This window comes from Anabrus simplex, chromosome 4 (assembly GCF_040414725.1).
Source record: "Anabrus simplex isolate iqAnaSimp1 chromosome 4, ASM4041472v1, whole genome shotgun sequence".
Taxonomy (NCBI): Eukaryota; Metazoa; Arthropoda; class Insecta; order Orthoptera; family Tettigoniidae; genus Anabrus; species Anabrus simplex.
Window position 1 is genome coordinate 234,251,511 of NC_090268.1, and position 121,880 is coordinate 234,373,390.

The window sequence follows — 121,880 nt, forward strand, 5'->3', positions numbered from 1 at the left end:
GCAACACAAGCTTCAGTCTTTCAATTCCTTCTTCTTCGTTTTTTGGTGGGATGATTATATCATCGATGTAAGGTAGAGCAATTGAGCAATTGATAAAGAGCTGAAATACTGCTGGGGCATTGCATAATATGAATGGGACTTTCTTGAACTGGAACTGCGCATTGTGCTTCACAAATGCTGTATACTTTCTGGATGAACCCCTATGTGAAAGAAGCCATTTTTTAAGTCTATGGTGCTAAATACACATGCTCCTTGGAGCTGGTGGGGAATATCTTCTACTGGTGGGAGGGAATACCTGTCTTTAATGGTCTGGCTATTAATCTTCCTGTAATCGATGCAGACCCCGGGTTTGCCATCCTTCTTTCTTTACGATGATTGCTTGGCTGGCAAAGTCTGAAGTGCACGGTTCCACAATATCATTCTGTATCCGCTCTTCCACTTGATCATCAATGATTTTCCTTTCTTCGAAAGGCAAACATCAGGGTTTCTGATTAATTGGTTATTCTTTCTGCAGAATGATCTTCAACTGCAGATGAGTTATTTTGGTCTTCTCTGGTGTGTACTGTTCAATGATGTTTTTTAAGTTTTCTTTTTTCCAATTCCAGGGTGTGTTATAGTTGTTTCTTTCAGGTTGGGGAGAGGAATCTTCTCGATTAGGTCTGTTCTCAATAGGCTAACTCGTCTTCCTGTGTCATCTAGAGCATTGATTGTTGGTCCACATAAGTGAACATTATTATACATCTTGTTTTCACTATATATGTCTGTAAACATCAATGCGTGTGGTACATCTGTATTTTCATTTGTACAGTCTTTAGCAAGATGTCCGAACTTGTTACATTGAAGCATTTTGTTCCTAAATTCTTCGAGCAACATTCAGATGATTACAAGTAATAATCTTCATCTTGATTCGTAGAGGAGTTATTATATATAACAAATTTCAACTTGTACGTTTGAGAAGTTCCACCTTTCCACCACTTTAAAATCGTATGTATTTTCTTAGATTAAAATAACATTAATTTATTTTTAAATTGGTTGGTACGTGTTTCGTTTTTCATAGAAAACATCTTCAGCCATGATCTTGAATGACGGTTAAAATATACACAAAAACACAAGTTACATAAGTAAAATACAATATTAAAAGCAACTTGTCCTTGACTAGATAAAAGGTCTAAATGTCTATAAGGAGTCTCTGGTTTTCTCTTCGTTGGCACTATTTGACACCTCTTGATGTAAAAGATGTGTAATTCATGAAATGCCACTTAAAAATTATCCTATGATAAAGAGATCTTAAAATTTCTTAAAGAATAAATTAAACCGTAGCGTACAGCTATGCAAGTTCTTGTAACATTCAACACTTGATGTGAATGGAAAAGGGGGGGGGAATTTTCTGTCAGATGAAATGGACTAATTGTGTTCAAGATGGAAAGCAATGCTGCATGATGTTGTTGCGTCCAAAACACCTGACTGACTCACACTGGGCCGGTTCCTTGAGCCATATAAAATAACTGTTGTTCACTTCATCCTGTATGCCATCAATCATGTATTGGATCAGCGACTGTTCTTCAACAGAACCTCTAATGGTAATTTCTTTCATCAGTAGTAAGTACTCTTGGCAAGACTTTTCCTTCTTCATTATCCTCTTGGTGAGCATCTCATGGATATCTTTGGTGCTAACTTCAGTGGAGAATTCTTCTTTGAATGCAGAAGTTAATTTCCCCCATGAAGATATTTTTCTTTCTCCTTGAATAAACAGCTGTGCGAGACCTGATAGGGATTTCTTTGCAAATACAAACTTCTGAAGAATGAGGCACTGTCTTCGAATTATGCAATCCACTTCTCAACGGGAACACCAGTGTTCTCCCTAGGACCTTTTTAATGGGCAGACCGCCCTGCCGTTTTTACAGACCATCCGGCTAACATGTGCTAGTTACATAATATTAATACATATTTGAGTCATTGGGTGCTCCAAATTAAAACGTAATTACTGTAAAACTGTTTATTTAAAAGATAAATCACGTAGTGTCGTGTGCGAGTGGTGTCTGGATTAGCGTGGAGTCGCATTCGAGCACTCAATTCCGCATAACGTCACAAACCCGTATAGCGCTCCAGGCCTACTGTAAGCCCGCTGTTAAATGATTATAAAGGAGCAATAGAACACTAGAAATTCAAAATACTCTGTTTATGTCTTGTTCATGATAATAACACTAAAATAGTTCAGTTTTGCAGTTAATGTTTACCTGTCTGGTATTATTGTTAATGCCCCGAGGGGAATAAATTGACATTCTTTCATATTAAATTTTTATGTAGCATTCCCCGCATTCCTCCCACTCAGCTGATGAAAATTTATAGGGAGAACACTTGAACACACTGGTATTGCCATCATAGATGTCTTCATTCTCCTCATAATCATTTTCATCTTCGTCTTCATTCTTCACAAACTTTAAGTCGGTCAAATGGGTTATGATTCGTGATATTAACTGATTCCTGTCTCCTTCATAGCTTAATCACAAAATATTATTCACAACAATCAAATAGTGTTCACCAAAATTATCCTGTACAAACTTAACCTTCTGATCATATTCTGCGTTACCGTGGAAGAGCCGAATACCTCCAAATTCTCTTAAGCATTGTATATTCTGCCTCTATCTCCTTTGTTTCCATACACAAACTTATGCAGGGTCCTAATTGTGGTCACTGAATGCGTCGAAATATTTCTTCGAATCCATCTTGTCTAAGGTTGACATCGTAATAGGTTATAATTTGCCTGGTCACAAATTAGCAGCATGCATCTGACTTCAATATTCATGTCTTATCATTTTTTTTTTTCGTGTGGCTATTTCTAGCAGAGTGCAGCCCTTGTAAGGCAGACCCTCCGATGAGGGTGGGCGGCATCTGCCATTTGTAGGTAACTGCGTGTTATTGTGGTGGAGGATAGTGTTATGTGTGGTGTGTGAGTTGCAGGGATGTTGGGGACAGCACAAACACCCAGCCCCCAGACCATTGGAATTAACCAATTAAGGTTAAAATCCCCGACCCAACCGGGAATCGAACCCGTGACTCTCTGAACCGAAGGCCAGTACGCTGACCATTCGGCCAACGAGTCGGACACGTCTTATCATTGAGAAATATATTGTACTCATTATTTGAAATTTCTTCACTATCCACATCTTACTGTAAGTCTTGAAATAATTGCGGCGTACTTCGTCTTCTCTTCATTGGCATCTTTACAATTGCATCGTATCTTCAGTAATCAGTTTCTTGTATTTCACATTATCCTCCATCAATCCATCCCAGACGAACCCCCGATATTTGTAGCAAATTACATATATTTGGATAGAAGAATAATAATAATAATACAAAAATGACAAATGAACATTGACAAAATACAGGCACCAAACACACCATCCAAAGAGTCTATATCACCCTCTTCTCCTTGTCTGCATCCTCTCACTTTCTATTTTTTTTAAATATCCATTCTGCCAACATCACATTTATTATTATTATTATTATTATTATTATTATTATTATTATTATTATTATTATTATTATTATTATTATTATTATTATTGCATTGTTGAAGAGTCTCATTTTCTTTTATTGCTTTAGAGATCATAATATTGGTTCACAGTTGAAAGTACTTTACTTAAGAGTTTAATTATATTCCTTTTGTTGCATAGTTTGCATTATTTTAAAAGATTCTGTAACTAATGGTACGTTAATGCAAGCTGTTTGTGTTACTGAATATAACATATTGAAATATTTTCTTCATCAAATGTTTTTTGTAACAGGTAAATTCTTTGTTTTTAGTTATGTTTTGTAGTTTGTCTAGTAAGTAACCTGATTAGTAAAGAATGTGATGACCATTTATTTTGCAGCTGTTAAAAAAGCATGTTTCAGTTAAATAGAATACTGGAGAGTGTAGACTTCAATGTTTCATGTCCCTAAATTGATCAATTTGTCAGTACGTAATAATACTGGCCATTTTGTTTCTCTTTCTTTCTTGCTAGGAGTACATGTCAAGCCACATATTGTGAAAGGCCTAGGAAGTGAAAAAAGTTAAATGGTTTGAGTGCAAGTTATGTGACAGCTCTTCCATCTTCCAAGAATATTTCTTAATCCTAGCCAAGAATACTAATTATATGCACTACTCCCATTCCACAACACCCCACTCCCTCTTTCACTCATATATATGTAGAATTGTGTGAATTATTTGGTTTCCTTTCAACCATGAATTTGTTACAGTTATAGGAATTTAGCTGTTCTAGAGAAGAGTATTTTTTTTGGTATCATGTGATTTTCAGAAGCGATTACTGTTACATAAATCATTACTCTATAGGCCTATAAAAATTGCAAGTTGTAGTTTCCAAAGCTTGGGTAACAGGACATAGAAGAAAATTTCACCAAAAGCATAATGATATCAGAGTGGTGGTGGTGATTATTTTTGGAAGAGGGAGTACAAATCGATAACCATCCCCTCAGTGATATTGTAACATCTCTCTACTGAGCGAGTTGGTCATGTGGTTAGGGGCTTGCAGCTGTGAGCTTACATTTGGGAGATAGTGGGTTCGAACCCCACTGTCGGCACTCCTGAAGATGTTTTTCCATACCTCCCATTTCCACACTAGACTGTAGAATCTGTTGATGCTCCTCAGCAGCCAGCTGGAAATCATCAGCATACAGGAGGGACCACAGGGGTGATGACTGGATATCGCAGGTTACTGTGTCCATACACAAAATGGAAAGAAGTGGTGACAGGTGATGGACACCAACCCGAATGGGGAATGGTGGTGATCCAGCAGGGCATCGGACAGGGCTGGTAGAGCTTCGATAGAGCAAATTTATCCAGTGGACATACTCCTCAGATGCCATGTGATCTAAGTGCGTGCCAAATCAGTTTATGATGAACGCGGTCAAAGGCCTTTACTAGATACAGGAAGGCAATGCGGAGTGGCCTGATAAGCACTCTTATCAACTGGCTAAAATTTTCAGGAAAAGGAACATCAATATCACATAAAAACAGATAATAATACTAATAAGATAATTTTCAATTCAGATAAAATAGAGAATAAATGTATATTTAATAAATCAGGAATTTACAAATTAACATGCCAAACATGTAAACAACGATACATAGGACAGTCCGGAAGAAGTTTGGCTATAAGGTACGAAGAACACGTTAATGCGGTCAAACATAAAAGATATTTGGCAATGGGAGAACATATGGTTGAAATGAATCATAAATTTACAGACATTTCCAATGACATGAAATTATTACATTCGACCAAAAAGGGAAAACTGATGAATGTTTTGGAAAATTTAGAAATTTACCTTACACAAAAATGTAATTCTGAATCAAGTTTAAATGAGAAAAGTACAGAAGATAACCCATTGTTTAGGCTAGCATATAATCATTTAAGGAACAAAAAGAAGAAGAAAAGAAGAAAAACTTGAAGATCCTAAATTTGTGTAGTGTTCTCATTCAGTTCAACCAAAATTGTATGTATTGATCATTTTTTATAATATTTCATAAGTTCTCTTTACTCTTTGATATGATGTATTGGGACACAATACTCCTTCAAATTGTAAAACAAAAGATTGTGTCATATTGTGTTATTCTTTGATCTAACCACTGATGAAGGGAATGGTTGAGATTTCCCGAAACATGTATGGTTTAATTAATAATTTTTCTTTCATTTAATGAGTGTATTGATCAAGGCGGATTTAAATAAACTATTATAAATAGTTATATTATACATTCAGACCAGTCAATACGGACCAAACACAATATTAACCTATCATGGTTAAGTTTATTAACAGTAACTATCAAGTGCTCGCCACAGTTCACTTGTTATATTAGAAAATGTTTAAAGTATTGGAGAACTCTACCTCACTGTCTAAAGTGCATAAGTATGTCGGAAATATCACACAGTTTGTGTCGCTGGCTGAAGACTGACTGAATTCCTCCTGGCCACCTGTTCCTTTATATACAAATCCAGCCAGGAATGAGTTGTATGGTACATGAAAAAAGTGGTTTCTTTTTGCCTTAATAACTTTCTTATTACTTGGGCGATTTTTCTTAAACTTGGTCATATGAGAGTTTTAAAATACAAGCTGTAATCTGATGTACTGTGCTTGTTGATATCTCATTGGATTGCGGAGATAGAAAAAACTTCTAGAACTTTCCAAACTGTGACCTCACGTCAAGCATGTGATCAGAGATGACGTTATTGCTGCAGCCAGAGCAAGTCTGCCGCTGACGTATACCCATGTGACGTGGTCTCGCGCTCATTTCGAACTTCACTATGGAGAAAGAGGTTGAAGAACAGTTACCCTTCTTAAATGTGTTGGTCTCCAAAATATCTGATGGTTCGTTAGGCCACTCTGTATATAGAAAACCACTCCATACCACCAGATATCTTGTTGCAGACTTGCACTACTATCCTGCACAGAAAACTGGCATTATTACAACCATAGCAACTAGAGCCAGGAGGATATGTGAGGAAGCTTCTTTGACAAATGAATGTGACACCTTAAAAACAGTGTTTTTTCAGGGATGGTTACACCAACACTGCTATTTCTAGGGCCATGTATTCGAGATGGAAAAAGTTTTATGAACTTAATGCTGGGGTATGGGCTACAGCGTATCTGCTGTTTATTCAGGGCATAACTGATCGCTTAGTCACGATTCTCCTCAAGCACAATATTAAGACCATATTTGGAACAAACACAAAGGCACAGCAACTTCTTGGACCAACTAAAGATCAAATACCCAAACTACAAAATCCTGGTGTCTACAAGATTCCACGCACTTGTGGTGAAGTTTACATTGGACAGACCTCAAGATCAGTATCCACACACATCAAAGAACATGACAGATGCATTCGACTTAACTAACCAGATAAGTCGACATTAGCAGATCATGCCTTGACACCCGGCCACAATGTCATGCTCAAAAGATACCAAAGTACTGGTTAGAGTAAAACACAGTGGTACAAGGATTATAAGAGGAGCAATAGAAATATGAAATCCTCTTTATAATTTCAATAGAGATGCAGGTTACATCCTTAGCAAAGCTTGGTTCCTGCTAATTGCTTCACTTTAGAGATCAGCAATAGTCCACAGCACAGAGAGCACATCTTGACGACCAGTGCTATTTTGTTCATTAATTATCCTGATAAAGATAGACATGTCAGTCGAAACGTCGACGCACCGAATGAGTTGGCCATGAGATTGAGGTCGCCCAGCTGTGAACCTACATTTGGAAGATGGTCGGTTCGACCCCACTGTCGGCAGCCCTGAAGATGATGGTTTTCCTTGGCTTCCCATTTTCACACTAGACAAATGCTGGGGCCACGGCTACTTCATTTCCACACCAAGCCCTTTCCTATCCTATTGTCGCCGTAAGACCTACTCTACCAGTGTTGATGTGACGTAAAGCTAATTGTTAAGAAAAGTAAGAAATGTAGACACCTTTTTCCTTCTTTTTTCCCCTTCAAATTTTAATTTTTTTTCTACACGATATAGCGAAAAAAGAATATGAGGCTAACAGGAAAGTTACATATTTGACAGTTTGAAGCATATCTTTGTTCCGTATTGTTGTGAAGATCACAACTTGGAAAACTAACAATGCATTAATGTAAAATACAGTGGACCATAATGTGTACCTAGGTACCGTAACTTCAGTGTTTTGCTTTGAGGAAATTACAAGAAAATAGGACAGGAATGCTGTTAGTAGTACAATGTTACATATTTCTTACTTTTTTTCATGTTTTCATTACACATTTCAAGATTTTTAAAAACATATATTTGTGCATAATTTACTGTTTTTTAGTACATAATTATCCAGGCCCTAGTAGTATGCCTACAGAAGAATCAAATGTATTTGCATACTTTGTTGTATCGTGTTCCTTTGTAGTTTTTAACAGCGTAAGTGCAAACTGTGCTTGCCTTTTAATATGTGATTCTGTTGTACCATAATGTAGATATTAAAGTGCCTTGTTCCTATTTTTATGGCATTTAGAAATGAATCTAAAGCTTGTCTCATTCATTATTTCTTAAGCTGGAGGTAGGCGTAGCAATAATCATTCATTGGAATATTAATGAATGCTGATAGCCCTCTTTAAGCAGTATACAGTAGAATCTTATTAATGAGATATCTTTTTGGGCTTATGCCGTGTAATTAATTATAAACACACTCTACGGGTTTCAAAAGGAACCTTGCTTTTCTTCATCAGGAGACAACAGAGAAGTGAAACGACGTATGAAACATTGCACCAGTGTCGTTTCTGTTGTCTCCTGATGAAGAAAGGCAAGGTTCCTTTCGAAATGCGTAGAGTGTGTTTACAATTAATTACACGGCATAAGCCCAAAAAGATACCTCATGAATAGTTACACGGGCCGTGAAAGTCTAAATCATAACAGTAGAATCTTGTTAATTCAGACTGATTTGGGGGATAAGTTGACCAGATTGATGAAAATCTGGATTATCTCAAATAATCTAAAAGAGTAGAATGCAAGAAACTGAAATGAGGTCCTTGAGAAGCATCACAGGAAAAGCTATACAATATAGAGTTTCCAATGAAGTGACCAAACAGAGAGTTGGTGTTGGGGAGATTGCAGGACATGATTGATTCGAGAAACTGAAATGGTTTGAGCAAATGATGATGGGGAAGAGGGCTAGAGGCCAGCCTAGAGCTAGATACCACTGTCGGCAGCCCTGAAAATGGTTTCCCATTTTCACACCAGGCAAATGCTGGGGCTGTACCTTAATTAAGGCCACAGCCGCTTCCTTCCCACTCCTAGCACTTCCCTGTCCCATCGTCGCCATAAGACCTATCTGTGTCGGTGCAACGTAAAGCAAAAAAAAAAAAAAAAAAAAAAAAAAAACAACCAACTAGATAGGATACAGTGAGGGAACAAAAGAATCATTGACAGTGTGTTTAAAGAGGAATGGTAGGAGGACAGAGTGAAGTGGAGGGCATTAAACACTACCCTTTCCAGAGAGAATCTGGAACTATACCTTATATTAAAATTTCTCCTGGTCTATCCGACGTAAGAAGAATTACAACTGTTGCAAATAATCCTGTATACTTCTGATTTAAAGGAAACAAGAGAGGTCCACCTATTCAATACCATATGATGTTATAAATTATAACATTTTATTATACTTAGTACCGGTTTCGATGCTGGAGTGCATCTTCACCAGCCAAAAGTAAGAAATGATGATGCACACCAGCATCGAAACCGGTACTAAGTATAATAAAATGTTATAATTTATCTTATAACATCATATGGTACTGAACAGGTGGACCTCTCTTGTTTCCATTAGATTCTCGGTTCAATACGGAATTAACATGAAGTTTTTAAACTTGAATACTCCTGATTTTGAAAAACTATTGAACATGTTTATGGACGTGCCATTATGCAAGACTTGTGCATTCTTATTGTTGGTTTTGAAAACTACTTTTACATCGTGCTTTTCAAAAATGTTGGTGACTTTGTAAATTTGTTCATCGAACGTAAAGATAGAAAGGGAGGAGTTGTTTTGTTTATCTTTTTTCAAAATGGTAGAGGGGCGATATTTATATTTATTGATAATTTTTTCAATAAAGAAACTGTTGTATCCATTAGATTTAGCTATATTACGAATGGTGTACAACTTAATTTTGAGGTCTCTTTTAGACATTGGAACATTGGAGGCTTGGTACACCATGCTGTTGTACGCTGCTCGTTTGTGAATTTGGGGGTGTGAAAAATCTCGATGGATTGTAGTGACTGTTTGGGTGGGTTTTCTGAAAATCTTATATCTTAAGTAGCTTGGGTGCCTGATAATAGTTAAGTCTAAAAAATTAATTTTCGGTTCAATTTTGTATTCAAGTGTGAATTTTATATGCTGGTCAATGTTATTTAGATTAATGAGGGTGGTAGCAGCGTCTGTGATGCTCTCATCCATAATTACTATGGTGTCATCTACTGTACATATCTTGCCCAGAAAAGGATGTTGTCAAAGTTATTATTATTATTATTATTATTATTATTATTATTATTATTATTATTATTATTATTATTATTATCAATTTTGGTGTGTTCCTAAACACCCAAGTAAATCTCGGCTAAGATACCCGAGGCCGACGATCCCATAGCCAGTCCTTCCTATTGATTAATAACATTATTGAAAAGTGAAATAATTGTTGTTTATAACTAATTTAAACATAGACATGAAATCCTGTATTTCTAATATAGTTAGGCCGCTGTATTTGCTTAAATTGTTTTGAATGATGGTGTATACCTTGGAGATTTGTATGTTAGGATACATGTTTACAATATTGAATGAGTGGAGAGAATGATTGGATTGAATGTTAAACTTTTTTAATTTATCAATCAATTCTTTAGTGTTTTTGACGGATTTGTTCGACGAAAGATGATAGTTCCTTCTTAAAAACCTTTGAATGAATTGTGATGCTTTATATAACGGACTCGGTCTATAGTTGATGATCGGGCGAATGGGGACGCCAGTTTTGTGTATCTTGGGGAGGGCTTTGGCAGTGGGTAAACCTGGGTTCATATTAATTAATTTAGTTTTTTCTTGATCTGTCAATAGATATAAAATATTCTTGAAGGACTTCTTAAGTTGGTATTGGATTCTCAGGGTACAATCCTTCTTTACTGTAGAGAATGAGCTATCTTTAAAAAATTGATTTGTTTTGCTTGCATATTTGTTTTTGTCCATTATGATGGTAGTGTTACCTTTATCTGCTTTCGCAATTATAAGATTATTATAATTGATTTTCTTTTTGAGAGCATGTATTTGCTTTTGTACGAGAATCAAATCCTTGTAGCTATGGTCGTCATGAGTAGTAAGGGGTGAATTACAGGATTTAATATTGTTTTTTGGGTTAAGAATGGAGTTTAATTTTCTTTTTACTTCAATTCTTACTTCGTCTTGTTTATTTGCTGGCAATTTGCTAATGGCTAATTCTGCTTCTACTGTTGTAGTGATGGCTGTGTTCAGAGTGTTAAAATTAGGCCAGTTGTGTTTAGGGCCCCTGGCTAAAATGGAAGTTTCATCTTCATTCAATGGTACCTTGGACAAATTTATGATCGGAGGATGAAATTGGTTGGGCATGTTAGGCCTGGTGTTTTTGTTGGTTTCTTTAGCATAGTTATTGTTGAGTTTAGAGTTCATTAACATATGCAGCTTTTTCTCTAGGGTTGGTTGTTTCTTTGATAATACAATAAATAATCTACTGTCAACTTGGGCGTGAAATAGGTTCCACTGAGCATCCGAAAGTAAACTTGTAGTTTCGAGGTGAGTCTCATATAATCTTCTTCTTCTTCTTCTTCTTCTTTTATGACCACATAGGATCACTTTAGTCAGTCCGTCGTTCAGGTCTCTTTGAAGGGATTGTTCGGGCTTTGCGGTCCTCCCAGTACTTCTTCAGACGCTCCGATCTTCGTGCCCTTTCCTCAGTTGAAAATGTGCGTGTTGTTGGTTTGTTTTGTGTAAGGGTAAAGCGGAGGTTTGTATTCTTGAGTTTTGTATTCAATTTTATCTTATTTTTGGTGTCTTCTGTTGTAAGGCCTATTTCCTTCAGATCCTCTCTTACTTCTCTGATCCATTTACATCCTGTTGTGGTATTTTTTGAGACGAGATTGTGTTGTACTAGTTGTTTCAGAAGTCTCGAGTCCTGCATCCTCATGATATGTCCAAAGAATCCCAGTCTCCTCTTACGCATAGTATCTGTAATGGGTTCTAGCTCTTTGTACACGACTTTGTTAGGTATTAACCGCCACTGTCCATCTTTCTGATATTTTTTGTTGATACAGGTTCTTCCAATCCTCCTTTCAATTTTCTGAAGTCTGTCAGTCTTTGATTGTTTATTCAGGTAAAAGAGTGTTTCTGCTGCATATGTAGCTTCCGGTTTTATAACTGTGTTGTAGTGTTTTATTTTTGTATTTATTGATAGACATTTCTTTTTGTAGATATCCCATGTTAATTTTTGTGCTTTAGCTAATCTATTTGTTCTTACTTGGATTGAGATTTTTTCATTTAAGTTATGTGTTATTACTTCTCCAAGATATTTAAACTGAGTTACTATTTTGATTTTATTACCATTTATGGTGACTTCTTTTAGCTGTGTTGGTTTTTGGGGCATAATTTCTGTTTTTTCAAATGATATTTTGAGGCCAATTTTATTTGCAATGTTTTGAAGTTCTGATATCTGGGTTTTTGCTTCTTTTATGTCCACTGCTAGTAATGCTAAATCGTCAGCAAAACCCAGGCAATTTGTTTTGATTTTTCGGCCAATCTTTATTTTGGGGGGACATTTTCTAAACCATTCCCTCATTACCATTTCTAGAGCACAGTTAAATAATAGTGGTGAGAGCCCATCTCCCTGCCGTAGTCCAGTTTTAATTTCAAATGTCTCTGATGTTTCACCCCTAAACTTCACTTTTGACTTGGTATTGGTGAGAGTCAATTTTATCATGTTTATTAATTTGGGGTGTAGTCCAAGGTGTCTTAAAATTTTAAACAGAGATTCTCTATGGATGCAATCATAAGCTTTCTTGAAATCTACAAATGTTATCACCATATCTCTGTTCATTCGCCCGAAGCCGTTGGCCCCCTTAGGGAGTCAGGTTATTTCCCGCCGCCCAACACTCGGCGTTGGCAATTTTACAGCTGGGTGCCAGACCAGCAAACCCTCCTCCTTTCTCATTCCGGACTTGGGACCGGACAATGGCGGAGTAAAAAAGGACTTTTTTCTTGTACAAAAATTTGATCTCCTCTCTCAGCCAAATCTTATTTGCTCTAGCTTGGATTTTAGTAATTTGAAAAGAAGAACGATGATTCTTAAACTTGCTTTTAAGAAAGTTGGGTGTCAAATTGTGAGCGATACATTGTTTGAGAAATTCGATGTCTTTGCCCAATTTGGCTATTTTGACTGTAAGACCTAAATATAAATAGGCTTTCTGTTTTGCCTGGTTGGCTACATAATCATAGGATATAAACTTCATGGTTTTGATCCGTATTGAATTGTGACCACAATAATAATTATTAAATCAATGTTGTAATGGTCCACCTTTTTCAATACTATAATATGCAATATTATTGAATTACATTACTAAACTAGGGACTAGTTTCAGCCTTGGCTGGCCATCTTCAGCCTTAATGTAATACGTCTAATAACTAAACAAATGTACAAACACACAATTGACATAAAAAGTAATGTACAAACACATAATAAACATAAAAATCTGGGATGAACTATGTGTAAAATCTGAAAAATAAATTAGGTTCTAAATTCTTAGCATCTGGAGTATGCTCATCATTCGGACTCTTTCTTGTATTAATATTCATAGAATTGTTAGTTCTATCACTGCTAATCATTACAATTTCAATTGCAAAACCGGAACTGGTAAATGTTGATTCTGTAGTCAGATCGTCAATCACCAAATCTACTTGAGTGGTGTTAGCAGTATGCAAACCACTGGACGCCACTGTAAATAACTACCAGATGACCCAGAACTGCTGGATGGTGTTTCCACATCAACCACTACAGGAACATTTCATTTTCCAATTTCAATACTGCTGTGCAAATTGAAGCCTTTACCGGTGATGAACTTACGTTAGCATAAGTGCAGTGATAATCTGTTCGCTTTGAAGTCCCATATACACTGCCCTGTTTACTATATGCAAGAGTTATTGAGCCCAGAATTCTGGCTATCTGGTTCCTTATTTGGAATACAGTATGCTACACTGAAGTCCTATAGCTCATTTAAATAGACTTCCTACAGCCCATTTACACCATTTCATTCCTTGCGCCTTTCCTTCCTCCATGACGCTACAAATATCTCACTCTAGGGTTCAGAAGCTGTTAGAATTTATGGCCAGCAAATTATTTCATTGTGTACATATTACTGCCATTCTAAGAGATTTTTTTTTTTCCTCTGGAAAATTTCACTGTTATTCCAAGAAACACTCAGATCTGTTTTGTCCCTTATAATGCCATCAATTACCGAGTTCTATGAAGCACAGATTGGAATTGGCCCGCATTCTCTTGCAGCTCTGTTCCTTGGAAGGCCAGCACAGTTATAATATTAATTCAAGCTACTTCTTTTCTGAATAATATTATAGCAGTAGAGGTTCTTTTCTGAATAATATTATAGCAGTAGAGGCATATACCTTTTATTGTGATTTTCAAAGCTTTTAAAATTGTATGCAATAAACAAAGTCCAAAAATAAACACAAAATTTGAAACCCAAATATATGCACTATCTTCCAATATATCTTAATATAAACCACATATTTTAGTATAATAATGACATGTGGCCCCTGGAGAGGTCTGTTCTAGGTCTTTTGAGTTGCTGTCTTTGGTGACCTGTGCTTCTGTGAAGATGGGACCCTACCTAGGATCAAATCTGCAATAGTGCCAAACCTGTAGCCGAGATCCTTTCCAATGGAACAAATATGACGTAGGCCACCATAGATCAATAGTACAGCAACCAACATAAAATCAGGAAGTTGTGGGTTTGGATTCCACTGGTGTCTGGTTGGCCATTTTTGTTCTGGACTCTCTTCAACACATACTATATGTGCGTAACAGAACCTAATAAGTTGAAAGTCGATTTTGATTTATTAGTATTGTTTCCTGTGCAAATGTAAAGATTTTTCTTTGTGCTCTCTAGAGCAAGTGGCATACAGCTGTTTGTCTGAAAAGCCTTCAGTTCTCAGGCTTACTCTTGCTTTGCTTAAACTCTGCCTCTGTGGTTTATTTATTGTCATAGTAAAACAGGCACTTTGCAGCAAGGTGCGAATGATGAGACTTGACCATTGGACAAGGGTCTGTGAGAGAAGTCACTGAATTCTTTGTTTGATTCTCTCTGGTTGAGAGATGATATTCACAAGGTTAAAAAAAAATGTTTATTTCTCAGTTTCTACTTAACAGATTGAGTTAAAACCAAGTTTAGGGAAATTCTGGATATCTCTACATTAATAGTGGCAAGTTGTATAAAAGTAAATGGATTAACAGTTTTTGTATTTATTCAATTCCAACAGATGACGAATATCATCCCCACATCGTGTATGCTATCAGCCCTGTCAAAATCACAACAAAAGAATGAATGAGTGAATGAACAGACAGACACTATATTCTTATTATATTAGTACGATAAACAGATGCGCATAACCATAGGTACTAACAACAATTCTTCAACAGCAAAATTGTAAACATCTAACTTTAACTAAGGTGTAAAACAAATATCAGGCAATACATACCTTGAATTAAGAGCATTCGTGGCTCAGGTGGCAGCGCGCTGGCCTCTCACCGCTGGGTTCCGTGGTTCAAATCCCAGACACTCCATGTGAGATTTGTGTTGGACAAAGCGGAGGCGGGACGGGTTTTTCTCTGGGTTCTCCGGTTTTCCCTGTCATCATTTCATTCCAGCAACACACTTCAATATCATTTCATTTCATCTGTCGGTCATTAACCAATGCCCCAGAGGAGTGCGATAGCTTCAGCAGCCAGCACAATTCCTATAATGCCGCTAGATGGGAGCCTAATTCATTCCATCCCTGACCTGGTCAAATGACTAGAAACAGGCTGTGAATTTTCATTTTCACATTGCCTTGAATTAAGTGTCATATTATTGTAAAATTGCAGGTTAGAGGTATTGCATTGGCACTGTTGGTTTGTGCTACTAATAGTTTTTTCGTGATTATAATAACAATGCCAACAAGAGATCTGAGAATTTTTAATATTGTAAGTACCTCATGGGGATCACCTTAAGTACCTAGATTTTTAATATAAGGAATGATCTTCATTGGCGTAAACATATTAACGAGGTTGTAAGGAAAGGATGCAGATCTCTTCACATGGTTATGATGGTAGCCTATTTGGGGGTTGAAGTAAGGATGTAAAGGAGAGGGCATATAGGTCTCCAGTAAAGACCCTAATTGGAGTATTGTTCCAGTGTATGGGTCTAACACCATGGCTACTTGATACAAGAACTGGAAAAGATATAAAGGAAAGCAGCACGGTTTGTCCTTGCTGATTTCCAACAAAAAGAGTAGTGTTACGAAAATGTTGGGAACTTTGGTCTGGGAAGACATGGGAGTAAGGAGACAAGCTACTCGACTAAGTGGTATGTTCTGAGCTGTTAGTGGAGAGATGGTGAGGAATGACATTAGTAAACAAATCAGCTTGAGTGGAGCTTTTAAAAGTAGGAAAGATAATAGTCTATATACATAAAATAAGAGTTTCATCTGTACATTGCTCAGAATCTGAAAATAATGGTATTTCTGTATCGGTCATGTCCATAGTAACAAGAAAATGCATTTTTTACTTTTCCGTAATTTCTGTCTGTCTGTACACGCATCACGAGAAAATGGTTGAAGAGAATTTAATGAAAATTGGTATGTGAAGTCGGGGGATGAGCCTCTACAATCTAGGCTATAAATCATTTTACTCACGCTGAGTGAAATGGTAGTTTAGGGGAAGGCCTAAAATTGAATTCTCAACTATTTGTTATTAGTGGTCGTATTTTAAAGAAAATGGGTATGCAAAGTTGGGGAATAAGTTGCTACAATCTAGGCTATCAATAATTGTATTCAAGCTGAGAAAAATGGTAGTTTAGGGGAAGGCCTAAAATTTAATTCTCAAATGTTGTTATTAGTAGTCCTATCTTGATGAAAATCGGTATGCAAAGTCAGGAAATAAGTCGCTATAGTCTAGGCTGTAAATTATTTTATTCACGCTGAGTGAAATGGTAGTTCAGGGGAAGGCCTAAAATGTAATTCTCAAATATTTCTTATTAGAGGTGTAATCGATGAATGCTACATAACTAAGGTTATATAGTATTAAATTTCCTATTATTCATGTCTTATACATTGTTACCGTACTGGCTATGATCACAAAGATATTCATGAATTTGAATTTTTGTTACTAAGTCCATATCAGCGCCGAGTTACGAGAAAATGGGTAAACAGTATTTAATGAAAATCGGTATGTAAAGTTGGAGAATAAGAAACTACAGTTTACGGCATAAAATATTTTACAAATCACAGAGTCGAAAGAAAACTAAATGTGAAGGCCTACAATATAGAAAGCTCATAACATTGATCAACAATAACATTACATTGACCATTGTTTGTCGTGATGTGCTTTGTGTCTTCTGTTGCCCCTCATCTCTGGTAGAAGGATTACTGCTGCATACAGAGTATTTTTTATTTGATTTACGTCGCACCGACATAGGTAGGTTTTATGGCGACGATGGGATAGGAAAGGGCTAGGAGTGCCTTAGGCCTTAATTAAGGTACAGGCCCAGCATTTGACTGGTGTGAAAGTGGGAAACCACGTAATACCATCTTCAATGCTGCCGACAATGGGGTTCGAATACACTATCTCTCGGATGCAAGCTCACAGCTGTGCACCGCTAACCACACGGTCAACTCGCCCAGTCGTACAGAGTGTAACAGCCTGCCTGAATATTGATGGGAAGTAGCTGGGGAGTTAGGTAACTTTCTTCTTTAGCATGCCATTCCCCTGGTTTATAAATTTTCTGATACTACTGGTACGTAACACACTGGATCATCATAGCATTCGGGCTATTCAATCCCTACTCTTGAGGCACTGATTGGAATGAACAGTGTGCATATTTAGTGGAATAATGGCAGATGAGTGTTCATGGCAATCTGCGGCCTGGTCATCCCAGCTCTGGAACTTTGGACTATTAGATTGGCACCGCAATCTAACCGCAGCACTGTTCGTTAAAAGTGATAAAACGTGCGGCTTTCCATTTGATTGAGTATTTTATATGATAGCATTGCTTTTAATTGCTACATTCATACTTATGTTTTTGTAATGACCTATGGAATTTCAGTTAGGAAAACCACAAAGTCAGTCTTTCTGAGAATCCTGTAGTGAAGCACGGGTACATGAGCTAGTATGAAGATAAAGTTGGAATTCAAGAGGATCAATTGGGGCAATATTCATTTATAGGACAGAGAGTGGAGTAATTTATCAATGGAAAGGTTTGATAAATTTCCTAGTTCATTTAAAATATTTAAGAAATTTGGTTGGTTGAACCATATTGGTGTGATCCTGTAGAGTTATATAAGTTAGTTTACCAAAGAAGAATGGATCTTATCAAAAGAGGTACCGTATGGATTCTTGCTTTTTTTGTAATGTTTGTTTCTTTGCAATTCTGATTTTGTCTCTTGACCTCTTCATTTGATATCTCATGAGCTGCCATCGCACACTTCTTTATTGTCCATTATGCAGCTCAGTTTATTGAAGTCTGACTTTGATCGACATATTTTTAAATATGTGAGTTAACCCCTTTGCACATGTGTGATGGATATTTTCTGTCATTATGATTTTCTGTTGTTCTCTTCTGTTCATTGTAAGAATTGCAGGCACTAACAGCAGTTTCTATGCAACTTCAGTCAATTTTATGTCTGTGAAGTAATGTTTCATGGACTTTAGAAGTGACATTTCATATCAAGATTAGGAGCCATTGAACAGAAAACCATGTTTCATCTAGCCACACACTCAGATGATTACAATAGACTGCGCTGGGTGTAGTAATTAGATTTATGTTCCTACCAGTTTGCTAGTTTTAGAATAATACAAAAATTGTGTAGTAATTGGTAAAATTAGTAGTGTTGCTTGGAAAAGGAACTTAATGCATGCTGAAAAACTGTGCTTGAACAGTAATGTTCTGTAGGCTAAGTTGTATACTCTCACTCAGCTACTAAAACTTTACACATTTCCGATTTCTAGAAAAATCTAGTATGAGCCTGATTTGAGCCATCCGCAGCGCAGTCAAAAGATGGGATTGCCTGATGTGTAGACAAGAAGCTGAAGATGCTGTTATCTAAGGTTGCAGCTTACTCTATGAATTCTACTAGGAAAAAATGACATAGTCTGTAGTCTTGTTTGGTTTTGTACAGTATACTATAGTGGTTTTACAACTGTAACAAATAGAACAAAGAAAGATGAAGAGGATCTTACTGAAAGCCTTTACAATGTCACTAGGCCTTAATAGAGGTGTTTGCTTTGAGACATGCTCTACAGGGAGTAAAAATAAATTCTTCATTTCTAGCATGTATACACACATATTCATTATAGACAGGGGTTAGAGAAGTCTATAATCTTACATGTTTGTTGTTCATTGTTTTCATGGATTATCTACTGAAAGGTATAAAGTGGCAGGGAAGGAATCAATTAGGTGGAAATGTAGTAAGCAGTTTAGCCTGTGCCAGTGAATTGATCGTAATGGCAGATTGTACTGAGAGCCTGCAGTCTAATATCTTAGGACTTGAAAACAGATGCAGAGAGTGGTCTTTCCAAGACTGAAGTGATGTCAGTAGGAAACAAACCAAAGATAATTGAATGTCAGATTTGGAATACAGAACTGGAACAGGTAGACAATTCCAAGTATTTAGGATGTGTATTCTCCCTGGATGGTAGTGTAGTAAGTGAGATTGAATCAAAGTGCACCAAAACTAATACAGTGAGCTCACAGTTGCAGTTAACAGTATTCTGTAAGAAAGTCAGTTCCTGGTCAAGACTGTCTTTAAACTGGTCTGTTTTCATACCAACTTTATTTTATGGGAGTGAAAACTGGATGGACACAGGATATCTTATTTCTAAGTTAGAAGTAACAGACATGAAAGTAGCAAGGATGATCGCTGGTACACAGAGGTGGGAACAATGATAGGAGGATACTTGGAATGAGGAGATAAGGCTAAGTTAAGAATGAACTTAATTAATGAAGCTGCATGCATAAACTGGCTTTGGTGGTTGGGTCATGTGAAGTGAATGGAGGAGGATAGGTTACCTAGGAGAATAATGAATTTGGTCATGAAGGATAAGAGAAGTAGAGGGAGACCAAGCCAACAGTGGCTAGACTCAGTTTCTTATGATTTAAAGATACGAGTAATGGAACTAAACGAGGCCACAGAGCTAGTTACAAATAGAGAATTGTGACAGAGTTTAGTAAATTCATAGAGGCTTGCAGACTCAACTCTGAAGGGCATAACAGTCTATAACGAAGGTGTGTGTGTAAAAACAATATATTGATACTTGTCCAGAAAAGTAAATACAAACTTATTTAACTGCTGAAGTGTAAGTTGTCTGAATTGAATGGATTAGACAGTTATGAATACAAGGTTCAAATTAATTTACCCTTTCAATAAAATCCCTCTTTTGTTTTTGTAATTGACTGTATTTCATTGCTTTGCATGAGCAATATAATATGTTACATCTTTGGTATAGATTTATCACAATAAAAAATACTTAAATATAAGTACTTCTCAGTTTGCAAGTTCAATTTGAAAAGGCTTAGGAAAGTAATATTCTTGTAATTAAGCTTCTAGGTATTTAAAATAATTCTAAGTAGCACTTTCAAAAAAGTGCATTATTTATACAATTTAACTTTCCCTCCGAAATGTCCTTTTTACAAATCTTTCAAAGGATTATCTTGATTATATATTATTGCTCTCATTTGAAAAATTTAATGACAAACCTAGGTTCTGCTAGCTTTTTAGCATCTTGAGGAAGTTGAGCTACATGTCTTGAGACTGTATTCTTTATCAGGTTTTTAAAAATCAATTGTGAATGTATAGCATATCAATAACTATGTTATGAAACAAGTGATAGATGAAAAACTATTGTCTTCTCTAGCTTCATTTTTCTGTTCTTAAATTAAATTTTCTGAGTCTAACCACAGGCTACTCTCTAAACAGCAGATATTATTTTTAATGAATCCCTTTGTCATTAAGACGAAATATAGCAGGGTTTTTCCTAATCTCTAGACTTTTCTACATTTAAAAAAAATTAGCTCAACTATAAGCTTGTATAAATTGTGCATTTTCAAATTATGTTATTCAATGAAATGAAGATCAGCCTATTTTCAATGTTGAGAAAATGAATTTAGTATTGTCTTCATAGTAATCTTTTTATACAATCATGACTTAAATGCGGAATATAAAATACCTTTAACAAAATACCAGTACCATAACTTTTTTCAGTCACTTGAGTTCATCACTCTTTTTTCTTTGTTTATTTTTGTCCTAAGCCAAATGTTCTTATTGTCTATAAAAGCTGCATGATATAATTCAGGTTCTCTCTTGTCATTTATACATCAGTCTTCTTCTGTTATGTGATTGTTAAGTGACCCATCAAACTGATTAACCATATTAATCAATCTGTTGGTACATCAAAAATGAAACAAAATTGACTTGGAATGGACATCACCATCGTAGAGGAACTATCTCCATGGGTCTGTTTCTCTGTACATTCTCTCAATATTATCCTTTAAGAGTTTTTCTTGATCTGCAAGGAAAGAAACAAATACATCATATATGCTGGAAGTATAAGGAAACAGTATTATTGATTAAAAAAATGTTAAACCATAAAAGAAATAACAAGATATTCTGGTATTAATACAAGTTTATCCACAACTTTAAAGTAAAGCAAGCTTGTAGTTTTATGCGGCTGTTGATAATGTGATCGTAGCCACGTTACCGCCAGTTTTGTATAAAATCTGAACCATCACTTTTTTTTTTAATCGCACATGCATTATGATTTACAACTTTAATTTGGTCACCTCTATTACTAATGTTAAATACTGTATTAATGTCCTCTCATAGGAGCTGAATTATGAGATTTTGTCTCATAAGTAGAAGATGAAATCAACTTGGAAATTCCTTTCTGCCCTTGTTCTGAACAGGAACTCTGGATTAATTACATTTTAACAAGCATAACTGGAGTATGTAAATATAACAATGGAAAAGAACAAACTAGTGACAAATTAATTCAAATGTAAGAAGTTACAAATGTGAAAAGGAACGCATGGTAGGTCAGTGTGGGAGGAGAAAGCAGATCCATATTTCATACACTGCCATCTTCAAAAAGATTAGCTCTTTCCTGACCAACCCCTGTTCTATATCCATTTCTTCTCAGCCTCCTAACGAGCTTGTTTCTGCTTCCCAGAAGGACGAACATCAACTCTCATCAAGGGGCCATTTTGACAGATGCAGGTAATGTAGGAAAAGTATAAAGTGGGAAAAACATAGGAGAATGGAAGAAACAAAGATAAAGATGAATCCAAGTGGTAATGGTTTAGAGGTAAAGTTTAACTCTTTTCTCTACAGAAGATGCTCAATATGACCACCATCAGCTCTAATACAGACTTATAACTGCTGCATCATTGACTGCATTATGAGGAAAGAAATACGGCACAATTTTTAGCACAGCAGTTCATTTGTCTTTGGTGCTGCTCGTGAAATTAAAACCATCTATTTGAAATGGTGTTTTCTGATAATGTCTCGAGTGCTCCCATAATAAGCACATAAGGTGCGTATCTACCATTTTCTGATTAGAATAATCCATTTCAACCACTAGCTTTGAGGTAATTACACTCAATACAACAAATATTCACCATTATCAATAAAAACTTTATTTGTTGTGGTGTAATTTGAACTTTGTGCGTCGGCCGAGAGCTCGACAGGAGAGAGAGCATTACTTGGTGGAGAATTACTCCCGGTGTGATGTGAGTGCAGCCTGGTGGAGTAGTTTCACTGCTTGCAAGTGGAATAAAAGACAGTCCCCAGTCCAGCGGCGACCAAATAATGCAGTCCTAGTTGGAAAATATCACAAAATAGCACTGAATGGGTCAAAGGGCTAAAACTCTGCATGGTACGAGGTTTGCCCTGTACTATTAAAAAACAAAATTAACTAGTGGTTTAAAGTCGCACTAACACAGTGAAGGTTTCCGGCGACATAAGGATTGGAAAGGAAGCAGCCATGGCATTATTTCATTTGCCTGGTGTGAAAGTGGGGAACCACGGAAGACTATCTTCAGGGCTGCTAATGGTGGGATTCAAACCCAACTTCAAGCCCAACTTAACACACGGGGGCGAAATGCTGGCAACCAGGAATGAGTTAGCTGGAAAATTTATAATGTCCAATAACGGACCATTTTTACTGGCGTTATATATTTACTCATTCAGGACAAATATTTCAGGTTCCCTATGGGAATCAACATCTATATCATTTGTGTTGGTAGGTAGATGAGTCACCCATACTTTGAATAAGTTACAAACTGATGTGTTTAGATCTAGTGCAAGCAGATTTAGCTGTGGTAGATTTCCAAGTCATGAGAAGACGTGTGTTTTTAGTTGAAATTTTGGGGAGAAGAAATACAGTTTTCTTTTCTTTTGATATTTAATTATGTTTAAAATGTTGGGTTGGAACAATGGCAGGATGGTACTCGGAATGAGGAGATAAAGGCTAATTTAGGAATGAACTCGATGGATGAAGCTGTACGCATAAACCGGCTTCGGTGGTGGGGTCATGTGAGGCGAATGGAGGAGGTTAGGTTACCTAGGAGAATAATGGACTCTATGGAGGGTAGGAGAAGTAGAGGTAGACCAAGACGACGATGGTTAGACTCGGTTTCTAACGATTTAAAGATAAGAGGTATAGAACTAAATGAGGCCACAACACTAGCTGCCAATCGAGGATTGTGGCGACGTTTAGTAAATTCACAGAGGCTTGCAGACTGAACGCTGAAAGGCACAACAGTCTATAATGGTAATGTATGTATGTATTTAATTATGTTAATGATAGTGTTGTATGAAAGCTATTTACAATCTGGACACAACAATGTGTACAATACTTCATGTATTTATTTAATATAGGAACTGTCTTAAAGTGATTTGGAATTTTTTAAAAACTAGTAACACCTTGAATAGAAATGAAAATATTAATGTGTGTGTCATCTTTATCTGTACGCCACAAATAACAACTGTAGTTCACAAACTAAGCAAAATTGACCATATGTTTATATGAACATTAATGCTTGTTAAGTCCTCTACCAATTCCCCAGAGGTTTTCCACATGTTTCATTTCACTCTGCATATAAAGATAGGAATGACTTGCACAGCTTTGTGTCATCAGATAATATCAGGCTCTATCTAGGCTTATTGAATTATTGATCTTCCAACTTACCTGAGCTGAGATTTGCTATCGTACATTGTTTTCTTAAAAACTCCAAGCAGAGCTCCTTGCTGAGACCAAATGCATGCATGTTGTACGTGAAAGTCCTGTAAGAAGCAAGAGCTAAATATCAGAATCATTTCTGAGCCTGAGCTTTAAATAATAATAATAATTATTATTATTCCAAGAGAAGACTAAAACCTGGAAACATCCAGACTGGAAGAAAAGGAAAAAGGCAACTGGATCATGTTTGTATCGATAAGAATTACCACAGGGAAATCTACAATGTGAAATTCCTGAAAGGGACAGATACTGGATCAGATCATTACTTGATAAAAATAAAAATTAAATTCACCCCATTGACAAGGAAAAATCCCACCCCAAAAATAAGAGAACCTACAACCCTCATAAACATAACCAAGAAATACAAAGAATGAACTAGGGATATAAAAATAACAAATCTTGAAGAAATAATTCCCCAGTTGAAACTAATAGCTGAAGAAGTCACCCCAATAAATCTAAGGAAAAACCACCAATGGTGGAATGATGAATGTGATAAAACAGAGGAAGATAGCACCAAGCCTGGTTAAGGTATCAGAGTCAAAATATGGAAGAATCACACTTTGAACTTACAAAACAAAGAAAGATAACCCAAAAATAATGAGGGTCAAATGCCAATATAAAATAGACATACTTCTAAAGGTAGATACAAATAACAAGAAAACAAACCCAAGAGATTACTACAAAATATTTAGCTGAGAACTACAAAGATATGATCTTCTAACGTTAATGTTAAAAGATAAAAATAATAAGATGGCCCATAGCAATAGAAAAAATACAGATATTTTAGCAGAAACATTTAATAAATTACTAAATTGCAAAGATCCCCTAGAACTTCTTCAAATAAACACAGAAACCCCAATTAAAACACCAGCAGAAAATATAAATCCACCCAAAATCCATGAAGTCTACAAAGCTTTGAAAGAGCTCAAAAACAACAAAGCAAGTGAAGAAGATCAAACATTTGCAGAACTTTGGAAATATGCATTGAACTAGTGAAAATATCATTACACCACTGAATAGTGAAAATCTGGAACGAAGAACAACTATCAGAACATTGGACTTCAGCTATAATACATCCATTACACAAAAAAAGGAGAAATATAAAATCCAGACAACTATAGAGGAATTCCCTATTGGATTGCACATCAAGTCTTGTCAAGAATTCTATACAATTGTTGTAAAGATCAACTTGAACTGGAACTAGGAGAATACCAAGGAGGATTTAGGCCCTGGAGAAGCTGCCCGTAACAGATAATCACCTTTAAATTAGTAATGGATGTCTACAAAAGAAGGCAGAAATAAGAAGTCATAACCTTTGTAGATTTCAAAAAGCTTATGATTGTATCCACAGATCTTCAATGATGAAGATACCATTTCTGACTTTAACCTAAATTAATAAACCTCCAAAAAAATGGGGAATCGAGGTTCCACGGTATAACATACAACTTGGATGAGAAACCTGCATGACAAGAAAGAATAATAAAATGATAAAAGCTCAAATATTAACACGGTCTACATACAATAAAAAAGTCTATCAATCAAAACAAAATTAAAATGTTACAAGATAGTGGTTCAACCAGTGGTGATATATGGAAATGAAACTCTTTTTAAAGTCACTCAGAGAAATAAAATCAACAAAATCCTAAACATAGGGAGAAGAATAGCTAGAAATGCATAAATAAAAAATATCCAAAAGGTGGACAATGGTGAATAGTGCCAAATGAAGTGGTGTACAGAGAACTGGAGCCCATCACAAGATGCTATACAGAAGAAGAGGACCTGATTTTTGGTCACATTATGGGGTCACCAGACCAGATTACCAATAAACATTATAGAGAAACTCTGGAATCTAAAGCGACAAGTAGGATGGATTCTGGAAATTAGAGAAGACATGAAAGAACTAGAAATAACTGTGGATGATTTGCAAAACAAAAACAAAAAAATTAAAGAAACTGAAAACATAAAAGGGTATTTACTGGCGAGGAATGACGGAAAATATCAGTAGAAGTAATGAACTTCTTTCCGGTTCCATATTGACTTTAAATATCTAAGATAAAATTCTAAAAGAATTTAATTGTATAAAGCACAGTCTAATATACACAGTCGTGAAGCTAGGCTCATTTTTTTCATCCATGATTTTTACAGTCCGACTCGTTGGCTGAATGGTCAGCATACTGGCCTTTGGTTCAGAGGGTCCTGGGTTCAATTCCCAGCCGGGTCGGGGATTTTAACCTTCATTGGTTAATTCCAAGGCCCGGGGGCTGGGTGTTTGTGCTGTCCCCAACATCCCTGCAACTCACACACAACACATAACACTATCCTCCACCACAATAACACGCAGTGACCTACACATGGCAGATGCCGCCCACCCTTATCGGAGGGTCTGCCTTACAAGGGCTACACTCGGCTAGAAATAGCCACATGAAATTAAATTTTTACTGTACATATTTTCATAAAAACATCAGCAATAATTCAAGTGACTGCCAGACCTTGAGCAATAAAACAACACAGCAGTGCCAATCTGCAGCCTATTATTCATCTTTCACTCTGACAAGTCCATCTGAAACTGGGGCAAAAATATAAATTACTTGAAGATCTCCTCCTTTGTCATTGCTCTAAGTAGCTCGAGCTTACACCACTCGAGTACTTCTTGGATAGGGTGTGATTCCGATAGGTATCAATAGGATAATATTCACTTAAGCCGTGTACAAACCGACAGATTTGTTCAGTCAAAACTTAGCTCTGACAGAGGAAGGTTTCACCAATAAAGCAATAAATCAGGACAAATCGCACCTCATCTGGCCTTTCTTAAGAAAGGGACAGTCTCTCATAAACTTCTCAGCTGATTGGAATAACATTCTAAAGTTGATCATTCTCATTATAACAATAAAATTCAAACAAAAAGATCTACAATTTACATTTGTCTTGGGGGAGGGGGTAATTAAATTACGGGGGAAATTCATACCCCTCCTCCCACAAAAACTGCCTGAAATAAACACTAGTAGATAAGCCCTGCGTTCCTTCTCCCACCACCACCACCATTTCTTTCTGATTTTGCATCCTGTTCTTGAAATCAAGAAAAGTTAACACAACTGGTCTATTAATTATTAAAAATATTTCAACTCTTTATTTGAAGCTTAAGTTCAACAAAGGAAAAACAAAACTCTATCTACATATGTCAGTCAGCCTTGACATTATTTTACAATAATAGATATTTCAATGAATAATTAAATAATATTAAAATAAACATTCTCCCTCACTGAATATGTGTTTTAGTCCTTCAAGTCTTTAAGCCCTATGTCACCAATAAGTTTCACAAATCATGATTTATTTAGAGCTTTGGTAAAAATGTCAGCAATTTGCCTCAGCCAGACATGGTTGTGAGTTCCTTCGCTAGCAGTGACCATCTCAGCCTTCATTGTAATTATACTACACTTTGCTGTAGTTGACTCGGACAAGATATTGGTGCACCGGCAAATGTACTTGCAAACTAAGCCAGCCATTGTATAAAGATTGTTGGTTACAAGGATAATGTCCAGTTAGAGGAGGTGACTAATACTTAAGAAGTATTAACATTTACTTATGATAACAATGACATTTACAGTAAGATACAAAAGTTAAAAACTAGAAAAGCAGCTGGAATTGATAAGGTTTCAGGCGATATTCTAAAGACAATGGGTTGGGATATAGTATCATATCTGAAGTACTTGTTTGATTATTGTTTGCATGAAGGAGCTATACCAAATGAATGGGGAGTTGCTATAGTAGCCCCTGTGTATAAAGGAAAGGGTGATAGACATAAAGCTGAAAATTACAGGCCAGTCAGTTTGACATGCACTGCATGTAAGATTTGGAAAAGTATTCTTTCTGATTATATTAGACATGTTTGTGAAATTAATAACTGGTTTGATAGAAGGCAGTTTGAGTTTAGGAAAGGTTATTTCACAGAAGCTCAACTTGTAGGATTCCAGCAAGATATAGCAGATAGCCTGGATTCAGGAGGTCAAATGAACTGTATTGCAATTGACCTATCTAAGGCATTTGATAGGGTAGATCATGGGAGATTACTGGCAAAAATGAGTGCAATTGGACTAGACAAAAGAGTGACTGAATGGGTGGCTATATTTCTAAAAAATAGAACTCAGAGAATTAGAGTAGGCAAAGCTTTATCTGACCCTGTAATAATTAAGAGGAGAATTCCTCAAGGCAGTATTATTGGACCTTTTTGTTTGCTTATATATATCAACGATATGAGTAAAGAAGTGGAATCGGAGATGAGACTTTTTGCAGATGGTGTTATTCTGTACAGAGTAATAAAGAAGTTACAAGATTTTGAGCAACTGCAAAATAACCTCAACAATGTTGTAAGATGGTCAGTAGGCAATGGTATGATGATAAACTGGGTTAAAAGTCAGATTGTGAGTTTCACAAATAAGAAAAGTCCTCTCAGGTTTAATTACTGCATTGTTGGGGTGAAAGTTCCTTTAGGGGATCATTGTAAGTACATTGTAGTGGCATTATACACAACCATTAACCTGGCTCAAGGGAGATGGGGACACCGTGCCTATTCTTCACTTGAGAAATTCTTGCCTGGCGCATCAATGTTGCAGGGGTAGGTATCCTCCACGTCAGTAGGCCGATGTAAAGGAGAGCTAAGTTCAGGTAGGGGCCCAGTCTCACAGGGTATAACATGGAACCCATGAAGACCTTAACAGCATTTTAGGCAGAGAACAAGACCTTCTGAATGGCAAAGATAGTGGATGAGGCAACCCATCCTCTCTGGGGAAAATTAGAAGAGGAAACCACTGCCTTGTGGAAAAGAGAGAGCTTCAAAGGCTAAGGGAGTAAACCCCGAAAGAAAATCCTCAGATGCATTAGGCTTTGCAGGTCAGCAGATGAGCAAATTAGTACTTGCTTTCAACTATAATACAAGCCTCGGATGGAAATGAAATTGACAAGTCTCTGGCCACAGTTGCACAATATGATGGTAATGCTGATGTTCGTGCAAGTGTTAGATCAGAGAACATAACACAGTTTGGAACAATAAATATTTTAACAATGAATGGAAAGGAAAATGAATTGATTGACTTAATGGAGAGATGTAAACTCAACATCCTGGGATTAAGTGAAGTACAATGGAAAGGGAAAGAAATTAAGAAACTAAGAAAGGGGTACACCTTGTACTGGATGGGTAACAGTAAAGAGAAAAGAAAAGAAATGGAGTGGGATTTATAGTGAATCAGAATGTTGAACCAATAGCTGAAGTTGAGTATGTAAATGAAAGAATTATAATAATGCACATACATGTAAACAAGGAATTGCTGAAAATAGTACAGGTTATGCTCCTCAGATAGGATTTAGCGAGGAAGAAAAAGATTTCCTCAATGAATTGGGAACACATATTGTTAGAGATGGGGTCATGATAATGTGAGACCTGAATGCTCATGTGGGAACTGATAGAATGGGATATGAGAATGGGTATGGCAATAGAAATGAAGATGGAGAGAAACGTTGGACTTTTGTATCAGAAATAACCTGATAATAAAGAACACATGGTTTATGAAGAGGAATAGCCATAAGATCATCGATATAGTTGGGATGGACAGTATGGAACACTCATCGATTTTATAATAACAGACCGAGAGCAGGGAAGATACGTGATGAATACGAAGATAATCCCCATTGAAGGTATGGAAGGTGATCATAGATCATTAATTGTGGAATTAAAACAAATAAAAATCCCTAAAATTGTACTGAAGAAGAAACCAAAGATCAGGATTTGGGAATTGGAGGAGGAGGAGGATAAAAGAATGGCATTCCAAGATTGTATAGAAAGGAAGTTGCCTAACACAGAAATACAAAGTGGAGAAGAAGAGTGGGACAATTTAAGACAGACATTTGTGGAAGCAGCAATTGAGGTATGCTGGAAAACAAAAGCAAAGGTTAAGGGAAAGGAGACACTGTGGTGGACAGGCAAAATAAAAAAAGAAATAAAAGGAACAAGGTGAAGAAAGAAATGGATAAGGAAAAGCAAAAAATGTATCAGAGGGACAAGAATAAGATAAAAAGGTTAATGTAGAATACAAAAGATTGAAACTACAAGTAAAGAGAAGTATCAAGGAAGAAAAGAAGAAATGTTGGTGAGAGTTTACGAACAAAATTGAGCAAGATAGTTGAGAAAATCGGAAACTATTATACAGAGTAATAAAATCGAAAATAATATATCAAGAAAAAGAGAGAGAAGATGGATCCATAGCACATGACGAAAAGATTCTTCAGAAGGTGATGGCTAGATATTTTGAAAAACTTTATAATAAGGATGACTGCTCGGAGGAAGAAGGAGATTAAAAAAATGGAAATAATAGATGGAGAAAAAGAAGAGAACCCAATAACATGGTTGGAACTTGAAAGGGCAGTGAAAGCAATGACCAAAGGTAAAGCAAGTGGAAAAGACTACAGTGGCTACACCGAGCCCTTAATACCATATTGAATGATGAAAGGATACCTGAAGATGGGCAACAAGGAAGCATTGTACCACATGGGCTAAAAATAATGGAGAAAGTCAATGACAAAATACTGAGGAATATAATAGAAACACAGTTAGAGGAAGAACGTTAATGGAAAAACACCTGGAAAGGAAAAAGGAAATCATCTTTGTATTTTTGGATTTGGAAAAAGCTTATGATACAGTTAAGAAAAAACATGTATAGGAATGCCTGTAGAAAAGGAATGTACCAAATAATTTATTAACAAGATAAAATGTTGTATCATGAGAGTAAAAGCAGTATACAAGTGGTAAGTGGTGACTCTGAAAAATGTTATACAAAAAAAATAAAAGATATCAAGCAAGGAAGTGCACTGTCGCCATTGATGAATGAAATCATAAAATGTGTAAAACAGAGTGTCGGTAGTGATGAAGTGAATGCTTTGGTATTTTCAGATGATGTGGTGAATTGGGGAAAGGTAGGAAAGGATGTACAAAGGAGACTGGACATTTGCTAGTTGCTTTACGACGCACCGACACAGGTAGGTCTTATGGCAACAATGGGACAGGAAAGGGCTAGGAGTGGGAAGGAAGCGACAGTGGCCGTAATTAAGGTACAGCCCCAGCATTTGCCTGGTGTGAAAATGGGAAACCACGGAAAACCATCTTCAAGGCTGCCGACAGTGGAGTTCGAACCTACTATCTCCTGAATACTTGATTCTTGCCGCACTTAAGCGACTGCAGCTATTGAGCTCGGTACTGGACATTTGGAATGAAAATCTGAAGGAGTTTGGAATGGTAATTAGTGAAAAGAACACTGTAGTCATGCACTGTGGAAAAGAAAAAAAGTTTACATATCTGGGTAGCATTATTAATGGAAATAATGAAATCAACCCTGAAATTAATAACAGACTAAGTCAAGGTACAACATTTTATCATCAATTACCTTTTTGTTCCTGAAAATGTAAATGCTCAACGAATATCATGTAACACTTGTAAAGAACATTTATTCAGATTGTACATGGAAATCCATTTTAAGTTATTAAGTATATATTAACTATAAGAGTCACATGTTAATGTAATTTCGAATGTCTTTGTAGAAATTCCCTAGGCTGATGATGGCAATCACTTTGCCGAAACCAGTACCATGAGAATAAATAAATGAATATGAGATGATTTAATAATCTCTCACATAATTTAGTATTGAATAGGTGGATCTTAATATCTTGTTTCATTACTTTTGAATCTCGGTTCAATACGGACCTAAAAAAGAAATTTTTGACATTAAATGCAATAGTATTTACGATGAACAGCCGTACCCTGCACTCTGCCCTTTCCTTTCTAACACCTGTTAAGAATCATTCATTCTCTCCTATCCCTTCCTCATTATCTCCCCTTACTCGAATATCATTAACTGCTAACACATCCACTTTCAAGTCTGCAGTGAACACATTGTGGGCGCTAGAACCTCTACCGTAAGTGGCAGATATGCGCGACTGTACTAATAAGTTTTTCAAACTTCTCATTTAGATTTTGATGTAGCAAAAACTATATTCCTTGTACATCATAAGCTTTGTGTATGTTTGGTTTATCATGATTTTTATAAAACAGTTTTGAAAATAGGTATCATATATATGAAAACGGGAATCGTATGGTATGTATCATATGTTTGAGATACGTACGACCATTGGTATGACTTATTGTTCCTTTTTCACGCAATATGGCAAATTATCAGAGAGATTTTAATCTCAGCAATTCTTTGGACATGGAAGCCATGAGGAAAACACTCCTTACCGAAAAAAGTAATTGTGAAGATAGTATAGATGACAGTGAAATGGATGAAGAGGAACATATATTGGAACGAAAAGGTAATTCTGAATCAGAACAAAGTGTTGAATCTACTGACTGATGATGACAGGGATAGAAAGACTGGTACATGGCTGTTCAAAAGATAAATAATAAATTTATTTGGAACTTGCTGAAAACTCCACTGCACCAAGTAAAACATGCAAGCAATAATATTTTCTCCATCATCCAGGAGTAATAGGACGAGCCAAAAAATATGGACTTGCCTTTTCTCTACGTGTTTGATCCAACAAATTGTAGACTATACTAGCAAATATGTGTGCTCCATTCGCGACAATTATGTTCAGTCACGACACGCGTGGGAAATAGATGTCATTGAGATGAAGGCACTTTTCAGCCTGTATTTAGCTGGAGTTCTTTTTCTTCTTGTAGTAATAATGATTTCCCCCCCTTGAAAATATGAATATATAGCACTTCTAAAACATTAAATGCATTGTTGTAGTCTGACATCATAGACCTCCCATTTTTATGGCCGGCAGAGAGATAAATCTAGGTGAGTATCACTATCATAAGCATGACCGTCATGAACTTTTAGAGGGTGTGCCTATCGGAAGATTATACATTGTCCTAATGAGGATCTCTCCCCTAACGCATTAAGGACCATGGTGGATTGCCTAATCCTAGCCATCTGAGCACAAGGAGGGCCATGACTCAGAATATGTATGTAATGCCCACCCACCTACCCTCACCTTACTTCTTATTTGATAATATGTTTTCCTTGTACCTGAAGGATAATAGATTTTCTCTTTGGGAATTGTTGTAGCCACAAAAAAAATATATATATATATATATACCGGGTGGTACAGCTGCCCCTATTCACGCAGTTTTATGCAACCCGCAGATTATAGTCGAACCTAAAAATATTGACCTTGACTACTCACTACAATGTCTGCTCTTACAACGCTTTCCATAATTCGTTTATTTGTGTCAAGCAAATCAGCATTAATGATAAAATACCGATTGATGGTAAAGAATCGTGAAAATTATGTGTCGCAGAAACGTCCTGTACAGAGAATATTATTAGTGAATGACTAGAAGTAGCAGCAACACCACAGCGCTAAACAGCAACCCGTGATAGCCGAGCTTGCTAAAAGTTAGAGGAGAGTACCGGTGTTCGTTAGTACGCGGTTTGAGTCCTGTGTACGACGAATATTTTTATTGCGTTGTTGATGTTCGTGAGAGTCGTGTTGTTGACGACAAATCTAAATCATGATCAGTCTCATATTGCAGGTACTCAGCTATGTTTGTTTCTTAAGGAGCTCTTAAAAGAGCTATTTGCAATAAAGTGAGATTGTACCGACAGTGGTGCGATGGGCTTATGCATGGCCATTCGATTAATGAAGCAAATGTTCAAAATGACCACCTGCTTCGTTAATGCACATCTGAGCACAGTGGAGGAGAGACATTCGTGCTTGCTGCAACATATGTAGTGGAATCTGCCTGCAGGCTTCCGTGATGAGCCGCCGTAAATGATTCAGGCTCTCAGGCTCCTGCTCATAGACTCTTTCCTTTAAGTAACCCCAGAGGAAAAAGTCGAGTGGAGTAAGGTCAGGTGATCTAGCCGGCCATGTGACCGGACCCCCTCATCCAATCCATCATCCAGGATATGTCCTATGCAAGTGGTTCCGTACTGCCAACGACCAGTGTGGGGGAGCTCCATCCTGCTGGAACCACATCCGTAACCGTGTCATAAGGGGCACATCCTCCAATAAGAGTGGGAGGTACTCACGAAGAAACTCTAGATAGCGTCGTCCCGTGAGGTTTCCTTCGAAGAAATATGGTCCAATTATCTTGTCACCTAGTATCCCGCACCACACGTTGACGCCCCATTGTACCTGAAATCGAGCTCCCCTGATCCAGTGAGGATTTTCAACGCTCCAGTAATGGAAGTTGTGACGATTAACAGTTCTGTTGTTGTGAACTCTGGATTCATCACTAAAGAGAATGTCCATTAAGAAATTCGCATCAGCTTCAACTCTATGTAATATCCATTGCGAAAATTCTATCCGTTTTGGAAAGTCATCTCCGTGAAGTTCCTGGTGCAGCTGTTGATGGAAAGGGTGGAATTTATGGCGGTTCAATATTCACAGTACAGATACATGACTGATGTTCAGTTCATTTCCTATGGCCCGTGAGCTTGTGTGCGGGTTGTATGCAATTGCATTTTGAACAGCTTCGTCGTTATTTCCAGACGTCACTGGAGCATCCCGAACGGGGGGTAATGTATGAAATGACCCTGTTGCATGCAACCGTCTTTCAACACGTCGAAATGTATCTGCAGTTGGCAGCCTTCGTCCAGGAAATCGTTCTTGATACAAGCGTCTGGCTTCCCGTGCATTTTGCCTTGCTTCTCCATAAAGTAGTACCATATTCACATAATCATCCCATGAATACATAATGTTTGCTTTCGTGCTAACCGTACAGTACGTGCTCACACGTTGCTGCTAGGATTACGATATGCTGTTTCATGTGCCCTACGTATGAAGTGTAGACCGCTGTTAGTTGGTCTTCGAGTCGAACGTGCGCAGTTGCTTGGTTGAATGGGTGGGTCAGAATGTTGACAACACGTGCACTGCGCTTCATTCCCTGTAGTCGTTTGCCATATGGAAATCGCATGTTATTATTCCTTTCGTATGTATGCTTTCTTTGTAAAGGTGGCAAATTACTTTTGAGACTTAAGAACGTTAAATATTTATTACGAATAGCCTTACAAGTATAATATAAAAATAAAATTGAAAAGCTCGTAACTAGATTCGAACTCTAAATGCCTGCTAACATATCGTATGCTCGCTGCGATTGGTGCCATGTAGCCACTGCAGGCGACAAAGAATTGGTCTCGTAGCTCTGTACTAATGGAATTACTTAGGCTACCGCTTCGATACTGATCGTTGATGTTAAAAGTTCTGAACTCGAATGTGCAAACACCACAGTGAACTAAAGAATCGCGTCTCTCTTACGCCCAGATAGTTGCAACCATTTTCTACGCGTTACTTGGTTGAATGAGTCCAGCGTTATGTTTCAGGTGGTATTCACAATCGGTGCCTATGTGGCGATATTTATGATATCTGTTTATTATAACTTCCGTAGAAGAATATCGGAGACTTCAGAAAGGTCTTCGTAAATGATGCCTAGGCGAATACGAAATGACATTAAAAAAATGCATGACTCAAGAATGGTTGGAACCCTTCCTGCTTCAAGTAACCTATCGAGGTACGTCTTCCGTACGTAATTCCGCGCAGCTATTTGCAACGTACAAGCGCCATCCTTGTAACTCTGTATTCACGAGGAGAGCGGAAGTTCCCGCTTCGACAAGTTACTGATGAGTTACAGCCTTATGGTCCCGTTTTATGCCTTTTTTGATCGCTCTAATGGTAGTAATTACATGGCGTAAGCTATCACATCTGCTGTACAGCATTTACGTGCCACAGATTATAAACTACAGTGCAAAACACGTTTCTGTCAATTTCGATGTGATGAGACTGTACAAAATGGTGGTGCATTGACATGTCTGTAATTGGTCTTACCCTATCACGTTTTCTATGATACCATGACCGCCCTTTCTATCAAAAGAAAATGGCCTCTTGGACCAATCAGGTGCGCAATTCTCTACCGACAGCTATAGGCGTGTTTATGGTTTGTACAGTATAGTAACATTTCGTTAAAATTAGTAGAGTATTGGACACCGCTCTACATAAAATGGTACAGTGTTTTTGAGATGGACCTCACTTACTGTCTCTTGTACCATTTTTCCATTGTGCGGAGAAGTCTACATCGGGTTAACTGCATATAACATTGCTGTAAGGTGTTGCGCAAGATGGGACTAAGAGGCATTTATGTCCTAGCTGGTTGCATATATTCGGGAAAAAATAGGGGCAGCTGTACCACTCGGTATATATAAAGAGGGAGGTAATTCGGTAAAAAGGAAGAAGATACTTTGATTTGAGGTCACTTCATTGACCCAAAATATAAAAAGGGAATACTCTTATACCTTGTTGTAACAGCCTTTATCTGCATGAGAGAGGCAACTTCCTAATTCACTGGTATTCATATGTCATTCTGTAATATTGTAAAAAGGAAAAAAAGAGAGAGAGAGAGAGAGACTGACGTGGCTCAACCATACATTTCCTGATGTACCTGTATGTTATACGTAAGTAACGTACCACTTGGTATTCTTTTCTTCTCTACTATGAGGGTAAAGCAATTTTTATTATGTGTTTCCTTTTCATTTGAATAAACTCCCTTTTAATAAAGATTATCCCTGTCTTACTATATGTGCATCAATTTTAGTGTTGCTTCCTATACTTGGTCTATTGGTATCGGAAGCCAAGTTCAGCTACTGACTGTTTCCTGTCAGTTTCGATCACAATCTACTTTTATCGTCCCTCGGCGTCACTTTGCTACCTCTATTTATGTGGGGGAAATTGAGTTCACAACTTCCCTACTGCCAGTCAAATCAAGAAGGGAATTATTAATTACAATGACAGGCCCTCCTTACTCATACCAGTTACACAGGAGTTGAAGAAGGACCCCATTCCTACTACCAGTCAAAGTCGATGTGGAGAGTATTGATTATGATTACAATAGCAGACGCCCTCCTACTGACAGTCACTACCAATTTGTAAAGTATTAATTATAATGGCAGACAACCCCCACCCTCACCTCTTTCTAGATCATTGCAAATTGACTTCAATGTATATATATAGATCAACATACGAAAGTATATGTACATACATTTACAATATTGCAGACCTTAATTTACAGATTAATTGCTGCTAAACGGTAGTCATATCAACAAATGGATTGCACCATAAGATGCCTCTTTTAGCAGTCTAAATGGATGATCCTCTGTCATTTACTCATATGTCCTCTATTTATGGGTTAGACTGAGTTAGAAACGTTGAATATGGTGACCTTTGGGTACAGTTTTCACGCAGTGCATTGCTTTTTGGATACTTATGTGACAGAAACATATAATTTGGCTCACATATGGTCACTGGGTGGGGCAATATTTGTGCCAAATTTGATGATTCTATCTTTACCGTAAGCGTGTCAAACTATGAATTATAGTGTAAAAAGTACAACATTTACGTACAATCGAGAATTTTTTTTTTTTTTTTTTGCTACGGGCTTTACGTCGCACCGACACAGATAGGTCTTATGGCGACGATGGGATAGGAAAGGCCTAGGAGTTGGAAGGAAGCGGCCGTGGCCTTAATTAAGGTACAGCCCCAGCATTTGCCTGGTGTGAAAATGGGAAACCACGGAAAACCATCTTCAGGGCTGCCGATAGTGGGATTCGAACCTACTATCTCCCGGATGCAAGCTCACAGCCGCGCGCCTCTACACGCACGGCCAACTCGCCCGGTCAATCGAGAAATACAGCCAAATCTAATGTATAAGGGATAGAGATAGAACAAAAAGTCATTGGCCCAAAGTTGTAGATCACTCCAACTTAAACTGAGATTGTGCCATCCGTTTTGTGATACGACTTACCGCTTAGCCACCAAATACTTCAAAACGAAGGTCTGTACTGTCATTAAAATTGCCTCCATATTTCAATACTTTTTTGGGGTAAAAAGTGAAAAATTTTGGCATCTTGGAATTTTTCCATTGATTACAGGTAAAAAGCTATAATTTTGCCAAATTCCAATTTTTTAGCTCGTCTAGCAGATTGTGTCGCCACCTTTATTTGGGGGAGGGGGTAAAAATTAGGACTTTCATCAGGAAACTTTTAAGGCCATGAAACTTATAGGTTATCATTTTGGATAAATATATCCAACTGCGTTCATATGCTGAGCCCCAAATTTGAAACGCCCCATCATGGCCCCCTCAGGGAATTTTGAGAATTTTCTATTTTTCTAGCAATCCTTCTCTGGTGCCAAGTTTTAAGTTTCTAAGATGCTGGGAAGTGCCTCATTCATTCATTCATTCATTCATTCATTCATTCATTCATTCATTCATTCATTCATTCATTCATTCATTCATTCATTCACGTCTATTTTCATTTTATACCTTTATTTATATATATATATATATATATATAGCTCACTCGAAAATGACTTCCATTTATTTATATAGATAATAATAATAATTGCGTGTGGCTATATCTAGCCGAGTGCAGCCCTTGTATGGCAGACCCTTCGATGAGGGTGGGCGGCATCTCCCATGTGAAGGTAACTGCGTGTTATTGTGGTGGAGGATAGTGTTATGTGTGGTGTCTGAGTTGCAGGGATGTTGGGGACAGCACAAACACCCAACCCCCAGGCCAATGGAATTAGCCAATGAAGATTAAATTCCCCGACCCGGCCGGGAATCGAACCCAGGACCCTCTGAACCGAAGGCCAGTACGCTGACCATTAAGCCAATGAGTCAGACATTTATATAGATTATTAGTTCCAGAGCCATTATAATGATCACATACTATTGTATTTAAATTATAATTTCACAATAGGGTTAGTTTTAGTCATATACTGTGAATCATCAGATTTTGTTCTACTTATGTACTAGGGTCAGTTTTTCTGATCATCATCATCATCATCATCAACATCTGTTGTAGTGTTTACTTTTATAGCATTTTAGTCACATTGTGAAACAGTGGTTAAGTGTAAGAAAGGGCCCAGAGCCCTAACTTCACCACCAATAAAGTCGATATCTATCTATCTATCTATCTATCTATCTATCTATCTATCTATCTATCTATCTATCGTGATTTATGTACTGAAGGTAAACCGATGCTTTCACAGACTTTTCTGTAGATTGAATTTAGATCTACAAATATCTTGATTTAGATTTATTCAAAATGGGTTTAGGTACCGTTCTCACCGAGCGAGTTGCCCGTACGGTTACGGTTGCTTAACTGTAAGCTTGTATTTGGGAGACGGTGGGTTCAAAACCTGCAGCCCTGAAGTTGGTTCTCATGGTTTTCCATTTTTACACCTGGCAAATGCTGGGGCTGTTCCTTAATTAAGGCCCCAGCCACTACCTTTCCCATCCTTGCATCATCAGAAATCTATGATGTGTTAGTGCAATGTTAAACTACTAGCAAAAACCACATTTAAAAAATGAAGGTTTCCAGATTTGCACTTTTGTCGATTTACTCTGTTTTTATTCAGACTGCTTGCACTCCAGAGAATCTGGCATATTTATGTATTGCCTATAATAATCTGGAAGAAATAAGCTTTCTAATGGTGAAAGCATTGCTGAAATCAGTTAAGTGGTTCCCATACCCGCCTCCATAGCGTAACGGTTAGCACTATTAGCTGTGTCCTCAGTAGCCCGGGTTTGATTCCCGGTACTTCCAGAGATTTAAGATTGAAAGGAGGGCTGGTAGATGATCAAAATGGTACAAGCAGATCACCTCCATTGTGGGTGTGCCTGAAAAGAGCTGCATCACCTTGGGACAAGGACATGAGTTTACTTTCTTTGTAGTGACTCCCGAAAAAACCCTCTATTTACAAACAAACTCGGACCTTTTCTCTTTATAATATTAACATATATAATTATTTATTTGCAGAAGGAATGAAGAGCAGAATGTAGTTTAAGCTTTAAACACAGCCTGCAAAGTAGAAGAGCAGAGCTACTAGATGTTGCTAGACTGATTGAAATGTACCACACTGATGAATTTCATATTTTTCATATCTGTGTTGACTATAATATCAAATTATCAAACTAGAAAGTCCTTCCAATGCAACACAGTTTTTATTACACTTTTCAGTTATACATTATTTTACAATAGGAATACATGTTTTGTCCCTTCATGGGGACATCTTCAGTTCCTAAATTTAAGACTCAATATTACAAAATATACAAGCACATTTATAAATCAAGTAACTTCCACAAACAAGTTATATGACAAAGTGTTACACAGATTAGAAATACTGGTGCTTATTGATACTACTTACCTTATTTAACAACTGGTGGACAGTAACGAAACAGGAACTTTACACAAACATTTTATGCAATTTACATGTGCAATATAATAAAAAAACATTATTTTTAACTATTTAAATGAGCTTGTATTTTTTGTAATATTGAGTCTTAAATTTAGGAACTGAAGATGTCCCCACGAAGGGACAAAACATGTATTCCTATTGTAAAATAATGTATAATTGAAAAGTGTAATACAAACTGAGTTAAACTGGATGGACCGTCTCATTTAATTATTTGATTGAAATGTTTTTGTGATTCTTCAAATGGTGAATCGTACCCAATGAATTTTTGCTTTTGAAACATAATACCCCAAAAACAAATATTACATTGCACTTTATTTCTGGAACTTCTGTGAAATACTGCCAAGCTCTTGACTTTCTCTTGATTGTTCAGGTTCATATGAAATAACAGTTTGTACTAGCTACCTTGTGGGTTGACTTGGGTAAATCGGACCTTCTACCACCTTTCTTCCAGTGTGCATATACATCTATGCTATTCACTATAAATGGAAGACCAAACCACTTACTGATTTGCCTAGTTGACCAAGATATCACAGCATCAGAAGTGTGCGTACTCTTCTTGAGAGTCTCATGAGACATGTATTGTCAGCAAGACATCGTTTCCCATCCCTAGCAGCAGTGGATATGTAATTTAAGATCAGGTTGAGACAAAAATATCTGAGACCCATATATGGTACAAAATGTGGAATTAGCTATGATAAGAAACTTTGTAAGGCAAGGAAAGTTACTTACCCCAACTGTCCAAAAGTTATATTTTCTTGGTACTGTTTTTCATCAGTAATGGCTTCCATGCTGTTATGAATGATATCTTCTCGGGTAACCACAGGTCGATGCACCCGTTCACACTGCAGAGCATCGAAGAAAGCAGCATTCCAGAAGCGGAGACTATGCCAGATAGTCTGCTCCCTGAGATATGTGTACAAATACTCCTTGTATGGTTCACAACCTGGGACATCAACTGTGGACAAAATCAAGATATGTCTCTAGAGTCCATGACACAGACAATGTCTACTGCCTTAATATTTCCATAAAAACATCATTTAAATTTAAATAGTACAAAATACATTGATATTCATAGTACTATAATTTAAATGCATGGTGCAACTGATGGAATGTGCTAATCAGGGTCGCTAGCTCTCTGTCTGGGTATCTGCTACAGTATAAGAAGTAAACATGCTTAATCAGTAAATCTTTGCCAAGTGTTATGAGCCAATTAATAACTTGTTTCTCTAGAGGTGCCAACACTTCTTCTTGGTGGGGCATTGGCTGCTCAGAGAAGAAACTGATATCAAATTTTATCAAGTGTCTGTTTTCCATGTTAGGAATGGTCTTCTTAAAACCTGGCATTAGGTATAAAATACAGTTTGGAGTCATTACCCCACTATAATAATATCACAAAATGAAAATATTTCTGAATATAATGCCTTGCAAGTGACACAAAGTTCTTTGGATACTGAATGAGATGTAAAACTGGTTGACCATACTGGACTTTACTAGCCCAACGAACTAAGAGTAACAAGCCTAGCTCCTATCTGGAGGTCTCAGGTTTAATTGCCAGTCAGGTTAGCGATTTTCACCTGGATCTAAGAGCTGATCTGAGATCCACTCAGTCTATTTGAGAACAATTGAGGAGCTGTCTAGTAGTGAGATACTGGCCCCGGTCTAGAAAGCCAAGATTAATGACTAAGAGGATTCCTTGCACTGACTATGTGTCACCTTATAATCTTCAGGCTGAGCAGCAGTCACGTGGTTGGCCACCACCCATCAGGGTTGTTGCGTCGTGGAATTTCCTAATTATGACCAAACATTATTCTTAGGACTTGACCTCTGTTGGAAATATAGAAGCAAGTGCAAGTCACATTTTAAAAATTTGAATATACAGGTTGTATGTAAATTATACTGACAAAAAAAATCAGGAATGCTTTGCGTGTTATGTAAAGAATGATGGCACAATTGGATTGGCGGAGAAAATGTTTCTTTTGGAGAAAACCAGGTTACTGTGTTACTTCTGGTTACGTGATTCAAATTGACAAACTCACTGTATATGCTATGCCAGAGTGTAAACCGCTGCCCACTACTGTGCTTCAGGAAGGGAGGGCAATTTCCACAGTTTGAATGTTACACACAGTAATTAAGACACACTTGTCAGTCAAGGAATGCACCCAATCATTTCTCCTCTCATCTGTTGGCCTCAGTAACATGTTTTATTATTTAATATTCACAAAGGTGCATCACTGCCACCACACAATTGTGCATTCCTTTAATCACAACATTGTAAAAGGAATAAAATACTGAATAATGAACCAATATGCCCAATGGTTTGATTACAGTAAATGTTCAATATTCCCCATCTACTTCAATCTTCACCTAACAAGAAAAGTCCATGGGAATTAAATCGGCCAAGCTGGGAGGCCATTTAACTGGCCCACCACGGCCCACCCATCTTCCTGGATAATGATCATTTACTGCAAGTGCTGAGTGACATGGCGAGTGAAATGCAGTGGAGTGCCATTATGATACAGCCATATTTGCTTCGGAATACCCTTCCAATAATCCAGACGGTGATTCTACTAAGAAACGGCAACATTCCTTACCATTCAGGTGAAGAGGAAGGACATGCGGCTCAAGTAAATAGTCACCAACAATGACAGCCCAAATATTGACATTAAACCGATGCTGAAATGTGTGCACTTCTGTCTCAAGAGGGTTTTCTTCTGCCCTCCTTCTCACAGTCGCCTGCCAATGGACACAAAGGTTGAATGTTGAGGTTGGCAGCTAATAAGGTGCTGGATGCCACAAATCAGTGCGGCTTCTCTCCTGTTCCCATTGTCTCCTAGGCTAGGTGCATATCAGCAATTTCTTCACTGGATCAACTATTTCTTCATTGGTGTACCAAAACTGATCCATTCTCACCAATTTATACCACAAACTTAGTAGCCAACATAGGCAGAACAAACTGTATACTGCCTACTGGGGCTCTACAGCAAATCCGCTAAACGAACGAGAAACTTGTGCATTTGCACCAAGCATAATCGCTGTCTATCATACAATTCAATCAAATTGAATCTCTTGATATGCTGGATACTGGCACTGGACATCTGCGCTGGTCCCACACATGTTTTGTCGGGGACAGATCTGGGGATCTTGCTGGCCATGGGAGTACCTTGACATCAGGCAGACAGTTCATAGAGACATGCGCCATGTGTAGATGAGCATTGTTGTGTTGAAAAATGGCACTATGGTACTGTCACATGAGAGGTAACATATCAGGACACACGATGTCCGTGACATACCGTTGTGCCATCAAAGGTCCCTCAGTCACTACCAGCCATGACCTGAAATTATACTCGATGGCTCCGCACACCATGATGTCAGAAGTAACACTGCTGTGCTTCTCCAGAACACTGGAAGAATGGGACCTCTTCCCAGGTTGCCGCCATACCCGCAGACGATGGTCATCCGGGGTAGTGCAGAATCATGATTCATCACTGATCTCAATGTGATGCCATTCATCAGCAGTCTATGCTTTCCAGCCATGGCACCACTCCAAATGCAGCCATTTGTATTGTGATGTTAACAGCAGCCTATGTATGGGACAGTAATTTCCTAGTTTGGCTGTTGCTAGTCTCTGACCAATGATGCAGGCTGACACAGAATTTTGCAGAGAGTCCATTACTTATTCTTGAATGGCAAGTACAGATATGAAGGGGTTACGATGTGCTTTTTGCACAATACAGCGATCCTCCCATGTGGTGGTCAGATGTGGTTGGCCAGAACCTTGACAATGAGTATGCCTGCCCTCGTGTTCCTATGTAGTCCAACATTGGGCCACTGTCTCATCTGAATGCCCCACAAATCTGGAAATTGGACAATTTGACCAGCCGGCCAAACGGACACCCACAAACTCTGTCAGATGCTGATAACGCTGTCTCACACTAGTATGCAGCATCTCTGTGTCCTTCACAGTGATCACTCAACATCTGACACTGTTCGTGCCCCTTATATACCCTACCAGGCCTGGTAACAGCACTAATGCACTCTGATGGCTGTTCTACCTATCACAGAGAATTGCAATGTAATCATTTAGATACCCACTGATGGTGTGTTCATGTGTGAAGTTACATTGACATCCAACCATTTCTTCTGGGTGCTTCAATTTTTTTTTTTTTTTTCAGGTACTGTAGTTTGGCAGGTACAGAAGAAGATTAAGTAGAAATTATGTTGTGATTTGGTCGGTAGAAGTAAAATAAGTTCCCCACTACCAGATCTTATTTACAAGAGGGATATATCTGATAAGCTATGTTACCCCACCAAACAACTTGTGTGGATTATGAATTTCCAGTTTGTGTGTGAAGCCAAGGTATGTGTGTCCAGTATAATGTATGAAATGTTGACTGAAATTGTTCTTCCTATTTTGTACCAATTATGCTTACTGAAGTGTGCATCATCTGACAGATGTCATGACAAACTATTAAGCAAGCTTACTTGTGAAATTACAGTTCTTGTTCTTGAAAAAATTGGCAGCAAGACAGAGAATGCTTTGAACATACTAAATACCTCAGTAACAAGCTGATTTGTCAGAAGATACATTGGGTTTAAGCAGTGCTCTGTGCTTATTGAGTGCTGGAAGAAGGTCAACCTGCTTGTGGTGCGATGTTGTAGAGAATTTTTGTATTACTGCTTGTATGGGCAATTAGTTTAAGTGGGGAGGTTTTAAAGGCATAGTAGACAGCAATGGCCTGACTCATTATATGTAGGACTGATCACATATCAACGCCTCCAGCAAACTCCAGCAAACTTTGTTGAATTGTATATTTGAGGTGAACAGGCATGGAATGTCGAGTCCAAATTTTCAACTCTTGTATGACAACATACAGGATAGAATTCCAGTGTATAACAACATATGATAGAAATTATCATCACTATCATTGGTTGTTAGTGTTTCCGAGTGTATAATTTTTCCTGCTTACAGTCCATTTGCACTCAATGCTGTTCACACTTGTACTTTTGATGGCTGAACAAGCTAATTCTAGCATGAAACATGCATGGACACGGATTGCACTAGATGGATGAGGGTTGGGTGAGGCTGCATCTGATGGAGCGTGTGTTTCTGTTATTTAGCTTGCGATGTTCTTGCTCAAACAGTTAAACAGAGTACAGACGGTCTGACACCAAAACAAATGATCCTTGGCAAGTATGTCCCAGATTTCAGGGTTGATATTTGTGACCTTCATAGTTTGTTTAAGCTGGTTTTTATACCACCTTAAAGGGGTCCTAGGTGGTCTTATGCCTGAGAAAATTGGATGGTACAGGAATTAGCAAGAAAGTCTGGTGTCGCTTATATGGCAGGCATTCTCAGTCCATCAAAGCTGATGGCTAATAATGGAGGCTTCTACACTGCCCATGCATGCTTCCTTAAGAACTGCAAGACTGGAGACTGGGTCCTTCCATTTGATATTTTAGGTGAAACAAAGTCTCTGTTGATGAAAACGCTCGAGTTTCTTGATGTCGCATTTTTTATTTTTCGCTATTCAGGCTGCCTACGTTCAATTTTGACATTTCTTTCCACACGACTAGGTGACAGAAACCTGAACTCTATTGAACAACTTACTATTGAGGTTTAATTCATTTTGTTGGGTAAACACCCATGTGTCAACAGAGATCTAAAATGCCGAAGTGTAGCGCCGAATGAGATATATTCTGCCCTTCAAAAATCTGACTACTTCTGCCAAGTTTAAGCAACATAGGGTCTGGAGGCCAACACTAACTGCCACAATGATTGCTTTGGTCTATGTAGTGATGTGAAAAGTACAGTATAAAATAAAAGTAATTGGGCTGAATTACAGTTACCTGAGAAATATTTTTCTCAATTACAAGTGACTTTTTCAACAAGTAATCAGTAAAATTACAATTACAATTACTTCACAGTCTTTAGGAAATCACTGACATATTTTTCGCATGGGGCTGGAATGATACCTAACTCTGCGAGGAGAAGATATTACTTCATTTCATGTGTTTCTTCTTTTTCTTTTTTAGAACAGAAACATTAAGTGGCTATCATCACTCAGTGAGACTAAACATCATACTATAATATGCAATATTATTGAATTACATTACTAAACTAGGGACTTCAGCCTTAATGTAATACATTTAATAACTAAACAAATGTACAAACACACAATTGACATAAAAACAAATGTACAAACATCAATCGACTTTAAAATCTGGGATGAAATATGTGTAAAATTTGAAAAATAAATTAGACTCTAAATTCTTAGCATCTGGAGTATGCTCATCATCCAGACTCTTTCTTGCATTAATATTCATAGAACTGTTAGTTCCATCATTGCTAATCATTACAATTTCAATTGCAAAAGGGGAACTGGTAAATGTTGATTCTGTAGTTAGATCATCAATCACCAAATCTACTTGAGTGGTGTTAGCAGTATGCAACCCACTGTAAATAACCACCAGCTCACGCAAAACTGCTAGATGGTGTTTCCACATCAACCAACGTAAATAAAATGAAATTTTCCCCGTAGTGTTTGTTAAATCATGCTGAAATGCTGTTGGACATTGTTAGGACGGTACATGAAGGTATGGTTAAAACTGACACATTCTTAATTTGTGGCTGGTATAAATTCGCAATTCATTGCGGTGTCCATGAAGTTAATCTGAATAAATGATAGATAAAATTAGATAATATTAATGAATTGAAGGAGAGAGCGTGTTAGTCAAATGGCATAGGTTATATAAGACTTACCCCTCATTGCAGCATGTGGTGTGTGGCCTATTATTGTGTACCTCATACTAATTGTTGTGAGATTCAAAGGAAAAGGAAGATAGGCGGGGCAAGGGTTGAGGAGGGGGTGGAGCAAGGGTAGAGGTTGGGAAAGGAGTGGGGGTTTGGAGGGGAAGGGGGGAATTAAGGAGGGGCCGAAGGGTGTGGGAAAAGAGATGGCTTCTGAGGAAAGGTGCTGTGAATATTATGAAAAACTGAATTATGACTTGTTGGTTTGATGTTTCTAAAAATGGGAAATCAAAGGTCAAATAAGATATTTGGCTTTTCTGAAATGTCATTAAGATTATGATTTGGGTTTAAATATAGAACTGTATGTATATATGTTAAGGAGGGTCCTTTGTTGACGATTTTGAGAATTTCCACATCTTGTTTTATGTCTGTGAATTCAAGATTATACTCATGCATATGCTGTCCTACAGCTGAAAATTTATTGTACTTCAGGGCATTGACGTGTTCCGAATTCCTTATGTTAAAATTCTTCCTGGTCTGTCTGACATAAGAAGAATTACAACTGTTGCAAATAATCCTGTATACTCCTGATTTTGAAAAACTATTGAACTTGTTTATGGATGTGGCATTATGTAAGACTTGTGCATTCCTAATGTTGGTTTTGAAAACTACTTTTATATCGTGCTTTTTAAAGATATTGATGACTTCATAAATTTGTTCGTTGAGCGTAAAGATAGGAAGGGAGGGGTTTTTAAAAAAAATCTTTTTTCAAAGTGGTAGAACAATTTTTTCAATAATGAAACTGTTGTATCCATTAATTTAGCTATATTACGAAAGGTGTCCAACTCATTTCTGAGGGCTCTTTTAGACATTGGAACATTGAAGACTCGGTACACCATGCTGTTGTACGCTGCTCGTTTGTGATTTTGGGGGTGTGAAGAATCTTGACGGATTGTAGTGACTGTTTGGGCGGGTTTTCTGAAAATCGTATATCTTAAGTAGTTTGGGTGCCTGATAATAGTTAAGCCTTAAAAATGAATTTTCTGCTCAATTTTGGATTCTAGTGTGAATTTTATTTGCGGGTCAATGTTATTTTGATTAATGAGGGTGGTAGCAGAGTCTGTGATGCTCTCATCCATAATTACTATGGTGCCCAGAAAGGGATGTTGTCAAAGTTGTTATTATTATCATCAATTTTGGTGTGTTCCAAAATCCAAGTAAATCTCGGCTAAGATACCCGAAGCCGGCGATCCTATAGCCAATCCTTCTTGCTGATAAATAACATTATCAAAAGTGAAATAATTGTTGCTTATAACTAATTTAAGCATAGACGTGAAATCCTGTATTTCTAATATACTTAGGCTGCTGTATTTGCTTAAATTGTTTTGAATGATGAATTTTAATTGTGTGTTTGTACATTTGTTTTGTTATTTTAGATGTATTACATTAAGGTTGAAGATGGCCAGCCAAGGCCAAAACTAGTCCCTAGTTTAGTAATGTAATTCAATGATATTGCATATTATAGTATTGATAAGGTGGACCATTATGACATTAATTTAATAAATTACACTAGCCAACATGATTTGACGGTAAAATAGAAAATATGTAATTCTTATGGAAATCGCTGCCTTGATTCCGAAAATGATGCTATTATTTTCCTATCACGTCTAGTTTTGACGCAATTCGGTGTTTTCGTATCTGCATGAATTCATAAGATGTAATGTTGAGAGATGTTCTCGCGCAACTTTTTTTTAGAATACAATTATGTGATTTGATTTGTTACTGTTTGCATTTTATTATAGGTTTATTGCTGTCTAAATTTTCATTTTGTAGTTGGAGGTTTCCTGGTAAATTCATAACAAACTCCCCCAGGTACGCAATAGACTGCAAGGTATGTAGGATTGAAGATAAGACAGTTGAGCGTTTGTCTTGCATCTTAGACCACTTGAATAAACAGATGTGTTAAAAGCCCCAGCCCTTATGCAATGTTTATGATGGACTGATAAAGCAGTTTTGTTTCAAAGATAACAGTCCGAAAGTATTATACTCACGAAGATGAACTTGTATTTTATACGGATGTTTCAAATCTTCTACGTCAATTGGGAGAGAAAGAGTATGATTCTAGTAACTGGCGTGTTTTTTATTGACCCTTTGCTTCATAATACAAATGTTATGGCATCCATACCACTTGCACACTCCCAAAAATGTCGGAAACGTACGAGACCTTAAAGTTGGTGCTTGCAAAAATGAAATATCACGAGCATGGGTGGCAAATTTGTGGTGATTTGAAGATCATTGGATTGTTGCTGGGACAACAAGAAGGCTATACAAAATTTCCCTGTTTCCTATGTGAATGGGATAACAGGGCATGGGATAAACACTGGGATACAGTGAATTGGCCAGAAAGGAAACAACTACAACCAGGATCCAAAAATGTCTTGAATGTAAGCCTTATTGACCGTTAAAAATGTCTACTTCCACCCTTCCACATCAAATTAGGATTGATGAAACAGTATGTCAAGGCATTAGATGAAATGAAATGGCGTATGGCTTTTAGTGCCGCGAGTGTCCGAGGACAAAGGCATTAGATAAAAGTAGCCTATGCTTCCAATATTTATCCACTAAATTTCCCTCATTGTCAGATGCAAAAATCAAAGAAGGCGTATTTGATGGACCACAGATTCGTAAACTGATGAAGGATAAAAATTTCACAGATACGATGACCAAAATTGAGAAAGAGGCATGAAATAAATTCAAAGATATAGTGACTAAATTCCTTGGCAACATTAAGGACCCTCAATACAAAGAAACTGTAAGGAAAATGTTGGTAAAGTTTAAGGAACTCGGTTGTAATATGAGCCTTAAGCTTCATTTCTTAGCTTCGCATCTGGATTATTTCCCTCCAAATTTAGGAGCTATCAGTGAAGAACAAGGTGAAAAGTTTCACCAGGATCTCAAAGATGCCGAATGGTGCTATCAGGGACGTTGGGATGTGAATATGATGGCCGATTACGATAGGTTGATTGCACGAGATGACCCTTCTAGAGATCATTCAAGAACCTAAAAAATCCAGAAATTCCACGGAAAACGGGAAAATACGGAGGTGTGAATCTAACCTGCACATAATGTAAGTAACATAACTATGTATGTTTAACCATGTAATTTTTATTCAAGGTACGGTTACATTAATTTAAAAGCAACTGTACAGCCGAAACTAAATAGGCGCTTTATGCTTCAGTTTCACAAATTTCAATATACATTAAAAATATAATACAAACCATCTACCTTCTTACAAAGCAGCATTTATGTGTATTTAATGTGTGCAAAATATGATTACGTTTTGCAAGCTGAAATTTACATTAATATATCAAATTTAAGCAATATTAAGTATCAACAATTTTACATAACAGCAAAATAACATTTTGTAAAATTGCCACTAAACCAGACATGATACGCCAAAACTAATTTTTTCTTGAATTCTATGTTAAGAAATTCATAAAACCCACCTATTTTTGTTTTTACTGCACAAAAAAACAATTCAGGCTAGAGTTATTATTGTGATCACAATTCAATATGGATAAAAACCGTGAAGTTTATATCTTATAAGTTATCACTTGTTCTGATGGGACTTCGATCGTACATCATACCAGAAGCAGAAACCATCCCTGCTGAAATTACTTCAAGCCATCAAGCTCCCAGCAGATGTTGTAGAAGATCACAAGATGACTGCAGATGTTCCTACCTTCCTCTTCAAGTTAAAGAGCATATGAGATCTCTCAAACCCATTCCAACTGAGCACCATGGTGTCAAGAAAGTTTTCATCCTCTCTACTCTCAGCACCAACAAATTCATTTTCATATGGCATGATGCAACCAGAACTTCCCTTCAGCCAACATATGATGGACCCTTTCAAGTGTTGTCTCAAGCTGAGAAACATTTCCCAGTAGCAACACCTGTTGGGACACAAACTATAAACATCGATCCTGGCAGACTCCATCAAATGAAGCAAATCTACCATTGACAATTCATGAGAACAATTCAACACCACCACCGGCTGCATCATCAATGGGCCAGCCATGTCAACCCAAAAGAATTACGAGTTGTCACCTTTCCCGGTAGATATTTGGAACTTATCACTGGGGAGAGCATGTGTAGCAGTTGCCAGCACTGCACTCACCATTGTTCCATGCTTTATTTTCTTGTTGTGTTATTATGTTCTATGTATCAGTTTTACTCTTTGTTAAAACAAAAATATATTAATCTCAGCAGTCATCCTATTTCCTATGCTGTATATATATAATAAAAAGTGCTGGGATTGTAAATAAAGGGTACAGATCTCTGCACATGGTTATGAGGGTGTTGAGGGGTTGTAGTAAGGATGTAAAGGAGAGTGCATATAAGTCTCTGGTAAGACCCCAACTAGAGTATGGTTCCAGTGTATGGGACCCTCACCAGGATTACCTGATTCAAGAACTGGAAAAAATCCAAAGAAAAGCAGCTCGATTTGTTCTGGGTGATTTCCGACAAAAGAGTAGCGTTACAAAAATGTTGCAATGTTTGGGTTGGGAAGAATTGAGAGAAAGAAGAAGAGCTGCTCGACTAAGTGGTATGTATGTCTCAAGTATTGTATTGTATTGAACAGGTGGACTTATAATATTGTAATAATACTTGAGACATACGTCAACTTCAATACGGAACCAAAATGAGAATAGTCACTTGTAAGTGGTATGTTCCGAGCTGTCAGCGGAGAGATGGCGTGGAATGACATTAGTAGACGAATAAGTTTGAATGGCGTTTATAAAAGTAGGAAAGATCACAATATGAAGATAAAGTTGGAATACAAGAGGACAAACTGGGGCAAATATTCATTTATAGGAAGGGGAGTTAGGGATTGGAATAACTTACCAAGGGAGATGTTCAATAAATTTCCAGTTTCTTTGAAATCATTTAGGAAAAGGCTAGGAAAGCAACAGATAGGGAATCTGCCACCTGGGCGACTGCCCTAAATGCGGATCAGGATTGATTGATTGATTGATTGATTGATTGATTGATTGATTGATTGATTGATTGATTGATTGATTGATTGATTGATTGAGGGTGTAGTATCATTTATACTACCAACACCAGGTCTAAGTCTAAGGACTTCCAGACCATTCAATCATTGGTGTGTGTGGCTGAGAGTTAGCAATTCCCTTGGTTCCATGCGATTCAAGACATAGAGGGGTTTTATCTTTCTACTTGGCGACCCTAGCTTTCTCTAAAGATCTTTCAAGATGTTCCAAGGATTTTAAAAATCCTTTCCTGAACTTCAATCGTAGTTGTGAGGAATTATATCCAAAAGAGTTGATGTGAAAGCTGTAGAGTTGATTTAAGCCTTTTGTTGCTTGCAGCAATCTCTCCTGATGTCGCCTTATATGTAACTGTGATATAAAATGTTGTTGAAGGTGACGAGAGATGCATATCACTGTTCCTGATATAAAAGAAGATCAAGTTGTTTAATGTTCCATGATATCTTTAAAATATTAGTTATTTTTTGTTCCATTACATTTATCATGAAGATGGAATTTATGATTCTTCTTCTAAAAGGAGTGTTCCTTACTGAACCTTGTCATGAACACTTATGGCCAAAGCAGTGGCTGAAAAAATTTATGATTCTTATTCTAAAAGGAGGGTGCCTTACTGAACTTTGCATGGGCACTTATGACCAAAGCAAAAGCTCTGATTTGAAGGGTGGGATCTCTTCCACTTTCCCTCTTTAGGAAAGGGTGTACAATATTATCACCACAACCATCTCTCCTTGCCGAATGTCACCTCACCTTCATATTCACTTTTTGTATATTTCAAGAATTTATTATAAAAATACTACAGCCACACCAACTGAATACATTCTTCCACTTCTCAGAGTGATCATATTGTGGAGTACTCAAGTGATGTCAATTTATTTGTCTTTTCTTTTGTTTATATACATATAGGTGTTCTTTGAATTAGAGAAAACTGTCTGCAGTCACTTTAGTGCGGCCAGTATCCAGTATTCAGGAGATAATGGGTTCAAACACCACTGTCGGCAGCCCTTAAGATGATTTTCCATGGTTTCCCATTTTCACACCAGGAAAATTAATTGAAATATACAAAAAGTGAATATGAAGGTGAGGTGACATTCGGCAAGGAGAGATGGTTGTGGTGATAATATTGTACACCCTTTCCTAAAGAGGGAAAGTGGAAGAGATCCCACCCTTCAAATCAGAGCTTAATTAAGGCCATGGCCACTCCCTTCCTACTCGTAGCCCTTTTTGTCCCATCATTGCCATAAGACCTATCTGTGTCAGTGTGACATAAAGCAACTTAAAAAAAGAAGTAGAAAACTGTAATTTTCTTTGTACTGTATATTGTTGAATTCTGCACTTTGTCATAAAAGTAAAATGCAAGTCCTTACCTGTGTAATCAAGTGCTCTTTATCATTCTTTTATGTCCATTTTGCAATTAGTGCAATTTATACTTTTCATACACTATATTCTATACTTATATTTACCTTCATGATAGAAGGTGAAGCACATATTCATCAGTGATTTAGCTGGAGAGAAGTCATCAGCATCAGCACATTCGAACAGGACAATGGCAAAATATTGAACGAGGCTGTAAAAAGTAGACTCGTCAACTCTCTTATTATGAACACGCTGGGCATTGACGAATCTTGCAAACCACAGTCTACCAGACTCGTGCTGAAATTAATATATAAAGAAAATTCAGAATCAATGTATAAGATGATTCAATAATTAACAAACACATTTCAGCAATTTTGTGACACTTGTTTTGTTTTTTCTCCCTTATACTTTCATGAATATTGATATTGTAATGGGAACATAATATTGATATTGTATCCTCTTCTCCTTACACATTTTGAACATTCTCTGAATATTCCTGAGCAATAAGAAGCAAAAATATCAGGAGCATTTCATTCCACAAGTTAGAGTTTCTTAAACTATGCTGACCAGTGAAAGAAATAGATCTCTTCATTTTTTAATGTTACATTTATATACCTGATACCTTGCTTTGTGTTGATTACACAACAAATTGCATTGACTGTACCCTGCGCACATTACTCTGATAGTCAAAGGTAATAATTATGTTTTTTAATAATATTTTATGACTTCTTTCCAGAAGTTACAAATTTTTGCATTTTCACTGAACAGAATGAAAGGGACACCAACTTAATTCATGATTTTACAACAGAATATTCTATTGCTATCACTAGCCATTTTCATCACACTAGTATTGTGTGTTTCCACCCCTAGTGACAATGACAGACTCCATCTGCCCACAGGGCTCTGGAGGACGCGCATCCACTCCTTCAATATTGCTGGTCTCATTTCATTAACAGTATAAAAATTTCAGTGTTGGGTTTGTATCCCCACCTCAAAGAAATTCTAACACACAATGAGCGAGATGTGGGCGGGCATTGTTGTGCATAAGTCTGAAGTTTTTTCCAACAAATGTAACAAAGGAGACAGCATGCTTTGTCAACACCTCCTCAAAGTATTGGTGTGCAATAAGGGAGCCTCAAAGCTGATAACACTCCAAACTATGACAGAGCCACTTCCAAACAACGACCTCTCAGAGATATTGCAGGGTGAATGTTGCTCCTCTGTCCTTCTGTATGGTCAGGCAACTACAGACAAAATTGTGACTCATCTGTGAAGAGAACTACTGATCTCTGGTCCATAGTCTATTTCTGGTATTGACACTCTAATTCTGAACATGCTGCTTGGTACTGGGGAGTAAGCTGCACATCAGTGGGAGGTCCTCTTGACTGCAAATTGGCTTCCACAAGTCTTCATATTACAGTCTTCTCACTTACTGCAACATTTCTTACTGCTGCGAGATGATTTCCATCCTGGATCGGGGTAGTGTAGTGATCTTGCAAGACCTAAAGGATCAAAACCCTTTCACCCTTGGCAGTTGCAGACGTCTTATGGCCTGATGCATGCCATCTCTGATAGATACTGACTTCATAGAATCATCTGAGAGCAATGGTGGATACTTCCAAATAGCAGCTTAATGTATGCTTCGGCCATTCTTAAATAGTGCAATAGCCCTTGCAGTGTTTTCTCAGCTAAGAGGCATCTTTACTCAACAAGTGTGAAAGAAAACCTGAAGAAATGTTGTTACTTGTGACAAAAATTATACCATATATTGATAAACCATCAATAGCTCCCAATCCAGTTTCAAAAACACTTTTGAAATTGGCCGGAGCATAAAAATTTGGTACACGGAACATACGAATGCAATCAGGTATAATAGATTTTCCGCAGTAGGCCAGGATATACACGATGCTAAGCACAAATTTTATGGAATAGACCAGGATATTGAGATTCTTGACACGCTTAACAAGGGCCCTCTTTTAGATACTACCGAAAGCTGCTACATTCACTTAGACCAGTTTTTAAATTCAAACTTTAATTTAAATGACATCTCTGAGGAACCGAAAATCCTGTTTGATGTTCTCATTGCAGTGTTTAATATGTTCAAAATTCAGGAAAATAGCTCAGTCTTTCAGATAGGACATAACTCTTTGACGCGATATCCTCTCCTACCTCCAAAACCCACTGATCCTGCCCCATTTATCGCCCCTCTCCCTCCTCCTATCTAACACATTCCTCCCTCTCCCCTTCCTTCCCCAGTCGGTCCACATGTCTCCCTTGTCAGTTCCTCTTCAACTCAACTCCGCAGCACACACAACCAGCCAACCTAAAGGTGAGTCTCTTCATAAAGCTTTACTTTCTTGCCTCATTTCCACTATCTGAGTTTAACTTGTTTTTATCTTTCATACTGCAGGCTCACATTGGATCGAGAATATTTTAACTTCTTCAGCACACAGTTCCAGTCACAAGATCCACTCACTCCAGCACAATACGACATAACATCATATTTACGAAGATTTTTTAAATATGTATTATCTACTGACTTAGTATTGTTTTTATGTTCACAGAGGAGCATCATCCACTTCTTTCAATGTATTTAACATTACTGCATCACACTTAGCATACATTTTTCTACATACGTTGGCTGCCTGTGCTGTACAAAGCATCCAAATCTAAAAATTTTAAGACTGTCAAAGACTTTGAACTTATTTTCTGCGAGGCTTCTCAGCTTCAGTTTTTTATTTTATTTGTGACTAACAAGTTGTCAAACTTGTACTAATTACATGTTCAAACCTGGACATTTAGCATAAATATGCTTTGTATTTTAACTTATTATAGACAGTTTTAATTATGAGGGTCAATTTTGTGTGTCTTAACTTTGTACAATGACCCTATTTGGCTGATGATGACGTCCATGGATGTTGAAATCGGTACCATTTAATAAATGAGGTTGTAATTTTAATCAACAACTTATCTTGTATTGAAAAGGTGAATCTTGTACAATTTAACTTAATGTTTTGTAATCTCTATTCAGTACGGACCAAACATGAAATTCTTGACTTTAAATGTGGCAGAAACTCGTCTACCATACTCTAACTGGGGTCTTGTCAGTGACTTATACACCCTCTCCTTCACATCCTTACTATAACCACTAAATACCATCATAACCATATGAAGAGATCTGTAACCTTTATTCACAATTCTGTTTATGTGATTACCCCAATGAACATCTTTCCTTGTATCAATTAATCAATCGCTTAAAATAAGCAGTCCACTCTATAGTCCTCTTTCTAGCTTGTTGGTTGTGAGCCAGACTTTCAGCTATCACCTAGGTGTTTTCAGTGTTATGATAATATGTGTTTTGTCTGAGAAATTCTACTTTGAAAGTGAGGGAGAAAATTACTTAAGTCAAATCTCTCGTAGTGACCAGCAGTCTTACATCAAAATTGAAAGTTTGCAGCAAAAAATACCTATCAAAATTCACAAATCTTCTTCAAGATAGCAACTACTGTGTGCTGCATGAGTAAGATCGCTCCATAAGCATCCTGTTCAATTCATATAATAAGTTGCAGAAAATGTTGATCTGTGCATAATTGTGGAACATAAATTGATTAGCTTTAGTTTTACACTCCCGTCATGGCTCTGAAACAGGCAACTGTGAAAGTAAATGAATTTGAACAGGTGATGAAGGACTTTCAAGCCCTCTTAGACTCCGCTGTAACTGCTGCCAACCCTCTGACTGTGTTTCAATCGCTGGACAGTGATTTTCAGGTTTTTAAGTCGCAAGTAATGACAGCAATTAACGACCTGAAGAAACAACTGAGCCCAACTGAGGACAAACTTCAGAAACAAGTGGAGGCATTAGATGAGGCTGAGCAGTACAGTCATCGCATGAACTCCGATCAAGTACCTGAATAGAGTGTGTAAATGTTATATAGGTTGTTAAGAGCAAATAGACAGACCTTATAGTGAATCATCATTAGCAAATATTAATAAGACACGCTTAAAGTAGGACAAACCAAGTTGCTGATAAAGAAACATGATCTCATGTTTAATTTCACAACAAAATTTACTGTGGTCATAAAGTACGATACTGGTTGTTGTTTTCAGAGAAAATGTAGTGATTGAGAGATTGAACCCAAAACAGATTGTGAGAAAGGAAATTTGTGCGATTTTCTCCTTTGAACGTATTGAACTGTATTGGTCACTATAGAGATCAGCAGAGACCAAGAATCGAACAAGTGCTTTTCATTGTCTGCTATGACTTTTAGGACTTTGAAAATAGAAAACTGTGCTTGTATATGTGTAGTTTTAGTTTTTGGTTTACTTTATTATGTACATAAAAGTAACATAAAGGTTTCATTTCCATAGTCCCACAGATGAATAGTTAGTGAAAATGTTGGAGAGATTAGTGATCAAGGGATAACAGCTACTTAACGAGCAAGTTGCTATCTACCTCACAACATTGTTGTGGTCTTCTAACAGTCGCTCACAATCCTGTATCTTATTTATTACTCTATAGAATAGACCATCATGACTACAGCCACCATTATCCCCTTGTTGGCTTATCAATATTTCAATCTCAGTGAAGCTTGCCCTTGATGGACTTGGCAAAGAAAAAAAAATTTGATGAATATCTACATTATCTACTAAAAACACTGTCATGACGTAAAATGTTTAAAATTAGATTTAAAGTAAGTTTTGTGGGAAATATTTCTAAATAAAGCTCACCATATTCAAAATATTAAGAAAAAACTTTCTACCCCACCCTTTAACCCCTTTCCTTCCTTGTTTGAATATCATAATGCCAATTGACCCAGTATCTCGGGTAACACAATAATTGTAAAATATATGCCAAGTTTCATATAAGTATACCCTGTTGTTGACATGTGATACTTGAACAAATATACAGATGGACAGACAGACAGACATTGAATGTGGTTTCTGAGGTATTTATTTGTCATGTAGAGGTTTTTAAAACAAAATGATCATTTTCACAATGTAACCATACAAAATGTAAATTTTATATACAGAAATGGACAAAAAGGATAGCTAGTCTTTTCCCCCAGGACACTCACAGCTTATGGTGCAGTATTGTGACCATGAGATCTTAGCTGAATTTGTCATTGCTTTCACTTGGTTGTGCCAGTTTCTTGTTGGACCTCTCTTGGTCTACTCATATGCTTTTTTGACCTCGGAAATATTGTGCTTTTGAAGGTCAAGGGGATCTTTTATTTTCCCCACGTGGGGCTGAATGGCTCAGACGGTTGAGGCACTGGTCTTCTGACCACAACTTGACGGGTTCGATCCTGGTTCAGTCTGGTTGTATTTGAAGGTGCTCAAATACGCCAGCCTTGTGTTGGTAGATTTACTGGAACATAAAAGAACTCCTGTGGGACTATATTCTGTCACCTCGGTGTTAGTGGGACGTAATAAAGCCAATAACATTATTATTTTCCCCACTTTCGTGGCACTTCCATTTTCTTAGCCAGTAACTTCATTCTTCAAAGACCGGGCAAGTTGGCCGTGCGTGTAGAGGCGCGCGGCTGTGAGCTTGCATCCTGGAGATAGTAAGTTCGAATCCCACTATCGGCAGCCCTGAAAATGGTTTTCCGTGGTTTCCCATTTTCACACCAGGCAAATGCTGGGACTGTACCTTAATTAAGGCCACAGCCGCTTCCTTCCAACTCCTAGGCCTTTCCTATCCCATCATCGCCATAAGACCTATCTGAGTTGGTGCGACGTAATGCCCCTAGCAAAAAAAAAAAAAAAAAAGCATTCTTCAAAGGGTAGGCCTTTTCTATATTTTCTCCTAAATTAATATTAAGAGGGGCAGAGAGGCTGATAATCCTGTTTGTTTTGCTTCTTAAAACAAAAATCACCATTAATGGAAATGAAGAATAACCAATGAGATTGAGACACAGCCCACTGATCAATTGACAAGAACAACATAGGGTCTGAAAAAAAAAAAAGAATCGGTTAACTTTATTTATTTATTTATTTATTTATTTATTTATTTATTTATTTATTTATTTATTTTTAATTTAAAATGCTATTTGTTTGGGATGTTGACCTAGAAAGTTCTTTTGCCCCTAGTTGCACCATATGTGAGGAACCTGCATGTATTTTGTAAATGGCGGAAGTGTAAAGTGTTGAATGTGAGGAAAGGAACGTTAAGGACGACACAAACACCCAGTCCCCAGGCCAGGGATATTAATCATTTACAATTAAAAACCCCTGACCCAGCCGGGAATCGAACCTGGGGCTGCTGGGTGACAGGCAGTCGTGTTGCCCCCTACAACGCGGGGCCAGACATGGGTTAACTTAAATAGAATATTAAATGTAACATTGTATTGGTGGCAGCAATTACTGTTTTAAGAGGAAGTACAACAGGGAAGCCATCCTCAACACTGTATTGGCAGAGAGCAGTTACTTATGGGGAAACTTTATTTGAAAAAATTGTAGAACTGATTGTTCATTTTTGCACAATATTCTAAGCCCCTATAACTTTTCAACAATAACATTACACTGATTGACTTCTCTTGTTGTATTTTCTCTCTTCATCTGCTGCTCATCTCTCTTAAATGGCATTACTGCTGCTATTAAAAAAACAAACTTGTCAATAACGGATATTTAACAGCTAGTTGTAAAATAAAAGTAAAATTACCTGTGCTAATTCACCAAACTTGGATTTCTGATCCAATGGAATCGAAGAACTATCTCGGAAGAGATCTCCTACAAACTTACGCATGAACTCCACAGCCTCTGCAGTCTTCTCATCTGATTTACTGTCAAAGCTCAGGCTTGATGCCCATGATTGGACAGAACCTTCTGACCCTAGAAGAAAAATGCTCAGTTAATGTAAAGTGGCCATTTTTGCAGAGGCTCAAAGTGGGATAATTGCTGTAAACTGAAAAACTTTTGTAGGGATATTGTGGAATGGTAAAGTTCTAAAAGGATTAAAAATTGAGAAGTTAAATTTCAGAACATCATCATCATCATCATCATCATCATCATCATCGTCGTCGTCGTCGTCGTCGTCGTCGTCGTCGTCGTCCCACTCCAGTCGCCCGGGTGTGGTTCAAATTTCAGCACAAATCACTTTTAATTAATATATGGTATTATATTAGCATCTACTGTACTTTTTATTCAGATTCACAAAACTTCACTTTGATTCACACTCATTTGATACTACAACCTGTGACAATAATGTTCGGTGAATGAAGTCAGAACGGTCGATCCGGCAACACTGGCGACACACAACGCTGCACCTTCGTAGCAGCAGGTTTTGACCACCTGCTCCTAACGTTGTTCAGTTGAGCATCGTGTGTGTGTCATGTAAAACCTGTTTGACACAGTGTGTGTTTAGTGCATTGGTTCCGAACTGCGAATAGGAACATGAATGACCAAAAGATCAATGTAGAGTTTTGTTTTTGAAGTGTGTGTACCAGTGGTTTGCCCATTTTCGAGGAGGCCGGGAAAGTGTTTCTGACAACCCCCATAGCGGAAGACCGGTGACCGCCGTCAGTGACGAAAACATTGAGAAAGTGAGGACATTAATCATGAACGATCAGCGATTAACTGTGCGCATGATAGCGGATGAACTGCAGATTAACCGTGAATCCGTGCGACAAATCATTACCCAGAAGTTAGGGAAGAGGAAAACGTGTTCTCGTCTTGTGCCACATCACTTGACTGATGATCAGAAGCAGGCAAGTTTAGAGGCTTCACAGAAACAGGTTGTATTCAACACTTGTGAAGATAATCTAAAGTTCACAATCATAAAAATGCAAACAATTCTGTGGCAAAATGCCATAAACAAAGATGTAGTTTTAACCCTTAATTACAGTTGTACGGTCCCAGGCACTGCACTACTTTTCACACCCCTAATTCTAGGAACACTATTGACCTTGGAGATCTACACATCTACGTAACTTCCTCATTCTCAGTCTACTGCCAGTCACCATGGTAGTCAATGTTAGAGGTGCTGTGTTGTCTCTTGTCTTGTTAATGCGACGTCTGGGGGACCACACGACTGTGAGTGTGTAAGTCAGTGACAGGCTGAGCATTTTAAAAATTTTTATTTGCATTCATTGTGTTTATTTGTTTTCCATATCTGTTGATGACAGAGAAGGTGACATGGAAATGGGAAAATCTTAAATTATAGCCCACTATGATAACACAAAAGTTGGTGTTGATACCAAAGATGATGAGAGCGCCAAATACTTTTCAAGCCACCATACACATCACTGGCTGATGGTTGTGTCCTTCATCTGAGGGTTATCAGTTCACCAGTCCTTCAAAGAAAGAACTGCACTTAGCAGAAAAAGTCTCACGAAACAACTGATTGAACTTACGCTGCGGGAAAGATAATTTACAAACATTTTCCATGAAAAATGCAATTTTCTGTCGGTTGAGTTGTGGGAGCTGAAGTACATCTCCATGAAGACCTGGGCCAGGAGGACAAACTGCTGAGGGATGCAAGAAAGACACGTTAAATTTATCCATCAAAAAGGAAGAAAAAACAAGCTACTTGTGTCGCAAGTGCAAAGTTCCAATTTGTTTGGAATGTTCAAATAAGATGTGCCTGCAGTCCGTGAAATGTGACTTTGAATATGGTTGATCTGAGTTGCGCACATTTCTTCTGTGTAATTTATTATAGAGAACACATATCAATTTTAACATCAGTGAGTCCTGTATAACATTAAATTACAATGTTCAAATTTTCAGAAGGGAAATGCCTTCAATTATTATTATTTGTGTCCATGTGTGCAAATGTTTATGCAAAATTTGAGTGTAACATGAACAAATTACTTTCACAATGGTGAAACTAACTTTAACTATAATCTAACAGAGTGCGCCAACGCGTCTTTTTCACGGGGTGTGTGGAGGGGATGAGCACCATTTTCTTGTTAGCTCGCCTATTCCTCCAGTGGAATGTCTACTGTCGTGTTGAAGGCGTGTTTGTTGCAGCTCCATTTGGCGCCACACTAGAAACACATTTCCTTTCCAATACACCACTGGTGCACTGAGTGCGCCGTGAGCCTGATCATGTAAGTAAAACTATCCAGGTACCTTTGTTACTTTTTTGTCTTTATGTTTATTTCTATCACTGATAAATTGTGTGGCAATACTCTTTGATTCATATTTAATATTATTTTATATCTAATTAGCATGGCCTATTTGTCATACATAAAGCTCTAAAGCTTGTTAATCAAACACATTTGAAATTCTTGCCGTTTCAATGCACTTATTATAAATCTGTTCTCCTTTTCATTATGTAGATGAAAACACGTTTGAGCTATCTCTCTGTAACCTTCAACTCGTTGGTGAATATCATACTTATAGTAGTAATTTTTTCAGGTCAGTGCTGATTGATGACGAGGCTATCCGCGAAATTCTAAACAACTTGCAAGATGATCAGCTAGTTGATTCAAGCAAAGAAGATAATGACAGTGATTTTTCTGATGCAGAGAATGAAGAAGTTCAATTTAGTGACCACCAAACTGACTCAGAACAGAGTTGTGACGATAACAATGATGATGTTGGTAAGGCTGTATCAAGTTTATATTTTGTAGGAAAAGACAAGGAAACGAAATGGAGGAAAACTGATTTCTCTACTGCTTGCAAGACTAAACACAAAAACATTTTAAAGAAGAAATTGTCCACTCCAGTTCAAAGGTACAGAGGTATAAAAAAAGAAATTGAGGCGTTTTTACTCTTCATAGATTCTGATATGATAGATGAAATTGTTAGGTGCACTAACTTATTTATAACTGGTCATCGGGATGAAATTCAGTACTCGCGAGAAAGAGATGCAAAGGACACAACGATATGTGAAATGATGTCAGTCTTTGGTGTCTTGTACTTACTAGGCATGAAGAAACTAAGCCACACTAATGTCGACGAACTTTGGACCGCAGATGGGACTGGAATTGAAATTTTCCAAGCTTGCTTGAGTGCAAAGAGATTTCTCTTTATTCTTCGCTGTATTCGGTTTGATGACAAGGAGACCAGGGCTGAGAGACTGAAAACCAACAAGCTTGCTCCTATCATGTATGTGCTTCACAGGTTTACTAATAACTGTAAAACAAGCTACTAGTTGAGTGAGTACATCACTGTAGATGAGAAACTGGAACCGTTTAGAGGACGATGTGGATTCATACAGTACATTCCAAATAAACCGGCAAAATACGGTTTGAAGATCTTTGCACTCTGTGATGCTAAAACCTTTTACACCAGCAACATAGAAGTATACTGTGGCAAGCAGCTAGATGGCCCTTTCTCTGTAAAAAATACGCCATCTGCAATTGTCTACAGATTAGTGGACCCAATCAAAGGTACTAACCGAAACCTGACTATGGACAACTGGTATACAAGTGTGTCTTTAGCAAAGGAGTTACTTGAAAAGGGCATAACTTGATAACTTGTATTGAAACTCTTAGAAAAAACAAGAAAGAATTACCAGCTGAATTCCTGCCCCAAAAATGTAGAGAGGTAGGATCATCAGTATTCGGCTACCAAAAAGCTCTAGTATCTCAAGTTACTAAAAAGAACAAAGTTGTAATATTACTCTCTACCATGCATGACACAGGCACAATCGACGAACCCTCAAGTAAGTCGCACATCATTCTAGATTATAATGCCACTGAAGGGGGAGTGGATACCGTGGATAAGATGTGTGTATCATACACAGTGGCAAGGATCACGAAAAGATAGCCTTTGGTGATCTTTTATGCTTTGATGAATATGGCTGGTATGAATTCTCAAATTGTTTTTCAGTTCAATGAGAGCAACCCAAAAGACAGGAGGAGGATTTACCTCAGGAATCTAGCTCTTCAACTGATGAAAGAGCAACTGAGTGTCCGCGCGATGATGCCAAGCATACCCCTAGATATAAAGACATTTCTCATCAGGTACCGTGCCGAAGTTGTGGAGGAACCTGTGCAATATACCAAGAAAAAACGAGGCAGATGTCAAGCTTGTGGACGAGCAAAGAATGTCAACATGACCATAGTGTGTGATCAGTTCAGGAAGTTTGTTTGCAAGAAGCATGCTAAGATTAACTATCTCTGTGAAAGTTGTGTTGTTGCGAGTAACGATATCTAATGACTAGAATGTTGTCTTGGTAACTTATATTATTAATTCTGTAAATAATACGATGGCCAAGTTATCATAACATTGTATCAGCAAATAAATAAAAGAATAGAGTTTCTAAATTCAAATATATGAATAAACTATTTAAGAACGTCCCTAAATAAAAATATTCAGGTATAAGTAAACGAGAAACCAATTTTAAAATAAAAAAACGCATGGCGCACGAAGTAGGCCGCGCGCCCTCTCAAGTTACAAAAGAAGAGGGTTAAGGACTAAATATGTAGTACAAAATACAAAAAATTGTTTTGAAAGCTGACTTTTACATATTTTACCCACCTTCCACGCAAAACTGTAGTCGTGTGCAAGCTATTGACAACTGCGGTTGAAGGTTAAAACCTGAGGAGTTGAATTTTAGCACAAAACTTTTGGATTTGTAAAATCAGTAGGCTACACAAGTACAATTTTTTATTATTATTAATAATATTATCCACTTCAAATATAATTTGTATCATAACTTACTCTCTGAGACTATGGAAATGTCACTTTTATTCACAACCAGTCCATACTACTTTATCACTAGATTTTTTTTTTTTAAGCACTTGTGGAAATGATTCCTATTGAGTAAACACTTCCCATTCCTATCACCTTCCATATCTTCCTCAAATTTACCCATCACCTTTTCATATCCTTCATTTTTATTTCCAACTCTTGCATTGAAATATCCCATTAACATTCCCCTATTCCTTGCTCTAGACCAGGGCTTCTCAAACGCCAAAAATCTCACGCGTGCAAACTGAGGCGCAGAGGTCCTGCCCACAGTCCATCGGTGCCACTCGGCTCGGTTCGGACCAGCGGGTTGTCTCAGGGCGACTCGGTTAAGCTCAGCTCAACCTGGCTTGGATTTGGAGCGCTACGGAGCAAGTGAGGAAGAGGGCACAGGCGGAGCGAGCGAGACAGGCGTGGAGAAAGAGACAGACAGCTCTATTGTTCCAAATTGAGGAGTGGGGGTCTGCACTCTGGTCAACCAAGCGAAGTCATCTTTTACACCATGCACCGTGCAATGCACCGGTGCATGCACCCTGAGAGGCCCTGTTCTAGACCCTAACTGCAATGACATCCAGTGCTTCAAAAACTTGTCAACTTCATCCTTCAACTTTATTTTCTCATCTTTAAAAGCTCCACTCAAGCTTATTCATCTATTAATGTCATTCGACTCCTGGTGGCCATGATCATAAAGTCTATATAGTCTGGCACTATGGTTAGCCACTTCGAGTCCCTTTGGTGGGAACAATTTTCACCATCAGAATGTTGGCCTGCAGGGTAGGAGAAGTGGTGGTATAAAATTTCTAATCACTAGTTTGCGTGCCAAAAGCCTGGATGGAATTCCCAACCTCTCCGCAGTGTTCATGTAGAGTGAGGGCACATGATGCTGTTGATGGTGATTCGTCCATTGGATGGAAATGTTAAGCCTTCAGTAGACCCCTTGGTATTATTTGACAGGAGTAGGCTATGTACCAACACAGAGTCTCACCCTCTCCCTACCTCATTATCATCGTCCTTCCGCATCCAGATGTACAGGTCGCCCATGGGTGTCAAATAGAAAGGCCTGCAGCAGGAAAACTGAACACATCCTCAGACACTCCCAGCACTAAAATTCACACAGTGAAATGAAATGAAATGGCATATAATTAAACTAGATATTTCTTTAAACGCTTGCGGAAACAATTTCTGAAATTCATGGAATTCTAAAAAATATATCTGAAAAATTAAACTTGGTCATTAACAAAGCTTTGAGATTATCTACTTTTAGATGAGATTTTTCAGATGTTCAAATTTTATTTATGTAGGAAAAGATCCTTTCATCAGAAGCATTTGTTCCAGGAATAGGAAAGTATACTGTGCCATTACAGAGATCACAACAGGCAAATGCTGGGGCTCTACCTTAATTAAGGCCATGGCCGATTCCTTCCAACTCCTACGCCTTTCCTGTCCCAATGTCGCCATAAGACCTATCTGTGTCGGTGTGATGTAAAGCAAAATAACAAAAAAACAAAAAAAAAAAAATTACAGAAAGTGCACTGTGTCGGACATAACTTTCCTTAAAGTGAAGAATGGTCTCCATCCAAAGTTTGTCTGCTAGAACTGCTAAATCATTCTACTAAGTTAACAAAAACTGGAAATAACTTATTTGTTTGGCAGCCGTTATCAGCGTTTTGATATTTGGAAACAAGGTCTTGACATTTGGAAAAAAATTAAAAATAAAATAAAAATTACTGGAGAGGTCACATGAGCATTCCCTTAGCTTTTGGAAGGGACAGCAGGACAAAATAGCTGAAAGCCAGACTGTCCCCACTAATCTGAGATGTCTGGTCAGTTTAAATTAATAGCTGAAGCTATAAATATGAAATGTTGTCAGTAGTTTCATTTTTTGATGTAGAGACTCACTAAGAAAGGATTTTTCAAAATCCAACCCCTTAAGGCATCAAGGTGTTTATGGAGAAAAATTATTGAATGTATCTAATGACTTAAATCTTGGTAAAAGTATTCCAAAATGTAACTAATTAAATACATATTTTAAATATTTTTAAAATCACCCCTAAACAGGTAAAAAGGGATAAAAGTTTGCACTGGAAACATTTCTGAGCCAAAACTGCTAAAACTATAAATATGAAATTTGGTTTCATTTTTTGATGTAGAGACTCACTAGGAAGGCATTTTTCAAAATTGAACCCCTAAATGGATCAAAACGGGGCTCAAAGTTTATTTAATTTACTTTATTTTATTTAATTTCGTTATTTAATTTGTCTATTAACTTAAAAGTACTCCAAGATGTAAACAATCAAACATGTTTTTTTTTTGGGTAAATCAAGCCCCTAAAGGAGTAAAATAGGTTATAAAAGTTTGCATTGGAGATTTTCTTGAAACGTAGCATAAATAACCTACTACAACACAAATAATGACATATGTATTACAGCATTTCCCAAAATTCAACCTCTGAGGGTTTATAAAAAAAAGGTCCACGAACTATGAATGAAAAGTCAGTGGAATGGTTCTGCGAGTGTGTTTACTATTAATGAACTTTTGTAATGGAATAGATATATTTACTACAAATTTAATCATTTCAGCCAAAGCACTAGATAAAAAAATAGAAATTACATGCAAACATGAACAAAACAACGGTCAAATTAACTGCCGTATGTTTAAAATGTATGTTAGTCAGAAACTTCCTTTTGTGATGCAGAGACACATTAAGAAGGGATTTGTCTTGGCAGCATTAGGTCGTTTGGTGGGTGGTGGCCATGAGACACAATATGACAAATGCTACAACCCCAATGGGCACACACACTGCTGGGTATAATAATTTTATGTTCATAACTTATTCCTTTTGTGATGTAAAGACTTGCTAAAAAGGGTCTTGTCTTGGTGGCATTGGGTATTCCAGTGGTGGTTGGTGGCCTTGATATGATATCTCAAGTGTTACAACCCCAAAGGGCACACACACTTAGGGTACACACTTCAAGTTCATAACTTCCTGGTTTAGTATTCCTTTGTTTTCTGTATATATTGTTATTTCTGAGTACTTAAATGTATTAAATTAATAACATTCTTTGCATACATGCACGCACGCACGCACGCACGCACGCACACATACATACATACATGTATGTTGGATATTCATCCCAAAGGCTGGTTTGATCCTCCACAGCTCCACCAACAGCTGTCATAGATAGCTTAGGCATCACTGAAGAGGCATACTAGGGAAATGAGAAGTGAGATAGTTTCCCGTTGCTTTCCTCACTGGGCCAGAAGTTGCTATTACTAAGCCCACTGAAATGTATGCACCAACCGACCCTATGAATGATATTTTCACACCATTCATAACAGGGACTGTCTGCATAAGAAATGGTATTACTAGCATTGCTCATACCTCAGTCACTTTCATATTGTCAAAGCCAAGGATGAGACTGAGACAGGTCATTGAAAGTAAAAATTTATTCTAGCCTATACCAGAAGACATAGTGCACTGTAAACACTACATCTCACCAGCAAAGGCATCTTCATTATAGACTATTATGCCTTTCAGCAATCAGTGTGCAAGCCTTTGTTAATTTACTAAAGGCCACCACAATCCTCTGTGGCCTTGTTTGGTTCTATACCTCTTATCTTTAAATCATTAAAAACTCAGTCTAACTATCATTGCCTTGATCTCCCTCTACTTCTCTTATCATCCATGGCTGAATCCATTATTTTTCTAGGTAACCTATCCTCCTTCATTCATCTCACGACCCCACCACCAAAGCTGGCTAATGCATACAGCTTCATCAATTGAGTTAATTCCTCGCTTTATCTCCTTATTCCAAGTAACCTCCTGTCAATGTTCCCACCTATTTGTACCAGCATGCATTCTTGCTATTTTCATGTCTGTTATGAATAAGGTACCCTGAATCCACTCAGCTTTCACTCTTATACAGCAAAGTTGATCTGAAAACAGACCGATGTAAAGATAGTTTTGTACAGGAGCTGACTTCCTTCTTACAGAATACTATTGATTGCAACTGCGAGCTCACTGCACTACCTTTGCTGCACTTTGATTCAATCTCACTGCATTACCTTTGTCGCACCTAGATTCAATCTCATTTACTATACTACCATCCCGGGAGAATACACATCCTAAATAATTGAAATGATCTACCTGTTCCAGCTTTGTATCACCAATCTGACATTCAATTCTCTTAGATTTCTTAGCTACTGACATTACTTTAGTCTTGCAAGGGCTAATTTTCATATCATACTCACTGAAACTATTTTTCAAGTTCCCAGATATTAGACTGCAGGCTTTCAGCACAATCCGTCATTAAGACCAAGTTGTTGGCATAGGCCAAAAAAACTACTTACTAAATTTCCATTTAGCTGATTCACTCCCTGCCAGTTTATACCTTTCAGTAGATGATCCATGTAAACTATGAACAGCAAAGGTGAAAGATTGCAGCCTTGCCTAACCCCTGTAAATACCTTGAACCAAGAAATCATTCTACCATCAATTCTCATTGCAGCCCAATTGTCAACGTAAATGCCTTTGATTGCTTTTAATAATTTACCCTTAATCTCATAGTCTCCTCCTCAGTAGGGCTAACATCTTTTATCTCGGTACTCTGCCATATGCCTTCTCTGGATCTGCAAAACATTATATTCTTATCGTAGCATTTTTCAATTAGTTGGCGCATGCTGAAAATCTGATCCCGACAGCCCCTCTGTGGTATGAAACCAGACTGATTTTCCTCCAACTTACTCTCAACCACTGATCGCACTATCCTTTCCACTTTCTCAAGTGTAATTTCATCAACATTATTGTCCTCCTTCCAAATCTGGTTTACCCAAAACACTACTCATTTAACTTTTCCCTCTCTTTCTGAGATTCTTTTTAACTATCCAGAAAGGTTTCCCTTCTGCTTAACCTAGCCTTTCTAGATTATTACCAAAATCCTCCCATGACTTCTAGTTGGATTCAGCAATTACTTGTTTTGCTCTGTTTCTATGTACAATTCCCTGTCTGCTTCGGTCCTTTTTGGAGTCATTTCCGATACACCTCCTTTTACGTTTACAAGCTGCCTTCACTTCATCATTCTACCAACATGTTTGATTTTTCCCATCTTTGCACAAAGTTGTTCTTAGGCATTCCCTTGCTGTTTTTACTACAGCATCCCTGTATGCCACCCATTCTCATTCTATATCTTGAACCTGCTTAATGTCTATTGTTTGCAAAGTTTCACCAATCATATCCATGTATTTCTGTCTAATATCCTCGTCCTGGTGATTTTGTACCCTTATTCGTCAGCAGACACAGCTCACTTTCTTTATACTAGGCCTTGAGATACTTAGTTCACTGCAGATCAGATAGTGGTCTGTATCATAAAAAAATTATAGATTTCAAAGTCGGTTATGATATACCTAGTGTATTATGGATATGGTGCCTCTACCTTCTCATGTGTAATGGTGAATAGCCTTATGCTTGAAGAATTTATTCATAACTGCTAATCCCATATTAGTATAGAAGTCCAATAAACACTTCCCACGTCTATTAGCTTCCATATCTTCCCCACATTTATCCATCACCTTTTTGTATCCTTCAGTTCTATTACCAACTCTCGAATTTAAATTGCCCTTTAACACTACCCTATCCTTGCTGTTGACCCTGACTACGATGTCACTCAGTGCTTCATAAAACTCGTCAACTTCATCCTTATCTGCACCCTCACATGGTGAAAAAATATACTGAGACAATTCTCATCCTAATTCCTCCAACAGCTAAATCTACCCACATCATTAGTTCATTCACTTGCTTAAAGCATTCCTGTTATACAGTACTACCCTACACTCTGCCCTTCCCTTTTTAACACCTCTTCCTTGTTACCTCTCCTTATCCGAATATCACTAACTTCTAACACATAAGTGCTCATTTTCTTTGCTGACTCTGCCAGTTAAAATTTCTTCCATAAGCATATTAATATTGATAGCTCCTCATCAAATTCCATTTTGTTTATCAAGTTGTTTCGAAGGAGTCTAAGGAGTCCCTCGCCAAATGGAAGTGAAACTACCTTTCTCCCACAGGTCTGAGGATTGATTAAAATGTTCTGAGTTTGGTCAATTCTGTGAGGCAGGCTGCTACCCAAATTGTACATAGTTCCAATATGAATCTCTCCTCTTACGGGTTAGGGGATACTGTGGATTGTATACGATTACAGGCACATAAAAGAACTCCCACAGGACAAAATTCTGGCACCTCAGTTTCTCTAAGAACTGTAAATAGTGGGATGTAAAACATTATTATTATTAATAACTGCTAGAATATGTCCTGATATAACTAACATCAAAGAGAAGCCCATAGTTGTGCGAGCAAGTCATCTTAATTCAGAAGAACAATAAAGCAGCTGTTATTAATAACATTCTATTAAAGGCCTTTGAAGAACAAGATGTTGAATACAGAATACAAGTCGATTCACTGATCCAAAAGGACAATGCTGTCTGCTACCTCACAGAATTTTTTAATACTCTGAATTCTTCTGGTCTTACTACACATAATGATTTATCATTTGAGATATCTATAACCTGTACAAAACAAGGAAGTAGATCTTCCTTAATCTAATTTACAGTTTTCATATTAGGGGCCAATAAAAATTCAGAAAGTCTCCTTATAACTGAATCATCATAGTAACAATATAATACATCCCTTGTATTATGCCAAAATAACTTATTATTATTTATTCCTGTGAGAATCACCTTACATATAATTGTAAAACAATTTATGTAGATAAAAGAAATATCTATGGTCAAATATTCTTTGTTCAGAAATGGGCAACTCCGATAGAACTATCATGAACCACCATTAGTTCTTGTGTTGTGTAAGAGAATAGATACTGTTTACATGTGCACATTGTTTGAGTCGACCCATATCCACAATTTATTGCTTAGTAAATAAAAGGAAAAATAGGCTGAGGAGTAGGCTACCTGGGTTATGGATAGACCAGATTAAGAATACCATTTAGTCAATAGGACCATGGATTGATGGAGGTGAACTATATTTCCTCTGGCTGCATCTGGATAGAGGACAGTCTAGTGGTGGTGGCAGTGGTTGGTGGTGGTGGTGATATTGTTGATATTATATGTCCTCTTACCTGACCGGACCCAGAATTTCTTTCCATCATGATCTGAGAAGTCTATACTAGTGCTGGGACCATAGCCATCCACATCACTTGCTGATCCACTGCTTGGAGCTTCTGGAAATTTTAGGAAATATGAACGTAGGTAAATAACACTATCAAATTCCTCATTCAGTAGATTCTAGTAATGATCATGGCACACTAATTTCAATTTTCTTATAATTACTGAACAACAATTGCAATTAGAATTACAAGGCAAAAAAATTAAACATTAGGCCTACAGGAAACAAATAATAAAATCACAAGTCCAAATCTGGCAGCCTCTTGACTAAGAACACAGTTAGATTTTTTAATTATCACTTTCCAAGTTCTGTTAGGGAAAGAAAGGAATACTTAACCCACGAAATGAAACCCCAAGTAGAAGAAATGCCAATATCATAAGGTTTAGCAACAGTGGAACTGCTCGGGGTTATGTAATACATATAAACACAAACAATTTACAAATAACTTCACTAAAGATAAATATTCAAAAGGTTACTTTATTTACAAAGGACAATGCTAAAATGCTTGCTTTCAGTAGGAACCCCCAATATTTTTTATGTTTCTACTTTTCTTTCATCTGGAAGTGTTTTTAGACTTTCCAACATCTATGTATATATTTCCTATAGTTGTGATTTTCTTATTTCTAGCATTGTTTTGCCTGCTGCAGTAACGCACAAACCATCAATGTGCTTCAGCCTTGAATCTTCTCCCATTGTCGTGGATGAAATATAATTTTTATAAGCTGATGCTGTTCTGTGGTTTTGAATATTTGAATAGCATATAAAATGTGTAGGAAGTTGAGAAAGACTTGAAAAACTATTACTTTAGTGTAATAATGAGTGCAGGGCCGTAGACAGACCAGTTTTCTCAGGTCATTTTCCCGGAACTCAGACCTCCCTTGTGGGCCCTAGATAGAGGCCTGGGCCATTGTTGGCAAAAAAGTATCTAAATGAATAAAATGTGAAAAGTAACTGAAATAAGCTACCAAAAATATCTGGTCGTACTTGCAGAACGTCTGAAATTTATTAGCAGTTATCTTTATATTGTCGTGTTTGTAAGTAATATAACAGAAAAGGGTAGGTTTTACATTGCTTTCAAGAACCCACACTATTGTTGCCTACAGGGGAAGAGCGTGTGGTTGTTAAGACTGCCTGTCTAACTCTGCCTCCTCCGTTTGTCTCGTCGCCCTTCCTTTATTGTTGTAACAATGGTAGTTGCTAATATTGTCATTCACGGCGAAGTTCGTTTATCCGTTTGGTTTTTGATCTTAATTTTCTGAGTGATCGTGTTCGTGTAGTAATTAAGCCGTGGTAAGTTTACTTGTTAAAGTTTGCCTAACTGTTTGGTTTTCATTTTTGATTTGATTAGTGATAATACTATAACATCAGTCACCATGAGCAACTACTATAAATACAAATCAGGGTATCAAAATAGAAAAACAAAAAAGTGTGTTTTATCTTCAGTTGAGTAATAACGTATTCTTCCGTTTAAATATAGTACTAGGCCTACCAGTAAACCAATTACTTTTTTTTTTAGACAGCCCTCTTATTTAGCATTTAGGAACCAAAAAACATTAACAGGCCACATGTATAATTTAAATAAATTAAAGATTATTCTAACTTTAAGGCAGTTTAAGTATTGTACTACACATTCTGAAGAACCATTTCGACCATCTACTGAATAGACCAGTTCAAGAACAAAATACAGAACTGGAAATCCAAGCCTACAATAAGGAATCTCCCATTACCTGGACAGAAACTGAAACAGCCTTAAAATCTATGCCTAAAGGAAAATCTTCAGGTGCAGGTGAGTGAATGCAGACGTGATAAAGGCAGCAGGCATCCTGGGTATACAATGGCTGCACAGAGTACTAAGTGCAGTAAATACCTGCAGATTGGAGCAAGGGTGTTATAATTCCCCTGTTTAAGAAACACAGCAGATGGAAACCCACCAACTATAGAGGAATAACACTGCTGTCTCATGGGTTAAAAATTCTAGAGAAGATCATAGAAGGGAGATTGAGAACCACGGTTAGAGGAGGAGCAATGTGGATTCAGAAGTAACAGATCAACATTGGATCCAATTTTTAGCACCCACATGCTGATGGAAAAATATTGGGAGAAAGGCAAGTACCTGTATTCCTGGATATAGGAAAGGCCTATGATAGTGTTATAAGAGATAAGATCTGGGAGTGCCTGAGGAAAAGAAATGTGCCTGAAGGACTGGTAAGGAAAATTCAGATGTTGTGCTGTGTACAAATTGGGGAAGGTCGATCATCATGGTTTGAGACCAAGAGTGGAGTTCAGCAAGGAAGTGCACTGTACCCACTACTGTTCATCACTGTTATGGACAATATAATGAAGAACATCGAGGAAAAGTTAGCTGAACTGAATGTAGTGGCCTTTGATGATGATATCATGATTTGGGGTGAAACAGAAGAGGAAGTACAGACCAGACTCAACATATGTAAATCCCATTTCCAGGAATATAAATCTCAACATCAGCAAGGCCAAGACAGTGGTGATTGCAGTCAACAGAGAAGGGCGTCCAGCAACTGTAAAACTAGGAGATCACCAGCTAGAGTGTGTGGATAATTTTCCTTACCTTGGAAGTGTAATCTCCGGTGATAATTTGTTCAGAAAGGAAATTACAAACAGAGTGCAAAAGGGATCAGAATTCTACCAACAAGAAAGAACACTTTTATGGGATGACATGATTCCAAAACCAGCCAAACTGATGATGTTTAACAGCTATTTCATACCAATATTGACCTATGATATTGAAGCGTGCACCCTCACAAAAAGATATGCATCAAGACTGCAAGCATCAGAGATGAAATTTCTTAGATCCAACATCCAGAAGACCACGATGGACAAGTTAAGAAATGAGGAGGTGAGAAAAGAAGCCAGAATAAGGACATCCCTATTAGACCGAATCAGCACATCCAGACTACGCTGGTATGGGCATGTCATGAGGATGGAGCTTTCAAGAACAGCCAGAATAAATTTGGAAAGACAGCTGGAGGGGACAAGACCTGCAGGATGACCTAAAACCTGATGGATGGGACATGATCAAGGTTGATCTAGTTACCAGAGGATGGACAGTGGATGATGTTCTCCATGACAAGTTGTATATGGACAGGAAGAAGTGGAAGATGCTCATTAACAGTACCGGGGAAACTGGAACTGTACAATGATGATGATGATGATGATGATGATGATGACTACACTTTAGAATTGTATTGTACTGTAATGTATGCTACGGCCATGTCAGGTTGTTAATATATTTTATCTCAAATGCCTACTGAATATTACTTTCATTTCATTTAGAAAAGAAGCTATGCCGTGCTCTCACATGGGCTCCACATTAAAAGGAGGCCTCGCCTTGCAAGTCCTTGTGAAATAATAAAGAACAGTAAATTATATAAACAAACCTATTAGATAGAGCAGAGCAGAATTTAGTTACATTTAATTTAATGTATATTATAATTATGTAGGGATGAACTAGTCCAGTATACCTATATAAAGACTTTGTTAATGTGCTGAACATTGGAGTAAAACTAGGAATAATTTTTAAGGCAATTGAAAAATACATTTCCAATCTTTATTCGTTCAGAAACAAGATACGGTGCATAATAAATTATTAAAAACTCCACATCAGCTTTTGGAATTTTTAAATTTCATTTTATGAAGGTTGAACTTTAAGAAATGTATAAGAAATTGACAGAAAATCACTTAACAAACTTTTTTTGTCCAGGACATTTTTGGACGAGAGGGAGGTAGGTGGGGGGCGGTCAAGTCATTTGGCTGTGGCCCGTCAAAGCTATCTATGGCCCTGAATGCATGGTATCATTTTTAAAAGATTACAAGCTTTTATTTCTTGTTCTGTTGCTAGGATGGCTGAAAGTGTTGTCCAGTAAATTCATTTGTCTTTGACTTCCTATGCAACAAATAATTTGTCCGTATTTGTTGTTGGTACTATATGACGAATACTTTAAGACATCTGTATATATGTAGAGTGTTCTACTCTCCATCGAACTTCACATTTCCTTAATAATTCCAATCCTAATGAAGATATTGTAACAACATTTGAACAAGAATACATTCGGTGTGAGAGAAATGCGTCTAGCAAATTTGAACAAGAATACGTCCTAGCGCCTAATTGTTGCTAAACAGAGTAGCCGCCAGCCAGCCAACTTGATTGTTGCCAGCCCTCCTCTCTGTTGTTCTTTCTGTCATTTGGCTGAGGTGCTTACGTAATACCGTGCAGTTGGTTTTTGTTTGCGGGTGTTAGTGCAGTGCAGTGTGCATGTGAGTTAACACAGCTCTGGAGGAACGAGTGTTTATTGTCCACAGTTATTGTTATAATCTTATGTGATGCAGAAATAAATGTACTGGATTTGAACACTCAAAATATTGTAATAACTACAAACAGTCTGAAATAAAATCATAAAATACAAGAAATTACAAAAATTCCTATTTCTTGCATTCATGGTACTGCAGTTGTTACTCACCTGCTTTGTATTTCAGTTTATCATAGGGGTCAGGTCCTGTTGCCTTCAGCTCTATAGGTTGGTTGTACTTGGATATCCCATTAGTACTCTCACTTGATGTATGAGACCTATCTTCTTGTTCTCTCTCCTTCTCTTTCTCCTTCTTATGGATAGCTATAGTGGTGTAGTCTTCGAAGGACAATCCAGGTCCGAGCTGGGGCAGACGCAATTTCTTGGTAAACGGCTGTGGTGCTGGGGTAAAGTCTGCCTCAGCCAGACTTGGAGCTACACTACTAGTGTCAGAAATTGACTCTGTACTGAGACTAAGAGCCGACTCGAGTTTGGATGAGATCCCCGTAAGGATGTCGTTACTACCCTCGATCACCGATAACAGGCGAGACTTGAGCATACCGTGAGTTCTGCCCATGATGTGTCGCAGGTGACCATCTCCACTATCTTTTGCATTGGAGCTTAGGAAGTCCACCATACTCGCTGTAAACAGAAAAATACACTATCTTCACTTACTTCTAAAGCCTTCATTCTGTTCTGGTAATTTCTTTCATAAATAGTTTTGTGAAAAAAGGCTCCAACTTTATTTAAACATGAGATTGAGAAAGAAAATACTGAAAAGACTAACTTAACAAAATCGATTGATATATATCATGAACTTTTACAGAAGCATTAATATTTGTTAATCTTCAAGAAGTATGGGGCTGCCACTCGTCCAGAAAAATGTAGATAGTTGGTAGAAAGTCTTCACAGCAGAGTTATAGTTGTCATAAAGGCAAAGGGTATGAATGTTGATTGCTAGAAGTGTGGTGGTATGTTTTTGTTTCAAGGGGAAGTACAACTAAGGAACCATCCCCAACTCTAACCAAAAGAGAAAAGGGAAGAGATCTGACCCTTTGAAGTATGAAGTAAGTCTGTGTCTATATTGTGAAACTTGGGCGACTGCCCTAAATGCAAATCAGGATTGATTGATTGATTGATTGATTGATTGATTGATTGATTGATTGATTGATTGATTGATTGATTGATTGATTGATTGATTGAAATCTTATCCATCCTTAACCAGTATGAATTGTGTACTATGTCAATTCATGCATTCTGTATATTAATTTTTTAACACATTGAGTGAGTAGTCAAGTTTTTGAGCTTCACATCACCATATGGGGTCGTTGTTCGTTCTAAATCGGGAACTGTGCGAACCCATTTGGATGTGCAGTGAGTATGTGCTTCGAAGCTGTATAAAGTCTCTTGCTGCCATCTGTTGGTCGTCTATTTAAGTACGTACATAGTCCACCTTCCATTTGTCAATTCCTGTTTTGGCGCAACCCCATATGGGTACGTCAAGAGTGCTCTGTAGGGTGACAAAATAATTGTCTATCTCGCGCACGGCTTGTGTGATATTCCTTGTCTTTTTAAGTCACTATGAGTAAATCGAACAGTAAAAGACTTAGTGTAGATAGTCTGGATGATATATCGAACAAGTTGGACAATTATGATATAGACGAAGTATATAGTAACAGTGATTTTGAACCCAGTACAGAGCAAATAGCGATCTCGCACATTCATCCACATTGATGAATTACAATATTCAGCATACACTTCCCCACTGTACTCCGGGTTCCCAAGCCAGCTGTTGTAACATTTATGACCGTCTTCAACGATATCGTCACTGGTTCCCATGTTGTACAATCATTGCTGCTAGGTTCTTTTACCAAAATTAAGTTATACAAACATAATTATATACTTATTAAATATTCCATAATTACTAATTCTTATAATTTTATTATCTTACATCCTAACTTACCAAATTCACATGATTTTAACTACTTTATACAACAACATTTTATACAATGATTTCCTAACTTCAAATTGGAGGATCGTCATTTACAAACATTTCTTGACCTAAAATCACGGAACGTACTTTTTACGGCTCCAGTATGAACAAGCTAACACGCCTTTCATAATCAATGGCATATAACGCGTCCCTGCAAAGGAAAAGGTAAGTATGACCGAGCGTCGGGACAGTAACTACTGTATAGGTGCAATGCCATATGGGGGCGCATGCACGTGTACAATTGGTAATGACCAATATGACCCCCTGTGGGGTCGCAATATTTTACATAATATACATAATAAGTTAACCTAATATATCATAAATATATCTTCATGTCAGCGATCATTTGCTTGGTTAAGCCTGTGAATGTTTTGGCACCAGGGAGTAACTCGATCTTATTAGCTCATGGCACTAGACGGCAATCCTATGAATTTCGGTCTGGCACTTAACGTGTTAAACATCATGCGTAGAATATTTTTATAATAATGAAACAACATGAATATGTACACTAAATTAGAGAAAATATATATTTATTATCTGACTTCACTCATTCCTTTCAAGAGTAACTTTCACTTGTCCAAAGCCTTTTTTAACATGTGTGGCACGCTGGACTTAAAATTGTATCGGGGCCCTTGAATATTTTTGATAGGAAAGAAACAAACTTTAAAATTTATATTAATAGAGTATATATTATGTAAAAATAAGAAAATACTCAAAAATCTTTATTTAAAAAATTGTAGAGCTAATCATCAACACCTTCCTTGCTTTCAAATAAGCAAATAAATTTGTCACATCATCAGAATCAATATTGTTTTAACTGTAATTTTATATACTTGTCATTGTGAGAGAATTAAGCATTTCCAAGTGCATAGTGCTTAGAACTTCATTTTTTGTAAGTTTTGATTTGGAAAAGTGGAAGTTATTGATCCTACCATCCACTTAAAAATTTGAAATAGGCCTTCTCAACCAGTGGAGGCCAACAAAGAGGAATAGGAGATTTATGAGCCTGTGGACAAATACCTTCTAAATTACATCTGTTACATAATCTATATTTGTATATAAAATAAGTTACTTTATTATGGTATTATTTTAATATTATTTAATATAAACAAAACAAACAAACAAATCCCATGGCACTACAGCCTTGATGGACATTGCCCTAGCAAGTGACAGCTGCCCAGCAAAAAGGCATGCAGATTATGAGGTGAAACATGGTCAGTGCAATCAGTTATTCTTGGCTTTCTAGATGGAGATCGCCATCTCCCCCGCAGATTGCTACTCGAACCAGCTCTCAGATCCATGTAAAAATCCCTGACTTGGATGGGGCCTACTCTTAGACCATGGGGCTGGCATTATTTATTATGAATCACAAAAATCATAAGGTACAACTAAATAACTCTTACTGTTGCTATTTTTTAAATTTACGCTAATTTTCACCATGGGTCCCTGTGAGATTGGGGACCATGTCTAAAGATGGTACTGCAAGTATCACCTACCAGACATTAGGCTTGGACGCTATTGGTTTATTGCTGTTACATAACTATTTACAATGTTAATACTACTACGGAAATAAGTTACTACACAGGACGCGTGCTACTCCGCAGCATTTATTATACATAGGTCAAATAACGTGTCTTGATATGAAATTGTTCCATGCGCTGCCCAAGTACTCTTTTGAATGTTTACATTAAGAATTTGTATTACCTGTTAATTGTGTGAGAAAAGAAATTATGTAAATTTCTTTGTTGTGAAGTTGATCAATATTTTATGAACTATTTTGTAGTTTTAGAGTTATTGTTATGTGTTCAATTTAAAGTTCCACTCTTAAATTATTTTGTTCAGCATGGAACTTTGTCCTTGTGGCAACCCAAATTTTCTGGGAAATAGTTGATACTTTTAAATAAATAATAAAAGGTAAGAATAACTACCGTATGTATTTACACATCGCACTATAGGTAACAAATTACCAAAACAAATGTATGATCTAAAACTTGAAAAGACCAAGAGGGTGACCAAGACTCAGGTACAAGGACGACATGGTGAAGATTGACACTGAACAGCAAGGACATACTTTGGAAAGCATCGAAGAAAGAGAGAAGTTCAGAGACCAGAACTGGTGGAGAAGCCTCGTTCGCCGACCCATCGCTCAAGATGGCATGACGTGGGATATGTATGTATGTATGTATGTATGTATGTATGTATGTATGTATGTACTATAGATATCATGATAAAAATGTTGATTCCCATAGGGAACCTGAAATTTTGCTCCGAATGAGTAAATTTATAATACCAATATAGTTGGTCCATTATTGGACATTATAAATATTCCAGCCAACTCATTCCTGGTTGCCAGCAAGTGTGCCAAGTTGGGCTCATCAGTTGGCAAATAGCACACCCACCAAGACGCATAGCTAGTGCGTACCATGGAGGTCACTGCGTAGGCTACTTGGAGCCACTAGCAGTGCCAATGCATATGAGAGACTTTGTCTCATTTTCAAAAGTTGATGCCTGCCTGGCCATCAGATGATAAAAATGTTGATTCCCATAGGGAACCTGAAATGAGTTGGGTGGAAAATATATAATGTCCAACAATGGACCAACTATATTGGTACTATAGATATGATGTACACGTTCCAACTGTCATTGGGATCATTACCAATCAGTCTAGTGAATCCTAAAACTGTGGATTCAACCCTAATCTCGGTCATTTTGAACATTTTCTTTTTGCCGGGCTGAGTGGCTCAGATGGTTGAGGCGCTGGTCTTCTGACCCCAACTTGGCAGGTTCAATCCTGGCTCAGTTCGGTGGTATTTGAAGGTGCTCAAATACGACAGCCTCATGTCGGTAGATTTACTGGCACGTAAGAGAACTCCTGCAGGACAAAATTCCGGCACCTCGGCGTCTCCGAAAACCATAAAAGTAGTTAGTGGTACGTAAAGCAAAATAATATTATTATTACATTTTCTTTTTCACCACTTCTGACCCCCATGCCGATGAAGGCTGAACACTAACATAGTTCATTTTAGATTATTTTTATAATATCACATCCTCTGCACCTGTAGGGCTGCTAGGGGTGTCTTAGCTTCTATAGTATTTCTCTCCAGTTAGTATTAAGTTATATGTGTACCATGTTTGGTTGAAATTGCAGGTTTGCTTCTATGGTCACCAGTCACTTTTTATCATTTTAGCTTTGCCGATATCTGACCTTACGGGCTCTTAATTTGGGAGTGTGGGTTGGTGACCATGGGTCCCTTAGCTGAGCCCTGGCATTGCTTCCACATACTTGTGCCAGGCTCCTCACTTTCATCTATCCTATCCGACCTCCCTCGGTCAACTCTTGTTCTTTTCCAACTCCGATGGTATCAGGGCACTTGAGCTGTAGGGAGTATTTCATTTCCACGGCCTTCGTGGCCTTTGTCTTTCTATGGCCGATACCTTCATTTTTCAAAGTGTCGGATCCCTTCCATTTTTTCTCTGTGATATGTGTTATATAAAGGATGGTGGCCCAGTTGCACTTCCTCTTAAAACAATAATCACTGCTACCACCACTCGCTGATATCTTTACGTAAAGATATTGCTCCTTGTCTGTATGCGACCCACTAAGTACAATACAGTATGTTTTGCAGGCTAGGGCAAGCTTTCGCCTGCAATGATTGGAATGGTCATTTAGTGATTTGATTTTAGGATTACTCAAAGTTGACTGAATTTAGAGATATTACAGTGGCCGAAGATTCACCTGCAGGTAATTCTAGAGAAAATAAAACAAAAATGAAGCAAATAGGTCCAGTAGAGTGGACGGACAAACTGGACAAAGCCGTTTTTAGTAAACTCTAGCTGTAGTACACATTATTGACAGGACAATCATATAATACCAATATAAATGATCTGTCATTGGACATTATAAATTTACACATTCGGAACAAATATTTCAGGTTCCCTATGCGAATCAACATCTATATCAACAATCATATAGTATGTGCAAAGTTACTGTATCTAACTCCCCAGCTACTTTACGCCAGCATTCAGGCACAGTGTTTTACTCGGGACCCAGAAGTAATCCCATCTATCAGAGATGAGTGGCAGCAGAAGAGAAAAATCTCATCACGACAATGGTCAGTGTAATGTTATTGTTGATCAGTTTTATGAGCTTTCGATATTGGAGATATTCACATTTAGTTTTCTTCCAACTCTGTGATATGAGGGATCTAATGTAAAGCGAGTTCTTCCTTCTTTCGTGACTCCCTCTTGTCTTATACTTCAAACATTTGTTTACGGGCTTATCTCATTTTTATAAACACAATTTTTCTTGTCGATACGAACCAATGACCATGCGGTTTTACACCTTATGACAGGCATAACAAAAGCCATTGCCAGCTAACACGATTGAGCAATATTTCCATGTTAGCAATGCTCGGCGTTGATTTGGACCAAGCAACAAAAGTCTAAATTTATCAATTCCATTATAGTTGCTACGGTTAAACTGCATAAGATATAAATGATCGGAAATTGTATTCTCTATAACTTTTGTTATGTAGTAGGTACTTTTTGATAGGACCAGTAACATGGGTATTTAAAAATTAAATTTTAGGCGCCTTTCCCTTAACTACCATTTCACCCAGCGTGAATAACATTAGTTATAGCCTAGACTGTAGTGCCTTATTCTATGACTATACATACCGATTTTCATTCAATTCTGTTAACCTATTTTCTCGTGGTTCGCCGCTGATATGGACTTAGCAACAAAAACAGAAATTCATTAATATCTCTCTTATAATAGCCGGCACGGTAAAAATGTATAAACCGGGCGAGTTGGCCGTGCGGTTAGAGGCGTGCGACTGTGAGCTTGCATCCGGGAGGTAGTGGGTTCGAATCCCACTGTCGGCAGCCCTGAAGATGGTTTTCCGTGGTGTCCCATTTTCACACCATTTTCATACCTTAATTAAGGCTACGGCCGCTTCCTTCCAACTCCTAGGCCTTTCCTATCCCATCGTTGCCATAAGACCTATCTGTGTCGGTGCGACGTAAAGCCACTAGCAAAAAAATATGTATAAGACATACATGATCGGAAATTTAATTATATATATAATATATTACCGGTATGTAGTATTTATCGATAGGACAACTAATAACACAGAATTTGAGAATTAAATTTTAGACCTTCCCCTAAACTACCATCTCTCTCTCAGAGTGAACAAAATTATTTATAGCCTAAATTGTAGTGCCTCATTTCCCGACTTTACATACAGATCATTAAATTCTCTTCAGTCATTTTCTCGTGATACGCGTACAGACAGACAGATAGAGACGACGAAAAAAACAAAAATGCCCATTTCCTTGTTACTGTGGACGTGACCGATACAAAGATACCATCCTTCTTAAATTCTGACCAATGTACAGGCAAAACTTATTTTACATATAGATGGTTAATATACAGAATAGATTTCATGCTAATAGACAGTGCTTAAAATGCACAGATAGATAAACGAAAGATGTAAGATATAAATAGGCTAATTATTTTTATACACTCTCGTGCTATGCTAATAGTACAACAATGACCACGGCAGAGTACACGCATCGCACGCATTATACGACTGTTGATAATGCTGCCCGTGTATCACGTTTGAGCAAATAGATCCAATGAAAAACACATTCTTCGTTAAAATATGTTTTCTACTTTGTTAATAACCGCGTTAATGAAATTAGTCATTTTTATTTCCCCTGCCCTACTTACTTCGAAACCACCCCCTCCCGAAAATAGATCTCAGAGAATTAGAGTAGGTGAAGCTTTATCTGACCCTGTAATAATTAAGAGGGGAATTCCTCAAGGCAGTATTATCGGACCTTTATGTTTTCTTATATATATATAAATGATATGAGTAAAGGAGTGGAATCGGAGGTAAGGCTTTTTGCGGATGATGTTATTCTCTATAGAGTGATAAATAAGTTACAAGATTGTGAGCAACTGCAACGTGACCTCGAAAATGTTGTGAGATGGACAGCAGGCAATGGTATGTTGATAAACGGGGTTAAAAGTCAGGTTGTGAGTTTCACAAATAGGAAAAGTCCTCTCAGTTTTAATTACTGCGTTGATGGGGTGAAAGTTCCTTTTGGGGATCATTGTAAGTATCTAGGTGTTAATATAAGGAAAGATCTTCATTGGGGTAATCACATAAATGGGATTGTAAATAAAGGGTACAGATCTCTGCACATGGTTATGAGGGTGTTTAGGGGTTGTAGTAAGGATGTAAAGGAGAGGGCATATAAGTCTCTGGTAAGACCCCAACTAGAGTATGGTTCCAGTGTATGGGACCCTCACCAGGATTACCTGATTCAAGAACTGGAAAAAAATCCAAAGAAAAGCAGCTCGATTTGTTCTGGGTGATTTCCGACAAAAGAGTAGCGTTACAAAAATGTTGCAATGTTTGGGTTGGGAAGAATTGAGAGAAAGAAGAAGAGCTGCTCGACTAAGTGGTATGTTCCGAGGTGTCAGCGGAGAGATGGCGTGGAATGACATTAGTAGACGAATAGGTTTGAATGGCGTTTATAAAAGTAGGAAAGATCACAATATGAAGATAAAGTTGGAATTCAAGAGGACAAACTGGGGCAAATATTCATTTATAGGAAGGGGAGTTAGGGACTGGAATAACTTACCAAGGGAGATGTTCAATAAATTTCCAATTTCTTTGAAATCATTTAGGAAAAGGCTAGGAAAGCAACAGATAGGGAATCTGCCACCTGGGCGACTGCCCTAAATGCAGATCAGTATTGACTGTATTGTATATTATATAATATTTGTTCGCGACTTCATGTCAATGCCATTTGAGGTGCCGAGATTTGAATGTTACCGTCGCGAACAAGCCGAGTGGTGCCCTAAGTGTTCTGAGTGGATTGGGGGAAAGGATCGAACCGTGAAGTTTCTTATAGGAGGGTCACGTTATGGCTTAAACACCGACACGGATAATATTAGTCTAAACTGCGTAAAGTTTGGAGACGCACTTTAAACGTCTGCTCTATGGTCACATGGGGGTTGTGACCGGGAGCTGATATATGCGATTTTACGTACGCTCTATCCTGAAGTCAAATTTCGCAGTTTAGAAGTACTAGTCACCTTTCTTATGAGCCTAAAACCTGTCTTGTGTGTACTGTATTGTAAATAAAAGTTAAAATATGAATGTTTATTGGGATGGCACATGACCCTGTGACCTTATGGGCCGGATGCCACTGTACACAATAACATGAGGAGGGGATATAGGCGCAGAAGCTTGTAATCTGCGACTGAAAACTGGAGGGTATTTTTGTCATCAATATCACCGTCTATCTACAGAACGATGATCTTTGTTTCATCCCCACGGCTAAATTCGTGCCTGAGCCACGGAGATATGGGCGGTGCTGAAGAATGACAATCAAAGCACGGCACTGGCCCGTAGCATGGGTGCGGTGAAAGCCGTTATTTGTGGAGTAAGAAGTGCTGCAATATCATTTTCTGAGCAAGGAAAGCAATGGCATACTATCTCACACCTGAATTGGCCTAGGGGGCCGATGACCTTCGATGTTAGGCCCCTTTAAACAACAAGCATCATCATCATCATCATCATCATCATCATCATCATCATCAAATTTGCCTAGACCGCCTAATTATAGCATTTCCACGAGTTTTTGAGGTTTCAGTATAACCACATACGAGAACTACGGAAGTGCGGTTTGAGGATCTGACAAGTTTCCAGGCTGATGACTAAAACATATTTGTTTCGTTTCGTTTCGTTTCGTTTCAAACCATTAATGTGATATGATCTGCCAAAACATTAACTTTCAGACTTCAGGAAGTAGAATATTTGTTTCAACAAAATCTGGAACGCTTTCGATTAAGTGAAAGAGCGAGCTTAAGACACAAGCTGTTCATTCAAATACCGCTCATTTTATAGAGTATTTCAGTGTCGCCTAGGCCATCTATGACAGCTGATGGAGCGGTTGAGGATCCAACCAGCCTTCGGGCTGAGTAGGCTACTGGGCTACTCATATATATGTTTGGATTATGCTTTTGTGGTCCAGAATAATAGACATGATATTCTTTTGGGTTTAAGTCGACTGAAAGGAAAAATTGCCGGGAAAATTAACGTTTCGCCAAGTCTTTGCTCCTCTTCTTCAGAAGTGAAGCTAGACCGATCGCAACTGTTATCATAATAATAATAATAATAATAATAATAATAATAATAATAATAATAATAATAACAGTGTTTTTAATGGACCACAGAGGGAAAGAAGCGTGAGGTTTGAAACCAAACTTTAAGTAGGCCTATTGCTAGCAAAAATCGATGAAAACTTTATTTAATTATTGTCCTATGGATTGATATTTTCAAACAACAACAACAACAACAACAACAACAACAACCGTATATCAAAGAAAAGTGTTACCTTAAGAGCTTAGAAGCTCTGATATTTACATAAGAGGAGCTCCTAAGCTCAGAATCTTACAATATGTAGCTCGTAAGCTCAGAAATTTTACATTTGTGGATGAGAACTCCCTTCTCGAAAGAAGCAGGGAAAGACTTCTGACCCGCAGGTCTCAAAAATGTACATTTTAGAAAGGGTAGGCTAGCCTTTATATGACCGAAAAGGCACACTTCGGAGAAAGAAGCCGCAGCTTCTAGTACAATTTACTTAACACGGGTTTCGAACCCTGAAGCTCAATTTACAATTAGTTTTATAAAGCGCCCACTAATGGGCCAGTAGATTACATTAATCACAGAAGTCTGACACCACAGATACGTGAAGCAGCAACTATACTCTGCTGTAATAAGTTACTAATTTAATACCTTTGCCACCCTCGAAATAGGATCGAAAGATCCGTAAGTAATCGGAGTCATAAGGACCATACCTAGGCGGGCACAAAAGAGAAAATTAAGGATAACCTCGAAAGGCTGATAACTAAATGAGAACGGGGACTAAAACACCAAGCACTCCGAAGTTGAAGTTCAACCGTAAACCCATAACTGGGCATAAGGGCCGGCGATACAGAGGCTAAGCCATGCTACAAGGTGACTAGGTGAAGAAAAAGTTAAAGGCCGATTTTTTTTATAAATTTGGAAATTGAAAAACTTAGTCACCTAAAATGAAATCAGAAAAAGAGAAACGAGGGTAAACACTCGTGCTTCTTTACATTTTATCAACTCCCCATCAGCGGAGAAATGTGAAAACCCGAAGACAGGCTACATTAAATTCGGTATAAGTTAAAAGAGGAAACCCTACATTAAAAATAGAAGAAAATCGGACGATCTAACAGTTACATTGCTAAAGGGGAACGTTGGAATCTTCCGTATCTTTTCACACGCAGAGAGTTCACATGATTGAAATTCTGTCATACATTGTTAAAGCTGCCTTCTCATGCCAGTCTGCCAGACCCACCCCCAGCATCTCCTCCAAGGAGATCTTTCAGTCACGTAACACACCCAGTAATATACTGCCGCAAGACCCTTGATTCAAAAGGTACACCACTTTTATATGGGACTAGCATATAGCACCAAAAGGAATTAAGTAAAATAAGATTGATAAGATTTTGATATAAAGTGATATCATTGGCGGATCAATTCAATCAGTGTGACGAAATCTCCAAAGAGCCAAATAAACAATTCAATGTAAATGAAGTACCGTACCGAACTTTGAAATACAAACATTCTCGATGGTAGTTAAGAGTGTCTGAACACTAGGTAGCGCTAGAAAATTGATGCTAGGGACATGTGGTTCCACAAGGTAGAACTTCTTTTTTATTTTTTTTTATTTTTGCTATTTGTTTTACGTCGCACCGACACAGATAGGTCTTTGGCGACGATGGGATAGGAAAGGCCTAGGAAGTGGAAGGAAGCGGCCGTGGCCTTAATTAAGGTACAGCCCCGGCATTTGCCTGGTGTGAAAATGGGAAACCACGGAAGGTAGAACTTCTGCAATATATGATAGTTCATTAGGTTCTGAATAGATATTATTATTATTATTATTATTATTATTATTATTATTATTATTATTGAATATTCAAAGCAGTTTGAAACCCTATTTTACATAGTATAGTAGGGTTATATTCTCCCGTCACCGAGAGAACCGAACCTGATGTAAACAAAGAAAAATGTGTATCCATATGTATCCATCCGCGGTCTAAACGCTGATTGGAGAATCACTGGGCTACTCCCGGACACATGGCAGGAACCACGTGGGCAGTCTTGAAAATGTCGTTACTTCGCTTGATTGCGGCGATTACATCAGGATTAGCTCTACATAGACTGTTGCCGGATACCACTGACGTCAACATGTACAGTAGTTCACAGGCAATTGTGATGCGGATTACGGCACAAATTATGTTCACTGTCCGCGAATAATAAACAACAATGAATGATAAATGGCATCTCGGTATTTAACATATCAGAAAAGAAAGGTAGATTTGAATTTATGGCCGAAACGTAAATACGTAATAAATCAATCATAACAGCGCATATAAGTAAAACTTCACACATTTAATATTCTAATCAAGTAAAATTCTAGCGAGGAACTTAGAAGAGGCAATATTAAAACAATAAAATGTGACGAACGTCTTCCAAGTAAGCGCTTCTTCGATTTCCCAGGTGTTCTTACCAATCCTTAGTGCAGTCGTTCGCTGCGCGCGGTATTAATGCTCCACTCCGAAACACAAGTGAACTCGGATGTCAGCTTCGCAAATCCTTTAAAGCTAAAGTCGGGTAGGCCTATTTCTTACAAAATTTATGAAACACATTCAATGCGATTGCCTTCTCGCCACTTTTCAAAGGTTTCCCTTTGCGATGCTTAACGAGCTCAACTCGGTGATCCACATTGCACAAGAACAAGTAACGTCTCACTCACTCACTCACGCACTGTACTGCTTGCTTCCTAAGCTCACAGCTTAACAAAATGGCGGGTCAAGCACGAGCGAATGCGTCCCTTGTGCTCTTCAATTTGAAATGCTTGTTTATATTAAATAGCATTGAATACAAATAGTTTTTTGTATATTTCTCTGACTTAAATTATTTGAGGAATTATATTTCGGACATTTTGCATCTAGGATCGCATTAGCCATGATGTGGCTAACGAACTAGTTTCATGTCTCCGCGTAGGTGTCCCGCGGCAGCACTAACCAATAAACGTTAACCCAAGCACGTGCTTATGTTTACATCACGACTGGTTCTCTGGGTGAAATCTGTTATAGTTAAAATACATATTCAGTTTTACAATGAAAATGAATTCATGTATCTAATCGACGGAAAATGAAGTGGATGAAATTAATAAAATATGTGTAACAGCATGGCTTCTTAAACAAATGTTAACGGGGTTTTGATATGCAATGTTGCAATAATTCAAATGAGAGTTCAAGTCATGCCTTTTTCTTTCAAATGCAGCACATTCAAACAGTAGGTCGTCCACTGTTTGTGAGGATCCGCAAACACACACGTAGCCATCAGGACGATTGATTCCGAATCGATGAAAATAATAAACAAATTTGCCATGACCAGTCAAAAATTGAGTAATTTCAAAGCTTGGCACCAACACGTTACTTTGTAGGCGGTTGAAAACCTCAGGGAAGAATATTTCTCTGGCAACTTGGCCTCTAGTGGAAGCAGTCCAAATGTTGTTCCATTGATGGATTACGTGCTTCTTTATGATTTTTTTTAGCGTAGCTAGATGACGTTTTGTCATAAGAAATTTCCAAATTAGATGTAGCCGCTGCTTTTGCCAGAAGATCAGCTTTCTCGTTTCCAGATATTCCACAATGACTGTAAATCCAGTCAAAACAGATGTGCGGACTTTGTTGAACTGTTGTTCTAATAGCTACAGCTATTGGATTCAGATTATATTTATTATTTATCGCAGTCAACGCAGCTTGCGAATCACTTAATAACCGATATTTCTTATTGTTAAATTTGCACCATTCGATCGCAGACTTGATCGCCCACAGTTCAGCCTGGAAAATATAGAGCACTTGGAAGAGAGTTTGTACTGGGATGAGAACACCTCAGATTCGTTCTCATGAACAACGAAGGGACATCCAACTTTGTCCTGTTCAGCTGTGCTTGGTATGTGAGATCCATCTGTGTAAATAAAGCAGTCATGGGTAATTGAACAATTTTCATAAATGAAGTTTTTGAAGAGACTTGGGTTATCAGACTGTAGAAAATGACAAGGTTGCTCTAGAGTGGTATTCAGAATGGCCATTGGTGACAATTTTCCTCAAAAAAGTGAGTTCAGCTTTTGCTATCGCCGTCAGAAATAGTGGCTCAATGCCTGCAATAAGATTCTGAATAGATAACAGCACTGTTGGAATGTAGCGGCAGTTTAAACAGACGGGGAGGCTTAACTCATGGGGCAATAATAATAATAATAATAATAATAATAATAATAATAATAATAATAATAATAATAATCTTCTACTGCTTTTCCCCACGTCAGTGGGGTCGCCGTGGTACGAACTGTGTAACACATGCTAATTTGGCTCTGTTTTACGGCCGATGCCCTTCCAGACGCCCACCCCACAAGGGCCCTGTTCAGCATAGCAGGTGAGGCCACCTGGGCGAGGTACTGGTCATCCTCCCCAGTTTTATCCCCGACCCAATGTCTCACGCTCTTGAGGCGGTAGAGTTGGGATCCGTCGCTGACTCCGAGGGAAAAACCAACACTGGAGGGTAAATAGATTAAGAAGAAGTGGAGGAAGAATGGATGAATTATGTTGAAAGCTTGCTTGGAAGGCGTGACCGACACCCATGAAATAATCAACAGCGGGAAGACTGGACCACACATCTTGGCCTCTGAAATTGAAAGAGCTATTAAATTAATGAAATCAGGGAAATCACTGTTCCTGATTAAATTTATCCTGAAATCACAAAAGTGATAAAAGGAAACAACGCAAGTTTACTAGTGGACTTACTCAACAACATATACCAAACAGGACATATTTCACTTGACTGACTGTAATCAGTTTTTATACCCGTCTCCAAAAGGGAAAATACCAACAGATGTAATTTCCGACTGATCAGCCTAATGAGCTACATCTTGGCGTATGGCTTTTAGTGCCGGGAGTGTCCGAGGACATGTTCAGCTCGCCAGGGGGTCTTTTGATTTAACGCTCGCAGGTGACCTGCGCGTCGTGATGAGGATGAAATGACGATGAAGACGGCACACACATACAGCCCCCGTGCCAGCGAAATTAACTAATGGTGGTTAAAATTTCCGATGCTGCCGACCAAAGGCCAGCACGCTAACCATTTAGCCATGGAGCACTGTTTCTGAAACAATATTGCCACAACGGAATATTCAGTGTGAGGTAGAATTGAGTGAAGAACAGTTTGGTTTCCGTGCAGGACTTGGAACAAGAGAAACATTATTCTAGTTGCTGACTCTTTTGCAAAACTTCAGGTATCAAAGAAAAACGTGTATATCTGCTTCATATATTATGCCAAGGCCTTCAACTGTGTAAGGCATTCTGATCTAATGCGCATTTTAGGGTCCAAGGGAATAGGTAAAGAGGATTGTATCCTTAATCAGAAACCTGTACCGTACCAAAAACAGCAGGCTTCAGTGAGGTTTGCGGGCTCTGGAAACGTCTTAACAGTGTAGCCACTTGCACATCGTCTTACTAATAAAAATAGAGCCAGTATATGAAATCAATTGTAATATAGAAGAATATATTTTAGTCTTGGGTTTCGGCATTTATACAGTTCTTTCGAGCAATTCATTGATGACACGTTGTGTTCCGATAACCGCAGAAAAATATTTAGGTTGCCCAGCATGAACACAGTTAAGCGCGAATGGTTGTCTGTGATGGTGGTATATAGTGAATTTTTGTAGTGTTCCTCTTGGATTATAGGTGAAGGTTTCGCGAGTTCTGTGACATTCTTCATGAAGTCGTTGATGCACGTACACTCATTATGCGATTGAAACTATAAAAATTCAACGACGGTAAAATACCAGTTAAATGTTGCTGATTAGTTTAGATTAGGCTTTTTAAGTTAAAAAAAAGCAAATAGATAGTCCCAGTGTATTTTTGTGAAAACCATGACTACTATCACGAAGCGTCACCGGATGAAACTGTAAGTAGATTGTTTAAAATCTATTATAGATTAAGTTATGATGGTGTCGTCACTGCCGTGGATATCAATTTGGAAGTATGTGCGGGCGTGTGGTTGAAAATATTCTTGAAAGATCTTTCTCAGGTAGGCCTTTCCACGAAAAATGCAGCCTTATAAAATCGAACAATAATATTGAACTGGCTCGAGCAAGTTTCCTGAAGTTGATAGTCTACTTTGCGACAAAAGCCTTTCCTTGGAGACAAGTTACACGGTTGACATTTGTGAAGTCTTATTTATTCTCAGGACCAGTACCGGTACTTCTATAAGGTGCCAACGCAACGCTTTGTGCAGAGTAGATACATTTAAAAAGAGGATTTTTAGAAGAATGCTTCACATCTCATGGGTTATTGTGCAATCAATAAATATCTCCTAAGCTGAATTCATTAGGTTCGAGAACTGATTAGCATGGTCAAGAAACGTAATATGGATTATCTTGGACTTATCATGAGTTACGGTATTAAAAAAGCCTTCTAAAGCTAATTTTCTTTTGCCGATATCCTCATTCTTCAACCTTTTCCATATGCATTCTAATCAGTGTTAATAGATGATGGTTGCCTGGTTTTACTTCCATCTAAATCAATAACCACATCACCACCACCACCACCACCACTATCTTCTAAGAGGCAACAATGTTTAGGGATAGCTTTATAGGAGTCATTAATAAAGTTTAGTGTTACATGCTCAAACATACTTCAAGGACAGTGAGGGGAGTGTCTTGACGTTGTTCGGTGTTTAATGACGTCTTAACCACATCCGAACAGATATGGGAACATGTTGCTTCAGATATCTCACGTACGTTCGGTTTTGTTCGGAAAGTTCTCTACGTGCTTGACGGGTGTATGTTCAGTAGACCGCAGATTGTCCGCCACCAACCAGACCGCGATGTGATCGGAACACAAAAATAGTCGGATAGTAGGCTAAGATGAACAAATATACTTTAGTAAAACAGAGACATGTACCGAGTGAACTGGTTGCATTATTTGGATCACTTAGCTGTGAGCTTGCGTTCGGGAGATGGAGGTTCAAAGTCCACCATCGGCAGTCCTGGAGATGGTTTTGCTTGCCTGTTATCTGCATTTTCACATCAGGCAAACGCTAGGGCCAGGGTCGAATTTAACTACTGCAAAGCCTTTAGGCGCAAATAATATTGTACCCCTTTCCTTAAGCTTGAAAAGACAAAATTTATACACCAGGGATAATGAATAAACTAATACAGTACAATGCCTCCAAGGTAAAATATCAAACATTAATAACTTTAAATAATAATAATAATCATCATCATCTGTTTACCCTCCAGGTTCGGTTTTTCCCTCGGACTGAGCGAGGGATCCCACCTCTACCGCCTCAAGGGCAGTGTCCTGGAGCTTCAGACTCTTGGTCGGGGGATACAACTGGGGAGTATGACCAGTACCTCGCCCAGGCGGCCTCACCTGCTATGCTGAACAGGGGCCTTGTGGAGGGATGGGAAGATGGAAGGGATAGGCAAGGAAGAGGGAAGGAAGCGGCCGTGGCCTTAAGTTAGGTACCATCCCGGCATTCGCCTGGAGGAGAAGTGGGAAACCACGGAAAACCACTTCCAGGATGGCTGAGGTGGGAATCGAACCCACCTCTACTCAGTTGACCTCCCGAGGCTGAGTGGACCCCGTTCCAGCCCGCGTACCACTTTTCAAATTTCGTGGCAGAGCCGGGAATCGAACCCGGGCCTCCGGGGGTGGCAGCTAATCACGCTAACCACTACACCACAGAGGCGGACTTAAATAATAATAATAATAATGATAATAATTCAACTGAGTGAGCAGACGCCTATCAACTCTGCACAATTTAGTACCCGGTCTTTTAAACATTAACTTAACACGTAATCACAAAGTGAGTGGAAATTCTCATGTTCCAGTAACCGCTGATATCCATGCCTCCAGTCATTGAAGCCAGTTGTTGCAAATGCGATGTCCCTCCAATCAATCAATCAATCAATCAATCAATCAATCAATCAATCAATCAATCAATCAATCAATCAATCAATCAATCAATCAATCAATCAATCAATCAATCAATCAATCAATCAATCAATCAATCAATCAATCAATCAATCAATCAATCAATCAATCAATCAATCAATCAATCAATCAATCAATCAATCAATCCTGATCTGCACTTAGGGCAGTCGCCCAGGTGGCAGATTCCCTATCTGTTGCTTTCCTAGCTTTTTCCAAAAAGTTTACAAGGAGCACGTGTTTGTCTCCAGGTGGCGTTGATTCGCCATCCGTTTGAATAAGTTGTAGCCCGAAGTCATCTTGATACCCGTACATAGAACCAAGGGGGCTGTGGTTCAGCATTGTGGTAGTCTACATAATATTATGACCGACAGCTTTCGATAAGCGGAACGAAAATTCTGTTATTCATGTCGGGAGCTTTCGCTTTAGAATACTACAAATGTGCGCGTATTCTAAAAACTCGTTTCCAAACTATTACATCTTTCTAGCTTTGCCGCCCTGGTCCCGGGCCCATAAGGCCCATGCCTAATTACGGCGCTGGCTGGGGGTGTATCTTAATTACGGCCACTCCTAGCCCTTTCCTATCCTATCGTTACCATAAAAACTATATGTGTCGGTACGAAGTAATGCAAATTGTAAATGTATATCGTCGAATATAATTCCAGTATATGGAACTCAGTGCCGTAATCAGTAGATTCTCATCGAGGTGATCGCGTTTCGAAAACCGTTCTATTCACGTGGAATTTTCGAAATAAAGAAGTTGCATCCATGTTGTTTGTATTCCACGTAATGTCATAGGTCCCATGCTTATGATCACATGATTAACAGTAATGTAGAAGTGCAATCTTGCTGCTTCAATTTACAATTTAACTATGAGAACAGAACTAAATATTTGCATATATATATAATGGTGAATGGCCCCCGGAGAGGCTTGGTGCAGGTCTTTCGAGTAGATGCCCGATAGGCAACCTGCGCGTCTGTGAAGATGGAGCCCTACATAAGATGAAATTCTGATGTTCAATACGGCACAAACATCCAGTCTCCGAGCCAGAAGAGTTAAGCGATTAAGGTTAAAACCACGACCCAACCGGGAATCGAACCCGGAACCCCTTGCCAGCATGCTAACCGTTTAGTCATGGAGCTAGACAATATTTTAATTATGGAGCCAGATAGTGGGGCCCTTTTTATGCTTTTCTTAGCAGAAACGAACTCAAAAGGAAATTAATTTGTTTCTTTATCATGCTACGATTTTGTAAGCATTTTCACCGGCCGATGCCATTGAATGTCTTTCAGCTCCTTTTGTCCCTTTATCTCCAGAAGCAACCCCTAACTTCAGGATTTTGTTAGGACAGACTTACTGTTGCCAACTTTTTGAAGAACTTGCAGTTTCTGTTACAATGAAAACACTATATCTTTTCCTTTCTGTGGCACCTTTGCAGTGTATTGCAGTAAAAACATAAATTAAAAAATACGCTTCTACTTACAAAGACAAATACACACAAAATTCTGAGATTGTTGATACTTTTAACAAATATACGTAGAGGTTCAAAATGCTCAGGCGTTAAATATTAACTGCCCAGTGGCGTTTTGTCTTAAGGTGCACAGGAGCAGTGCACCACGTCATCAAAATAGTATTAACTCGTCCCAGGTATTTCTGAAGTCGCTGGAGTCACCCAGGCTCATTTTTTGGTTTTGGCATGGTTTAAGGCCGAATGCCCTTCCTGACATCTTTGACATCAGGCCTCAGAGGATTACGACGCTTATCAAGAGAAAACAACTTAACGAATAAACAGCATAATGGATAAATGGATAATGGAAAATCTCGACCCACGATCCACCGGGATTCGAACCTCAGCTTTCCGGGTGGAAAGTCAGCAGCTAAGCCACTGAGATAATTGCGCTCGCCTTAATTATCCCATGTTTCATACTGAAAAAGCAAAAGATCGCCTTTAAAATCCGATCTCTCTTTATTACACTATGAAGCCATTATTTATTCATGCCTTCCCACTATATTAGGGGCTGCCTGGCCGAGGCGGTAAAGGCGTGCTCGGTTCGCCCGGAAGGACGTGGGTTCGAATCCCCGTCAGGAAGTCGTAAAATTTAAGAAACGAGATTTCCACTTCCGGAGGTGTATATGGCCCTGAGGTTCACTCAGCCTACACCAAACATGAGTACCAGGTTAATTCCTGGGGGCAAAGGCGGCCGGGCGTAGAGCTAACCACTCTCCCCCATCACGTGCCGAGGTTAACAATGGTAGAAGCCTTTACCTTCCACTCCTCCAAGGGCCTTCATGGCCTGTACGGAGGTGACTTTGCTTTGCTTTCCCATTATATTAAACTATTTCAGGTCTAATTTCATCCATTCCAGCTGCTTTATTACGATGGATTTTGTTTCACTGACATCATTGTCCTCCTCATGAGCTCTGTTATTCGTGACGCCTGCAGAAATATTTTCTTTTTTCGTTCAGATTTTCAAAATATTCCTTCAACCTGTTCAGTATTAATTCTTCCTTCCTTCCTTCCTTCCTTTCTTTCTTTCTTTCTTAATCTCTTTACCGTCCAGGGTTGGTTTTTCCCTCGGACTCAGCGAGGGATCCCACCTCTACCGCCTCAAGGGCAGTGTCCTGTAGCGCGAGACATTGCGTCGGGGAATACAACTGGGGAGAATGACCAGAACGTCGCCCAGGCAGCCTTACCTGCTATGCTGAACAGGGGCCTTGTGGGGGGGATGAGAAGATTGGAAGGGATAAACAAGGAAGAGGGAAGGAAGGGACCGTGGCCTTAAGTTAGGTACCATCCCGGCATTTGCCTAGAGGAGAAGTGGGAAACCACGGAAAACCACTTCCAGGATGGCTGAGGTGGGAATCGAACCCACCTCTAATCATTTGACATCCCGAGGCTGAGTGGACCCCGTTCCAGTCCTCGTACCACTTTTCAAATTTCGTGGCAGAGCCGGGAATCGCACCCGGGCCTCCAGGGGTGGCAGCTAATCACACTAACCACACTAACCACTACACCACAGAGGCGAACTCAGTATTAATTATGTATTTAGTCTATTTATTTATTTATTATGTCCGTGTCCGTGGACATCTTCTGTTCGCCTGGTGCAGGTATTTCTATTTGACTCCCGTGGGTGACCTGCGCGTGTCGATGTAGGATTATAATGTAGGGAGAGGATGAAACAGTATAGAGGAGGAGGAGGATATGAAAAATAATACGTGTTAAACTGAAGCGCCTCTATGATTACATATACAACAGTTAAGCTATTGCCGGGTGAGTTGGCCGTGCGGTTAGAGTCGCGCAGCTGTGAGCTTGCATCCGGGAGATAGTGGGTTCGAATCCCAGTACCGGCAGCCTTGAAAATGGTTTTCCGTGGTTTCCCATTTTCACACCAGGAAAATGCTGGGACTGTATCTTAATCAAGGCCACGGCCGCTTCCTTCCCACTCCTAGGCCTGCCCTATCCCATCGTCGCCATAAGACCTATCTGTGTCGGTGCGACGTAAAGCAAGTAGCAAGGAAAAAAACGTTAAGCTAATCTGAGTTTAACGAATCTGACTTTGAAACAAAAATTTTCATATAGGATCTTGTTTGTAGGTATCAATCACTCTATGTGAAAATGCTCCCCTCTTTTCATATATGTAGAGTGGCGGGGCAATGTGATCTAAGTGCCAAAATGTTTAAACTTCACTTTTTTCTTCCAAACTGATCTATGTTCCAGTGCCATTGCAGTGCTATTATTTGAACCAACTCCAAATTCGCACCCCTTCTAATTGAAAGAAGCGCCACTAGATGGTGCATGTTATTTATTTATTTAATCTCCAAAGTGCTGTGAACCCTATCTTACCATAAGGTATGTTAGGGTTGTAGTTTATACAAAATATACAATTTCTCTGATAAAGCATTGAATTTACCATGACCTGATAGCACTTGAGTTAAATGAAAGTTGCACACTATATATTTACATCCCAGCCTACTATATACATTTGGAAAAAACAGGTCTTTGGTTACTGATCCATTCTTACTTGCTAACCACAGTTCATTCCAGCGAGAGAGCATTTCATCCTTTACGGTTCTTTTGACAAAAGAAATTGGGCATTTAGTATAACTCTCTGACAAGTTATTCTTTGGCCAATTGGTCAGCTCTTTCGTTCCCTTTTATGGCGGAATGACCTCGCACCCAACCGAAACATATATGTTTATTGTACTTTGATATATTCTCTCTTACATGTACTGCCAAATTGTGTAAGTTATATTTATCTTTTATGGAGTTCAGCGCCGTTTGTGAGTCACTGAGATGGTGCATGTTGTAGGTCCAGTACCACAATTCGCTCATTGCCGTAGTCTGTGTGTTGGTGGCACTGCTGTTCGTTTCGTATATAGAGTTACTGTATTTCGTTCTTTGTTGGATTTGGGGTGCTATTTTGTATCTTCTGTTTGGCTAGTCTACCCATAGAGTTGTATTCACATGTGTCGTCAGACAGCCAAAGGCAATGCTCTTTAACTTACACGGTTCCAGATGCAGAAGGAAATTTGAAGAACCAAGGTGTGTAAAAAAACACTCATGGAAATTTTTGACATTAGACCTCAGAGGATTACGACGCTTATCAAGAGAAAACAACTTAACAGATAAACAGCATAATGGATAAATGGATAATGGATAAACAACATAACGGTTAAAAGAGGACAACGGAACGGAAGCGTGCTAAAATACAGCCATTTAGTGAGGTTAGTATCTTTTGTTTGTACTATTTTTGTTTCGTTTTATGTCTGTGAACGGCCGTAGCCATGTTGAAACACCGGATCCCGTGATATCTCCGAAGTTAAGCAACATTGGGCGTGGTCGAGAAGTGGATGGATTGCCACGCGCTGTTGGTGGGGGGGGGGGGGGGGTAAGGGAATGGAGGAGCGGAAAGGAACTGGCCACCCTACCGCACGTGAACTCCGGCTCAGGCACACCTCTGCGGAGGTTCGGACCTGCCTTCGGGCAGAACACACCCTTACCTTCCCTTTATGTCTGTTCATGTTGTTTCTATTTAACGTACTGTAACGTAGCATTTGTACATATCATATAGTGTTTATTTTGTTCCTTACTTTATTCTTGCTAATCCGTGGCATGTCCTTGGTTGTTTCATGTGAAATGCAAATGTAAAAACGACTGTAAAGATGTGACAGACATTAAGTTGAAATTACAGTATTTCAAGTGTTTTACAAACTGGGACACAATGAACAAGGAAGTTACCTCATGGGACTGATACATATTTTACCAGTACAGAGACGTCGCCATGGTACCTATGATGAGTCGCCAGACAGCCAAAGGCTATGCTCCTTAACTTACACGGTTCCAGATGTAGAAGGAAATTCGAAGAAGGTGTGTAAAAAAAAAAAAAAAAAAAAAACATTAATTGAAAAGTTTGTCATCAGCCCTCAGAATATTACGACGCTTATCAAGAGAAAAAAATGTGGAAATACAACCTTCAAGGACAGGCGTGGTGGTGTGAGGAAATATAAGTACCTACACTTACAGAGATAGAATATGTGTACGAGAAGATATTAATAGCTTTCCCCGCGAGGAAAGCCACTATAACCGCCTTAAGTCACAGAAGGAATACCTAAGCCCAGACCTTAATGTACACAGGCTTTATAAAGCATTCAAAGTACCCAGAAAAACAGTAACATATAGCCTAAGTTTTACCGAGCTGTGTTTCTGAAAGACTTTCCAAACTTATCTGTTCAAAGACCACGAATTGATACATGCAAAACGTGTGATTCCCTGCACATCAAATCAAAGAGTCAAGACGTCAGTATCGCAAGATTAACAACGTGTGCTCTTGAGTTACATCATCGCCAAGTGGCGGCTGTATTCAAGTCTATAAAATATGATGCCTCAAGTAGCACTCTGCCAGACAGTGATACGTGTACTATAACAATAGACTTACAGAAAGTATTTTATCTGCCAAGACTTACCCACAGCAACATGTACTATTCCCGTCAACTTTCCTGTTACAATTTCGGAATCCACGTGGCCGATACTGTGTGTGTCGCATGAAGGCCAGTCAGGAAGAGGAGGGAACCAGATGGCATCCTGCATACTACAGGCGCTAAATATGGGACTTCTCAGAACAGACAAACATAATCTGAGTGTATGGAGTGATAACTGCGCTGGTCAGTTAAAGAATCGAATGATTTTGTTCCTCTACATGCACCTTGTGTCAAACGGTTTCTTTCATACCATTGATCACAAATTTCTAGTTCCTGGACATTCATTCTCTTAATCAGATCGTGACTTTGCTCTTATAGAGAAACACGCTAGACGTTGTAAGTTGCAAACTGTGGATGATGTGAAGACTGTTATTTCTGCTGCAAGACCCTCGCAACCCTTCAAAGTGCTGGGCATGGGTAATAAAAACGTTTTTGATTTCGACCATGTCTCATCGAAGTACATTGATACATCCACACTAGGGATCATCAAAGCTACATGGCTGCGAATCACCAAATACCATACAGGAGTGGTTTTGTACAAAAGAAACTACAGTGAAATTGCAATTTGGGAAACATGTAGTATGATGAAGGCAGGCATCACTGAGAATCACATAAAAACTGCTACACTTCCAAGCCCCAGTAATGAAATACCTCTCAGTGAATTAAAAAAGAGGGACTTGGGGAAAATGCTTGATTTTATGAGTGAGGAAACTAAACAATACTTTTCAAGAATTCTGTCAGTCTAGGTGCCTGCTGATGATCATGATGATGGTAAGGAAGGATTTAGATCTGTTTCATAATATTTCTACTGGACTTAGATATTTTCCAAGTTTCTCACTTTTTTCCAAACAATGTTAATTCTTTTTAAGAAAGTTTCTTGTGTAGCATATGTTATTCATGTTTCTCTAGTTTCTTCTATGTTTTAAATACAAATTTGTATCAACAGTGTTCCACAGATGTATTTTTTACTCCTCACTAAACATGTTTTTTGGCACTTAGATCACATTGCCCCGCCACTCTACACTTACGTTTCCAATGAGATGACAACGTGTGCATATATGAGTAGGCCTGTGGATAAAATAAAATAAATAACAGAACGTTATGCGGGCACCTTCTTATATATTCAACCACGAACATTGTTCTTGTTCAAAAAATGTGTCATAAATTTAAATCCCTAAATTCTTAGCATTTAGAAAACCATCTTTCTTCGGAAATAAATAACATGGTTTTATAATCGGTGTACACTTTATGTCGAAATGAATGTGTAAATAACACCTCTGTATAGCATATAGAGAAGATGAAAACTATAAGCGGAAGATCATTGGTACAGAAAGTCGGATGAGAAAACGGCATCAAGGAAAGAAACCACTGTTATTCCACTCATTTTGTTAAGAAGTGTTAAAGCAAAGAGTCTCCCTTCTTCATCTGATTACGAACATTTTCTAGTCCACCGCCGTAGTATTCGGTATTTCTTCCCGCCTGATTGGGGTTCGATTCCCATTTCTGACAGCTTCAGGGAACATAAATGCATAGAGAAATGGTTAAAATATCAGTCTGGATATCAGTAGTTTCCCTACCCAAATTCCTCAACTGCAAAGGCCAGGACGACACTTAACATACAGTCCATGGCCGCTTCCCTTCCTATTAGTCCCAAGAAATACATAACTGCAGACAAAACTTCATATATTTTACCAAGAATATGGAGTGTATGATCAATATGTCCTAAGTTCTTTACATGGAGCAGCGACAACAATTTCCTCAATTTCTTCTCGCATCAAAAGTAAGAACTGACTCTCACTATCACTATGTGAAAGCAATCTTGCAACACCAGTCTACTATACGGGCGCTCAATAACCAATATGTATGCCACTAGGTGCCAGGATATTGATGCATGTGAGCCATTAATTAGGTTCTCGTGCGGGTATCATCGTTCTTGCCACAAGAGAGAGACAGAGAGAGTGAATTTGCTCGCTCCATTGTTTAAAATGTCTTCCCTCTGGTTTCATATTCACGAGTATGTTCGGAACAATGATGGTGGTGGTGATGATTATTGTTTTAAGAGGAACTACAACTAGGCAACCATCCTCTATATAGGCCTAACACTAATCAGAGATTTAAAACATGAAGGGGTCCGACACTTCGGAAAATGAAGTTATCGGCCAAAGGAAGACAAGAGCCATGAAACGCGTGACAATGAAAGACTCCCTACGCCCCGAGTGCTCTAATACCATAGGGGTCGGAAAAGAACAAGAATTGACCAAGGGAGGTTGGATAGGATAGATGAAATTGAGGAGCCTGGCACAAGTAAGTAGAAGCAATGCCAGGACTCAGCTAAGGGCCCCGTGGTAGCCAACCCACGGTCCAAATTTCAGAGCCCCTGGGGCCCCTATTAGTCACCTCTTACGACAGGTAGGGGGATACCGTGGGTGTTATTCTACCACCCCGACCCACAGGGGGAAGAAGTTAGAGGATCAGGAAAGTTCTTCATATCATTAAACATGGTTCAACACCCTCAAACGCTTGCACTTTGTGGGAGATGTGACGACAGAGATCGAATGAGTCTGAGAACAGTTCCACACGTGTGGGAGGTTCCTGTCGTCTTATTTGTCCACCCACCCATGCATGGTCAACTCCTGTTCATTTCCAACCTCGACGACAAAAGGTTTGTAGGACCTAGGAAGTTTTTAACTTTTCAACATTGACTGTAGTCTCTTCTTTTAGACGACTCCCTGTTGATAAGTGGGGACGACGACACAGAATACAATCATGGTATCCTTACAACAGGGGCTCTCAACTTGGGAGTGGGGTTCTAGCTGACGTTGGTACTGCTTTCACCTCCTTAGAGGTATACTCCGGGAATAAAGAAAGATCTTACCCAGCGTATGGATTTTCATGAAATGTTCAAAGAATTTCTTCTAAATAAATTATGATGATGACGCTTGTGTACATGGGCCTAAAATAAATAAATAAATAAATAAATAAATAAATAAATAAATAAATAAATAAATAAATAAATAAATAAATAAATAAATAAATAAATAAATAAATAAATAAATAAATAAATAAATCACAGAATTATCCCACACCAATCACGATACTCTCAATCTTCGAGAGATCAATATATTTCCCCCATGACGCTGTAGCCCTGATGGACCTTGGCCTGCCAAACAGGCCTGCAGATTACGAGATGATGTGTGGTCAGTGCGACAAATCATCTCGGACGTTATTTTTGGTACTCTAGACCGGGGCTTCTGTTTTACGGCGAGATAGCTCTTCAGTCGTTCTTCACGTAGGTTGAGTGAGCTCGAACCAGCACTCAGACCCAGCCTGACCTGGCCGGAAATCGAAACTGGGGCTTTCGGGTAAGAGACAGTTTCGCTACCCCTAGTCCGCGGGAACAGAAAAGGTATACCCGAAACTTAATTGAGATATCACTTTAAAAAGTCGATAAAGAATGAGTTTTTTAAACATTTTAAACATATTTTCTTCGTTAAGTTTACTTGCAGTTTTATTGATAGTTTGAAACTTAGTGGATGATTGATATCCAAAAAACCTTGTAGATTGATGTTTCTGTATATAATAATTCATATTCACACATATACTGTATTTGCAGTTTTCTTTCTTTTCTTCTTTGTTCTAAAATTTAGGACGTAACGACTCCTAATACCTGAGAAAAACGTTCGACCAAAATTTCTATCGACTTCCTTAAAACTTACATATTAACAAAGTAAAAAAACTAAATTAGTAATTGTGCTTGTCTACTGATATTAGATCATAGCCATAGGACGTCCAGGTTAGCAAGAAATCTAAACCACAGGAACATGATATTTCATTTTTAAAATCCCACATGCACTGGCGGTCATTAGAACCGCAGCTGCTTTGGTGAACAGCAAACTGTATTATTATTATTATTATTATTATTATTATTATTATTATTATTATTATTATTATTATTATTATTATTATTATTATTATTATTAGTCCGCCTCTGTGGTGTAGTGATTTGTGATTAGTTGCCACCCAGAGGCCCGGGTTAGATTCCCGGCTGTGACACGAAATTTGAAAAGTGGTATGAAGGCTGGACCGGGGTCCATTCAGCCTCAGGAGGTCAACTGACTAGAGGAGGATTCGATTCCCACCTCAGCCATGTTGGAAGTGGTTTTCCGTGGTTTCCTACTTCTCCTTCAGACAAATGGCGGGATGGTACAATACCTAACTTAGAGCCACGGCCGCTTCCTTCCCTCTTCCTCGTCTATCCCTTCCAATCTTCCCTTCCCCCTACAAGGCACCTGTTCAGCATAGCAGGTGAGGACGCCTGGGCGAGGTACTGGTCCTCCTTCCCAGTTCTATCCTCCAGACCCAATGTTTCACGCTCCAGGACACTGCCCTTGAGGCGATAGAGGCGGGATCCCTCGTTGAGTCCGAGGGAAAAGCCAACCCTGGAGGGTAAACGGATTAAGAAAGAAAGAAAGAAAGAAAGAAAGAAAGAAAGATGATGATGATTATCATCATCATCATCATCATCATCATTATTATTATTATTATTATTATTATTATTATTATTATTATTATTATTATTATTATTATTATTATTATTATACTGGTAAAAGAAGGAAGAGGAGGAGGGTGTATTCTGGGCTCACAGAATTGTACAGGAATACAGATTGCTTTTCACCAAGGCAGCTGCGGTTCTAATGCCCGCCAGTGCATGCGGGATTTTTGAAATTAAATATCATGTTCCTGTGGTTTAGATTTCTTGTTAAACTGGTGGTCCCGTGGCAATGATCTAATATCAGTAGACAAGTACAATTACTAGCATACTCTTTTACTTTGTTAAAATGAAGTTTTAAGGAAGGTAAATAATGTGAGGGTGACAATTATAATATTAGATTCCAATAAGTTTTATATAAAATTTAACTCTACTGCACTTTTCTACTTTCCGCTTTAACAACCGAGGTTAGAATTCGAATCACTATCGAACCCAGCTCAGTCCGGCGGTGTTCGAAAGTGTTCAAATACACCAGCCTTGAGTCGGGTAGATTTTCCTGGACATAAAAAGAATGCTAGACAAAATCCACCATTTCGGCGTCTCCGAAAACGGTAAAAACTGTCAGTAGGACGTAAAAATGTAATAATAAGATGGTTGCAGCTAAAAATTAACTAATGCCATAAATAAAATTGCTAAAACAACGCTAACGTAAAAGGCCGAATACGAAAAAAAGGAAACAACCAATAAGAAAGAATGAACGTAGTTAACGCAGTGTGACTGGCAAACATGGGGCAGCGCTTTGCACTCTATCAACACGCAATTGCCAAATTAATTTTAGGCGGTGATCAATTTAAACAGTTTAAATCACTTGTTAATTAGAAGTGAAACACACTCGTAAAAATAATATAGCTAGTACTTAGGTAACCGACAAGAACCTGAAATGAAAGATGCAATTGCATATGAGGCATGTAAAAGAAATGGCAAACAATTGATAACAGTTCGGAAGAGTCGGACATAGTTGAAGAAATACTTAGTAATATTATGTAAAGACGAGGAGTGGGGGGGAGGAGGGTATATTAACTCTAAGGGTAGGCAAAATGAATGTTACAGTTTCTACACAAAGCATGACTTGCCGAATTCATCACTTACGGATCAATGTTACTAATACTGGCAGCCTACTCACTCACAGGGAGTCGTGTAAAAGAAGAAACTACAGTGAATGTTGGAAAAGTTAAAAACTTCCTAGGGCCTACAAACATTCCGTCGCCTTTTCAAGCAAAACTAACTGTACCGTGAGGTACATCTCTACGCCGCAAGTTTAAATATTGCGCCAATAAGTACTCCTCTAAGGAGAAACTCTGAACTTTAAAAACTGGATCAACTCATTAGTTTCTCAGAAGATGTCTCTACAGTAAATTTTGTTATTACGAAGTTGTCAATACTGTGTGGAGTGCAACTTGTTTTGTTTTTCATTGATCAAGAAGTGTGGACATTCTCTTATAGATGTCTCTACTAAAAAACTATGATTATGCACCCTGGTGCGAAGTTAAGGAACCTTTTGAAGAAATTTTGTATTCATAAGTTTTCTCTTTACGAAATTTCGTTCTGTCATTTGTGGGTTGGCAATATTAATCTTTTCTTTCCGCCAGTTTTGAATTGAGCCAATCCAGAATTTCTGTAATTAATTTTTGACCAATCATGTATTTCTTCTTCGACTTTGAGTGTATTTTCAAGACGGACCAATAAAGAAAGAGGGTGTGGCTTGATTATTCATGAAAGGTCTCGAATCTTCCACGAGGGTATAAAACTGCTGATTTTCTTGTCTCTGGGCCACTCGAACAACATCTAGCCTAGTGTATGGAAGTGTAGCAGGAGGCGGAAAGCACCTCTTTCATCCGGCAGCAGCTCTTCAACAAGTTAATGGCCACTTAACATCTTTATTTCTCGCCAGTTCAGCAGTTTAAACCGCGGGGAAGGTCCGAAACCTTTATTATGTAACCTATCTTGAAACATGTAATTTGCCGTCGCTTTTGTAAAACTTCACATATCTTTAACTGTAAATCGGGGATAGAGAGTGCTTTACCCTCTCGAGCTCCCCTTCATGTTGGATTCGAGATGACTACGTTTTCGTAACCGTTTTTCTACTCTTCCTTAATGTGTTAAATTTATTCTGTATACGAGTCACCTCCATAGTTTGGGAATAGCCCCTGATTCATCGGCCTAGTGCCTCTTAGGTTTTAATAAGTTTCATGTAGGAGTGCAGATTCACGCTCCATTCAGTTTTGCGTTTTGGGCCATTAACTTAACCTATTATTTTTCTACTAAGGTCCAGTAGGTTGGGTACAAGATATCCCTGTTTCATTGTAAGTGGTGCCTTGATGGCAATCATGTGTAAAAGTCTGGTATTGCCTTTAATAGGCTTGAAAAATTGAGAGCGGGTCAGCTCTTTCTCGTATCTGGATATGTGCCTCTAGGAGGCCTGACATTGCTAGGTGGGAGCAAGTGCTCCATGTTATTAGGGGTTTTCTGCCCTTTGGTAAATATGTGGTTGTGAGCTGAGAGCTCAGAAATTGTAAAAAGTGGGGCTTGAAGCCCAGATCGTTAATTTGTTTCTAAATCTTGGCTTTCCTGGTCTTGTACCTAATTATTTGTTGACTTGTTGTTATTCGTTGAATGTTCAAATTCTATGTGAAAATGGTTAAGTTTTGCTTTTTTCGAAAATATAACCTTTAATGCAATTTTAATCTATATCTCAGCTTGGTAGTTAGACCCATTCCAACCCGCACCTTCTTTCACCTCTGCATTCCACGGATATCCCCGTAACACTAACAATACGGCCAGTATCCGGTATTCGGGAGATAGAGGTTCGAACCCCACTGTCGGCGATTACATGACAGTTCCCCACACTGGCACTTCCACACACTGCCAAAAATACTGACACTTTCCCACAGCTCTTGGACGCGGCTACCTGATTAATGACTCAGAAATAATCTCGACTGACAATTTCACACAACCCCCCCCTCCCCAAGGTTACAGCGCGACTCCCCCCAAACTATCTCCCGCCGCTCCAAATAAAAAAGATTAATAACAGATTATTATTAGTCTACACTGTACTAATAATAATATATCGATACTAATAAAGCAGTTGCGCGCACTTATAACTACGCCAAAACTCTACTTAAAAATATATAATGTTTAAACCAAATGTATATCTTATTTAACTGATGTGAACGAGCGCAGTGAGTACGCCCTGGCGAATTGGCGAAGCGATTCGCTCGCCTGTAACATCAAGGCTCGCCGCACTGACTTTTAAAGTTAACATGTTATTCTTTTGGAGTGAAGAAAGGCGTTCGGTCTAGGCACTTCATTATTCATTGTCGTGAGGTATATTTGTGATACAGTTTGTTCAGTTAGAGAGCGTTAACGACGAAAGGGATGTGTATGATTTCAGTATTAATTTTATCAGTTACAATGTCTTCTTCTTCTTCTTCTTCTTCTTCTTAATCTGCTTACCCTCCAGGTTCGTTTTTTCCCTCGCACTCAGCGAGGGATCCTACCTCTACCACCTCAAGGGCAATGTCCTGGAGCTTCAGATTCTGGGTCGGGGATACAACTGGGGAGGATGACAAGTACCTTGCCCAGGCGGCCTCACCTGCTATGCTGAGCAGGGACCTTGCGGGGGATTATTAATACGGTCTCGAAAATATCATTGATGTAGTGTAATTTCCATCAAAATAAAATAAATGCAGAGTGATTTCCATCACACTTCATCCAGGCTGTGGACTGGCAAAATAATAACAGAATTGATCATTTTGGTGTTGTTATCATTTTGACGTGTTTAAAATCAGCTTTTTCGGTTTCGTCATTTTTTGTGTATTTTTCTTTTTTGTATTTTTGGTCCACGTGTTAAAATGTTACCCTTGGGCTGAATTGATGAATAACACTTTTTCGAATACTTGAAAACACACACCCACGTCACAAAGCCACTTTTCGCCATTCTTAACTTTTGGTATTCGTAACCTTCATGATAAAAGCACTCCCTTCCCTTAAATGGCCGACCAAATTCTAATTCCATAGTAGTCACGATGCTAACTCGGCAAGAATCAAAACGGCAATGCCAGTAGACTGCGTAGGTACTTAATTCCCTAAAATAATTTATACCTGCTAACCCATTGGACAATCCATAATACGGAATATAACCGCATAAGCCAGGAATCCAATAACAACAGGTCGAGGGTAATCCCATAGAGCGTAGAATAACCAGAGCGGCATATAGTGGTGGCGTGCAAAGTGCGCGTTGTGTGTACAACTACTCTTCACATGCTAGTACTGGAAGGAGCCCTTGGAAATTTCTCATTTTTGGTACTACTACTCATAATAATATATAGCTGAAGAGGATTAAATAGACGCATCAAATAATGTATAATAAATGTACGGGAAGTGGATGGTAGCATTTTTATTATTTTGGTAGCCTTGGGGGGGGGGGGGTGATATGTGTATGGAATTGTCAGTCGAGATTATTTCTGAGTGATTAATTAGGTTGCCGCGTTCAGGGGCTGTGAAGAAGTGTCAGTATTTTTTGCAGCGTGTGGAAGTATCAGTGTGGGGAACTGTCCAGACACCCTGTCGGCAGCCCTGAAGATGGTTTTCCGTGGTTTCCCATTTTCACACCAGGCAAATGGTGTACCTTAATTAAGGCCACGGCCGCTTCCTTTCTTTCGTCGCCATAAGACCTATCTTTGTCGGTGCAATGTAAAGCAACTTGTAAAATAATAATAATAATAATAATAATAATAATAATAATAATAATAATAATAATAATAATAATAATAATAATAATAATAATACTTGCTTGTAGGAATGAATGAAGAGATTTCAACAAATGTTTCTTCGTAAATAACCATGAGTCTCAAATGAATTATTGACTGACAAAATCAGAAACTGTACTTTAAGGGTATAAATTAATTATGGCGCTCATTCTTCACAAGGTGCGGTTATAGCAACGCACAGTCTGCGCTTGGTGACATTCGGTTTTTTCGGTGTCGTGCATATATTGTGTGTACAACTACTCTTGAAGAACTCATATTGAATCACCACCTTATACAAATTAATATGATTATCCTGAATGAGGAGTTCGGTTGTGATTTAGATGAAGTGATAAAGGAAGTGGCTTGTTCTTTATTCGCTGCTTGTAGTGCAAGTTAATGGATCATAGTCTAAATACTGACGATGAGCACTTTGTGAAAGTAACCTCTAACTCCTATTGTTCGTATTTTCATTAAAAGCCAGATGCTTTGCACGCAATTCAGAGGTAAAATTTCATTGGACAAGGTTTTCCATCAGCAGCTGATATTGCGATATGAACGGTTTCAACAACATTGTGCTTTCCAGATCTCGAAGTGCGAAGGGTTTTTCGAAAGTGAGATAGAATGGTTACTTCTATAGCCGGCTACTTTTGTCTTAACCTGGTTTTGGTGAGTAGCAACTTGTCCACAAGTTAAAATCTCGTTTCTGAATTCCTTGTCTCTAACCCTTCGCTTGTGCAGCCTCGTATAATATTGATGACAGAGCTTTTATAAATGCCAAGAAAAGTAGAATATTTCTTTTGCGGATTAGCCCAGGATAAAACGGGTCTTTTACTGTATCTTCATTGATTCAATACCGGAGAGCGGTAATGAAAAATGAAAATGAAAACCTACAACTTGTTTTCCAGTCAATGACCGGGTCGGGGATGGGATGTATGAAGCCCCCAACTTGCGGCGGGGATAGGAATTGTGCCGGCTGCCGAGACTCGTCGCACTCCTCTGGGGCAATGATTAATGACTGACAGATGAAATGAAATGATGGTGGAGAGTGTTACTGGAATGAAAGATGAGAGGGAAAACCGGAGTAGCCGGAGAAAAACCTGTCCCGCCTCCGCTTTGTCCAGCACAAACCTCACATGGAGTGACCGGGATTTGAACCACGAAACCCAGCGGTGAGAGGCCAGCGCGCTGCCGCCTGAGCCACGGAGGCTTTCCGGTAATATTGTCACTAACAAAGAAAACAGGCAAGTATACTTTCCTCAGAAACAATTGAACCTATAGGTATCAACACAGGTTTGCTATGGGCGTCCACTTGTACGCACGCCAGCTTGTAAAAAGCGTCCACAGGGTTTGTACCTACATGGGAGGTGAATTATATTTTAATAATAATTAAAAGTAAGTCTAATAAAATATAAAATACTGAGCGAGTTGGCCGTGCGGTAGGGGCGCTCAGATGTGAGCTTGCCTTCGGGAGATAGTGGGTTCGAAGCCCATTGTCGGCATCCCTGAACATGGTTTTCCGTGGTTTTCCATTTTCAAATCAGGAACATACTGGGGCTGTGCCTTAATGAGGCCACGGGCGCTTCCCTCCCACCCCTAACCCTTTCCTATCCCATCGTCGCTGTACGATCAATATGTGTCGGTGGGACGTAAAGCAAATTGTAAAAAAAAAAAATAATAATAATAATAATGTCCGCCTCTGTGGTGTAGTGGTTAGCGTGATTAGCTGCCACCCCCGGAGGCCCGGGTTCGATTCCCGGCTCTGCCACGAAATTTGAAAAGTGGTACGAGGGCTGGAACGGGGTCCACTCAGCCTCGGGAGGTCAACTGAGTAGAGGTGGGTTCGATTCCCACCTCAGCCATCCTGGAAGTGGTTTTCCGTGGTTTCCCACTTCTCCTCCAGGCGAATGCCGGGATGGTACCTAACTTAAGGCCACGGCCGCTTCCTTCCCACTTCCTTGCCTATCCCTTCCAATCTTCCCATCCCTCCACAAGGCCCCTGTTCAGCATAGCAGGTGAGGCCGCCTGGGCGAGGTACTGGTCATACTCCCCAGTTGTATCCCCGACCCGATGTCTGAAGCTCCAGGACACTGCCCTTGAGGCGGTAGAGGTGGGATCCCTCGCTGAGTCCGAGGGAAAAACCGACCCTGGAGGGTAAACTGATGATGATGAATAATAATAATAATAATAATAATAATAATAATAAAATGCTATGATCATAAAATACCATGCGCCCATTCTTGTTTTCAGAAACTATATATAGTTCTATTACAATACACAGTGCTAAGCTATAGGCCTATATATACAGGGTGATCAGAAACAACGTGCAGAGGGTATATGAGCGTTAGAGGGTTGGTCATACTGATAAATAGTCCGGCTCCATGGCTAAATGATTAGCTAGCTTTTTGTCACAGGGGTCCCGGGTTCGATTCCCGGCAGCGTCGGGAATTTTAACCATCATTGGTTAATTTCGCTGGCACGGGGACTGGGTGTATGTGTCGTCTTCATCATCATTCCATCCCCATCACGACGCGCAGGTCGCCTACGGGAATCAAATCGAAAGACCTGCATCTGGCGAGCCGAGCTTGTCCTCGGACATTCCCAGCACTAAAAGCCATACGCTATTTTATTTCATTTTACTGATAAAATTTTTTTTATATGAAATGAAATGAAATGAAATGAAATGAAATGAAATGGCTGACCGTTCAGCCAACGAGTCGGACATTTAAAAAAATGATATCTCGCGCCGTTGTAATTTTATCAGCTGCTGAACTTAGCCAGTCAGATCGCTTCGCGGGCGAATTTAAATGGGCTTTGCGAGGAGGTGTTGCTAAATTTGCATGTGGCTTAAGATCGACTTTAAATCACACATCGAAGAAAAAGAACTTCGCCAGAGGAGTGATACGAACACGAACCTCCGAGCTGACAGAATTGCGCCATTGCAACCGATTGAAACCCAGGGTGTGTTGTGTTTAGTGCCGGTTTCTTGGCAAGGCTCCCAAACCGATCTAAAGCCATGTGCAGACTTAGCAACACCGCCTCGCAAAGCCCATTTGAATTCACCCGCGAAGCGATCTGATTGGTTAACTTCAGCTGCTGATAAAAAGACAACGGCGTAAGATAGAGTTATTTATCAGTATGATCAACGCTCTAACGCTCATATACACGGTTCATGTTGTTCCCGACGACCCTGCATATATTTGGCCGTAGCCATGTTGAAACACTGAATCCCGTGTGGTCTCCGAAGTTAAGCAACATTGGGCGTGGTCAAGATTTGGATGAGTTGCCATGCGCTGTTGGTGGGGGGTAAGAGAATGGAGGAGCGGAAAGGAACTGGCCACCCTACCGTACGTAAACTCCGGCTCAGGCACACCTCTGCAGAGGTTCGGACCTGCCTTCGGGCAGAATACACCCTTACCTTACCTTACCTTAACGTCGCACTTACACATCGAAGGTTTTCGGCGATGCAAGGATTGGAAAGTGATAAGATAGTCATGTAGATGCAAACCTTGTGGATAAAAATATATCTATAGGTTCAGTTGTTTCTGAGAAAAGTATACCTGTTTTTTTCTTTTTTTCCTATTTCATTATCCCCGAAACCTATCTGAGTAAGTGCGACGTTATAACCGCTAGCAAAAGTCATCCTTCGACGGATCAGAATTCTTCCTCTTCTGTAAACAATGTTATGAAGGCCTGGTACTTCCATGGTATTGCTTCTTATACAAAAAATCACCACCACATCTGTTATATATATTTATTCTTATTCTCAAGAAATAAAGCTCTAACACCAGAGAACTATTCTCCACAATATGAAAAGGAAATATGACGTGATTAGCTCAGTGACTTAAGCAGCTGGTTTCCCACTCGAGAAGTGGAGGTTCGAATCCCGGTCGATGGTGGGTTGATATTTCCATCTCGAGAACTACGTGGTGTCAGGAAGGGCATCCGGCCAAAATCAAATGGGCCTAGGTGACTCCAGCAACTCCAGAAATAACTGGGATAAGCTGAGGAAAGTTATGGAAAAACATTATACATGAAGGCTATGGAATATAACAGACTGCATTACTTCTTTTCTTCTATTTGACAAGAATACTAACTTCTAAAAGCGGTTTGTTAATTTCAGGAGAGTGGAATTGTTTTTATGAAACATAACTTATGACACTACTAACTGCTGAATGTTTCTCACATAATAAGTAACTGCTAAAAGTTGGTAGCAGTTTCACGGAACAGGCCCCAGAGGAAAAACTAGAAGAATTCCGACCTTTCGGGGAAGGAGGAATTCGAGGAAAGAAAGAGGACCATGAAGGACGCGAAATCTAACAATCAATCATCATGATCTGCATATAGGGCGGCCACGCATGTGGCAGATTTTCTATAAACTCTTTACCTAGTCTTTCGACGAAATTGGAAATTTACTGAACATTTCCCGTGATAAATTATCCACTGTCGGGTTCGGAAGAGAACAAGAATTGACCACGCGATATCGGTCAGGAAATATGAAATCCAGAATGCTGGCACATGTGGAAGCAATCCAGGCACGTGGTCGCCAGCCTACGTTCCCAGGTTGAGAGCTCCTGGATGTTAGTCCTTTTAGGGAATCACGTGGCGTCAGGTAGGGTATCCGACCTCGAATCCTCGGCCAGAACCCAGAATGAGCTAAAGTGACTCTAGCGCCCCAGAAGTATTTGATAAGGATAAGCTGAACAGAATTACCTGATGAAAAACAGCGAGAACATCAGCAGTATACAAAGAACATTTTCTACAGTAGCTTTTTGTAGACTGGGGGGGGGGAGGGGGTGATAATTATTCTACAGTAATTTTGTACGCTGGTGTGACGGCAGCCCTGAAGATGGATCCGTGATATTAGCCTAATCTTCTCACCAGACAAATGCCGGGATTTACCGTCACCCTTTAATACACCACGGCCGCGTCCCTTTTCTGATCAGTTCTATTCTGTTGAGTGCTGTTGTTTAGGAATTTCAATATTTGTAGTACATTCTGAATAAACTATTGCTTAGGAAGGCGGGAAAAAATACTTCGATGGTAATTTTCAGGAGACGGCAACTGCAGACTGAATTTAATCTGCGTCTAAAATGACCATATAATTGTCATAACAAGCATGTAAAATTGTATTTAAATCACCATATAGAAACTAAACTGCATTTGTTCAAGATTGTAATTTCTTATCGAGTTATTTAAATTAATTTAGTGTTCTGAATTTTCCCGCATATAGCGCTAAGCTTTCGCCCGCATGAGCAGACGAATTGAAGAACATATTTGTATAAGATCTGTTACTTTATTGTTAACCATCACATATACTGTATATTTAGAACACATTTTAGATGTTTGTTTAATTCTAATCGAAACATGTTTATGTTTTCAAGGTTTCACTTCCACCACAAGTTTAAAAGATGGGAATGTCAATAAAAATCACTTACCGATAGAGAAATGATTTATAAAGCGAGGAAGAGACACATGTGATCAATACGCTGCCGTAATTAGCTGGCTGATCTTCGTTAACACTACACTATCGAAATGTTATCATCACACACCAGTCACACGAAATTTGACAGTTGGCAGTCATTAGTAACATTGTCATACAGGGACGACACAAACCGCCTGGGGGCCAACTCGATAATGCTGTTCAGTCAAGGAGCTTAGTTCCCCGAGACCATCCCCCAGCTCCCAAACGCATGCGCACATTGTTCGCTACGTCACAGTTGCCAGGACAACAGCAATGCGGTACAACAAAGCGATAGTTCGTATCAGTGTGCGGTAATATTCAGGCCAGTGATAACTACTGACTAGTTCCGTACGCACTGCCTGAATTATGTCAAGGTGAAGGTGAAACTTAGTAAGTCGTGCCATTTAGATAAGGGTCTACTGTAATGTCCTAAATGAACAATGGGAATCATACAATACTGTTGCCATGAAAATGCAGGCTTTAACCCCTGACAAATGATTATTTTGTCCCCATGTGGGTGGGGCGGTATGATAACACCCACGGTATCCCCTGCTTGTCGTTAAAGGCGACTGAAAGAGGCCCCAGGGGCTCAACTTGGGAGTGTGGGTTGGCGACCACGGGACCTATAGCTGAGTCCTGGCATTGCTTCCACATACTCGTGCCAAGCTCCTCACTTTCATCTATCCTGTCCGACCCCCCTTGGTCAACTGTTGTTCTTTTCCGACCCCGACGGTACTAGAGCATTCGAGGCCTAGTGAATCTTTCGTTTTCACGTCTTTCGTAGTCCTTGTCTTTCTTTGGCCGATATCTTCATTTTTAGAAGTGTCGGATCCCTTCCATTTTTTACTCTCTGATTAGTGTTATACTGTATAGAGCATGGTTGCCTAGTTGTACTTCCTCTTGAAACAATAATCACCACCACCACCACCACCACCACCACCGGACATTAAGCTTAAAATCAAAACTCACCTAAGCCAAAAAATTGGTAGCAGATGACGTTGCTAAAAACGAAGAAATCGTCCGAAGAAAGACAAGGACCACGAAAGACGAGAAGTTAAGATTCAAGTTATGTATCCTATCAAATAGTTACTACCACATGACACAATTTTGTTTTTTCCTCTAAAACTAATTTAGAGGGCACGCGTTACGGTAAAAGTAAATTTTATCTGCGTAATCAATGCCACCGTCCGCCTCTGTGGTGTAGTGGTTAGTGTGATTAACTGCCACCCCCGGAGGCCCGGGTTCGATTCCCGGCCCTGCCACGAAATTTGAAAAGTGGTACGAGGGCTGGAACGGGGTCCACTCAGCCTCGGGAGGTCAACTGAGTAGAGGGGGGTTCGATTCCCTCTTCAGCCATCCTGGAAGTGGTTTTCCGCGGTTTCTCACTTCTCCTCCAGGCAAATGCCAGGATGGTACCTAACTTAAGGCCACGGCCGCTTCCTTCCCTCTTCCTTGTCTATCCCTTCCAAACTTCCCATCCCCCAGAAAGCCCCTGTTCAGCATAGCAAGTGGGACCGCCTGGACGAGGTACGGGTCATCCTCCCCAGTTGTATTCCCCGACCCGATGTCTGAAGCTCCAGGACACTGCCCTTGAGGCAGTAGAGGTGGGATCACTCGCTGAGTCCGAGGGAAAAACCGACCCTGGAGGGTAAACAGATGAAGAAGAAGAACCAATGCCACCAATTTTATTAAGATGTAAAATAAATTGAGAAACCTGGATATTACTAGTAGACGGCATGCATACGGAGGAGGATAAGCAATTTTATTATTAATTATTCAATTTATTGTTTCTTTCTTTCTTAATCTGTTTACCCTCCAGGGTTAGTTTTTTCCCTCGGACTCAGCGAGGGATCCCACCTCTACCGCCTCAAGGGCAGTGTCCTGGAGCGTTGAGACATTGGGTCGGGGGATACAACTAGGGAGAATGACCAGTATCTCGCCCAGGCGGCCTCACCTGCTATGCTGAACAGGGGCCTTGGTGGGGGGATGGGACGATTGGAAGGGATAGACAGGAAGAGGGAAGTAAGCGGCCGTGGCATCGAACCCGGGCCTCCAGGGGTGGCAGCTAATCACTGACCACTACACCACAGAGGTGGCCCAATCTGCATCCTTGCATTATCTGAAGGAGAAGTGGGAAACCACGGAAAACCACTTCCAGGATGGCTGAGGTGGGAATCGAACCTACCTCTACTCAGTTGACCTCCCGAGGCTGAGTGGACCCCGTTCCAGCCCTCGTACCACTTTTCAAATTTCATGGCAGAGCCGGGAATCGAACCCGGGCCTCCAGGGGTGGCAGCTAATCACACTAACCACTACACCACAGAGGCGGCCCAATCTGTTGCTGCAAATTGAATAAGTAGAGGAAGAGTGGCAAATATGTAATATGCTCCTAATATGGAATACCCCAATATTTGTTCAGTTAAAATTGGCATCACTGCATGGAAAAAAAAAATAGAAAGATGTACAAGGAAGGGCTCTGTGTTCGCGATTTCAGGGAAGTCATTTGAGTTGCATTCTTTGTCTGTGACAGTCGTCCGAGTGATTTTGATTCCAAGTAGTTTTGGGAAGGTAAGAGTTGCAGTACTTTACAAACCAAAGTCTTACCTAAACATTAAAACGCTTGTTAGCTGTGCGTAGAGGGTGAACTAACCATACAAACTATACGGTGGACAAACAAATTCCATGAGCTGACACATGTAATTTGTAAGATAGAAATTAAATGCGGCTGGGTACTTAATGTGGAATACTGTGGTGTTCCAATTATGGAAGAGTATTCCATATTAGGAGCAATAGTCCGGCTCCATGGCTAAATGGTTAGCGTGCTGGCCTTTGGTTACAGGAGTCCTGGGTTCGATTCCCGACAGGGTCGGGAATTTTAACCATAATTGGTTAATTTCGCTGGCCCGGGGACTGGGTATATGTGTCGTCTTCATCATCATTTCATCCTCATCACGACACGCAGGTCGCCTACTGGAGTCAAATCGAAAGACCTGCAATTGGCGAGCCGAACTTGTCCTCGGACACTCCCGGCACTAAAAGCCATACGCCATTTCATTTAGGAGCCATACTTTTGCAATATGCATAGACAGTTTTTCTTTCCTTCATAAACATGGCCGGTCGAAAGGACATTTCTCAGAGGAAGGTACGTAAGAAGTGGAAGGAAGTAGACATGCAAGAAGCTATCACTGCAGTAAGGACAGGGCAATTTTGTTTGTTTGGCAACAAAGAAAGAGACACCAGCAGATAAAAAAATACTTTCCTCAAAGAAAGCTAAACATACAACTGTGTCAAGAGTAGACATTAAAGAACTCAATCAACCTTCGTGCACTGGTTTGAGCAGACCTAAGCCTATGCGAAAAGAAAAGGAGAGAACTGGACATGGCAGTTCGTCTTCGGATAAAGAATCAACCAGCATGCGTGACAAATCATCTGATCTCGATATAGAGGAACGTGGTAAAGTGGACCCAAGTGATGAAGATGCTACATGCTTCTACTGTGACGGCAAGTATTCCAGAAATAGAAGGGGCGAGAAATGGAATCAGAGCTTGGAGTGTATGTTATGGTGCCATATCAAGTGTTCAAGTACAGAAGGTGACCTATTTGTGTGTGAATATTTGCAAATAATGGTCTATTCTTTTAAGTTATATTCATGAGTTTCGTATTTCAAACATGTAGACTATGAATTTTCATTAAAATAAGAGGCTTAGGAATAGAATGATAGTATTCCATATTAAGGACACATTTTTCAGATTTTTCTTAATGTTTCCGCTCCAGGGTTGGTTTTTCGCTCGGACTCAGCAGGGGATCCCACCCCTACTACCTCAAGGGCAGTGTCCTGGAGAGTGAGACTTTTGGACCGTGGATACAACCGGGGAGGAGGGCCAGTACCTCGCCCAGGCGGCCTCACCTGCTATGCTGAACAGGGGCCTTGTGGGGGGATGACAAGATTGGAAGGGGTGGACAAGGAAGAGGGAAGGACGCGGCCGTGGCCTTAAGTTAGGGACCATCCCGGCATTTGCCTGGAGGAGAAGTGGGAAACCACAGAAAACCACTTCGAGGATGGCTGAGGTGGGAATCGAACCCCTCTCTACTCAGTTGACCTCCCTAGGCTGAATGGACCCCGTTCCAGCCCTCATACCACTTTTCAAATTTCGTGGCAGAACCTCCGAGGGTGGCAGCTAATCACACCAACCACTACACCACAGAGGTGGACATTTCCATTATTATTTAATTTATAAAAATATTAAGTGTTAATCAGATTGAAAACAAGTTGCTGGAAAGTAGACAGATTGTAGCAACAAGAAGTGCATTTACAATCTTAAAATGTCGAAAAGGAGTTTGTCATTTTTATGAAAATAAAAAGGTATTCCATATTTGGCACTCTTCCTCTAGTTATGTTTTCTTTTTCAAGACAATGTTACAGTAGTAACTGATAAGCATTTATCTCACTTTAGAGTGTATAACCTTCTTAACATCCCCATTCGACGAACATATCACTATGAACAATGTTATATACCCTTACTCCATATGAGCGCCGCGGAGAGGTTTGGAATTGAACTTATGCTTTTGGCACGCACTCTAGTGATTAATTAATTAATTAATTAATTTCGTGCGGCTATTTCTAGCCGAGTGCAGCCCTTGTAAGGCAGACCCTCCGATGAGGGTGGGCGGCATCTGCCACGTGGAGGTGACTGCCTGTTATTGTGGTGGAGGATAGTGTTATGTGTGGTGAGTGAGTTGCAGAGATGTTGGGGACAGCACCAACACCCAGCCCCCGAGCCACTGGAATTAACCAATGAAGGTTAAAGTCCCCGACCCGGCCGGGAATCGAACCCGCGACCCTCTGAACCGAAGGCCAGTACGCTGACCATTCAGCCAATGAGTGACACTCTAGTGATTATGAATAGTATACCACCGCCTCTAGTACCCTGCCGACTAACATTCAGATAAGAAATATTTAGCTAATGATATTCGAATCGGTAAACAACGGCGAGGTAATTAATTTCGTGTGGCTACTTCTAGCCGAGTGCAGCCCTTGTAAGGCAGACCCTCCGATGAGGGTGGGCGGCATCTGCCATGTGGAGGTAACTACCTGTTATTGTGGTGGTGGATAGTGTTATGTGTGGTGTGTGAGGTGCAGGGATGTTGGGGACACCACAAACACCCAGCATTGGAATTATCCAATGAAGGTTAAAATCCCCGACCCGGCCGGGAATCGAATCCGGGATCCTCTGAACCGAAGGCCAGTAAGCTGACCATTCAACCAACGAGTCGGACAACGGCGAGGTAACATCAAGAGATGACACCGTAACGACCACGACTCCAAGCAAGTTTGTGAATTTACAGCTAATGTACAAGTCATATACTGTAGGTAGTGGCAACAATTTGCTAGCTCGGAAAGTCATTACAAACTTTTTGATAGTTGAACAGAAAGCGTGATGTGTTTTATAAATATACACATAGATTACATTATAATAATGCATTTTTCTTATAACATCATGCAGATGCAGATTCATAACGATGTGCAGCGTTCTTGATTCTTACAGATAGGAGCAAAGTCCCATATAACAGCTTCAACTGCCGCTCCATCTTCGGCATAGCTAAACTAGTGAAGATCCCTCCGGATTGCATATGCAGTAAAATAAAGTCGTAGTACCCGTTTTCAACCTACCGTCCGGATAAATGTGTGATTTGTCGCATAAAGTTAAACCGCACATTTTGCTGGCTGTCGTAGTACAGGCCCTTTACATCATTAATTTCAATACGCAAGTGCTCAATTTTATGGTCCTTAGGTGGACATTTAAATCGATAACTTACTCCTGCCGAAATGATCATGTTTACCTGAATGTAGCAATGATCTCAAGTACAGAAGCATTCCAATACATACGATAAAATACCGATTTTAATCTGAAGTATACAATACTGATAATCTTCGACCCGTGTGGACCGATTTTAATCTGAAGTATACAATACTGATAATCTTCGACCCGTGTGGACCGCATTGTTTAGATCTATTATTCGAAGTAGATTATGCAAAACGGACAGCCTATCCATCTACGAAACATTAACCCAACCAAGAAAGCTTAATAATAATAATAATAATAATAATAATAATAATAATAATAATAATAATAATAATAATAATAATAATAATAATTGTTACCATGGTTGGTGGATCAGCAGAGGTGAAAGAAGGTGCCGGGATGAATGGGTCTAACTACAGAGTCAAAGTTAATTTAACATTTTAACACAGGTAATATATTTTTTTTTTTGTAAAAATTACAGGAAGTAACAAAATCACAGGTACTAGTAGCAAAAGACAAGTCTAGTTAAGACAAGATTGTTGGTATAAACGAAACTTG

General features: G+C 38.8%; 1 protein-coding gene across 1 annotated transcript; it reads right to left on the reverse strand.

Annotated features, from left to right (window-relative positions):
* Window positions 1-20,258: 20,258 nt before the first annotated feature.
* On the reverse strand, window positions 20,259-115,673 carry LOC136872606 (uncharacterized protein KIAA0513). Its single transcript, XM_067146410.2, has 8 exons — window positions 115,493-115,673; window positions 76,848-77,318; window positions 72,308-72,409; window positions 60,205-60,374; window positions 53,648-53,837; window positions 41,100-41,325; window positions 24,018-24,112; window positions 20,259-21,338 (listed from the first exon to the last, which is right to left on the reverse strand). Exons 2-8 carry the CDS (start codon window positions 77,311-77,313, stop codon window positions 21,274-21,276), a joined length of 1,314 nt encoding a protein of 437 aa, XP_067002511.1. The 5' UTR covers window positions 77,314-77,318; window positions 115,493-115,673; the 3' UTR covers window positions 20,259-21,273.
* Between the last annotated feature and the right edge of the window lie 6,207 nt (window positions 115,674-121,880).

Excerpts from the sequence above, each read along its gene's own strand:
- LOC136872606 (XM_067146410.2), bottom strand. The coding sequence starts at position 77,313 with ATGGTGGACTTCCTAAGCTCCAATGCAAAAGATAGTGGAGATGGTCAC. Across the intron at positions 60,375-72,307 it reads GAAATTCTGGGTCCGGTCAG|GGTCAGAAGGTTCTGTCCAA; the intron begins GTAAGAGGACAT and ends TTTTTCTTCTAG. Across the intron at positions 53,838-60,204 it reads AGTTTGGTGAATTAGCACAG|CACGAGTCTGGTAGACTGTG; the intron begins GTAATTTTACTT and ends TATTAATTTCAG.